General features: G+C 39.8%; 1 protein-coding gene and 1 pseudogene across 1 annotated transcript; both read right to left on the bottom strand.

The window, feature by feature from the left end:
* Positions 1-10,803: 10,803 nt before the first annotated feature.
* On the bottom strand, positions 10,804-111,492 carry Ptpn9 (protein tyrosine phosphatase non-receptor type 9). Its single transcript, XM_047541573.1, is given in 14 exon segments — positions 10,804-12,653; positions 13,540-13,747; positions 14,149-14,172; positions 14,174-14,300; positions 16,044-16,122; positions 23,825-23,891; positions 32,748-32,841; positions 41,030-41,358; positions 43,635-43,745; positions 58,397-58,502; positions 62,451-62,575; positions 63,561-63,650; positions 66,653-66,796; positions 110,721-111,492. Coding segments are annotated over 14 exon segments (1,782 nt in total). The 5' UTR covers positions 110,784-111,492; the 3' UTR covers positions 10,804-12,438.
* Positions 70,525-71,179, bottom strand: LOC124977768 (ras-related protein Rab-9A-like; annotated as a pseudogene).
* Positions 111,493-119,884: the final 8,392 nt, after the last annotated feature.

Here is a 119,884-nt window from a genome sequence, read left to right as displayed (position 1 = left end):
GAGCCCGGCAGTCCGGCACGGTCGGGGGAGGGGAACAGAGCAGCAGCCGTCGCTGCTGCTGCTGCTGCCGCCGCCGCCGCCGCTTAGGGTGGGCGGGGAAGGAGGTAGCTCCATGTTTGCAAGGGGATCAGCTGGGGCTGCGAGTCGAATCCGCCGAGTTCCTGGAGGTTTTCCACGCCTCAGGCCAGAGCTCTGTGCCGGCACGCGGCCTGGCGGACCGACTGCTGTGGCCCGAGAGCTCAGGGAGCCCAAAACGGCACGCGGGGCTGGTGGCGAGACACAGGCGGCTCTTTCCGGAACCTCTCCCGCCCCCAAGACCCCCTCCCGCAAGTCCGGCGTTGCCCCCGCCCCCAGAGTCCTTAACAACCGCGGGCCCAATGCGCCCGCTCCTCTTCGGAGTGTGCCCACCGCCCCCTCCGACAAGTTTGCCGGCAGAAACAAAACCCTCGGGTGGCTGACGCCCTCTCTGGGGTGGTTAGCCGGGAAAGCGGCGGGCCCGGCTCGCTTGCTTAACTCCAGCTCTCGACCAACTCCGGGCGCCACGGGCTCAGTGGGCCTGACCGACCGAGCTCGGGCCGCCGCCCCCTGCGGAGTCCGCGCGCCGCAGCCGGGCCCCTGTTCCAGTCAGTGTACAGAACCCTCTCTTCACAAAATTTCTTTAAAAAAAAAAAAAAAAAAAAAAAAAAAAAAGCATAACCGGAGCGGAGGACCTCCTACTGTCGGCCCCAATCCCCAGTGCGCCGCCGAAACCTACCGAAACCGACTGCTCGGTGAAATAAACTAGGCGGCGCGGCCGGCGCATGGGCGACCCCAGGCCGGGCAGACCCCCTCCCCTCGGCTTCAGCCGGGCTTGGAAACACACACACTGGCGAGCGGGCGGCGCCAAGACTCTCTTTCCTGGCCTGCCCCTCGCCTACCTCGGCTGCGGGACTCCGAGCCTCCCCCCGCCGGGTCCCAGGACCCGCAGCGCCCACACCGCATCAGGCCATCCAAAGCAAAAGGCTGGCGAACTAGCCCCCCAAATGCCAGAGATTGGGGGGACCAAATTAAAAGCAGCTGTTTAACATACCTTCCGAGCCAGGCGAGGAGTACTGAATGGGAGGGAACGCCCCCCATGGGTCATTGGCTCCCTGGCGCTCACGTCAGTCACCCTCGCCCCGCCTCCTCCCCTCGCCCCGCCTCTTCCCCTTCATTGAACGCCCCCTCCCTCCAAAGAAAAAATAAAAATAAATAAATTAAACCAGCCACGAGTGGGCGGCGCAACTGTGGTAGAGGCCCGTATATCTCATGCACCGCCGACTCGTTTTCCCGAAGCGCTCGGACTGGAAGGAGGCCTTCTGGGACTCGGAGATAGGCAGAGTGGAAACTAAGGAGGTGCCAAAGAGGCTACTGGACCCCCATTTCCTTCACGTACACAACCGCTTTGAAGGTGGGTAGGGAAAAGCGGGGCATCCTAGCGTCTGGCTGCAATGTCCAGACTCCCCTGGCTGTGTGACCCTGCGTCCGGCCCACACGGCGAGGCGCCTGAAAATGAGCAATGCAATCGGGAAGCCTTTCATCCAGGGCAACAGGCACTTGTATGAGCACCTAGTGTGGGTAAGGCTAACATTCCCACTGAACCTGCTGCTGGGTGCAAGTTATAAACGGGCTGAGATGCTCACTCTACTCTCCAAGGGCTCTAGATCCAGTCGAGGAAACAGATGCCAAAGGAACTGGAGCAAAGCAGGAATATATATGTAAATAAGACACCCTTAGGAGACCAGAGAAGGGAGATTCCTTCCAGCCAAAGGAAACTGGGAAATGTTTCCTGGAGGAAGTTGCGTTCAATGTGAAGTCAAAGATTTTAACAGACAGAAATGGAGGGGCAAGTTATTTTCATTAAAGGACACAAAGGAGTAGATAGAAAACTTCAAATGTGGCTGTAGTAATGAAAATCAGGCTTTGAAGGATGAAACCAGTGAAAGATTTTAAAACCTGGCTAAAATTAGGGACTTTGACAGCAGAAATACACCAGCATCATGATCACAGGACCATAGGCCCAGAACTATAGTATAAGATGTTCAACATTCTGCCTAGCAGCTGGATGGGTTCTGAGGGTGAAGGCAGCAAAGCAGGCACAGAGGCTGTAATTGTGGTTTGGAGAATACTGATGTATATCTTTTTTTTTTTTTTTTTTTTTTCCCACATAAGGGAGTTTATTAAGCAAACAGAGTGTCTCCCTGCAGGGTGAGAGAAAATGAGAGGAAAAGAAAAAGGAAAGAGAAAGGGTGCACGCTAGAGAGTGGAAAAGCGAGGAGGAGAAAGTGAGTTAGGGGGAGAGAAAGCATGAGAAAAGATGGTGGGGTAGCTACCCTTAAGCAGTTGAATTCCGCCAGGCTAACAGGGGACCAATAATGGAGAAGGATTCTTGCAAGCTGACTGATGAGCCAATAGCTAGCTAGGCTGTTCACAGACCTGATGTATATCTTGTGGAATAGGTTGGGGAAACCCAAGTTTTCTTATTTCTTCCAGTCACCCAATCCAGAGTGTTCCCCACCTTCAGCAGGCCTCAGGTCAAATCTGAGTCAAGATTATTTGCTGTTTATCATAACTTCCAACCAAAAGGAGTTTGTGGGCTCAGGGGCCACCCCACATGTCTCTGTTCAAGAGAGCGGAGTCTAGAGCCAGGGCACACACTGTGTGGTCAAGAAAGTCCAGTGTAGACTTGTTTGTTGAGACACTGAAGAAAGTGTGGATATAAGGTGTCATATGCAGAATGTAAAGGGCCTTAGAATCCTGTGGGCAGGATCAGGGCCTGCCAGTTAGGAGTGTCCCAATAATTCAGGTAGCATGCAATGACTGCTTGACCAGGACAGCGGCAGTGGATAAGAAGACTAAAAAGGAGAGCCATGTTTGAGAAAGACTCAAGGGTATGGGGTGACTGATTCATTGTTAGTAAGGGAAAGAAGCAGCCTGTGGAGTTTTGTGGGAAGTGGAAGAAGTTTCTACACTCAGCATGGTATTAAGAGTCTGAGGTAAATCTCTTCCTTTGGGCCTCAGTTTTCCTGAGAAATGGGGGTGGAAATTGGAGTTAAAAGATTGGCTCTCTGGATGCTTCCCTCATTCAGAGTTCATGTGGGAAGCCTGCCACTGAGGAGAGAAAGCAGGTGGGAAGAAATGCTAATTTGAGGAGAATAGTGGGTCATCACAGCTGGAATTGGAGACTGGAATGTGAGTGGTAGTTCGGTGGGATCATTGAGGAAAAAGGTATGGAGGAAAATGCCAGAGGATAAAGACTAAGTATTCAGTGGGAGGTCCCCAGAGCCATGGAAGTTGAGGTCCATCTTCCCTAGGGTGAGGGTCACACTGTCCTATATCAGACAGAGTCCCATGAAATCTGGATCCCCATTTCAGATTCCTGCTCTATTTCCCAAGAGAGAAGTTCTGCCTTAGGCAAAGGCATAATAGATGCTGTGTTAATGCCAGAGCAGGAGGGCAGAAAGAACACTAGTCTGGTTGTTACTGGGGATTTGAACCTAGGGCCTCGTGAATACTGAGTGCTCTAGCACTGGGTCACATTCCCAGCCCTAATAACACTAGTCTGGATATTGAACCCCTGGTTCTCATTTAGTCCCTTATCATCTGTGAATCAGTCTCCTCTCCTGTAGAAGAGAATAACATAGGAATCCTTGCCCTGTTATGAGGATCAAATGGGCTAAAATGTACTCCATCATCTAATGATGTTCTGTACTTCTGTGAAGGCCAAAGACACAAGCATTTGGCTGTGACCCTGGGAAACAAGTGGTGTGCTATAGATGAAGTTATTTGTGGAGTATTTAAAACCCAGTTACCCCCACTCAGAAAACCAAACTTTGTTCACACTCCGCACCCTTCTGAACACCCCCAGACTGAGCTCCTCCAGGATAGCCATTCTATTCTGTCTGACTCACCTCTGGGCCCCCAGGGCTCACTGCAGTCAAGCACAGGAGGCCCTTTGAAAGAGGTCCAGTGATTGTTTCTGGCTCAGGACACTGACACCTGCACAACACAGCAAGTCCCAGACTCTTTTGGGAAAGTGAATTTGTGAACATTGTCCCTCTGGCTGCCCTGGGGTTGTATCCATCCTCCCCACTGTACAAAACTGAATGGATCAGAGGACCCTCCATGGAAAAACCACATGGGAGTTCCGATTCCCAGGACTCTTGTGTGTGAAATTTCCCAATAGGATTTATGAGTTAGAGACTATCCTTATTTATAGATAAGCAAACTCAGGCTCGAAGCAGAATGACTTGCCTACGGTCAAGTCAACCAAAGTAAATCTATCTGGAACCAAATCCTAAGTTGTGTTCCCTTCCCCATACCTGTCTCTTACATACTCAGACTGGTGATCCACATTGTGACCTTGAGAAAACATCCTTCCTCCCCTCTTGCTCCACATTCCTAACCTCCCTAATTCCAAGAGCAGTTTTTTCCCAAATTGTTCTAAATGATTTCTGACCCATTCCAAAAAATTATCCTCAAAGAAACAAGATTTTATCTCCTAACCACAGATACGTCCTCAAAGCATAATACATAAAATCCAAATTGTCATACCTTCTGACACCCTCAGTCTCACAGGCATCACATACACATCCTTCCTCATTTACAGTTCTTTAGGGTACTTATGATAGGTCGTGATTAAGTCATATAGGCCAGGTGTGGTGCCACATACCGGTAATCCCAGTGACTCAGAGGCTGAGGCAGGAGGACAGCAAGTTCAATGCCAGCCTCAGCAACTTAGAGAGGCCCTAAGCAATTTAGTGAGACCATGTCTCAAAATAAAAAGGGCTGGGAATATAGCTCAGTGGCTAAGTGCCTGCGGGTTCAATCCCCAGTACCCAAATAAATAAAAGCCCTGTGGTAGGCCTAAATGACCAAATAATTCCACTATGTGAATAAACTCCATCTCTTTCAAAACCTGTTGGCTTAGGTTGTATATAGTCTATCATTTCTGATTTCTGGATAATTTTGGGAACTAGGAATATTTTAATAGATTTAAAGACTGCTACTCTTCACTGTCTTGAAAGGTCTTCCCCTCACTAAGAATTTATTTTATCCCTGTATCTAAATCAGGAAAATAAATATAATATTATGTTCCCCAAGTTATCAGGCTTTATGTTTTCAAACCAGTTGTTTAATGGTATACCAGTTGTTGCTTTTGGTATAACAGTTTTTTTGTTTTTTTGGTACCAGAGTCACTTAACCACTGAGCCACATTCCCAGCCCTTTTTTATTTTTTTATTTTATGACAGGGCCTCACAAAGTTACTGAGGCTGGCTTTGAATTTGTGATCCTCCTGCCTCAGCCTCCTGAGCTGCTGGGATTACAGGTGTGTGCCACTGTGCCCAGCTCATGACTCTTTTTGTAAGGCTGCAGGTTCTTTGTTTAAACAAAATCTTATTCAGGAAATAAAAGTAGACCTTATTTTACCAAGGTGAGGGGGCTGCATTAGCACTGAGGTTTCTGTTCCTTCACCTCAAATTCATGCCTCCCTGACATCCGTGCCATGTAAAGACCTCTAGTGAATTCACATTTCTGAATACTGGTCATTCTAGTCACTTCCTACCTCTCAGCAGCTTATGATAATGCAGCTAAACCTTGTCCTCAGTTACCTCTGCCTGTTAATGTCCCTCAGGGACTTTTCTTCCTTCACCTGGAATTCCCTAAATATTGGTGACCCCCAAAGGTCTATCCTTCTTACCTGCCTAATCCTTCACTGACCTCACCTATTCCCAAGGTTCACCAATCTAACAAAACAAAGTCCTGCTGGGCACAGTGGGGTACTCCTGTAATCCCAGCGATGCTAGAGGCTGGGACAGGAGGATTGCAAAATCCAGGCCAGCCTTGGCCACATCATGAAACCCTTAGCAACCTAGTAAGAACTTGTTTCAAAAATAAAAAAGACTGGGATGTAGCTCAGAGATAGCACCTCTGGGTTCGATCCCCAGTTACCAAAATTTAAAAATAAAATAAAACTAAGTCCCAATTTGATATCTCTATCCAGGTATGTGCCCCAATATCAGACTCTACACTTTCACTGGCTGTGGGTCACAAAAATGGTGTGTAGTCTTTACTTTTTAAAATTTGGGTACAGGGGATTGAACCCAGGGGCACTGAGTTACATCCCTGGTGTTTTTGTTTTTTTTTTTTTTTTTTTTAGGAGATAGGCTCTAAATTGCTGAGGCTGGCCTTGAACTTGTGATCCTCCTGACTAAGCCTCTCAAATCACTGGGATTATAGGTGTATGCCACCACACCTAGCTGTAAAGGTGTTTATTAAGTCAAGGAAGGTTAGGCATGGTGGTGCATGCCTGTAATCCCAGTGATGCCAAAGGCTGAAGCAGGAGGATCACAAATTCAGTCAACCTCTGCAATTTAGCAATACCCTGTCTCAAAATAAAAAGAGCACAGGGGTAAAGCACCCCTGGGTTCAATCCCAGTACCAGGAAGAAACAAAATTAAAAAATCAAGGAAGAAAGCCAAGCACGGTTGGTATACATACGTAGTCCCACTTCTCCAAAGCCTGAGGCAGGAGGATCTCTTGAGTCCAGGAATTGGATACATGACATTTGCATTTGGCAAAACTCAGAGTTGTAAACAAAACATCAGAGTGATGCAAGATATTACTTAGGCAATTGGTTATGGGGAGTGAGTACATGGGAACCCTGTTATTTTCTGTTCATTTTTTGTAAACCTAACCTAAAATTGCTCTAATAATTTATTAAAAATAATAAATAAAATTATAGACACATTGAGTGTATATCTCCATTTATACTGGTTGTTTTGTTTTGTACCAGGGATTGAACCCAGGGGCGCTTAACCATTGATTCACATCCCCAGCCCTTTCTGTTTTGTTTTGTTTTGCTCTTAAATTGTTTTAAGCCTGGGCAATATAGTGAGATTCCCATCTCAAAAAAAAAAAAAAAGGAAGTAAAACAAAGATCCCACAAGATGACTCCACCTTGGTTCTGCTGTGCATCTGGCCAGTGTTGAGTTTTCTTAGAGAAGTTGCTGGATTCTAATGTCGGGGAGCAGTAGAGGAAAGTGAGCTGCAGTAAGGGAGGGTTGCTAGACCTGTGGTGACTGCCTTCTCTCTACATCTCCCTGTCTTGCTTTCCTAGTTTAATTATCATAGTTCTAACAACTAGGAGGAACATTACACAAAATGGTAAAAAAGCACCATGGCTTCCAGCCCTTATGCAAGTTAGGATTCTAATGTACTTAGCTATAGCCCCTATGGCCTTTGCCTGAAAAATGTGGGGTTTTCACACTGCAGCACACCAGATTTAGCTGAAACAGAAGGAAGAATATTTATGACCGCTATGTAAAAGAGTGGTGGAGAGTAAACAGGTTTGAGTGCTAGATTTATATTCATGCAGAAGACCTGTCTTCTCTGTAGTCAGTTAAGAGCAGTACAGTTCCAAATACTTGATATTGTATGACTGTTAACTATGGGGCAGACACCACCAGGGTTGGTGGGAGCATCCATTCCTGCCCTTGGTAACCTAACTACTATTAGCTTACTGCTAGCCTTAAGAAGTGGCTTTGGTCAAGCCTGAGACAAATAAAAGACCTAGGTGAGGCACTCTGGGACCCCTTGATCAGTTCATTCCTTGGCTCTCAGATACCCTGTCTGCCCCATGAGAAGCAACAGGAAAACTGTAAAGGCTTATGCGCTAGTCTTAGAGAGTACAGGGGAGAACTGGCCTATTCTTCATTTAAGTTGGGGGCAAAGGGGAAGAGAACTGAGGGAAAAAAAGAAGTGACAACAGATTCAAAATAAATTTGGAAAACAAACTAAAACAGGAGAGTCAAGTGGGAGCTGATTTATTCAAAGGGAAGGCCTGAGACTTCTAAGGGTACTTGCACAGTCTCACAAAGATCTAGTTCCATAATAGGATCATCCAGTGCAGCCCCCTTCTTTTACAGAGAGCAGCTAGGATGCTAAGACTTGGCTGGGTTGAGGGGTTAAGATTCAATGCCACCAAAGTTGTCACTCTAGAAAAGCTTTCCTCCCTAGTCAGTGTCTTAGTTCGTCTCTTTTCAAGTCTCCAACTTGTAAGGGTTTCTCTCTCTGTGTGTCTGGTTGCCCCTAAAGATGGGAAGCATCTTTTGAGGGCAGAAATCATATGTGCCGAAGACCATAATGCTAAATAAAATAGTCCAGTCCCCAAGAGAAAGTCCTATTCATGTCATTTGCCTGCATATTGTCATAAAGACTGACAATAGTGATCCTCCTAGGCTGAAGATGCTGGGATATCTTTCACTTTAGGAGAGTTCCATCCTTGTTGAGAGGGAAGGGCAGGATAAAGACAGCAATATAAAGAGAGAGGGTAGGGGCTGGGTTGTGGCAGAGCGCTTGCCTAGTGTGTGTGAGGCACTGGGTTTGATTCTCAGGACTGCATATAAATAAATAAAATAAAGATCCATTGACAACTAAAAAATAAAAAATAAAAGAGGATAGTGGAAATATTTATGCTTGAAGAATTAAAAACCATGAGAATGTTAGAATAAGTCAGGAAAAAAGAAATAAAAAAAGCAATCAAATCAGAAGAAGTCTACTTGTCTCCTCTGAACATTTTTCTCATGTTTTGTTCACTAAGTCTCCTGTGCAAGAACCTTGACTTCCTGAACAGATTCTAGGGTTCCTCTGCCTTCCCCTTCTTTTACCTTTTTTTAGTATGTCCTAGCACAGACAGATTCAAGCTGGCAAACGCTACAGCCAGGGTTGTTGGTGTACACATCTGTAGTCCCAGTTATCTGGGCAACATAGCAAGCCACTGACTTTAAAAGGGAAAAAAAAAAAAAAAAAAAAAAAGCAATTGGATACAAATGGTGCACACCAGCAATACCTACTACTCAAGAAGCTGAGGCAGGAAGAAGTGAAGTTAGAGACCAGCCTGGGCAACTCAAGGACACCCTTTGTCAAAATTAAATTTTAAAAGGGGGTGGTAGTGGTGGCTCTGTGGTAGGGCACTTGCCTAGTATGTGTAAGTCCCAGGGCTCAATCCCCAGAATCACAAACAGAACAAAACAAAACAAAACAAAACAAACAAAAACCTCACTACAAACAAATAATAGGAATGGCTGGGACACTTCTGAACTCTTTCTTTTCTCTCAGGGTATAACCAAAGATTCAGTAGATATCAATTGGCTAATTCTCCTGAGCCAGGGATGTGGACTAAGTCAGGTGTTCCCAAACCTGGATCATTCTGTCACTCACCATCTACTGGGTAAGCCTGGGAATCTGCAATGAGGAACTCGTACGTAATTTTAAATTTACAGAGCAGCTGGATTATAGCCTTTTCAAACAAATGACTGTTTGAGATTATCCCCTCCAAACCTTTTATCATTAATCCTGTTTCCTTCATATTCCACCAATACTATGTATTCCCCTGTTCTTTTTTTTTTTTTCCCCTGACCTTTCGAACAGATTTCAAAGAACCTATGTTCACTTCTTGCACTAGCTTACCCCCAAAAGAATGGAGGCTCACCAATTAAAAAAAAAAGTACATATGTTTAAAAAAAGAAAAAGGTGGCTCATCCAGGGCATGAGGGCATCATCTGCTCTATATTTTAACTTGATTAAAGTAAGAAAATCAAGAAAAATTTGTTGGCAGATCATGAGAAGGATCCTTTGAGAGCATCTAGTGGAGTGGGTATTTTGGAGGGCAGGTTCTTTTTTTTTTTTTTTTGGCGGGGGGGGGGGGGGGGCGGCGCTGGGGATCAAACCCAGGACCTTGTGCTTACAAGGCAAGCATTCTACCGACTGAGCTATCTCCCCAGCCCCCGGAGGGCAGGTTCTTAACTGTAACCAATTAATTTTCCTGTTTCATTTTTTTCTTTTGACAATACACACTTCAAATGGTTGTTTGAGGGAGATAACTAGAAAGTACTCTGAACAGTACCTGGAATGGAGTAAGCAACTAGTAAATGTTAGCGGTTATTACTATTATTTATAACATTCCAATATTTCCACTCTCTAGGCCTGAACTGCCCCAACTTCTTGTGTTGTTACTGGCCAACAGGAAGTAGCTATAAGGTATGGAAGTGTTCCTGCAGGACAAAACTTCTGATTCCATTCTGAGAGATGCAAATGACTCCAGATCGTCCAACAAAGACCAGTTTCCCTGGGAGAATAACCCTTTCAGTATTCTGCAAACTAAAGTACAATGTGCCAGGACAATGTATCTGGGAGAATTAAGTCACCAACCCTGTCACCCTTCTAATCCACTTTAAGGAGGATGGGTTCAAGATCATCTACCTAGATTTTAAGAACTGCTTATACTCTGAAAGGAGAGCTTAAAACAAACCAACCAACCTAAAACTCTCGTCTCCAGAGATAAATACTATACCATCTCTGACACAGTGGAGAGACCAAAGGCTTTGTAAAGCAGACCAACATGAGCGCCAGTTCTAGAACAAATCACTATAAATCACTGTTTCCCTCTGGACCACACCTTCTTCTTTTATACAGACATGAGACGGGGTGGACAGAAGGAAGGGAGGATAATATCTCACTGGAGTGCTCTAAGGTTTCAGTGAGGTCATGGGGGACAAAGCATTTAACACTGAGCTTAGCACACAGCAAGCACTCAATTGGTGCTGGTCCCTTTGTCTAAAGCTAAAGCAATGGTCTACAGACAATGTGGGTGGTTCTCAGAATTGAGTCTCAGATACTGAAGCCTTGGGTATCTCTCTACCTCCCCATCCATCCCAGACCACTTCCTGGATTCCCTCCTCATCTTCCCAGCCCACTAAATTCATGAAGCTAAAAGGGTTTGATCATGTTGGTATATTTATATGTAAATACAAAACTGTATCACTGTAAGATATTGAATATGAACATTACAATTATTTTCTGAATCTGACTCAGTCCATTGATGTTAAATACAAAATGAAATGATTGTAAAAAATAAGAATATACACATTCAAAGAGCTTATTACAATATAAAATTATTGAGGTTTGATCAGCTGCCAACCTCATCTTTATAATGGGGGGCGAAGGTTTGGAGGTTCCAGGGTTTTTCTTGGGGAAAGCTGAGTGTTGGGGGCTCTTGATTCCATCCCTGGCACATCAGGCTGTGTGGGCTAGGAGCAGGTTAGGCAGGAAGGGTTTGACAAAACAGTGATTGCAGGGAACCATCTCACCCAGCCAGGGGGTTAAGCTTTTTATTGGCACAGAACCCACCCAGTTTGAACTCTAGGGTCTGGCAAACTAGCAGGCATGGAGAGATGAACATCTCAGTAGACAGGGTCAAGTTGTATAAGGAAAGGAACCTTCCAACAAAAGAAAAAGGGACTCGAACTTGTTCTCCCAAGAAGGAGTTCTCATAGATTCCTCTCTCACACACCTGGACTCCCTTTTTTTCCTCTTAGGTTTCGTACCGATTGCTTTTGGCTCTGAATGCTAAGTGAATTCGTCTCTACCTCAGTCCTCCACTTGGGGTAGTGAGAAAAAAAGATAGGGTCTAGAATCACAGTGGAGGTCTGTTCCCAAAATCAGCAAAAGTAAACAGAGAAAAACTGTTAGATAAGGACAATCCATGCTGAATTAAATCATTGTCACCATAAACCAGTATTCGTAGCTCCAACAGGCAAAATCCAAAAGGAAAGAAGTCATCAATTAAGGATTAGGGCCTGTGGCAGGAGCATGGAGGAGATGCATGTGTGTCCTCTTCCATCACTCTGCTGTCTGACACCAGGAGCCGTGATCCCCAACCCCAGATAGTCCAGGATAAACAGCAAGGTCTAAGAATCGAGGAGTCCTGAACGGTAACACAGAGCCCCAGAAATGTCTACAAAGATTATCTGTGTGCATATGTATTTATAGGATATGACCATATTATCACATACAATATATATTATATACACACGTACATATGGACCCATACACATAAGTGCACATATGCACACGCACACACACAGAATGACAGAAAGGACTGGAATACACGCCCTATGTATAAACGTGCTTGGCACTCAGGACAATCTCTAGATTATGTAACTTGGTCAAGCTCTCTGGGCACAAACCTCCCCATCAAATCCTAGCAAAGGGAAGGTGTGGAAGAGAGGAGACCTTCAGAAAAAGAATGGCATTGGGAAAGGGGGAGGGAGTTTCCTTCCCCACTTACCTCAGGGCCCCTGGCAAAAATCAATAGCCACAATTTGGTTTTAATAAGGCACAGTTTGATAGCAGGTGCTAGGAATTAAGAACACATTGTTGTTGGCCCTTTCTAGTGGCAATTTCACCACATCTATCTAGCCAAAGGGAAAGGCTGCCTTGCGTGCAACACGTGCGCCAGGAAACACGAGAAAGAGGTTGATCCATGGCTTCAGCATAACTGATGGCAACCTATAGGCTCAGCGGTGTCCAGGGTAGATTAAGGAAGGCTGGCCAGCAGGTAGGAGACTTGTAGGACAGTTACTGGCCCTCCATGGCCAGCAGACTCTGACCAGAGGGCACCATGCCTTCTTTCTCTGCAAACTCCAGGATGGCTTTGTAGCAAAAATAGTACTGCTCAGGGGTCTGGATGCTGAAGGCCCTCTGGGTCCTCATGCGTGACACTGTCTGGAATACATTAAGGGTGCCAAGTTCCTCCAGCTGTGCCAGGCAGATGTCCAGTGAGCAGAAGGTACCTGAAGAAAGAAGGAAAAGGTCACATCTGCTTTACCTCTCTTATCTCCCTCGCTCTACCAAATAACCCAGGCAAGATTGGATGAGTGAAATCAAAGGCAAGATGCCTCATGGCAGAAAGTCAGATGTCCTCAGGCCTGAGGACTTAAGAAGGAGGTCACAGTGTTGAAGGCCAGAGAAAAGCAAAGGCCTCTTGTCTCTCAGGACACACATGGGGTCAACCAGATAATTAAGGGAGGTGACAAAGAGGAATGTCTGCTTCAATCTAGGACAGAATGACAGTACTCCCACGCCCAATTTCCAGAGACTCTGTATCTTCTCCACAGAGGCCTAACACAAATCTACCCTTCCTAACTTTCTCCCAAAGGGACCTGTGAACTAGAAAGGCCAGGAGTTCTTGCAATATACATTCCCTTAAGGCAAAAGCTGCTACCTAACTTACACAATGGAGAATCCAGCACAGGGTGGGAACCCAGCTGGAAGAGGTAAATGAGAAGGAAGCAGCAACTCAGTTAAGCTCTCTGGGACACCCAGAGTAATGGTGAAGACAAGGTGTCAGGATCAGAAAATAACTATGGCAATGGGGAGTAAAAAGTATCAGTCCCCAGTGGGCTTGGTTTGTGAAATGTATATTCTGGTCCGCAACTAGCACTAGGCATAACTAAAAGAGCAATTTTCATAACAGTTTACCACCAAGGGATCAAATGAGTTCTTTTTGCAATCACAAATGTGGATGAACAGCTTTGTTCTTCCTCCCATCAGTTATCAAATGAGTTCTTTTTGCAATCACAAAGGTGGATGAACAGCTTTGTTCTTCCTCCCATCAGTTATGGTACTCCCAACCCCTAACACCTCAGGATACAACAAGAGCTACATCAAGTACGGTACCTGTCCTGCCAATGCCTGCGCTGCAATGTACCACAATGGGTGGCTCAGGGCACTGTCCTTTGGAGCGTGCTCCCATGCTACTGACGGCAAGGCTCTGCTGGTTTCTGACCACTCTCAAAAAGTCAATGAGGGAAGCTGCCGAAGAAGGGACACCATAATCTGGCCAGCTCAGGAACTGGAAGTGGGTCACCTGGCGTTTCTGCCGCTCCTTAGATGAAAAAATGACGCAAAAGTTAAGGAGGTAATTTCTGTCTGCCCCTGACTACCTCGGGTTTTGTCAGTTTCTCAACACCCTACCAAGGGCCCCATCTATCACAATTGCTTCTCTACTGCAAACCTAAAGGAAGGATTAAACGTTTGGAAAGGGCAGAATTCCTGTACTATAGGATCCACACTTCCTATGCTGAAAGTTTTACTCTTCTGTAACACCAATGTTGTGATGAGATAATATTACTATATTGGCTCCGAGTTGAATATTCTCATCTTGTTCCCAGAAAAACAGCAGCATATAACCTCCCTGGAACCTCATCTATTACCCCTAGAAATTTTCTTTACAGAAAGAGTTCTAAGACCCCAACTTCAAAGGAATAAAGAGAAACTTGGATTTACCTCTGTGTTGTGAATTTCTAGTGTTTGTTTTCTTATAATGGTTCATGTTCTCCACGCCTAGATTGGTCACTGTGAGGAAGCCAAATCGAATCCGAGAGTCTTTTTCTAAAGGCCAGTACTGGCCACACTTTCTCCTGCCGCCTTCCTCAAAGCTGAACACACACAGAGCACGGTAAACCTCCATCCTTCCTTTCCACACCAATAAGTCCACTCCCCCAATGACCTATTGTACCCATAAACAGCAATATCTTGTCCTGCTTTGCTTCTAACTTACACAATTGATTCTTGGCAGAAAATAAAGAAAACCTCTTCATTCTAAACAGATGTAAAAGCACTTCAAGTTTCTACATGTGCTCAATCAGCAGACACTTATTGTGCACTTAATATCAATTGGTGTCTTTTTTAACACTTTATGGTACTTCTTACATATCTGGGATAAACTAGTAGACAAAGAGACAGCAGAGAAAATATGGTGGGTCAGACAGAACTCTGGCCTATACCTCAGCCACTGTTTATTCTCTTTTCCATTAAGGCCCTTGGTTAACAAAGGAGTGGAAAAGACAGCTCGGGGATGCCAGAAGTAGGTTTGTGAAAAGGCATTAAGTCTACATTATCACAGTGGTCTTAAATTACTCCAAGGTGATACTTCCCCCACTGTCACCTCTCCAAACAGAAGAGGTTTAACAGTGTCTTCAGGAAGGAATCTAAGCAAACATTTCCTTCCTCCTCATCTGAAACAGGTTATAATTATCATAATGGCAATGATAATATTAACAAAATAAGTTAATTCTTTAAATTTGGCAGAGTTGCATACCAAAATTTCAAAAACCTTCCTTTATTTGGAGCTTCCTGCTAGACTCATATCTCTTTTTTTTCTCTTCCCCCATAGGTGGAAATATAGATGAGCAGACAAATGGTTAAAAGTAGTTGGAGTACACACACCAGTAACTCCAGTGACTCAAGAGGCTGAAAGGCAGGAGGACTGCAAATTTGAGGCCAGCCTCAGCAACTTAGCAACACCCTGTCTCAAAGTTTAAAAAAAAAAAAAAGAGCTGGAGACGTAGCTCAGTGGTAAAGCACTGCTGCATTCAATCCCTGTGTGTGTGTTTGTGTGTGTGTGTGTCTGTCTGCCTGCCTGTCTGTCTGTCTGTCTCTCTCTCTCTCACTCACACACACACACAATGGAAAACAAAAGGGAACTAATTCAGTAGCCAGGAAGACAGAGCCCATCTGGAAAACTGGTCAGATTAAATATGAATTGCCCCATGTTTCTTAGTATTTCCTTTAGCAGACAAGGCCAGGACCTCAGAGGCTGTTAACAGGCCCAGGGTCACCAGAGTCATGTATTATAAGCATTAAAAAGTAAGATCTAGATGGGTGTGGTGGCGCATGCCTGTAATCCCAGGGGCTCAGGAGGCTGAGGCAGGAGGATCAAGAGTTCAAAGTCAGCCTCAGCAAAGGCAAGGCACTGAGCAACTCAGTGAGACCCTGTCTCTAAATAAAATATGAAATAGGGCTGGGGATGCAGATCAGTGGCTGAGTGCCCCTGAGTTCAATCCCTGGTACCCAAAACAACAACAACAAAACGTAAAATCTATCTCTACCATACCCTGGTTTGTTAACTCTAGATCAGTTAAAAAAAAGCTAAAGTAGTTAACTCCTATTTGGTTTTGTGTCTGTGTCTATGGTGCTGGGGATTGAACACAGAACCTTACATACGCTAGGCAAGCACTCTACCACTAAGCTACATCCCCAGCCCCATGCCATGTACTGGTAAATTTTTACTGTCACATTCCTACTCTTCAATTTCTAAGAGCTAAATTTCCTTCTTAAATCACCAATGCTTGGGGTCAGGGTGATGGTAGAGATCATTAGGAAAAAGAGGATTAACTCACCGGGTGGTCATGACAATCACCAAGACTTTTTGCTCCCAAACCATGAGCCAGAAATCACGGTAAGTATTCTCCAAAGGGCCTAGAATACAAGAAGATAGGGACCATGACCCTGGGAAACACTTCATTCCTTCATAGGTTCTTTTGTTTTTCTTCCAAATAGAACTCCAAAGCACATATGTTAGCTCCCTGCTCTTGCCCCATCCCTGCTATTCAGTGTCCTTCAACCAACCACATCAGTTCGATGTAGGAAAGTGTTAGAAATGTAGAATGTGCCAGGTTCTGTGGCGCATGCCTGTAATCCCAGTGGCTCAGAAGGTTGAGACAGAAGTATTACAAGTTCAAAGTCAGCCTCAGCACTTACGCTGGGCCCTAAATAACTTAATGAGACCTTGTTTCAAAATAAAAATCAAAAAGGGTTGGGAATGTAGCTCAGTGATTAAGTGCCCTTGGGTTCAATCCCCCATACCAAAACAAACAAAAACAAAAACAAAACAGAAAAGAAATGCAAAATGTGCACATTAGCAAAATGTCTGAATAAGACATTAGGTACTCTGAAAGCACTGTTAGATACCCTCTCAGTGCCTTATCTATCAGAACTTCAGCCATCATCACTACCAGGCTGATGATGCCACCTGTGTACATGTCTCTAGCTGGCTCTTTCTTTTTAAAAATATTTTAGTTGTAGATGGACACAATACCTTTATTTTATTTATTTTTATGTGGTGCTGAGGATCGAACCCAGTGCTTCACGTATGCTAGGCAAGCACTTCACCACTGAACCACAACTCCAGTTCTCTCCATCTTACATAAGCTTCAGCCTTATAACAACTGGATGCTTAAGAAGCCATTCTCCTGTGCTCCCTGATCCCAGATCCCAAATTCGGTCTCCTTCAAAGTTAGTATTATCTTGCAACATCTCCATCTCTACTAACAATTCTGTCATCCTTAAAGGATTCAGTCTTAAAAAGGTGAAGTCAAATGGACTTATCCATTGCCTTCATCTTGCAGAAGCAGTTACCAAATCCTAGACTTCTGCCTTGGAAGTATTTTGGCTTTTATAGTTTTGCCCTCACCCTACTCTTATTCTACTTGACCAATTTCACTGCTAATGAGGACCACATCATTTTTTTGTCTGAGTTAATGAAAACCATTACTTTTCTTGATAGGTCTCTTTCCCTTCCAGTCTATTCCAAATACCTGCAACAGTTAAGTCTTTCATAAAAATTGCTCTGTCACAATACAGACACACCATGGTACTTTTGCCTGTACTCTTTTGCTCAAGTAGCCACCCTCATCTCCAGTGCCATTCACTTTCTATCCATTTTCAAGTATGGCCACTTTCACTAAGTTTTCTCTGACTCCCACACTCCTTGAGGGCTTACTCTCCTCTGCTCTCTTTATTTTTTAATTTATCAAACCCAGAGCACTTTACAACTGAGCTACATCCCCAGCCCTTACATTTTAAATTTGAGATAAGGTCTCACCAATTGCTGAGGCTGGCCTCGAACTTGTGATCCTCCTGCCTTAGCCTCTCAAGTTGCTGGGATTACAGGCCCTATGCTGCTGTACCCAACTACTCTACATATTAATTTATTTTAAGTATGTATGTATCATTTTTATAAGACAGCGTCTCACTAAACCTCTGAGGCTGGCCTTGAACTTGAAATCCTCCTGCCTCAGCCTCCCAATTGCTGGGATTATGGTCATGCACCACTGTGCCCCGCTCCTTCTAAGTTCTTGATGGCATATTTGGGTCTAATCAGCATAAGCATTTAATTTATATGATCATATATAAGTCATGTTACTTTGTGGTAATTCATGCCTCAGTAAACATGGTTTTTAGAACAAGGGCCATATTGTCAAGTTCTCCTTTCATAGTTAGAACCTTCTGGGGTGAGCACTCAGCAACTAATCTGAAGACGTGTGGACTACCAACTCCCTTCCAATTAAAAAAGTAACAAACAATTCAGGATAATTCCTTGTATGTTTCCAGTGTTTTTTTTTTTTTTTTTTTTTTTGTGGTACTGGGGATCGAACTCAGGGCCTTGTGCTTGTGAGGCAAGCACTCTACCAGCTGAGCTATCTCCCCAGCTCTTCCAGTGTTTTTCCCTCTCTGTTTTCAGTATCAAGGGTTGATTTGGGCCAGGCACAGTAGCACAAACCTGTAACCCCATGACTCTGGAAAGCTGAGGCAAGAGGACTGCAAGTTTGAGATCAGTCTGGCAACTGAGCGAGACCCTGTTTCAAAAGAAAATATAAAAAGGGCTGGGGATGTGCTCAGTGGGGGAACACCCTTGGGTTCATTTGCCAGTACCAAAATGCGGGGGAAAAAAAAAAAAGAAAGAAAGAAAGGAGGATTGATCTGAGCCTGAAAGTTCACTGGTTCCAGTATAATTTTTGCTGAAGTCTTTTCATAAGCAATAATATGACATTGGAATTCTATTCCACCTTTGCAAAAGCAAACACTGCCAAAAGTATGTGAGTTATTGGACATAAGTTTCATGTCCAAGGAAGAGACATGAAGGAAGAGAGGAATTAATTATAGCACACCCCAAATTTATACAGTTGATAAAGATGTTGTAAGGCCAGGTGCAGTGGCACGAACCTATAATCCCAGCAAATCACGAGGCTGAAGCAGGAGGACTGCAAGTTTGAGACCAGCCTCAGCAACTTAGCAAGACCTCATCTCTAATTAAAAGAAGAAAAAAAAAAAAGAAAAAAGAGCTGGAGATATGGCTCAGTGGTTAAGCGCCTCTGGGTACAATCCCCAGTATCAAAAAAAAAAAAAAAAAAAAATGTTGTAAGATGTTTTTTTTTTTTCCCGTGAACAGGTATTTCTGATACCATTAGATGGAAAAAAGGTGGGGGGGATAACATTACATGAAAAACAGAGTTGATGTGTAGAAAAAGCCTATTTTGTCAAATATTTTATTTGCTTATATCTACATGTATGCATAGAAAAAGTTATAGGAGGAGATGGTACAATACGCTAATAGTGTCTTTTTATCTCTGGATCCTGGGGTTATAAGTGATTTTTATCTTAATTTTCTAAGTGTTCTACAGTGGATATGCATTACCCTTGTATGCACACCAAAAAGACAATAATTGGAACCAGATGCTGTGGCCTATGACTGTAATCCCAGCTACTTGGGAAGTTGAAGCAGGAGGATCACAAATTCAAAGCCATCTGGGCAACTTAGTGAGACCCTATCTCAAAATAAAAAGTATTAGGAGTTTGCTCAGTGATAAAGCACTTGACTAGCAAGTGCAAGGCACTGAATTCAATTCCCCAACACAAGAAGAAGAAAGAAGAAAGAAGGAAGAAGGAAGAGAGAAGAAGAGGAGGAAGAGGAGGAGGAGGAGGAGGAGGAGGAGGAGGAGGAAGAGGAGGAAGAGGAGGAAGAGGAGGAAGAGGAGGAAGAGGAGGAAGAAGAAGAAGAAGAAGAAGAAGAAGAAGAAGAAGAAGAAGAAGAAGAAGAAGAAAACACGAGCACCTTTTTCACATTTCTGACCTCCAACCTCATCCACAGTAAAATCGCTGGAAGAACTAGGATTAGAGCAGTCAGAACTCCTGGAAAACCAGATACCACACTCAAGCTGGGCAGAAAGGATCGTGCCTTTTTCAAAGGCATGAGAGAGATATTTAAGAGGACAAAGTTATACTTCCTAGGTTAGACACTCTCCCACTTTTGTTGGAGCTGGGGGCTGAACCCAGGGCCTGCACATGCTAAGCACATGCTCTACCTCTAAGGTATCCCCCTCCCCTGGTCTTCAGGTTAGGCCCTTTAATAGTGGACTTCTCTGAAGAAAGAAAGTGGTTTACACCAACATAGGTGAAACAATCCACTGAGTTAGTTTGCAAGGAGGTCTGAACCAAACAGACATGGATTCAAGTCCTGGTTCTGCCACTCAGTATGCTTGTATATAAAATTTAAAGAAAAAAATAAGTTTTCCTTGAAGAGTCTCTTTAATGATTAGATAGACAGCATGTACCTAATAAATAATAGGTGTTCTCAATAGATATCATCATTACTAGGAATATTATTATATTCTTTCTATATAATAATCACGCTACTAGATATAACTGCCAAGAAGGTTAGCCACACAATCAAACTAACCCTCTCAACATATCAGGACCCATTTTCTAGTCCTAATAAAGTGCTGAAGCCTTCTAAAAGTGGTCAATGCTTGACTCAAAAAAATATCAGCTCTTTCTCTGTCCCCAAGTTATGCCAGGGTAGAGGCTCCAGTATATTCAAACTTGGCTTCACCTATAACCTGCTGCCACGGGCAAGAAAGGCACTGCAGCTGGAGGTGAAACAGATGTTAATACTGCTTTATAAGAGGCACTGAAGACTGATCCTCATCCACAATGGTGTTGTACATGGAATTAGTAAAACAAAAGCCTTGGACAGAGCCACGTCCATCTTTATGTGCTTTCATTCAATTATGGTGAGCCTATTTATCAAGTTGGTAGAGGCCTAAACACTGAGTCAACCTAATTAAGGTTGATGACAAAAAAGACTGGGGTATAGGCCACAGCAGCACACACCTGTAATTCCAGCAGCTCCGGAGGCTAGGGCAGGGGGATCAAGAGTTCAAAGCTAGCCTCAGCAACTTAGCAAAGCCTTAAGAAACACAGCAAGACCCTGTCTCTAAATAAATACTAAAGAATTAAGGATGGGCTGGAGTTGTAGCTCAGTAGTTGAATGCTTGCATAGCACACATGAGGCCCTTTGTTTGATCCTCAGTACCACATAAAGTAAATAAATAAATAAAGGTACTGTGTCCATCTACAACTAAAAACATATTTAAAAAAAAAGGTAAGGATATAGCTCTGTGGTAGAACACCCCATGCTGGGTTCAATCTTGGGTACTAGGGGAAAAAAATTCCCACACACCTAGAGTACCATTTCCTGCACAGGGCCTTTGGAGTCAGTTTAAAGGATTCAATCCTTGTGTAATTAACAACTTTAGGAGTACCCCTCCTTCTCCACCTAGAGAAAGGAACATTCTGAGGACCCCTAAAGCCAACCCTAAGGCTCGATATGCCCATCCACACCAAGGCAATTCTAAGTAAAGCCTCTACTCTCAGGCAGACCAGAGATCTTTTCTGATAGTTCTCAATTCTTCTTAGAGTTCCAAAAGAATTCCTTTTGAGAACAATCTTCCCTTCCAGGGGAAAAACTGAAAGTGTGACCATCAGATCAATTAACAATATTCTAAGAATTCAAAGGCCTTAATCCCTTTTTTCTCCTCCAACTTTCATTTTGAAAAATTTCAAACCTACAGAAAACTTAAAAGAATAGTACAATGTATTCATATGTTCTTTAGCTAGAAAACTATCATTTTGCAACATCTGCTTCTCTATGTGGGCACAGACACACCTATTTTCTTTTCTCTGATCTATTTACAAGTTGCAGAATAAGCTGGGGGCAGTGGTGTCCGCCTGAACTCTAAGTTACCCAAGAGGCTAAGAAAAGAGGATCACTTGAGCCCATGACTTGGAGGGTAGCTTGGGCAAGATAAAATAAATAAGCAAAGCTAGACCGCTTTCTCAAAAAAATAAAGAAAACAAATAAACAAAGTAGCAGACTATGCTCTTTTTCCTTTTTTTCCCCCCTGGGGATTGAACCCAGGGTCTCACACATCCGAGGCAAATGTTCTACCACTAAGCTACATCCTCAGCCCTTTTTATTTCTGATTTTGAGACAGTCTCACTAGGTTGCCCAGGACTTCCGACTTTCAATCCTCCTGCCTCAGCCTCCCAAGTAACTAGGATATAGGTGTATGCCACTATGCCTGACTTAAGTTGCAAAGTACACTTGATATTTCATTGTGATTTTACAGTTTTAAAAGGATAGATCTCATCTTAAATGTTTTTCTCATAATAAAAAATAAATTTAAAAACTTCCAGACATATTAGACATTTCACTCCTAAATACTTGAATACATATTAGGAAAACAAGGGCATACCCCTTGTAAAACAATAGCACTGTCACACTGACCCAATTAAACACTGAAACAACATTAGGTGATATGATACAAAGACTCCAGCAGTCTTAGCAGTTTGTCCTTAATACTTTTTTCCTTACTCAAAAGCAAATCACAAATCACACATTGCCTTTGATTACTTCATTAGCCTCTTTTAAATGAAAAGAGTTCTCTGTCCTTTTGCTTTATTTTGGGTACCAGGGCTTGAACTCAGGGGCACTTAACCACTAAGCCACATCCATGGTGCTATTTTGTATTTTATTGAGAGACAGGGTCTCACTGAGTTGTTTAGCACCTTGCTTTGGCTGAGGCTAGTTTTGTTTTGTTTTAAATATTTTTTAAAATATTTTTTAGTTGTAGATGGACACAATACCTTTATTTTATATATTTATTTCATGTGGTGCTGAGGATCGAACCCAGTGCCTCATAAAGTGCAAGGCAAGCGCTCTACCACTGAGCCACAACCCCAGCCCTGAGGCTGCTTTTGAACTCGAGATTCTCCTGTCTTGGCCTCCTGAGTCACTGGGATTACACGTGTGCGCTACCAAGCCCAGCCCTTTTTTTTTTTTTTTTTTAATGGCATTAACCTTGAAGAGTCTGAGTCAGTTTTCTTATGTCCCATAATCTGGACATCATGTTTTCTCATGATTAGATTCAGGTCCCCACACCCCATCCCACCCTGCACCCCCATGCTAAGAATGATGGAACCCAGGGCCTAATGCATGCTGGGCAAGTGCTCTGCCACTGTAGTCATCCCTGCAACCCCAAGATTTTAAAACTGACAACAAGGTGATATGCATTTCTCATTGCATCACCTCAGGAGGCATACTCTCTCCCTCTGTGTTCAGTGTTATCTTTATTGGAGATACTAAGTTTGACCACTTAGTTGAAATATCTGCTAGATTTTCTTTTTTTTTGTTTTGTTTTGCTTTTGTTTTGTTTTCTTTTTGGTGCTAGGGATTGAACTCTGTGCCTCACATGCACATTCTACTACCACTAAATTACATCCATAGACTCTTCCTGTCTCCCTTTTTCTTTTGTGGTACTGAGGATTGAACCTTGGAGCAAGCACTCTACCACTGAGTTACACCACCATTCCTTTTTATTTTGAGGCAGGGTCTTGCTGTTACACAGGCTTGATTCAAATTTGTGATCCTCATGCCTCAGCCTCCTTGAGTGGCTGGTATTATGGGCATGCACCACTACACCTGGTTTCCTCCAACCTTCTTTGAAGGTGATGTGTTACTGTTAAGATAAGCAAAGGCCATGACAGGAGTACTGGGCCCATAGGAGCATATATAGAAACTCCATCTGAAATCCTGTTAGACTCCTCTTACTGACTGTCAGACAACACAGGCTACCCCTGTCAGAACACTTGACTGAGTGTTGTATGATGGTTCAGGAACCAACCAGCAAAGGCCTCTTAGGACAGCAACACTCATTCCTAAATTGAACTCTGCAAGTACTGCTGACTTTCCTGGCCTCGTTCAGAATATGAAGAGCATGCCCTACTTCCTTGGATTGGCCATATTAAGGTACAATCCAAAAACTTGCAGGTAGGTAGTAGTATTGTGGGTTTAAATCTGTAGTTTACCTCTGTGTAGTGAGTTTCCAGGCATACTTGGTACAGACATCCTACACTTCACATCTGCTTCCTCAACCACCACCAACCTTTATAAAGGCATTAGCATCCACAACATCAACTCAAGTTACATTTAAAATTATGGCATCATCTGGCACAAGGAATCACATATAGATGGTACAAACATGGGGCTGGACCAGCTTACCTTGTGTACCAATGTAAGCATTCTTCTGCTTGTAACCATCCATAAAACTGGCATTGATATAATCTGTCTAATGATAAAAAGGAGACATTACTGCAAGTACATGGAATATAGCATTTGAAATAGAAAATAATGTATAATTCAAAGTGTGGGTACTCTTTTCTTGCTAGGCAAAAAATGAGGAGTACAAGGGTTGATTCAAAACCTCATATCAAAAAATGGTGCTAAGACACCGGAGGGATGTGTACATGAAAAAAAAAAAAAAATGAAAATGACCCCTTCGGACTATACACAAAAATTAACTCAGAATGGATCAAAGACCTAATCAAAGAGATTAAATCTATAAAACTCTTTGAAGAAAATATATGAGTAAATCTTTGTGATCTTGGGCTAGACAAAGGTCTCTTAGATATGACACCAAACACAAGCAACAAAAGGGAAAGAGACAAACCTGACTATATTAAAATCAAAACTTAACCAAGTGCAGTGGCACATGCCTGTAATCCCAACAACTCAGGAGGCTGAAGCAGGAGGATCATAAATTCAAGGTCAGTTTCCGCAACTGAGCAAGAACCTGTCTCAAAATAAAAAAGGCTGGGGATGTGGCTTAGGGGTAGAGTATCCCTGGGTGCAACTCCCTGAACCACAGGTGGGGACATGGGGTTCTTTGGTTTCAGCAGCAGAAACAAGATAACAAAAGGAACGTCACTGTCTGGAAAGCACTGTAATAAGACGCACACATTGTGCAGCCACTATCACTCTAAGCACTACCGCCATCAGAAGTAAACCTGTGCCAAATGTGGCCACCCTGACAAGCACAAGAGAAAGTATAACTGGAGTGCCAAGGCTAAAAGACTAAATACCACAGGGACTGGTCAAATGAGGCACCTAAAAATTGCATACTGCAGATTTAGGCATGGATTCTGCAAAGGAACAACTCCTCAACCAAAAAGTTCATCTGATGTAGAAGTTCATCTTGAGAGTTTCAACAATTAGCCCACCCAATAAATGTGCTGGTTTAAAAAAAAAAAACAAAAAAAACCTTTTGTGCTTCAGGGCGGGAGGATCCAAGTTCAAGGCCAGACTGATCAACTCAGTGAGATATCACCTCAAAAAAAAAAAAATTTATTTTTAGGAGCTGGGGATGTAGCCTCATGGTAGAGTGCTTCCTTAGCCAATTGAGACCCTGGGTTAATCCTCAGTGCCAAAAAAAAAAAAAAAGAAGTTAAAAAAAATCAATACATAGAATGCATATTTCACAAGAGACTAATTTCTTGTATCTAGAATAAAGAATCCTACAACTCAGTAATAAAAGACAACTCAATTTAAAGCTGAGCAAAAAGATAAACATTTTTCCAAAGATAATATACAGATGGCCAATAGCACATGAAAAGATGCTCAACTAGTCATCACAGAAATGAACAAACTACCATAAGATACCACTTCACACCCACTTGGATGGCTACAGGTTAAAAATGATAATAACAAGTATTGATAAGGATGTGAAGAAAGTTGGGCATGGTGCCACACTCCTAATCCCAGGAACTCATGAGGCTGAGACAGAAGATCAGCAAGTTTGAAGCCAGTTTAAGCAACTTAGCAAAATCCTCAGCAACTCAGTGAGACCCTGTCTCAGAATAAAAAGAACTCCTCTGACCCAAGTTGGAGTTTTGCTTAAATCATAAGGTCCTGAGTAGCTCACTAATTTTAACTACATTAGTTGAGTGCATTTGATACATCTGTGGCCTCATTTTTATAAAGAGCACTTTAGACTGTAGCAAGCACTGTAAGGACATGATATGCTAACAGAGGTATTAACATGAAAGTGTAAGGTGTATGACTGGACAATATTTCTAATAAATATATTTTGTTTCTGCCCGAAAAAATAAAATAAAATAAAAATGACTGAGGATGTACTCAGCTACTCAGTGGTAAAGTGTCCTTGTCTGAATCCTCAGTACAAAACAAAAAACAAAAAACAAAAAGAAAGGATATGGAAAAATTGGCACCCTCATACACACTACTGGTAACACAAAATGAAAATGGTCACTTCCTCCAAAGATTAAACAGAATTGCCACATGACCCAAGCAATTTTACTTCTAAGGAAAATGACAACATACACTAACACAAAAATGTGTACATGAATATTCATGGTGGCATTATTCATAATAGCCAAAAATGGAAATAACTTGGTCCTTCAACTAATTATATCTATACACACACACACACACACACACACATATATATATATAATATGATATTAGAACACAAAGTATAATATATTCATACAATGGAATATTATTTGGCAATAACAAGGAGTAAAGTGCTGTTATATGTTTCAGCATGGATGAACTATGAAAACACTTCATGTGAAATGAAAAAAGCCTGACACAAAAAGTTGCATGTTATATGATTTCATTTATATGAAATGCCTAAAACAGAAAAAGATTACCTATCTCTATAATTAAAAAAAAAAAGGTGGGGAGCTGGGGATATAGTTCACTGGTAAGAGTTCTTGCCTAGCATGCAATGAGACCCTGGGTTCAATCTACAGCACTTCAAATTTAAAAAAAAAAAAAACAGAGAAAAGAAAAAGAAGAAGCTAGGCACAGTGAGTCAGCTGTAATCTCATCTACTTGGGAGGATACTTCAGGAAAATCTCAAATTCAAGGCCAGTCTAGGCAACTTGGCAAGACCCTATCTCAAAAAGAATCTTAAAAATATTTTTTGAGGTACTAGGGCATAGAATCCAGGGGTTTCTACCACTGAGCTATATCGCCAACATTTTTTAAAATTTTGAGATAGAATCTGGCAAAGATGCTTAGACCTCACTAAATTGCTAAGGTTGGCCTCAAACTTGCAATCCTCCTGTCTCACCCTTCTGAGAAGATGGAATTATAGGCAGGCATCAATGTCCCAGTTTAAAATTAAAATTTAAAAAGGGCTGGGATATAGCTCAGTGATAAAGCACTTGCCTAGTACCCCTAAAGCCTTGGGTTCAATGCCCAGTACCACATTAATTTTTGTTTGTCTGTCTGTTTGTTTGTTTTTTGTTAGAGGGGAAAGGGCAATGACTGCCAAGGGCACAGGGTTTCTTTTGGGAATGATAAAAATGTTCTGAAGTAGATTTGGTGATGGCTGCACAACTCTGTGAATATATTAAAAATCACTGATACATGCTTCAAATGGGTAAACCATATGGTATGTGAATTATATCTAAATTTATTATTAACAAAAAAAAAAAAAAAAGAGAATCAATTAGGGTTTGCAGCACTGTAGCATAGAACCAAACCCAAGGCAAGTCAGCAACCTAGGTAGGAACATCCCATCCATCCCACCATGCACAAAGGGCAAAGTGACTAGAGAAGGAAGAAAACTATACAATCACATCTGAGATCGTCCAAAGGATGGGTCAACAACCAGCTCCATTACTGCCTGAGCAAAGCAACTTCTAGTCATATTCAAAGGAGTCTCAATAACAGTTCCTGACTCCCTTTCTTCCAGGGTCTTCTCCCAATTCCCCATGTCCTCAGTCTTATTTACTTCAACACATTTTCTTATTTTTATTTTCTTTTGCAGTACTGGGAATCAAACCTAGGATCCAGTGAATGCTGGCAGCCCTTTTTATTTTGGATTTTGAGATAGGGTCTCACTAAGTTACCCAGGCTAGCTTTGAACTTGCAATCCTCCTCTTATCTCAGCCTCCTGAGTAACTTAGATAGTAGGCATTCAGCCCCACACCCTGTTTCAACATCATTTTATATTAAACTTACTCACAAGATCCATGCCAACTGTCTTTTATCCAGGCTGATAAAACAGAAAGAAAGATACACCTATCCTTTCAAGTCATACTATAACTAGTTGAGAGTTGAAAGGATAGGGAAAAGGGTCAAGAGTTTAAGAGAACAAAAGAAAAAAGTTTCAGCTGGGCATGGTGGCACACACCTGTAATCCAGCTACTGGGCAGACTGGAAGGAGGATCACAAACTTCAGGTCAGCCTCAGCAACTGAGTGAGACCCGTTCTCAAAATAAAAACTAAAAAAGGGCTGGGGATGTAGCTCAGTGATAAACTGACCCTGGGTTAAATCCCTAGTACCTCACCCCTCAAAAAAAAAAAGGAGTATGTAGTTCAGTGTGGAGCAGCCCTGGGTTTAATCCTTAACAGCTCACACACACACACACAAGTTGCAACAGCAAACCAGGGAAAACCCATACTCTACTCCATTCTACAGAAGTGATTCCTCTCTTTTAACCTATTACCATTTCTCTAGTGGGTCCTATCCCTTGGAAAGGAATATGAAGTGTTAGCACTACACAGCTACCCCTAAGACATCTCTACCTCATGTTCAAACTCATGAAACTTGGATATGGGTCCATCAGTCAGTTAGTCTCTACCAACTTAGCTGTTTTCTGCTCTTCTTTCCTTCTATAGCAGCTAGGACACACATTACTAGTACTCTGCCCTGACACGGATAACTCCATTGAGCTAATAAGACTACCTGCAGCAGATCAGCAAGTTAAAAAGCCTTACTCACTCCCAACCAGGTTTCTCAGTTCAGGGGTGACCTATGATTAGCAAAAACCTATTCAACCTCTATTCTTTCTTTCTTTTTTTTTTTTTTAATATTTTTTAGTTGTAGGTGGACACAATATCTTTATTTATTTTTATGTGGTGCTAAGGATTGAACTCAGTGCCTTGCACATGTGAGGCAAGCCTTCTACCACTGAGTCACAGCCAAGCCCCCTACTATTTCTTTTTTTTTTTTTTTTTTTTTCTTTTTTGTGGTGCTGGGGATTGAACCCAGGGCCCTGTGCTTGCAAGGCAAGCACTATACCAACTGAGCTATATCCCAAGCCCCTTATTATTTCTTTATTTTATTTTTTTGGTACTGGGAATGAACCCAGGGAGTTCTACCACTGAGCTACATCCCTACACCTTTCTATTTTTTTATTTTGAGACGGGGTCTCGATAAATTGCCTAGGGTTTTGATAAATTGCAGAGGGTGACCTTGAACATGGAATCCTTCTGTCTCAGCCTCCTAGGTCAATGGGGTTACAGGTATGTGCCACTGCATCCAACTAATTTTTCTTTATAACTAAGGATACCAGCTTTAAACATCTTTGTCTCTGAGAATTAAAATTAGCAATTTCAGAAGAACCATCAGATGTTACAACTAAAAATGATCTCAGAGACAAATTTTAAGACTGGGGGCAAACTGAAATAGAAGTAGTAGGAAGAGCCAAACCAAGCACAACACATAGTTGTGTTTTTATGGACTTAATGCTTGTGTCCACTCCCCAAATTCATGTTTCAGTCCTAACAGCCAATGTGATGACATTTGGAGTCAGAACCTTTGTGAGGTTATATGAGGTGATTAGGTCATGAGGACCACTAAAGTGGAACCCTTAGTACTCTTTTTTTTTTTTTTTTTTTTTTTTGGGTACAAGGATTGCTTAACCACTGACCCACATCCCCACACCTTTTTTATATTTTTATTTAGGAACAGGGTCTCTCTGAGATGCTTAGGGCCTAAGTTGCTAAAGCTGGCTTTGAACTTGTGAGCCTCCTGCCTTAGTCTCCTGAGCCACTCTGGCCCTTAGTACACTTATAAAAGAAAAGAGTTGTCCAGGATGGTGGTGCACACCTGAATTCCCAACAACACGGGAAACTGAGGCAAGAAGATTGCAAGTTCAAGGTCAGCCTCAAAAACTTAGTGAGACTCTGTCTTAAAACAAAAAAGGGGGCTGGGGGCGGGTAATGACTCAGTGGTAGAGGGCCTCTGGGTTCAATCTCTAGCCCGCAAAACGAATAGATAAAATAAAAAGGAAAAGTTCCAAGTATGTATATAAGGCAATGCATGTTAACTAGCTTGATTTAGCCATTCAACAATGTATACCTAATTCTTTTATTTTTATATACATATTTCAAAACATTGTGTTGTACATTATAAATGTACACAATTCGTTACAAGCAATAATAAGTGTTGACAAGGGATGTGGGGGAAAAAGGTACACTCATACATTGTTGGTGGGACTGCAGATTGGTACAACCACTCTGGAAAGCAGAATGGAGATTCCTCAGAAAACCTGTAATGGAACTACCATTTGATCCAGCTTGGTTTATACCCAAAGGACTTAAAATCAGCATACTACAGTGACACAGTCACATCAATGTTTACAGCAGCTCAATTTACGAGAGCAAAACTATGGAACCAATCTAGGTGCCCTTCAAAAGATGAATGGATAAAGAAAATGTGGTACATATATACAATGGAATATTACTCAGCCTTAAAGAAGAATGAAATTATGGCATTTCAGGTAAATGCATAGAACTGGAGAATATCAAGCTAAGTGAAATAAGTCAATCCCAAAAAAACAAAGGCCAAATATTTTCTCTGATAAGCAGATGCTGATCCATAGTGGGGAATGGATAGGGAAAAATGAAAGAACTTTGGATTGTACAGAGTAAGAGGAGGGGTGGGGCAGGTGGGGATGGGAAGGATGGTAGATTGACACAGACATTATTACCCTATATATATATGTATGAAAAAATTTTAAAACATGAATGAAAAAAAGTGCACAATTTGTTGTTAAAAATAAATGTTACGAAACAAAATAAAAATAATCCTGAGAGTAGAAAACCCATGAATAGCCCTGAAACTAAATAAAGAAATAATGCCCAAAAAGCTAAAAACAAACCAAAAAACCTGGATATTTCATTTACTGCAAAAATAAAGCCTCTTCCAATGTTTTTAGTAATGAGACTAAAAGTCAGGCAATGATTTTCAGATTAACTATCGGATGGACTAGGATAGTTTCCAGGTTTTCACTCATTCACATGCTTCCTGCCTAATAAGTGCTGCTAAGCCCTGTTCTACAAATTGGAGACAGCACTCAACAAAACAGACACAGATATTTCTGACTCGAGAGCCCCAACTTAACCATTCTACTTCATTCCTTCAGGGCATGTACTATGACAGTCTCAGCAGTACTGATTAATTTACCCCTAGGTAGCCAGATGCACTAAGGAATACTCTGCAGGAGAAAATTGCAAGCCTCCTAGGCAGGGCTGTGAGTTTAGTTTATGTGCCTGAAAGAGTAGGGTCAAAAGAGATTGAAACCATTAACCTAGAGTCCTGAATCACATATCATACATGCTCAAACACAAAGCACTGATTTTCCCAAAATTCGGCCCCCAGAGTTGGAAATAGTGGCACAAACCCATAATCCCAGAAACTCAAGAGACTGAGGCAGAATGATTCCAAGATTGAGGTCAGCCTTGGCAATTAAGCAAAACAGGGTCTTGAACTTGTAGTCCTCCTACCTCAGCCTCTTATGTTGCTGAAATTACAGGTGCACACCACTGTCCTTGGTTATAAGAAGTCTTTAAAATGTGTGTAATGCTAAAGAGATGCTATTTAAAGAACTTGCTTTTGAATCAGCTACAGCAGTCAATATTTTTTTTTCTCCCCACCAGTACTGGAGATTGAACCCAGGGAGGGCTCTACCACTGAGCTACATCCCCAGCTCAGTGGGGATTAATTTAGTTTATAGTTTAATTTAGAAACAGGGCCTTGTTAAGTTGCCCAGGATGACCTTCAACTTGGAATTCTCCTGCCTCAGCTTCCTGAGTCACTGGAATTACAAGTGTGTACCACTGCACCTGGCTCAATGCTATTTTTTCATAAGAGTCAGCAGAAAAAAACTTGGTATAACAGAAAGAAAAAATATATACATATATAATACCTGATTAGTTGTTCAACTAAAATTCTAAGGTTGTATGTTCTTTAAAAAGGAGTAAGTAGCTGGGTATGGTGACACACACCTGTATTCCCAGCAACTCAGAAGGTTGAAGCAGGAAGATCACAAGTTCAAGGCCAGCCTCAGCAACTCAGTGAGGCTATAAGCAACTTAGAAAGACCCTATCTCAAAATAAAAAATAAAAAGAGCAGGGGATGTGCCTCAGTGTTTAAGTACCCCTAGGTTAAATCCCCATAACAACAAAAAAAAGAAATAAGTAAATGATTATAATATTGAGAATGTATGAGATAAATTAAAATTAAAAACTATCTTAATATTATCATAATAGATTTTTAAATACTTTTTAAGTCATTTGGACCTTTATTTTACTCATTTATTTATATGTGGTGCTGAGGATGGAACCCTGTGCCTCACACATGCTAGGCAAGTGCTCAACCACTAAGCCACAGCCACAACCCCTATAATAGATTTTTCAGGATCAGAATAAACTTGCCAGTGACAATACCATGCACTTAAAAGGAAATAAAGTTGATGTACTCCGCAAAACCATGTGAGATTAATTTAAAAAGTGGCTCGAATACTAACAAAGATATAGACGTTCGAGGTACATGTGAAGGGTGAGTAAAATGTTCACTAATATCTCAATATATTAATTATGAAGTTTTTAAATATGTACAGATATAAACAAATCAATACATTAAGTAATAAATTCATCTAGTCATTTCATCTTTATCCCTAGACATTTATATATACAGTATTTGTCCACAACTATTTTTTAGATATAGATGGAAAAAATCCATCACACATAATCAAATTTGCCTTGTATTGCTACATATATATTCACCGAGTTGGACTATATAGTCATGCCTTTACAACTAAGAAGTAAAAGGTGAAATAATTTAACATTTATTATTAAGCACCTACAATATACCAAATCTTGTACTATCAACATTCACATAAATAATTTCATTTACTTCCAACTCAGTCCTGTGAAATGGGCATTTAGGCACTTGTCTATGGTCATAGACTATGTAGCAAAATCAAAACTTAAACTTTATCCACCTTCGGTATCCATTTTCATTCTACTAAAATATTAATGTTTCACTTTGGGTGAGTATTAATTTCCCACAGTTATCCAAAAGAGATGGCATTTATCTGCATACCTGAGGGTGGCCACTTCGTTTTGTTAGTTTCACTCTAGTTTGGTCCAGACAAGGTACATCCCCATAGCGGTTCTTTTCTAAGTTTCCTGGAGACCTGAAGGAAATGAAATAGAGAAGCTAGAATAAAGGAAAGGTAGAGGCAGTGTGTAAATGTATATTCAAAGTCTAGCAATGCAAAGCTGGGTGTCAATTACCATTGGTGGTCAGCTTTTCATTCTCTAGTCTCTATTGGTTCACGTCATTTAATGGTTTTTTTTTTTTTTTTTTCAGTACTGGGGATCGAACTCAGGGCCTTCTGCTTGCGAGGAAGCACTCTACCAGCTGAGCTATCTCCCCAGCCCTTTAATGGGGTTTTTGTTTGGGGGAATTTTTTTGGTGCTGGCAATTGAAGCCAGGGCTGCATGCAGGTTATGCATGTGATCTACCACCAACCCACACCCTCAGTGTTCATTTAGCATTTTTAAGATATATTACTTATAGAAATAAAGATCTTTCCTTCAAAAGAAAGGGAGTCCTAAATAGACTACAAAAGAGGGTGGTACTGGTTAAGTAGTATACTGCTGTTACAAATACTAAAAATATGAATGCAGCTTTAGAACTGAGTAATGGGCAAAGTCTGGAAGAATTTGGAAGTCTAAACTGCCAAATATAAAACATTAAGGATGATTCTAGTGAGGGTTCAGAAGAGGAGGCTTTACAGAAAACCTCAATCTTCTTGGAGATTACCTAAGAGGTTGTGATCAGAATCTTAGTAGAAATGTGGACTGTAAAGGCAATTCTGATGGGGTCTCAGACAGAAATGAGGAGCATGTAATAAAAAGGGGGAGGAGGAGGAGAGAAAAAAAATGAGGTATAGCACCAAAAGAAAAAAAAAATCTAACAGTAGATTAAAAATTTCTACTAATTTCTCAAAAGATGTTCAAAATCAATTTGCTAAATTCCAGTTTACCCTGGTAGACTGATAACCCATACTGACTTTACTCCCTCCAGCGGCTTTACTAGAATGAGATAAAGGACCTATTCAGTACAAAACCAACTAATAGTGAAAACATCAAACAGCTTTCAAACTGTTTTGGGTGGATGTTAATTGGCTTGGACAAATGCAAGAAGCTGGGACCTACAGGGAGACAAAATGACACCCTCAACTCTCACATCCTTGAAAGCAAGGTAAAGCACAAGTCTAAAAACAGCAGTAAATGAAAATTCAAAAAACAATTAGAATCCCTGCTCCATTCTCCCTGTTCTATGCTACAGTAATAGCCAAGTTTGGATCTCCAACAGGCAGAAGAGGACATTAGAGAAGTCTGCTCCAACCCTTTCAGTTACTGGGGATTGAACCCAGGGACACTCTACAACTGAACTACATTCCTAGGCTTTTTTTTTTTTCCCCCTTTCTTCCTTCCTTCCTTTATTTATTTATTTATTTTATTTGAGAAAGGGTCAGTTTTATTTGTTCTGGCAGAAGAACTCTTTTTTGTGTGTGTGTACCAAGGATTGAACCCAGGGATGCTTAACCACTCACTAAGCCACATACCCAGTCCTCTTTTTATTTTGAGACAGAATCTCACTAAGTTGCTTAGTGCCTCTCTAAGTTCCTGAGGCTGCCTTTGAACTTCTGATTCTCCTGCCTCAGTCTCTCAAGTTGCTGGGATTATGGCATATACCACTGGATCTAACAGAACTCTGATCTGAAGTGAGTAAATAGCCACTAGCAAGAAAACTCTGTCAATTGGAATATACTAACAATAAACTGGCTGTCTGATCATTTTAATTTGAAGTTCACCCCTACAACGAGAGCTTCTACTAAGCAACTTAAGGATCCCAGTACTAATGGTGAATTAACAGTCATGGATCTCAAGATTATGAACAAAGCTCCTAAACAAAGGGAACTAATTTAAATATACATGGGGGGAAAGGACAAAATAGTGTCAATAAGAAAAAAGAACTTCTAAAAGGCTATAATAACACCCTGCAAGAGAAAAGAGATATCATTGTATATGAAACAAGTGTAGGATGCTTTGAAAAAGAAATAATCAGAGAAAAACTCTTGCAAATTAAAAATTCTATCCAGGGCTGGGAGTGTGGCTCAGTAGTATAGCACCTGGTTTGCATGTGTGAGGCATGTTCCAATCCCACCACAGCAAACAAAAAAAGGGGAAAAAAAAGATAACCAAAATAGGCACTTTAATAGCTAAGAGTTCAGGAAATTACCAAGAATAAAAACAAAAAAAAAGTAATGAAAAAATATCAGAAATTTTAAGAAAATAAGAGAATCACTTTAGGACAGAAATCGGCAAACAATGGTCAGGACAACTGTTTTTCTAAGTAAAGTTTTTTGGAACATGGCAAGGCCAATTTGTTTATATGCTAAGTACATAACAACAGTGCTGAGTACTTGCAACAAAGGTCCACAGTGTAAAATAAGTACTATCTTGCCCTTTACAAAAAGAAAAATGTTAATCCTTCCTCTAGGAGTTCCAATCAGACTGACAGGAATATGAGATAGAGACAGAGAGAAAACAAACATGTCAGAAAAGAAAATATGAAAAATACTTTTTAAAAAAGTCCTATGGCTGCAAATGTAACTCAGCCATAGTAGAGTATTGCCTAGCTAGCATGCACCAGGACTTCAGTTCAATCCCTGGTACTGGGAAAAAAAAGAAGAGAAACAACAGACTGTTAGTACCATTGTCAGTAATTAGAAAGCAGCTGGTTGCAGTGGCACATGCCTATAATCCCAGCTGCTCAGGAGGCTGAGGCAGGAAGATTGCAAGTCTGAAGCCAGACTTAGCAACCTAGTAAGGCCTGAGCAACTCAGCGAGGCCTTATCAAGACCCTGTCTCTAAAAACACAAAAAGGGCTGCGGATGTGGGTCAGTGGTTAAGCATCCCTGGATTCAATCCCTGGAAAGAAAGGAAAGAAAGAAACAAAGGAGGGAAAAGGGAGAAGGGAGAGGCAGAGGGCCCTGGATTTGATCCTTAGCACCACATAAAAATAAACAAAATAAAGGTATTGTGTCCATCTACAACTAAAAAAAAATTTTTAAATGTGTATATTTTAAATGGAAGCAAATAATTATCTGATATATTTGATTATTTAGAAAACAATAATGACAATGTAAAATAAATCAGATTTAGCATACAGAAAAATAATCAGGGTAAGTACAGAAAAAACTAAAAGAAAGTAAAACAATTAGGTAACTCCAGAAGAAACAAAAAAATGGATTTAGTGAATTATTTAATATGTTTATTCATTTCATAGTTGCACACTTACTTCTGCAGTTAAAAAAATTTAGGCAGGCTGGAGTTGTGGCTAAGTGGTATAGAGTGCTTGCCTAGCATGTGTGGGCATTACGTTCGATCCCCAGCACCACATTAAAATAAATTTTAAAAAACTAAATAAACAAAACAAAGGTATTGTGTCCATCTACAACTAAAAATATTTTTTTTAATTTTAGTCTTAAAATGTAAATAATGACTACTGATTCAATTAAATTTGTGAAATATACTTCTATTGGAAAATAGTCAAGAAGGAAACGGTGACATGGTATAAGAATCAAATGCTCACCTGTAACAAAAACCAATAAAGAGAATTATAAGCATTTTAATTTAGAAGAAATACCAGGAGAAACAGTGGCAAGAATTGAAAATGAGCTGGGTGTGATGGCACATGCCTCTAGTCCTGGATACTTGGGAGGATGAGGCAAGAGGATGTCTTGAGACTACAAGTTAGAAACTGACCAGGCAGGAATCATGAGATCCAGTCTTGAAAAGGAAAAAAAAAAAGAAAGAAAGAAAAAAAAAAAAAAGCTGAAAATGGATGGCTATAGGCAGTAGGACAGAGGGTAAAGCAGGAGACTTTATTTTGACACTGCTTTTTTTTCCCACCTTGGTATTACTTGGTTTTTGAAATATATAGTTTATTGATTGAAAATGAAAAATTTATAATGACCACCCACATAAAATAATATTCTATATTATTCTAAGGGTGTGTACACGAAATAAACTGGAAAGAAATAGACCATATTTGTACCAGTAGCTGCTTGTGGGAATTGGAGAGAACTGAAGGTGAGCATTGGAAGGGATTTCAGATTTATAATGAATTCTTCCTTTGATATAATTTAAAAAAAAAATTGAAGTAGCCAGGTGTGGTGCACATGCCTGGAATCCCAGTAGCCTGGGAGGACTGCAAGTTTGAGGCCAGCCTCAGTAGACTCAGCAAAGTGCTCAGCAACTTAGTGAGACTCTGTATCCCCGCCCCCCCCCCAAAATAAAAAAGACTTTACATGACAAAAAAAGAATAGTTATCGTCAGTGTAAATGTGTCAGTACTGGTGATAGGCATGCAGTTGCTTGTTGGGTCATTCTCTGTAGTTTTCCACATCTTAAAAATTTCTCCTTGTCATATAAATATAGTGCCCAGCTGATTTTGTTTTTTTCTCCCTCCAGTACCAGAGATTAAATCCAGGACCTTGCACATGCTAAGAAAGCACTCTATCACTGAACATCCCCAGATATTTTTCTTAATTTTTATTTTAAAACAAGTTTCTGCTCCTTTGCCCAAACTAACCTCAAATTTGGAATCCTACTGCCTCAGCTACCTAAATAGCTAGAATTACAGGTGTGGGTCATCACACCTCACCCTCACCGATTTTTTTAAACAAAGTTACAAATACAATTCAATGGGAAGGATTTCCTTGTCAACACAGGGAGCTGCAACAAATTAGATGTCCAATAACAAAATAAATGAATACCAAACTAAATCTTATAACTTATACAAAAATTAATTCAAACTGGCTAAGAAATGTGTCACACACTTATAATCCCAGTTACTCACGAGGCTGAGGCAAGAGGACAATAAGTTTGCGGTCAGCCTTGGCAACTTAGTAAGATACTGTCTTAAATAAAAAATTAAAAGGGCTGGGGATGTAGTTCAGTGGGTTCAATCCCCACTCCTTAAAAAAATGTTCAACATCATTAGCTATTAAGAAAATACAAATTAAATTCTGGTAGATTACACATCTATCAAAATACCTAAATATAAAATAGTGACACTACCAAATGCTAATAAGAAAGTAAAGAAACTTGATTACTCAAACATTGCTGATGGGAACCCAGTAGACACACTCTAGAAAACAGGCAGTTTCTCATAAAAGCTATACAGAATTACCATATGACCTAGCAATCGAATTCCTGGACATTTATGCCAGAAGTAGAAACTTATGTTCACATGAAACCTAGAAAGATAAGTTCATAACAGTTTTACTTGCCATAGCTTAAAAACTAGACATAATCCAGATGTCCTTCAACAGGTGAGGGTTAAACAAACTGTACATCCACAGCCCTGCACACTGCTCAGCAATAAAAAAGAATGAACACGGAACAATTTGGATGAATCTCCACAAAATTATGCCTAGGACAAAAAGTCATCTCATCATCATATGGTATGATTCTGTTTAAGCAACATTCTGGAAATGACAAAATTCCTGTAATGGAAAGCTGATTCGTAGTGCAGGAGTTAGGAATGGGGAGGTGGTAGAAGTGAGCTACACTTTTATTAAACAAAAAGGAGTCTTATGGTGATGCAACTTTCTGTATCTTGATCAAGGCAACAGATACACAAATCTACAAAGTAACAAAATTGCATGGAACTAAACATACACACACACAAAGTAAAAGTGGGGATATCTGAATAAGATTGGTGACTTCATCAATGACAACATCCTGGTTGTGATAATACACTAGAGTTTTGGAATACGTAACCATGGGGGAACTTATGGAAAGGGTATACGATTTGCCTGTATTATTTCTTACAAGTGCATGTATAGCTATAATTATGTCAAAATAAAAACTTTAATCTAAAAACATATTTTTAAACAATGGTGTTAGGGCTGGGCATGGTGGTGCAAACCTATAATTCCAGTGACTCAGAAGCAGGAGGATCTCAAGTTCAAAAACAGCTTCAGCAACTGAGCAAGGTCTTAAGCAACTTAGCAAGACCACGATGCAAAATAAAAATGCACCCCTGGGTTCAGTCCCTGGTACCAAAAAAATAAATAAATAAAAGTGTAGAAGAGAAGAAAAAGGGAAAGAAAGTCTGTTGGTCCATGAGAATACTGAGCAATAGTAAATATTCTGATATTTACTTCATAATCCAGAATTCCAAGGGGGAGACAGTCTTTTCCAGATAGTAGTTCTATGAGGACTTGGTATAAGACAGAGAATTGGAGCTGCTGAATATTCTGGGTTCTAAGACTGAAGTAGGGCTCCATCATTCAATAAAGAGGCAAGACTGTAAAGTCCTCTCATCAAACTGTGACACGTTCTCTGATTGAGAGGTGGCCAAGCAGACAACCCAAACCTGCTATTTTAATGCAATTAGCTGTCAGCAGTGAATAATTGCAGAAACACCTAGAACAAGGTGAGGAAGCCTCAACACAAGGGTGTATGCTCTTAGATTAGCCAAGTACTCCTCCCTCCTCTAAGGTACTGCCTTCATTCAAGAGTATGGAGAGGGAGGAGTGTGCTCTAGTTGGGAAAGAGATTGAATGTATACAGAAGTACTGTGCTGGTAGGGAAAAAAACAAAGCTATGCGGAAGAAAAGAATACTCCCTCCTCTTGAAATATGCTCTGCTTCCCTTTTTCTACTTTTACTTTGTTTGCATTCTTTTTTCATTCTCTCCATTTTTTTGTTTTTGGGGGGAAGGAGGTGAGGGAGTGCTAGAGTTCGAATCTAGGGTCTCATGCCTACAAGGTAAGCAAGCACTTTAACACTGGGCTGTACCCCCAGCTCCTCCTTTGCATTCTTGCTTCTGCTTATTGACTTCTCAATTGTCACTTCTCTCTTATTGCTCTCATCACAGTTTCCTAACTTATTATTTCCCCTTATTCCTTTACATCATCTTCTTTATAGTGCCCTGACTAATCTAGGCAGAATTCTGAAGGGGTAGAGGTATTCACAAAATCATGGATTCCTAAAACTTTAAGGTAGGTAAACATCAAAACTCATATACTCACACATTACACACAGGAAAAATAAGGTACACAAAAGAGAAATAAATGTCATTCAGAGGACTTTCAGCAAGTGGAACTTGAGCCTGGGACCCACTAGGACAGATTTCTTAGTTTTCTATTTAATTATTATAGTTTTGTAGTTGGGATCATCCCAACAAACACATACATGCATGGAATTCGATTTCAGTTCATGATCTCCCCTTTTCCCTCCCCCCAGATTCCTTAATTTTCAAAAGACTAGTAGAAAGAGTGATATCTTTTGTAGTCAAAACAGTCAAGAGTCTGGTGAGGTGGCACACACCTGTAATCCCAGTGACTCAGGAGGCTAAGACAGAAGAATACCAAGTTCAGGTCAGCCTGGGAAACTTAATGAGACCTGCCTCCAGATAAAAAAATAACTGGGTATGGTGGTGCATGCCTGTAATTCCAGCTATTTGGGAGAATGAGGCAGGATTGCAAATTTGAGGCTAGCACTGGCAACTTAGTAAAACCCTGTCTCAAAAGTTAAAAATAAGAAGGGCTGGGGGTGTAGCTCAGTGGTAGAGCATCCTTGGGTTCAACCCCAGTACCACAGAAATAAATCAATAAATAAGGCTTGGGGAATGTAGGTCAGTCGTAGAAGGCTTATATAGCATGCACAAGGCCCTGTCTACGTTCAATCCCTAGTATCAAAAAAAAAAACAAAAACAAAAAACCAAAAACATGGTAAGAGAAATGAAAGCAATGTGGTGAAACAGGTGATTATGCTCTGTTGTCAACAACATTATCACGTTACAAACCAGAGTTATAAACTAGCCAGTTGCTTCTGTGGTAGGATTTAGGCAGAAGGAAAGTTTAAAGAAATTAAATTCCTAAGAGGCAACTCTTCTTTTTTTTTTTTGACTGTGAATTCTTTTAAATGCACTGGCATCCATTCTTTCAAGACATAAATGCTCTAGGGAAAAACTGAACACACCAGAGTTCACACTGAGGATGAGAACAGAAATCAGCCCATTTGAGTTTTAAAACAAAACAAAACACACTTGCGTTTCAGGAAAATATCCAAAGGCATATTCATTTATTACAGGGTTCCCCTGTTGGTATCAAAGACCTTCTGAAATTTCAAAGCATAGGACACTGGCAACAAGCACCAAAACAGGAGATAACCTCTTTTTGGATGAGAGAAACTATTGCATGAGAATGAAGCTCCTTAAGGTAAGGAAAAGCTGCTGTCAGCACCACCAAAGGCATCTTGATAACCAATTGCTGACCCAAATCTTTCCTACTTACATGGAACAGTGGAAAGTGCCAACAGGGTTCTCACGACGGATGTCTTCGTATTCCTCATATATCCCCCGCTTTTGCCTGGTGTTAACATAGTCTACCAACTCTTGGATAGTCATGGCGTGGGGACCTGGAACATGTACTGAGTCCCAGTCTAAGGCAGGAGGGAGGGAGAACAGGATGATCTCATCGAAGGGATCTGGGTGGCCGTTCACCTGGGGTAGGAACTGGAAATTCCAAGTGGCGAGATCAATTTTGACGTACCCACCCAGGTTTTCTGGAAGGCACTCCCTGGGTAGATGCTGGGTAACCTCAGATGTCTTTAATATTTGAATCTAGAAGGCCAGAAAGAACCATGTTGAGTATTGGGGCAGGAAGAGGGGCACAGATCATGAAGATAAAGAACAAATGTGTTTATTTGAATTTGGGAACTGAGTTGACATGTGCTTGAAAAACCAGGTGTATTTATAAGAGAAGTAGACTACATTTCACTGCTAGGATTAAGTCCAAAGAATTTCTCAGCTAAAAGTTTAAATTTTGAGAATGTGTATCAAATTCACTTTTGGCAATAAAAAAAAAAAAAAAAATTTCACTTTTGAGAGGCCCTGCTATATATGCCTTCTAAAAGAAAGCTAAAGGGAACAAAGGCTTTATATATATTATTAACAAGGCTTCCCAGTACTATCCTCATGCTGGTATTCTTTTTGACCACTAACAATGCATAGGTAGTGGTTATTTTTGTCAACCCCATACTGAGGCTACCAATTCTAAGCCTGTTACCTATGTTTTACTCACAGCTTGGTATGGGTATTCTCAAATACAGATTTCTACAAAAGCAAGACAAGACCAACCACCCATAGTCAGGGTAGAAAAATGCTAGAAAAGTCATCATAATACTTAAGTCTGTACTCTGCTTGGCATGTTCTGCTGGACCAAGATAGCCTACCTAGATAGTTCTGAGAATTTCTCTGGAGCGTGAATGCTGTTCTTCCTAAAAGCTTATCTCACTTGCTGTTGCCTCTTCTGGGAATGCCCTCCTTTCCTCCTCTACCTCCTCAAGGACCAGTTCATTGTTCACCTCCTCTGTGAAGCCCTTCTTGACCACCTGAGGCAATGTTCTCCTCTATGCTCCTTCAAAGTCAAAGTCTTCTCCCAAGTGTACCTTTGTGGCCTCTATGAGAACTGTGAGTTCCTTGAAGGTAAGGAATATCTCACTCATTGTTTAATTCCCAGGGCTGAATGCCTGGACTACACAGGATGCTCAATAGATGTTGAGTGTATATATGAATGTATAATCAAAGGGGTCTGGGTGGCTGTTCACCAGGGGTAGGAACTGGAAATTCCAGTGGCAAGATTAATTTTGATGTACCTACTCAGGTTTTCTGTGTAAGAACATAAATAAGTAGTCTTCTCAGAGAGTTCTTTTAGGAGAGATCTCTCAGGCTGTGACTCATTAGGTCTCTACCTAACTTGTAGAGTACTAAACAATCGTCACGTTCCCCTCTGACACAAGTCACCTCAGCTATAAAGATCTGCATTATTCATTTAACTTAATAATTCCTAGCCACAAAACAAAACAAAACAAAAAATCTCTGATAATATTTCTTAAAAAAAAAAAAAAAACCAGGAGTGGCAGTACATGCCTGTAATACAACTGACTTGGGAGGCTAACACAGGAAGACAGCAAGTTGGAGGCCAGCATGGGCAACTTAGTGAGACCTTGTCTGAAAATAAACAGGGTTGGGAATATATTTCAGTAGTAGAGCACCTCTGGGTTGAAACCCTAATGTCAAAAAACAAAATAACCTAAAAAAAGACTTTATTAATTTTACCCATTATGCCAGTGTTTCATATGTCCTTTCTTTCAAGGGTTAAAATCAGTGACTGAGACTATAATCTTTTAGTCCTGAAGCACTCCTGAAATTATAATAGAATTAAAGTAATTTGCAAACACCCTTTTGAAACTAGAAGTAACAAGTTCTTTTAAGACAAAGTACCAGGAAAAAAAGTAGGAAGAAATATATTGAGGGACTCTCCCTCTCCACCCTGCTGAATGGTACTTCCAGGTGAACAAAGTCTAGCACCAGCTCAACTAATGTAATTAAATTAAATATTGATTTTCAATTCTTGGGTTTTTTGTCTTTGTTTTTGTTTGGGTAGTAAGGATTGAACTCAGGGACTCATGTATGCTAGGCATGGGCTCTACCATGCCCTAAAATGCTTTTAAATATTGAAAGCCTGTGTAGGACTATGGTAAATTTCGGAAATAGCAGCAATCTTTAAATGACCTCCAGGATACATTCCTTCAGTACGTTTTTTTACACCCCCAGTACTATCTTATGCAAGGTGCCGTGGAAGGAAAGCGCTAGATAAACTGTGGTCAGTTCGTAATACAAGGGGATTATAGAATAGTGAGGAAGGCTGTCTGTTCCAAGCTGATGAATGAATGATATACAGAACAGGTGTGAATACACTAATAGAAGTAGAAAGGATTTTAGAAGACAAGCCAGGAGAGTTTTTTGACAGCAGAAAATTAATTGACAGGATTCCAACAGCAGAAATGGGAATGTTCTTATCCACCTTCAGATAAGAAAAGGCTAACTTGTCTTACCCTCTCCCTGACTTTGTCCTTCAGAAGGAGGCTGATGATGGAATAGGGTACACGAAACCATATTGGTGCTCCCACAATCAGCACCTTCTTCAATCGAGCTGGAAATGCTCCCTGTAGAGAAAAACGTATGAGGATTTAAGCCTAATGGGACCCATAACTGTTCAAGCCCCAAATTTAGATTTTCAGTACATCTCCCCATTCTTACCCAACAGGGGGAGTGTACAGACTAATTCCAGTTTTTTCTCAATAAGTAGAGGAAAAGTGGTTAAAAGAAATTAGGTGAGAGATAGGAGAGATCCAAGATGCTAGACTAGAGGGAGGCTGCATTCCTTGTCGCTCCATAACTCAGGTTTCAAGGAGAGGATATCTGTTTCTTGATGAGGCAGTTTTTGCTGCTCATGGATGCCCTGCTGTTTATCCCATTTGTCAACTGTGATCAGCTGAATTCTGTCAGCATACTGACTACTTTTTGAGTGCAGATTACTCACTGCTAGAGCCTACCATCCGCCATTTACCTGCCTCTTGCTGGTCCATCGACTGCCTTTCACCTATCCATCACCCACCGCCAGAGATTCACCTGCCAAACGTACAATAGCAGCCAACAGACTGACCGCACACTGCCAGTGGAGCGATAACAGCCTGCTGTTGCCTGGAAGTTCACTGTCACAGTACCTGCAGGTTTGATTACACGTGGCTGCTGCCATTTTGAGACAACAGCCAAGACCTTAGGACCCCTGGCCAGACTGACTGAACCCCGCCTACAGGATCCTGCAACCAGACCTACCACACCTGGCCTGTAGGACCCCTGCCCGACCAACTGCACCCAGCCTCCAGGACTTCCAGCCAACCATGCCCATACCCCGACCTGCAGGTCTCCATTTGCCAACACATTTGGAAGCCAGAACTGTAATCTTGGATAATCCTGGAAGCGGTATCTCCCATCTTTAGGTGAGGCAAATCTCATCCTGAGACGCCTGCTGGAGACTGGAACCTCATTGTCAGGTACCTCTCAAACATCAGGCTACTGAAGACTGGGAGGTTTGAATACTATATGACTGTTATAGTGTAGATTTTATTTCCCTCCTTATTGAAAAATTTTAAGTTTTTCTTTACTTTTCTCACTCTGTTCTCTTTTGTTTACCTGTTCCCTCAGTTTCTCTTTCTCCCTTTTCACATGCTAACAACCAACTTCTTTTGGTTATACTTTCATTCTTTCTACCATTTAGAACTTCTATATACTTTTTCCTTATCCCATTAACAGCTACATCCTACACCCCTCCCCATCCTCTTTGTCCTCCATTAGAAACTGCAGAACTTATTGCAAATCTATTTGTTAAACTGTAGATAGTAACTGAACTCATTCTGTTTATTATGACAATACTGTTAACATCCTCATAGGGGCTATTTGGCTTAGGGTTGCATATTGTCTGTACTGGGCACTGCTAATATTGATCTCCCCCTCGAAGAAAAGGATTTGGAAACCTGTAGGGTCACTATAAGCCTATAGGGGGAAAACTGCAATACCACAGATCTGCACTGCTAGAGGGGAAGATACATGAACAACATGAAAAAACAAGGGAAGAAAATGATCCAAAAAAACCCTTAGATTCTATATTAATAAAACCCAGTGACAGTATGGTAGAAGAAATGTCAGAAAAGGAGCTCAGAATATACATAATTAAAATGATTCGTGAAGCAAAGGATAAGATAAGAGAGCAAATGCAGGCAATGAATGATCACTCCAATAAGCAGTTGAAGAGCAACTGCAGGAAGCAAAAGATGATTTCAACAAAGAGATAGAGATTCTCAAAAAAAAAAAAAAAAGGAAGTCCTTGAAATGAAAAAAACAATAAACCAAATAAAAAACTCAATGGAAAGCAACACCAACAGACGAGACCACTTGGAAAACAGAGCCTCAGACAATGAAGACAAAATATTTAATCTTGAAAATAAAGTTGCCCAAACAGAGAAGATGGTAAGAAATCACGAACAGAATCTCCAAGAACTATGGGACATCATGAAAAGATCAAATTTAAGAATTATCAGGATTGAGGAAGGCACAGAGATACAAACCAAAGGAATGAACAACCTATTCAATGAAATAATGTCAGAAAATTTCCCAAACCTGAAGAATGAAATGGAAAATCAAATTCAAGAGGCTTAGACAACACCAAATGCACAAAATCACAACAGATCCACACCAAGGTACATTATAATGAAAATGCCTAACATACAAAATAAAGATAGGATTTAGAAGACTGCGAGAGAAAAGCTTCAGGTTACATATAGGGGGAAACCAATACAGATATCAGCAGATTTCTCAGCCCAGACTCTAAAAGCAAGAAGGGCCTGGAACAACATATTTTAAGCTCTGAAAGAACATGGTTCCCAACCAAGAATCCTACATTCAGCAAAACAAACCTTCAGAGTTGAAGATGAAATAAAATCCTTCCATGATATACAAAAGTTAAAAGAATTTACAAATAGAAAGCCTGCGCTACCGAATATTCAACAACATACTCCAAGAGGAGAAAATGAAAAACAACAATGTAGGACAGCAAAGGGAGGAACTATTTTAAAGGAAAAACCAATCAAAGGAGAAACCAAGTCAACTTAAAAACCTAAAATAAGCCCAAATGACTGGGAATACAAATCATATCTCAATAGTAACCATGAACGTTAATGGTCTAAACTCATCAATCAAAAGACATAGCCTGGCAGATCGGATTATAAAGAAAGACCTCACCATATGCTGCCTTCAAGAGACTCATCTCATAGAAAAAGACATCCACAGACTAAAGGTGAAAGAATGGGAAAAAAAAAAAAAAAAAAAAAAAAAAAAAACAACCACACACACGAACTCAGTAAAGAAGTGGGGGTTTCCATCCTTATTTCAGATAAAGTGAATTTCAAGCCAAAGTTAGTCAGAAGGGATAAAGAAGGACATTTCATATTGCTTAAGGGAAACATAAATCAGGAAGACATAATGATCGTAAATATTTATGCCCCAAACAACGGTGCATCCATGTACAAATCCTTCTCAATTCCACAAATCAAATAGACCACAACACAATAATTCTGGGTGACTAACATACCGCTGTCACTACTGGATAGATCTTCCAAACAAAAACTAAACAAAGAAACCATAGGACTCAATAACACAATCAATAACTTAGACTTAACAGACATATATACAATATTGCATCCATTGATGAGCAAATTCACTTTCTTCTCAGCAGCACATGAGCCTTCTCAAAAATAGAACATATGTTATGCCATAAAGCAGCCCTTAATAAATGCAAAAAATAGAGATACTACCCTGTATTCTATCAGATCATAATGGAATGAAATTAGAAATCTATGACAAAATAAAAAATAAGTTACTCCAACACCTGGAGACTAAATAATATGCTATTGAATGAAGCATGGATGATAGAAAACATCAGGGAGGAGATAAAAAAAATTCTTAGAGGTAAATGAGAATGATGATACAACATATCAAAATTTCTGGGACACTATGAAAGCAGTACTAAGAGGAAAATTCATTGCATTTGAGTGCATTCAAGAAAAGAATAAAAAGTCTACAATTAAATGACCTAACATTACAGCTAAAAGCTCTAGAAAAAGAACAGAACAACACCAAAAGTAGCAGAAGACAGGAAATAATTAAAATAAGAGCTGAAATCAATGAAACTGAAACAAAAGAAGCAATTCAAAAAATTGACAAAACAAAAAGTTGGTTCTTTGAAAAAGTAAACAAAATAGACAAACCCTTAGCCACACTAAAAAGAGAAGAGCGAAAACTCAGATTACTAAAATTCATGATGAAAAAGGAAGTATCACGACAGACACCACTGAAATACATAACATAATGAGAAGCTACTTTGAAAATCTGTATTCCAACAAAACAGAAAATACTGACGACATTGACAAATTTCTAAAGACATATGATCCTCCCAAACTGAACCAGGAGGACATACACAATTTAAACAGATCAATATCAAGTAATGAAATAGAAGAAGCCATCAAAAGCCTACCAACCAAGAAAAGTCCAGGACCAGACGGATTCTCAGCCAAGTTCTTCAAGAGCTTCAAAGAAGAACTCATTCCAATACTTCTCAAAGTATTCCAGGAAACAGAAAAGGAGGGAACCCTACCAAACTCGTTCTAGGAAGCTAATATCACCCTCATACCCAAACTAGACAAAGACACATCAAGGAATGAAAATTTTATATCCTTGATATAAAACCATTATCCTTGATGAATATAGATGCAAAAATCCTTAACAAAATCCTGGCAAACCATATTCAAAAACATATTAAGAAGATAGTGCACCACAATCAAGTGGGGTTCATCCCGGGAATGCAAGGTTGATTCAAAATCCGTAAATCAATATATGTAATCCATCATGTCAGTAGACTTAAGGATAAGAATCATATGGTTATTTCAATTGACACAGAAAAAGTGTTCAACAAAATACAACACCCCTTCATGCTCAAAACACTAGAAAAAATAGGGATAGTAGGAACATACCTCAACATTGTAAAGGTTATTTATGCTAAGCCCATGGCCAACATCATTCTTAATGGAGAAAAACTGAAAGCATTCCCTTTAAAAACAGGAACAAGGGGCTGGGGAGATAGCTCAGTTGGTAGAGTGCTCACCTTCCAAGCACAAGGCCCTGGGTTCAATGCCTAGCACCGCAAAAAAAAATAAAAAATAAAAACAGGAACAAGAGAGGGATGCCTTCTTTCACCACCTCTATTCAACATCATCCTTGAAATACTAGCCAGAGCAATTAGACAGACTAAAGAAATTAAAGGGATATGAATAGGAAAAGAGGAACTCAAGCTGTCACTATTTGCTGATGACATGATTCTCTATTTAGGATCCAAAAAACTCCTCCAGAAAACTTCTAGACTTCATAAATGAATTCAGCAAAGAAGCAGGATATGAAATCAACATGCATAAATCTAAAGCATTTTTATTCATAAGCAATGAAACATCTAAAAGGGAAATGAGGAAAAACAACTCCATTCACAATAGCTTCAAAAAAATAAAATACTTGGGAATCAATCTAACCAAAAAGGTGAAAGATTTCTACAATGAAAACTACAGAACATTAAAGAAAGAAATTGAAGAAGACCTTAGAAGATGGAAAGATCTCCTGTATTCTTGGATAGGCAGAATTAACATTATCAAAATGGCCATACTTCCAAAGGTGATATACAGATTTAATGCAATTCCAATTGAAATCCCAATGACATTTCTCATAGAAATAGAAAAAGCAATCATGAAATTCATCTGGAAGAACAAAAGACCCAGCCAGAATAGCCAGAGCAATCCTGGGCAGGAAAAGTGATGCAGGAGGTATCACAATACCAGACCTTAGGCTCTAGTACAGAGTAATAGTAACAAAAATAGCATTGTATTGGCACCAAAATAGACAGGTAGACCAATGGTACAGGATAAAAGACACAGAGACATACCCACATAACTACAGTTATCTCATACTAGACAAAGGTGCCAAAAACTTACAATGGAGAAAACAAATGGTGCTGGCAAAACTGGAAATCCATATGCAGTAAAATGAAACTAAACCCCTATCTCTCACCCTGTACAAAACTCAACTCAAAATGGACCTGAGACCTGAGACCCTTCACCAAGAAGAAGAAAAAGTAGGCCCAAATCTCCATCATGTTGGCTTAGGACAAGACTTCCTTAACAAGAGCCCCATAGCGCAAGAAATAAAAGCAAGAATCAATAAATGGGATAGATTCAAACTAAAAAGTTTTTTCTCAGCACAGGAAACAATCAATAATGTGAAAAGAGAGCCTACAGAGTGGGAGAAAATCTTTTCCGCACACATTTCAGACAGAGCACTCAGCTCCAAGGTTTATAAAGAACTTAAAAAACTTTACATACAAAATACAAAGAACCCAATCAATAAATGGGCTAAGGAAATGGGCAGACACTTAACAGAAGACGGTATACAGGTGATCAACAAATATATGAAAAAGTGATCGCCATCCCTAGTAATTAGAGAAATGTAAATTTTTTTTTTTTTTTTTTTTTTTTTTTTTTTTTTTTTTTTTTTTTTTTTTTTGCGGTACTGGGGATCGAACTGAGGGCCTTGTGATTGCGAGGCAAGCACTCTACCAGCTGAGCTATCTCCCCAGCCCGAGAAATGTAAATTAAAACCACCCTAAGATTTTATTAACTCCAATTAGAATGGTTATTATAAGAACACAAGCAATAGTAAGTGTTGGCATGGATGTGGGGAAAAAGACACACTCACACATTGCTGGTGGAGCTGCAAACTGGTGCAACCACTCTGGAAAGCAGTATGGAGATTCCTCAGAAAGCTTGGAATGAACCCACCATTTGACCCACCTATCCCACTCCTTGGTTTATACCCAAAGGACTTAAAATCAGCATACTACAGTGATGCAGCCAATCAATGTTCATAGCAGCTCAATTCACAACAGCTAGATTGTGGAACCAACCTAGATGCCCTTCAATTGATGAATGGATAAAGCATCTGTAGTATATATACACAATGGAATATTATTCAGCCATAAAAAATAATAAAATTATGGCATTTGCTGGTAAATGGATGAAGTTGGAAAATATCATGCTAAGTGAAATAGGCCAATCCCAAAAAAAAATCAAAGGCCGAATGTTTCCTCTGGTAAGTGCGTGACAATATATAACGAGGGCGGGTGGCAGGGAGAAGAGAAGAATGAAGGAACTTTGGAAGTGTAGAGGAAGATGGGGTGGAAGGGGGTGGAGGACAGAAAGATAGTAGAATGAAACAGACAGTATTACCCTATATATATGTATAATTACATGAATGGTGTGAATCTACATTTTGTACAGCCACGGAAATGAAAATTCGTACCCCATTTGTGAACAATGAATCAAAATGCAGTCTGTAAAAATAAAAAAATTTTAATAAAAATAAATTAAATTAAATTAAAAAAAAAAAAAAGAAATTACGTGAAGTGGTACAAGCCTATAATCTACCTATAATCCCAACAACTGGGTAGGCTGAGGCAGGAAGATCCAAAATTCAAGAAGAGCTCAAGTAATTTAGTAGACTCTGTCTCAAAATAAAAACTAAACCAAACATGGTGGCACAAGCCTGTAATCCCATCTACTGAGGAAGCAGAGGTAGAACTGCAAGCTCAAGGACAGTATAAACTTAGCAAGACCCTGTCTCAAAATGAAAAATAAAAAGGACTAGATATAGCTCAGTGGTAAAGCACCTCTGGGTTCAATTCCCAGTACTTAAATAAATAAATAAAATACAAACTAAAAAGGCCTGGGAGTGTAGCTCAGTAGCAGAGCAGCCCTGGTTCAAACCGTAGTTCAGTAAAAAACAAACAACAAAGTAATTAGAAGATGATTTACCTTTTAAATTAACAACGCTAGCTTCATGTTTACTACAGCTCTATGAATCAAAGAGTATTCTGAGTTTTCTTATCACATAGCATGTCAACACACATACTATTATCCCCAAAAAGTTCTACTTATTAAAATTACAAGTAAAGTTAGACTAGAAATAAATTGAACATAAAAGAAACAACTCTTTTCATAACTTGCATTTAATCTGATATCTGCATATGTAACATCATATTTTTATCCATTTCTTCATCTGTAAATTCATTCAATCTATAAATCTAACCTAGCCTGGGTATGTAGCTCAGTGGTAGAGAATAAGCTTAGCATGTAAACACCTTGGATTTGACCCCCAGCAACACAAAATAAATAAACAAACACATATGTCCGAGTGTGCACAAAGGCAAATGACGTTCGAAAAAAAGGAACTGGTCTATACAAAACTTAAGGATGATAAACGATTCATTCCTAACTTGGTTTCATTTGGTATTTCAATGTTCCAGCCCTTCTCAGATGCAGGATTGATGTAATATTGGCATTCTAACCATGAGGAAAGTATTTCCAAAGAATCATAAAAAGAGGAAATTGTAACTAAAAATCTTTTACCTTTTTTTTTTTTTTTTTTTTTTTTTTTTTTAAGTCTGTACCCTTTCTGACACTTTCAAAAGACTAATTCTCAGTCAGGCGCAGTGGCACTACCAAAAATCTCTGCTACTTGGGAGACTAAGGCAGGAAGAGCGCAAGTTCTATGCCAGCCTGGGACACCTAACAAGACCCTGTCTCAAAATAAAAATTAAAAAGGCTGGGGGATGCAGTTCAGACGTAGAGTGCCCTGGGTTCAATTCCTAGTACTGCGTGCGCGCGCACACACACACACACACACACACAGGACTAATTCTCAGTCACGTACAGTGGCACACACCTGTGATCTCAGCTACTGGAGAGGCCAAAACAAGAGGATCACAAGCTCCAACCAGCCTATGCAACTTAGCAAGACCCTGTCTCAAAATAAAAATAAAAAGGGCCGGGGATGTAACTCAGTGGTAAAGTTCCCCGAGTTCAATCCCCAGTACCGGGGGAGAAAAAGAAGGGGGAAAAAAAAAAAAAAAAGGCTAGATCTCAATTTGACATATTACTCTGTTCTTTCCAGTTACTGTTCAGTACACTAATTTAGAGAATTCAAATGCTCCCTATGGAGAACGGACAGCACTCATAACAAAATACTCCAAAGGCCTCTTCACTAAATCTGAGAAACTACCTTTTATAATTTTTTTTCAAAATAGTAATGATTTGGGGGCTGGGGTTGTAACTCAGTGGTAAGCGCTCGCATAGCATATGTGAAGCATTAGGTTCAATCCTCAGCACCACAAAAAAAAAAAAAAAAAAAAAAGTAAATAAATAAAATGAAAAGGTATTGGGTTTATTTACAACTAAAAAAAATTTTTTTAAAGATGCAATGATTTATACTAATAGGCCCTTTAACTGCCAGATTTAAAAAATTTCTGAAAAAATACCTGTATTTCCACAAAAAGATATATAGAAAATAGATGCCACTGTCTTCTTCCTCACAGCAAACTGCTACAGACCCAGGCCTAGTCCATTTAAATGACTTTATGGCACCCTCAGTTCTGCTACTGGTAGAATTTCAAATGGAGAAAACCTTTAGAAAGGCATCTGGCATTATAAATCCTTAAAATTGTGCATGCTCTTTGATCAATTCAATTCTGACCCTCTATCCTAAGGAAATAACCAGAAACACACATTTATTTTTAAAAAAATATTTATTACATTTTTTAAATATAGTAAATGGGATTTGAACTCAGGGCTTCATACACGGTAAGCATATGCTCTACCACTAAGCTACATCCCAAGCCCCCGAACCTTTACTTTGATGGTTAAAAGTAACACTTCAAAACTGAAAAGAAAATATATGTCCAAAAATAAGCAGTAATTAATGAAATGGTATATCTTACAATAGAATGTTATATAACATTACAATGAAGATTCCAAATAATTCCTCACAACATAATCTTAAACTAAACTAGATCAAAACTATAATTTTAAAGTCAGGCACAGTGGCACAAGACTGTAATGGGAGCAACCCAGGAGGGTAAGACACTCCTGTCACAAGTTCAAGGCCAGTCTTAGCAACTTAGTAGGGCTCTAAGTAACTCAGCAAGATCCTGTCTCAAAATAAAAAATAAAAAGAAATAAAAAGAGTTAGTGGGCCTGGGGATATTGCTCAGTTGGTAGAGTGCCTGCCTCGCAAGCACAAGGCCCTGGGTTCAATCCCCAGCACCGCAAAAAAAAAAAAAAGAGTTAGTGACATGGCTGAGTGGTTAAGTGCCCTTGGTTTCAATCCCTGGTTCAATCCCAGGCAAGCACCCCTGGGTTCAATCCCCAGTAGCAACATACATACATGTATGCAAGCATACATAAATAAAACTATAATTTTGTTTTTAATTCCCAGCAGGAAGTGGTAGCCTCTAGACCCAGGATCACAAGTTCAAGGTCAGTCTGGGCAACTTAGGGTAACCCTATCTCAAAAAATTAAAATAAAGGACTAGGGATGTAGCTCTATGACAAAAGTGCTTATCTAGTACATTCTAAGGCCCTGAGTTCAATCCCCAGTGCTATAAAAATAAATAAATTTAAAAATTAAAGGGCTGGGGATATAGCTCAGTTGGTAGAGTGCTTGCCTTATAAGCACAAGGCCCTGGGTTCAATCCCTAGCACCGGAAAAAAATAATAATAATAATAAAAAAATAAATAAAAAGTAAATAGTTATAAAATAATTTAAAAGGAAAAACTAAACTGATCTTGATGGTATTATTTAAACCTGAGGACAAAGTGAATAAAGCAGAAATACGGTTAGACAGTTAACTAAATTATCAAAGGTATAATAAATCACCAGGATATTGTGATTTTGTTAAAGCTAACAAAGAGAAAGTCTAAATTGGAGGAAAAGACTAAAAAATGTACTCTGTGGTAGAACATACACTTGGCATACAGGAGGCTCTGGGTTCAATTCCAACCACCATTAAAAAAAAAAAAAAAAAAAATGCCAGGCACAGTGGCACACGCTTATAATCCTGGCTGCTCAGGAGGCTAAGGCAGGAGGATCGCGAGTTCAATGTCAGCCTCAGCAATTTAGCCAGGCCCTAAGCAACTCAGCGAGACCCTGTCTCTAAATAAAATACAAAAAAGGGCTGGGGATATGGCTCAGTGGTTAAGTGCCCCTGAGTTCAATCCCAGGTACAAAAAAAAAAAAAAAAAAAAAAAAAAACAATCTGGGGACTGGAGATATTTAATACATAAAACCAGAAGAAAAAGCAGCAACTGACATAAGAAAAAAGTCAGATCCCTCTAAGTCATACTTAAAAAAAGATCTTAGCTTTCTACTGTTATTGTTTTTGGTACTGGGGATTGAACCCAGGGGCATTTTACCACTAAGCCACACTCCCAGGCCTTTTTTATTTTGAGATAGGTTCTCATTAAGTTGCTTAGGGTCTTGTTAAGTTGCTGAGGCTGGCCTCCAACTTGTAATCCTCCTGCCTCAACCTCCCAAGTCACTGGGATTATAGGCATGCACCACCTCTCCTGGTTCAGACAAAATTCTTATATGATAAAAGCAAAAACTTTCCAGGCTTGGTAGTACCACCAACTCAGGAGGCTGAGGCAAGAGGATCACAAATTCAAGGCTGGCCTGGGCAACCCAGCCAGACCCTGTCTCAAAATAAAAAATTTAAAAAAGGGCTGCAGATGTACCTCAGTGGTAGAATGCCACCAAGTTCAATCCTAGTAAAACACATGTATGTGCACACACGTATATATACACACATACACACTTTAAGAAAAAAAAGGTTTAAAATTTTAAAAGAAAATATTGCCTTGGGGCTGGGGTTGTAAATCAGTGGTAGAGCCCATGCCTAGCACCTGTAAGGTACTGGGTTTGATCCTCAGCATCATATAAAAATAAATAAATAAATAAAATAAAGGTATTGTGTCCACCAACGACTAAAAACAAACATTAGAAAAAAAAAGAAAACAATGCCTTAAAAAGTTAAAAATAGAATTAACATATAACCCAACAAATTCCACTTCCAGGACTAGAAATGTAGTTCGGTGTCAGAGCAGACATGTGTCTCTGGGTTTCATCCTTGGTATGGCAAAAATAAATAAATAAATTCATGCTTGAGGTTTTGGTTTCAATCTCCAGCACCATGAAATAATAATTCCACTTCTAAATATACACCCAAAAGAAACTAAGCATGGACTCATCCAGATGCATACACACCAGTGTTCACAACAGTCAAAAGGTGAGAACAAGCAAGTATTCATTAACATGACTAGAGAAACAAACTGTACATACACAAAATATTATTCAGCCTGAGAAAGGAATGAAATTCTAATCATGCAACAATATGGGTGAACCTTGAAATCATTATGCTAAGATAAACTAGAGACAAAAGGAAAAATATTGTAATCATCTCACTTATATGAGTACCTATAAATGGCAAATTCACAGAAAGAAAGTAGAATAGAGATTATCTAGAGCCAAACAAAAAAGGGACTAGAAAGATATTATTTGGTCTGGGTGCAGAGGTGCACACCTGTAATCCCAGTGGCTTGGAAGGCTGAAGCAGGAGGATCACAAGTTCAAAGTCAGCCTTAGGCCCTAAGCAAAGTAGTGACACCCTGTCTCAAAAAAAAAAATAAAAAGGGCTGGTAGGGGCCGGAGATATAGCTCAGTTGGAAGAGTGATTCCAACAAGGCCCTGGGTTCAATCCTCAGCACTGCAAAACAAACAAACAAACAAAAAAAAAGTGGGGTGGGGGTCGTGTGGGGGCTGGTGTGGCTCAATGGTTAAGCACCCCTGAGTTCAATCCCTGGTACCAACAAAAAGAAAAGAAAGATACTATTTAATGGGTACAGTGTTGCTGTTCATGATGATGAAAAGGTTCTGAAAACAGATAGTGGTTATGGCTGCAATATAACATATTTAAAGCCAATGAACTAAAAATGGTTTTAAATGAGCCAATCATGGTGACACATGCCTCTAATTCAAGCAACTGGGGAGGTTTAGGAGGAGGATTGCCAAATTCAAGGCCAGGCATGAACAACACAGTCAGACCCTCTCTCAAAATAAAATAAACATTGCTGAAGATGAAACTCAGTAATAGATCACTTGCCTAGTATTTTCAAGGCCCCTGGATCAAATCCCAGCACTTCAATTAAAAAAAAAAAAAAAAAAAAAAGAAGAAGAAGAGGAAGAGAAATGAAAAAAGAAGAGGAAGAAGAGAAATTATTAGGGGAAAAAAGGTCTAAGAAGACTCCTTAGCCCTGGATCCCAAGTTTGAGGCCAGCCTCAGCAACTTAGTTGAGACCATCTAAAAATTAAAGAAAAAGTAAAAAGTAGGGCAGGGAGGACTCTTTGCTAAGGCAATCAAGAAAAAATGGAGGAAAAACAAAAGATTGAGAAATATGGCTCTAGAGACTCTTATGCACTTCACCAAAAGACATATATAAAAATGTTCATTTCAAAAAGACAGACAGCTGGGTATGGTAGTACATGCCTTTAATCCCAGGGACTCAGGAGGTTAAGGCAGGAGGATCACAAGTTCAAAGCCACAACAGCAATTTAGGGAGGCCCTAAGCAATTTAGTCAGACCCTTTCTCAAAATAAAAAATAAAAAGGGTTAGGGATGTGGCTTAATGGTTAAGCATCCCTGGGTTCAATGCACAGTTCCACAAAAAGAGAAAGAGAGAGAGAGAGAGAGAGAGAGAGAGAGAGAGAGAGAGAGAGAGAGGGGGAAGAAGAAGGAAGAAGGAGGAAGAAGGAGGAAGAAGGAGGAGGAGGAGGAGGAGAAGGAGGAGGAAGAAGATTTATAGCAGTACTATTTGCAAGAAGAAAATTAGGAAACAATCTGAGGCGCTATCAATAAGAGAGTACATAAAACACCGGCATATTAATCAACAAATGAATAATGCAAAGAAAGTAATCCTTCAATCGATAAAAAGGAATGTATCACAGCTACTTACCAAAATAAGAATTTTAAAAACATAATGCTGAGTGAAAAAAACAGGTCCTAGAAAATAACATACAGTATATATTCTCTTCTTATGATTTCTGTTATAAAGTTGTAATATTAACTAAACATTTCTAAAAATCTAGTTTAGTAAAACTCCTAAGTGAGGTCCTAGAACATACTCTTACACCAAAGCTTTTTGAACAGCAGGCTGAAATCAATTTAGTTGGTCATGACTAACAATTTTTAAAAAGAGAAACACAAAGCCAGGCATGGAGGTGCATGCCTGTAATTCCAGCAGTTTGAGAGGCTAAGGCAGGAGGATCACAAGTTCAAGGCCAGTCTCAGTAACTTAGCTAGACCTTGTCTCAAAATAAAATAAAGGACTCCAGATATAGGTCAGTGGTAGAATGCCCCGAGGTTAAATTCCCAGCACCACAAAAAAAAAAAAAGAAAAAGAATAATCATAGTAAGGGTGTTGTTTCTTTGGTGAAGCTTGTGGTTTTAGAGTGGCATGTATATCACATTACCCTTTTTTTTTTTTTTTTTTTTTTTTTTGGTACTGGGATTAAACCTAGGGATCTTTGCCTACTGATCCACATCCCAGTTCTTTTTTACATTTTATTTAGAGACAGGTTCTCGCTGAGTTGCTTAGGTCTTTGCTAAATTGCTGAGGCTGGCTTTGAACTCATGATCCTCCTGCCTCAGGCTCACAAGCCACTGGAATTACAGGTAATGACCAGCACGCCTGGCTACACATTACCTTTACACATTACCTTTTAAAGTTCAAAAAATAAAAAAAAAACAAGCTTGGCATAATGGGGCATAGGTAAAACTCCAGCAACCCAGGAGGTTAAGACATGAGGATTACAAATTCAAGACTAGCCTGTGCAATTTAGCAGGACTGGTTTTTTCTGTTGGTTTTTTTGGTTGGTTGGTTGGTTGGTTTTTTTGCGGTGCTGGGGATCGAACCCAGGACCTATGCTTGTAAGGCAAGCACTTTACCAACTGAGCTATCTCCCCAGCCCCAGCAGGACTGTTTTAAAATTTTAAAAAATTTTAAAGGGCTAAAAGCGACATCCAGTGATACAGCACTTGCCTGCCATGTGTGAGGTCTGGGGTCAGTCACCAGTAAAACAAAAAACAAACAAACAAACAAAAAAGACCATTTCTTGTTCTGAGGAAGCAGATATTAGTCGTCATTTACATATAACTTTAAATTAAACTTAGTACCTGAAGTTTACATCATTCCTAAATCTTTTCCCAAACAATAGGGGAGAAAAACCCACTAAGCATTGAAGAGGAATTGAGAGAGTTCTCCCACAACCTTACCTTTAGCAGGTTTAGGACTTTCTTGCCAAGATCCAGCTCAAAGTTGGCATAGTTAGAACCACACATGTCATAGATAAACACCAATCCATTCCTTTGAGTTTCAAAGCTGTAAGCCAATCATTGAACAAAAATATGTACATAATGCAAATATTTTATTCAAAGAAAGCCAGACTTAACTTGTTTGATTTGTACACCCAAAAGATTATAAGAAATAATTTAGTTAAATAATTTATTATTGCTATTAATAAATAGCAAGTTTTCAAATTTATTTAGAATTGAGAAAATCCATTCCTTAAAAATTAGGATTATCAATGTTAATCTGTATCCTAAATTTTTATATTGTGTCCTAGAACTCTCCAAACCTTCATTCTTCTAACAAAATTCAAGACAGAAGCATCCACCTAATAGGTGACATTTCAAAAAAGCTCTAATTCTGAAGCATGTGCAAGTTTTTCCAGCAGACTTTGTTTTTACTGGTCCCTAATACCTTACATTAATGATAAATCTTGACTACTTTTCCATAAACCTTGATGGGCAGCAGGACATGGTGGCACATGCCTATAATCCCAAGTGACCAAGGAGGCTGAGGCTGGAGGAGCCCAAAGGACAGCCTCAAAAACATAGTGAGACCTTGTCTCAAAATAAAATTGAAAAGGACTGGGGATATAGCTCAGAGGAATATGCTACTGGGTTTGATCCCCAGTACCACAAAAATAATATAAAATAAACCTTGACAGACTATGGTTCACCAAGATCAAAAATGCTATAAAAATGTGTGATGCAATTATTGAATAGACCTGGATAAAAGTCTGAAGAATTTCCATTTCTCCATGAATTCACTTAGAGCTAATTAAAAGAATTATGGGATTTCCCTTCAAGGCTCTAGTTTATGGAAAGGGACTAAAACAAAAGTCAGAGACCAGGGAAAGAGAATTTAATAAAAAGAAGCTGTGCTGCAAAATAATCCAGGTTCTATATTCCTAGATGAAACTGATCATTCTATGAAGGCATATATTAAATAAGTACAAATGCAGTAAGATTCTCACTTTTCTGGGTACAGAATATGAGGTTTACAGTGATAGCTGACAGCTTCCCTACTGAGCTTGATTCCTAAGCTACATGCCACAGGGAAAACTGAAAGTTGAAAACACAGCCCCTGACATTTGTTTCAAAAGAATCGAGGGTAGAGCATGCATGAGAGGCAACCAATGAAACAATATTGATTATGAATCACTTTGAAGAATATGGATGATTATATGGGTATGTGGATATTCATACCATTCCCTAGAAAAAATTGGAAGTTTTCATTTTGTACTATTAAAAAGAAAGTTCCCTACCCTCAAGGAGCTCACATTCTTGTGGCAGAAGAAAATAAGATAAATAACACGATAAGGCCATGTATAATTACGTACATAATGACTGGTATTGGTAATAACTGCTATTAAGGTCAGAGTAAAACAAAATTATTTCATACATTGTTGGTAGGACTGAAAAAAATTAGCACAACCACTCTAGAAAGCAGTATGGAGATTCCTCAAAAAACTAAGAATGATCCAGCTATCCCATTCCTCAGAATTTATCCAAAAGAACTAAAATCAGCAAACTATAGTTATACAGCCACTTCAATATTTATAGCAGCACAATTCACATTAGTCAAGTTATGGAATCAGTCCAGATACCAGGTGAAGAAATGGAGGTATGAACAGGTAAAGAAAATGTGGTATAAATACACAGTGGAGCTTTACTCAGTCATAAAGAAGACTAAAATTTTGGCATCTGCTGGTAAATGGATAGAACTGGAGAACATCGTGCTAAGTGAAACATGCCAGACTCACAAATGATTTTCTCTCATGTGGAAGAGCAAAAAAAGAAAGGGAAAAGAAAAAAGGGTGGTGTGGGGGAGAATCCCACAAAGAGAGATCAGTAAAGGAAAGAGACTGAGGGGAGGGACAGGAAAAAGGAGGAATGGTGAAATGAAATTGACCAAACTATCCTACGTGCACATATGAATATGCCACAGTTAATTTCACCTGTGTGTGTGTGTGTGTGTGTGTGTGTGTGTGTGTGTGTATCGGGGGGCCAGGAGAAAGAGAATTAATTTAAAAAATATATATAACTAAACAGAAGGAAGACCAGTGGAGTAGAGGAAAGGGAATGGAGGGAGGGAGGAGGGTGAGAAAAAGGCAAAAGACTGAATTGGAGCAAAATTATATTCCATGCTTATATAATGAGATCAAAATGAACCCCAGTGTTATGCACAATTATAATGCACTAATAAAAAAATTTATTTATGACAGGTTGGAGTGGTGAAGGAGCCAGTGATAAAAGTTGGGCCTTGAAGCAAAGATAGGATTTGTGAAGAGAAGGAGAGAGGGAAGACCATTCTGGCTCAAGGCAACGAAGAAAAACAAGATATTCTACTTACTGGGGGTAATATTTTGCTTGGAAAAAGGGTTCACATTGATTTAGCTTATACACATCCTCTGGATAATAAAAAGTCACTGAACTTTTTAATAGAGGGATAAACATTATGAATACAAAGTTTAATTATGTTTATCTTTGTGGTTCTCCTGTGGAATTCCAATATCTTGACTAGAAAAATCAAGATCTGCCCACTGCCAAGCATCCCACCATGCCTACATGAGAGCTCTAACTCTCTAAGGCTTGCAGGGAAGAAGGTCAATACTGATTTTGGGAAGAAAGTCTTTTACTCATTTCCTCAGTTAAAGGAACATTTAAACAAGAATTACATATTCTAGAAATTTTGCCTAAAGACCAGTCACAAGGAAGAAGAGCTGAGAAATTCCACATTTCTGCCATGAGGGTACAAGGTCACTAAGACTACTGGTCCTCACTTATCAACTTCTCTTTTTCAGGATAATGTTGTGTGTGAGGTTTAGATATATCTCAGGCTCAGCATGAACAACAGAAGCTAATAACTATGGAAGTAACATAAAAAGACAGTAACAAGTGAACTAGACAGAGAACCCCACCCATGGCTATTTCCAGCCTAAAAGTCAACAAACTAAACTAAAGTAGCTGTCTCTATCTGAGGTCTCACTCCACAATATAGCACTTTTAACTCAAAGGACCAAAGATGTTGAGAGCAGTAATAAATTGTAAATGGCAAGCACTAGGGAAAAAAGGAAGGAAGGAAGGAAGGAAAACAGCAAAGCAGAGTACTAACAGCTCTGTCCAAGAGCAAAGAAAACAGGATTTTGGACCTAGTTGAACCAACATGTGATGACAGTAAAAGAAAAGTCACAGAACAATAGAGAGCATGCCTGGCATGCTCAAGGCCCCAAGTTCAACACTTAGCACCAAAAGTAAATAAATAAATAAAACACATATAATTTCTTTGGTCTTCAGTTTCTCTGTCTAGAGAATCTCGTTTACTATTTTCAAATACTTTTTTTTAGTTGTTGATGAACTTTTTTTTCCCCCATTTTATTTACAAGCAGTACTGAGAATCGAACCCAAGTTAGGCAAGCATTCTATCGCTAAGCCACAATCCCAGCCCCTCATTTACTTTAGAGAGGGAAGGAGAAATGACCTGAGTTGATTCTTTTTGCCTATGTGCCTATTTTTATTAAAGCAATGATTCTGCTTAACCCTATGCTTTTGGGTTCTTCTTCCAGAATGTTTATTCTCAAAAGCCTCTGAACTAAATGGCATCATTCATCTTTTACAAAGAAACTGAAGCCCCAGAGGGTTTTTATATGAACAAAAAACAAAAATAAAAAAACAGCACAAGTCATTACCTCCTCTCTCTCTTGCAATAAGTAATTCTCAATATACTTGCAATCACTAATAATTGGCTATCTCAGCTTCTGTTACCCTGAAATACAGTCAAGGTGATAGACTTGCAATACCTAAAATCCTGATACTATCTAGAAACATGCCATCCCTTAAGAACATGGGTTGTTTTATACTCATAGTACTGACCTAGGTACTTCCTAAGAGCATGATGAAGGCACTGTAAATTTAATCAAGGCATTTACTGTTACTTTCCTGTCTGGATATAGACCACCTAAAAGAAAATTTCAATGCTTACCTATCCACAGCTCTGTCTAACAAATAAAACAGAGCCTGAAGTACCACATGTTGGACCGACTTGTGTGGGTGATGCAACCTGGCCGTGAAAAGGGCAATGGAAGCTCCTGTTGGATCCCGAACATTCTAGAGAAAAATTAAACAAGAAATACTTAAAAAATCAAACAGAATATCACAACAATCACTAAGGCTTAACCTGAAAAAAAGATATAATACAAGAAAAGAATGGATGTTGGCAATACTTCCTTGACTTGTACCCATTGCTCTGGAGAAGGAAGAATGTTAGTATCATTCCATGCCTGATCCTCTCAGCATCCCCTGGACCACATTCTTTCTTTCTTTCTTTCTTTTTTGTGGTACCAGGGATAAACCCAGGGACACATAACACTGAGCCACATCCCCATCCCTTATAATATTTTATTTAGAGACAGGATCTTGCTGAGTTGCTTTGGGCTTTGTTAAATTGCTGAGGCTGGCTTTGAACTGGAGATCCTCCTGTCTCAGCCTCCAGAGCCGCTGGGATTATAGGTGTGCGCTACCACACCTGGCTCTGGACTACATACTTGTTGTAAGAAAATAAAATACATTTTCTTTGCTCTTTAACTGTGGAGTGATCAAAGTATGATTCTGCATTTGCTTTGTAACTAATTTCCCAAGGAGAATAACAAAACAAACCTGCAAGCAGGAGAAGAGAATCATAGGACAGGATCATGGTTTCCATACTGCCTTCAAAGTACCATCATGTACTTACCCAAGAGGCCAAGAGGTCTCTCCTAAGTGGGGAGCTTCCAATAAATAAAGGAGGATGTGTTCTGATGTATACATACCCATCTCAAGGCCCTGGCTAATCTTAACGTACCAATGAAAAAAACCTGCATAAGTCTACTGTACATCTGATTCTCCATAATTCAATGATTCAACTACTATAAGTAATTCTAATAATTATACTTATTAGTAATTCAATTACTGTAATAATTTTGTGCCAAACAGCATGGCTACTCCACAATCTATTCCTAATTGTGAATAAGTTACCTAGGAACAAAGTTCAAAAAGGTCAACAGCTACAAAAGGATGTAACAAGGCACCACGAGGTAGGTCCATAAAGACTCACTAAAATGGTAAATTTTCCACTGAGGATCTCAGAACGGAGAGGTTCCTCATGAGGTTTCAGCTTCACAATACCTTCCTTCCTCCGCGTTTCCTAAAAAAGGAAACACAGCAAGATGAATATGTAAATATCGTACAGATAGGACAGCGTCATGAAACCAACAAATCTCAGAAATAAGGGACATTAGAAGTCAACTAACTAAATTATAAATTCCTTTGTCACCTCCTTCCAGGCCAGCTAAGCATTATCAGAACTTCTGTCCAAATCTACCTTATTAGTCCTTCAGATAGGATGTTTTTCTCTGCATCAATAAGAATTCTCTCCCTGAAGACCAAACAATAGATAACATTAGGGTATAGGATCGAGTTCTTAAAGTGCAGTAGCACTGACATTACATCAAGACATGGAAATATGGACCCAAAAATATCTGGATGCATACATCCTCACACATCTTCTAGGCTTAGGTCTCTCTTATCTTAAGTAGGAGCCCTCCCTCCACTTGAAACCCATCCCCCCACCAAGTACTAGAGATTGAACCCAGGGGTCCTTTATCACTGAATTACATCCTCACTACTTTTTTTAAATTTATTTTTTATTCTTAAACAGGGTCTCACTATGTTTGTCACACAGGTAACAAGTACTCATTCTTAGTTTCTTCTGTGGGCTCTTCTTTCTTTTCTTTGTGGATGGGGGTACTGGGAATTGAACCTAGGGTCTGGCACAGGTTAGGCAAGTGCTCTACATCTGAGCTATGTCCCCAGCCCTTTTTATTTTGAGACAGGTCTAAGTTGCCCCAGGCTGGCCTAAAGTTTGCAATCCTCCTGCCTCAGTCTTCCAAGTAGCTAGGATTTTATAATTCTAGCTAGGATTCTGTGTGCCACCACACCTAACTATGTGGGCAATTTTTCATTAATTTACTCACTCACTGATTCATTCATTTTGCCAATATTTATAATGCTACTAGGGACTGGGTTTGTAGCTCCATGTTGCCTAGCATGTGTGAGGCACTAGGTTTGATTCTCAGCACTGCATATAAATAAATGAATGAAATAAGTTATATCAACATCAAAAAAAATTTAATAAATAAATAAAGAAAGCAACTACTATGTGCTTTAGCTTAGCTCAGTGCCCAACAAATAAAACTAACTATGTTTTGCTTATGTTCTTCTCCAATCTCTCCCTAAAATCAAATTCAGGTACCTTCAGAGACAAAGCAGTAAGTAAAGACAATATCTGTGGTGATATCACAGGAGAGTACATGCCCTATGCCCTACCCAAAGCATTCTCATTCAGTTTTCAAAATAATACTGACAAAGAAAGCAAAAGTCTAAGATTAGGTTCTAACCCTATAAATCTTCCCATTCCTCATACCTTCCCAATATGACCTCCATCCATTTCCAAGACTCCAATATTCAGGTCTACTTTGGTCATGCTGTGATCTCTACTTCTAGTATGAACTTCTTTTCTGAAGCCTAGACTCATGTTCTAACCACTAAAAAGATACATCTACTTAGATATCTCAAAGGCACTTCAAACTTAACATGGAAAAACTAAACTCATAATCTCCTCTTCACACACCTGTACCCCACTTCAGTGTAAAGTGAATATCTCTACCGTTTACCCCAACATGCAAGTCAAAATCTTAAATTCCTCTTTCCTCATACCAGTTTGAGTAACTTATAAATCTTCCCACTTCTCTCCACCTCCCCTGACGTTATCCTTATTAACAATACAATCATCTGCCCTTCTAAGTACAACGGTCTTTCAATTGGTCTGTCTCTAATGTAATGAAGCCCTTCTGATCCATTCTCCAAAGCACAGTGAAGAAAAATCTTTCTAGAATACCAATATAACTAATTCACTTAACTGCTTTTACCTTTAGTGAATTTCTCTGCCCTTCAGAAAGTGGATACTCTCTAATCTGGCCCTGATTATCTCTGCTGCTCAATCTCTTACCATGCCCCCAACTCCTATTTAACATTCTGACTCAGCTGAATTTCTTTCATACCACTGAACATTTGAACTTGATGTTCTCTGCCACACTCCTCTACCTGCCCGATTCCTAATCATCTTTCAGATCTTAGTCATTTCCTTTAGGGCAAGTTTTTCTGACTTGCTCAACTAAATGTGCTCCCAGGGAATCCAACACTGCCTTATTATAACATTTCTATAATTATTTACTGTCCTTTAAATAATAATCTTTGGGCTGGGGCTATAGCTCACCAGTAAAGCACCTGAACAAAAGTCCTGGGATCAACCATCCCCAGCACTACAGGGGAAAAAAATGCCATCTTTGATACTGGGACATAGCAGGTGTACAATGAAAATCTGCTGAATAAATGAACAAATCCTGAATAAGCTGAATGACCCACAAGATAGGTATAAGTTAGCTTCAGTCCTAAGCTGAATTCTAGTATTTGTTATCCCAATATTTTTAACTTATGAAGATTTTATATTTCTTCAAAACAATTTTTTGGCCCCAAAGTAACATACAGTGCTTTAAAGGACACTGCTGAGGAAGCAAACAAAAACACAGAATCAAAGACTGAGCCCTTTTAAAAACAAACAAACAAAAAAAACCCCACAAAGTAACAAAGTAAAATGCTGATGATCTGTATAAAGGTACTGTTAAGATATGGACCTAGGTAATATAGTTACTCTTCTTTTCCAGGACTAGCGCTACCTTCCTGAATTAAGCTCAGCATTCATCTGAATGAAGGTTTCTAAACTCCCAGAGATTATGAAAACCAGTGGAGTAAATGGGCAGGTGGCCAAAGGCCAGTGAAGAGTTATGACTCAAACTCCAGCAAGGGTGAACAACTATCCTACCACCATGATAATATCAGGCTACCTTCTCAGCCTCAGTCATTACAAGCACCATCCTGTTCTACAACCAAACTTTAAGTGGTGTTTCCAGGAGCTGCCCTACCCAGCCTCAGCTCTCACAGTATCTCTCTTCTTGGATACTGATTAATTTTTCATGGCAGGACAAGGGTACAGTTAGAAAAGCAATGTGTGTCAAGTATACTTTAAAGAAAAGCAACACTCAGAAAACCCAACCATCAAAGGTGTTAGGTCTACCCCACGTTACATACTCTGTAGGAGTGGAACAACTCCACAGCACGGAGCACATCAAACTTCCTGGCCATGAGGAACTTGACAGCCACATTCCAAGAGAGTGGGGAAACGTTGTACTGAACTGTCCACTTGTTAATCTCTTCCAAAAACTGCTTGGTGGCCTGTTTGACAAAGAAAGTAATAATAATTAGTAAGAAGCATGTAAGGAGCCAAAAAACAAATAGGCAAAAACTATCATTCTTTCCCCCAAATAAGACTATATCCAAAGTTTACTAGAGAGAACAGGAAAAGACACAAGTTATAAACACAAGTCTGAAACCAAATAAAGTTAAAATTTATACAACACAAACAGGCTAGAAGTCAAAACTCAGGTTCAGAGAACAGGATTTAGCACAGGGATATGTAAGTCATGAGGGGAGACCAGAGCTCCCAAATGAGATATAAATAACTGGTCTCAAAGCAGGGGAATGGGAGAGATATCACAGTTTTTTTGTTGTTGCTTTTTGGTTTTGGTGGGAACTGAACACAGGGGTGCTTTACCAATGAATTATATGCACAGTACTTTATTTTTCAGATAGGATCTTGCTAAGTTCCTGAGTTCTCTCCAAATTGCTGAGGCTAGCTTAATTTGCAATCCTCCTGTCTCATCCTCCATAGGTGCTGGGATTACAGGCATGTACCACCATGCTTGGCTGTGTTGCTTTTTAGGGGGGGTTGAAAAGTAGCGGGGTTCTCTGAGGGATTACTGCATAATGCAGTATAGTACAGCAATCTCACGGCTGCTTTGGTCCCACAAGCCCATCAGACACAGCAAAACAATCAGAAAATGGTTTTGGTTTTGGAATTAACAGAACTATTTGACAGCAGCAAAATTATTAGGAAGAATTTAAACCACAAGGCCAAACTATTCTTTGTGCTGACCCCACAAGACCTTCTCATGCTTTACATTGCAGCCTAAAGACTGGACAAAGAATAATGAGTAGTCTCTCTGGATAGCAATTTTCAGGAAGGTAGCTAATAGGGAGGGGTAAGAAATTTTCATTTGTACTGTCTGACCTCAAGGAGGAATTTTCTAGAATTGATCCTAGTCCTATTCCTCATTACATTATAACTAATTTCCATTCTAGCCAAACTACCCTTCTATTCCTTCAATTTAGAATGATTTGAATTGAGATTTTGAGCAGGTGTACTCTGAATTGCTAAAATGCCCCATCATACCAGAAACTTTTCTCAGCTATTAATCCACAATGTGATCAACTTGATGAGAATTCTGAATTTTAACCATATCCCTATTATCAAGCATCTGAAAGTTAAAATATTATTATTTAACATTAATTATTAAGCCTCTACTATTTGTTAAGATAATACCAATGTTGCTTGCCTCATAATCACAAGGCCCTGAGTTCGATCCCCAGTACCGCAAAAAAAAAAAAAAAAAAGATAATACCAATGCTAAGAAGTACAAGTAATAACTGGGTGCACTGTTACACACCTGTAATTCTAGCTCTTTAGGAGGGTTAAGCAGGAGGATTCTGAATCCAAGGCCGACCTGGGCAACTCAGCAAGACCCTGTTCTCAAATAAAAATTTGTTATTACTCACCTGGGAAGCAGGTGAGTAATATAAAAATGAGGTTTGCTTCAGGATTTCGTTTTAAAAAACAAGTCAGACACAGTGGCACATGCCTGCAATTTCAACTACTCGAGAGACTGAGGCAGGAAGATGGCAAGTTCAAGGCCCTCTGGACAACTGAGCAAGATCCTGTTAAAAATAAAAAATAAAGGGCTGGGGACATAGCTTAGTGCTAAAGGAGCCCTGGATTCAATCCCAGTACCTCCCCCATCCCCAAATAAGCAAATAAAATAATTTAACTAAAATTAAAGTAGCTGGGGATGTAGCTCAGTGATATTGTGCTTGCCTAACATATGCAAGGCCCCACGTTCAATCCCCAGGACTACCAAAGCAAATCAAACAAACAAAAACTTAACTACCTGATCATGGACAAGGTCAATCTCACTTCACAAATTTTTGAGTTGAAAAATAAGGAGAAAGGGTAATGGCAATGAACTACTTCAGAGTTTTGGCAAAGAATCCTACCTTGCAAATACAATCCAAATGGCTACATATTGTTTAAACAACAAACAAACCAGAATTCCAGGAGACTCAGCAATACCTATAACAGAGCACTTGACTCATCCCCCAATTTCTAGGAAAGGACAAAGGAATTTTATAAACCTGGGGAAAGTCTAGGAGTCCTGAGGCTGCACCTAAGCTTTAGAGTCTTCCAACAGAGACAATATAATTTATATAACTGGAAATGGAAAGAACCAGCAAAGATAATATGGCAAAGTACATGAAAACAGCCAAGAAAAAAGATCGTGAAGCAAATGTTTCAGAAAATCACTTTGGCTCAGAGTCATCTGAAGCCTGACGGTAGAAATGAGTTCCAGAGAAGACAACAGGGCAAACTTAGAATCCTCTCCAAGAAAACATCTGAGATGCCTCTGTGGAACGAGTGGCTAGCATTAGAATGAGGAAAGACCAAAGGGAAAGAAGAGAGCACAGAAAGATTCCAGTGACAAAACTTACCAGAGTCAGGCAAGGTGACACAGGCCCGTAATCCCAACAATTCAGGAGATTGAGGCTGGAGGAGCAAAAGTTTAAGGCCAGCCTCAGCAATTTAGTGAGGCCCTAAGCAACTTAGTGAGACCCTGTCTCAAAATAAAAAAATAAAAAGGGATAGGGATGTGATTCAGTGGTTAAGCACTCCTGGTTTCAATTCCTGGTATTCCACCCTCCCCCAAACAAACAAACCAACAAATACAACACACCTCAGAAAGCTTCCCTGAAGACTTTGTTATGGGTTTTGTTTTTTTGCTATAATAGGGTCTGAAACCCAGAATACTCTATCACTAAGCTATATCCCGTCTTTTTAAAATTTTTAATCTGAGACAGGATCTCACTAAATTGCCAACACTGGCCTGAAAACTTTTGCCTTGGTCTCCCAAGTACCTGGGATTACAGTAAAGCACCATTGTGCCTAGAAAATGAATATGTTATCCTGTAAATTCATTTCTCTAGTGTGTTTATCTGATGTTGCTTGTAGAATAAAGTACATAAAACATACTTTCCCCCCTGCTTAGTTGAGTTTACAATATCTTAACAAATTAGATTGGGGTATGACTCCTTGAGTGCTTGCCTAGCATGTGCAAGACCTTAAATTCAATCCCTATCACTGGAAGGAAGGAAGAGAGGGATAAATCAGTAAACAGGTTGAAGCAGAAAACCTAAATGACCAGGAGGTGAGATGAATTCATTATATACCCAACTGTTAAGAGAACTATTCTGGGGTTTTTTGAATTAGATTTTTTTTCTTCTTTCTTTTTCTTCTGATACCAGGGATTGAGTGGGGGAGGGGAGGGTTACCACTGAGTTACATCCCCATCCCTTTTATTTTTTATTTTGAGACAGGACATAGATAAGTTGCTGAGGGCATCACTAAATTGCTAAGGCTAATCTCAAACTTGCACTTCTCCTGCCTCAGCCTCCTGAGTTACTGGGATCACAGGTGTGTGTTACCAGCTGGATTCTAATCTTTAATATTTAACATATTACTTTAGGAATTCACTTTTTCAAGTCAACTACAGAATACTAATAACATAAAAACATACAAATACTAGACAATTGCTACTATTTATGAATGTAAGGTGCCATTATAATCAGATTCCTCCAAAGAGGATGTGTCCCTTCTCTCATCAACTAATGAAGCAGCAATAAACATTTAGTTTGAATTTATTAGTAGATGACACACTGCGGCAAACTCTTATCCACCCTCATGTTTACTGTGTGAGCATGTGCAAGCTGGTTAGAATGCACCAACAATCTAAAGATCAACACAAAGATGAGCTTGGCCTGGTCTTTCAGTGAAGATTGATCCTTTCTGTCGGAATCAGGTGATCTGACATTGATGGCATCTTTTGTACTTGTTTCAAAGTAAACACGGTCATTGTCCCTGCACTAGGCCTGGGCTTCTTCTATAGATACCTGTTGCTCATTTGGTGATGTTGTTGCCCAAGATCACAAAAGTAGGGGGTTGGGAGATAGCTCAGTTGGTCTGCTTGTCTTGCAAGCATGAGGCCCTAGGTTCGATCCCCAGCACTGCCAAAAAAAAAAAAAAAACAAAATCACAAAAGGAAAGCTCTCTGGCTCTTTTACATCTGCAGAAAATATGAATTCTTTCTTCCAGTTATTCAAGTTCTAGAAGCTCTGTAAATCATCAACACTAAAAAGTAAGCAGGCAACAGCCAGAACCTCTGTAAAATGGTATCCTCAGGCTTCCAAATGGCTCTTGACCAGCTGTATCTTAAATCTGCATGGTAACGAAAAGTCCATCCACCTCAAAATCTTTGTTTAAAAATTTCACACCTAGTGTATGAAAGAACTGGGCATCAGGCTCATTTGTTACCTATCTGTTCATAAGGGAACTCTTCCCAGTTCCACATCTTCCAATGGAATTGCTTTAAAAAGCAATGATTTTCCTGCCATAGTTAATCTTACAACTTTTGACTTCAGAACCCTTAATAGTTCAGTTCAAGCATCATTACCTCATAGGGTTATTGGGAAGACTCACTCAGATGATGGGATAAAAATGTTCTGTCACCGTGCCAAACTCATTAGAGCACTGCAAGAAGTTTCTTGTGGTCATATGGAAGACGCCCCACGAGCTCTGCGTCAGCTCGCCTGGGTGCAAGGACAGAAAGAAGGTTGGGGTCTGAGTAGGCAAGAACAGGCAGCAGTGGCACTACTGGACTCCACTTCCAGCTACTCTGGCCTGAGTGAAGGGAACAATGTGGTCACCAGCTGGGGTAGGGCAGGGGAGGCAGGGAGCTTTTCATTTTTCATAAATAAACCATGCCCTAAGAAAAAGGCACATAGGTTTCACACACTTCGTTCAAAGTACATCTTGCCTTCCTTTTTAATAAACTCAGTTGCTCAAAAGTTCTTAATGTCCTGTAGCTTCCAAGAGCTGTTGCCTTGAGCTGACCTCTGTCCCCCTGCTGGTCAGGATGTTATTCTTGGCCTTAAGCACGGGAACAATTCCTCCTGGTTTGGCCTGACCAGGCCTTGCATGAGGAGAGTTCAGTGGACTGTAAACACTGATGTGATATTTACAGATAGAAACAAATACACACATACCACCTGCTCTTTTCAGCCTTTGAATTACTCTCCTGCATCCCTATCCCTATAAAAGAGATGGATTTCTGAAAGGAGTCATTATCGATCCTTTTTTTTTAGAAAATTAATCAGATTTCTATCTGTTTACACATGGAGTCAACATCATAACCACTGAATATAATCTGTAACCCAGCTGGTTACAAGGAAAAAAGTCCTAGCAATTTCAATGAACAACATACTCTTTGGAGGGATAATTGAAATTCTTCAAATAGTGTTTTTCCTGGTGAAATAATGGGCCAAAAGATCAGTCCCAGCTTAAAAAATATTTCAACTCAAAGTCAGTGGTTTGAATCTATCTAGGCTTATGAGTCAGCATGAGTTGCTGACACCTGGCAATTAAGGAGCAGTCACAGTTTTAAACAGTTTTGGTCTTTAAGAAAAGGTATGAATTAATATACAGAAAAAAAAACTAATATTACCACAACCCTCTCCAACAAACTTTTCCAAATAAAGGTAAGATTTGTCCCACCATAGTCAAAAGGCTCTCTATAGTTACATACTTCTCCCATAATAATATTTAAGTAAAAACAGCAAGATACAGTAGTACACATCCATAATGCTAGCCACTCAGGAAGCTGAGGCAGGAGGATCACAAGTTCAAGGTCAGCCTCAGCAAACTTAATGAGACCCTGACTCAAAATAAAAAGGGCTGGGGGTATAGTTCAGTGGTAGAACACCCATGGGTTCAATCTCCAATACTGTAAAAAAATTAAAAAAAAAATTTCTGACTATGGTCATGGAGCTAAAAATACTAGAGAACCTGCTATAAAACAGATGAGAAAAATGTTTAAGTAGGCTATAAGCTGGACACCATCCACTGATATTGAAATAACAGTTTCAAAGAGAATAAAACCAACAACATGGTTTCAAACTCCCAAGAATAGCTACAATTTGTAGATGAGTTTTAAGAAAGGGGCTAACCATTCAAAAGATCAAGGAATGTGTTGGTACTTTCACTTCCACAGTAGTACCTTAAATCCTATGTTCCAAGACAACCTTGAGAGAAAATGACAAGTCAGAACTAAAAAAAACTTACTCCTGAAATAAACAGAAAATTTTCTCCTGAGTTTTCAGCCACCTAATGAACCATCAAGAAACAAATCTACTGTGGGTTTGCAAATCAGAAAGAACCCATTCTTCTCACTCATTTCTGTGTGCTACTTGGACAAGTCATTTAACCTTCTGGGCATCAATTTCCTCATCTGGGAAGATAAGGCTGAATGAGAGAATGAATGAGAAAGCATTAATTACTGTACCTGGCACATGGTAGTATCTAAATGGAAAACTATTTATCCCTTTTTTCTTTAGTCACTAGTAGTCACATTAAAATTTCCTTCAACAGAGTTCCTTAGAATCAGATGCCCTCTCTTGTTTTTCTTTATCCTATATAATTCAATCTCTCTATCAAATTTTATCCAAAAATGTGTATTTAAATTAGAAAACTCCAATATGTACTCAACTGCAAAAAAAGAAGTTTCTAAAGATGCCAAATGTGGTGGCACACACCTGTAATCCCAAAGACTCGGGAGGCTGAAACAGAATTCCAAATTCAAGGCCAACCTAGGCAACTCAGTGAGACTCTGTCTCCAAATAAAAAATAAAAAAAAGGCTGGGCCATACCTCAGTGGTACAGTGTCCCTAGGCTCAATTCCCAGTTATACACACAAAGTCTCTAAAAGAACCAATTCCTCCTCATTCGGACTCTGTGGCCATTCAGAAGCAACTACAGCCAGGAATCCTTTTTTCCCTACTATCCCCCTGCAGTGGCAGCTCCAGGGATTAACATGACCATCCTGAGCCTGTTTCTAACAGCATCATATTAATGACTACCTGCCTTTAAAAAAAACAAACTATTTTACATATACATTATAATAAAGGAAAAACACAGTGCAAAAAATGCGGTTAGGCTGGTCGAAGTGGCACATGCCTACAAACCCAGCAGCTTGGGAGGCCTAGGGAGGATCAAAAATTTGAGGACAGCCTTGGCTATTTTAGTGAGCAATTTAGCAAGACCCTGTCTCAAAAATAAAAAATAAAAAGGGCTGGAGATGTGGCTCAGTGGTTAAGTACCCCTGGGTTCAACCCCCAGTACCCATCCCAAAACAAAAAGGCCAGGTGCAACGGCCAACGCCTATAATCCCAGCAGCTTAGGAGGCTAAGGCAAGTGGATCACAAGTTCAAAGCCAGTCTCAGCAATTTAGCAAGGCCCTAAGCAACTCAGTGAGACCCTGTCTCTAATAAAATATAAAAATGGGCTGGGAATGTGGCTCAGTGGTTAAGCGCCCCTGGCTTCAATTCCTGGTACCAAAAAGAAAAAAGAAAGAAAGAAAGGAAAAAGAAAAAAAAAAAAAAAAACTACTTGCACTGAATACTTTGAATACTTAAATAAAAAAAAGATTGAATATAATACACTATTGTCTGTTGTTTAGCAAATTTGAATCTACCTCCATACATTAAGACACATGCTACTTCCCATTATTCTGTGACAAATGCATTAGTAAATTACCTTCCCCACTTGCCTGTTTTCCCATCTTTACCTCATTGTGAATTATTGCCTTTTTTATGTCTATTAATCCCTCAGCCCACATCAATCTGCTAGGAAACAGAATCTGAGAAAACACATACTAGTTTGCTTTAAGGCAGCAAGGAGGAGTTTACTGATTTTTTTTTTTTTTTGGCAGTGCTAGGGATTGAACCCAGGGCTTTGTGCTTGCAAGGCAAGCATTCTACCAACTGAGCTATAGCCCCAGTCCAGTTTACTGAATTTCTAAATTAAAAATATAATTGTCCCTCAGCATACTACAGTGACACAGCCACATCAATGTTTATAGCAGTTCAATTCACAATAGCTAAACTATGGAACTAACCTAAATGCCCTTCAACAGATGAATGGATAAAGAAAATGTGGTACATATACACAATGGAATATTACTCAGTCTTAAAGAAGAATGAAATTATGACATTTGCAGTAAATGGATGGAACTGGAGACTATCATGATATGTGAAATAAGCTGATCCCAAAAAACCAAAGGCTGAATGTTTTCTTTGATAAGTGATGCTGATTCATAGTTGCCGGTGGATAGGGAAGATGAAGGAACTTTGGATTGTACAGAGGGGAGTGAGGGAAGGGGTGGATGGGGAAGGGAAGGACTGTAGATTGTGAGACAGACATTATGACCCTATATACATATATGAAAATAATTTTTTTTAAAAAATATTTATCATTGTCAAAAAAAGTTAATAAAAATAAATAAATAAAAGTTTTCTTAAATACAATTTTCCATTAGCACTATTACTGTACAAGCATGGAAATAAAACTAATCTCTTTAAATTAATACTTGCTGGTTTATCCCAAATAATTTCTTTTTATCAGGAAAATGTTGCCTTATATTAAAATGTGATTTTAAATGAGGCAATGGCGTCTGGTGTTCTTTGTTTTGTTTTGTTTTTTTCCAGTACTGAGGATTAAACCCAGGGTCACTTTAACACTGAGCTATATCCGCAGTCCTTGTATTATTTGAGACAGCACCTCACTAAATTGCCCAGGATGGCCTTGAACTTGCTATCCCCCTGCCTCGGCCTCCTGAGTTGCTGGGATTATAGGCACCTGGCTGAGACAATGCTGTTTTATAGTGCTTTACTGTGCTGGGGATGGAAAAGGGTTTAAGAAAATTTCCTGATTTATCATGCTATGAAACAATATAATGGAAACTATGGGAGTTTGGGGGGAATAAACCCATCATTTCATACAGTTGCTTGCTTCCTGCTGCTGCTTTTTTTCTTTTTTTTTTTTTTTTTTTGTCATAATGAGGTTGGATCCAAGGACCTCACATGCTTGGTAAATGCTCTACCACTGAGCTACACCATCATTCCCTCATCTTTTTAATGATTTAAAAACTAAAATCAACAGAAAAATACTAACAAATATATAGTTTTATAAATATGTCCCTACAATCATCAGAAGAAGTGAGGGGGAAAGGGAGAAAAGGAAAAAAGGGGGGAAAAAAGGCCAGGCACAGTAACGCATAACTATAATTCCAACAACCCAGGAAATGGAGGCAGGAGAATCACAAGTTTAAGGCCAGTCTGAAAACTTGGCAAGACTCCGTCCCAAAACTAAAAAAAATAAAAAGGACTGGGAATGTAGCTCAGTGGAGCACCACTGGGTTCAATCCCCAGCAGGAATGGCAGGGCAGGGCAGGACTCCATGGAAAGAAAGAGCTCAAGGGAAGGCGAGAAGAAAGGATTCCACTGACATATACTGTTTTAGTTCAGAGAATAATTTCCTCTCTGACAACCCTCTAGGATTAGCAGTAGTAGTACTTCTCTTCAAGGTAACAGTACACAGTATAGAGCTCTATGAAGAATCCAGTCATAGGCAAGAATTTACAAGTATTGCCGAGGCCCTACTCTGTACTAAGAAGTATAGCAGCTGTGGAAAAGATAAAATATAAAAACTCTATTCTGGCCAGGTACAGCATTGTACACTTGTAATCCCAGTTACTAGAGAAACAAAGGCAGAAAGGTCACAAGTTCCAGGCCAGCCTGTGCAATTTAGCAATAAAATAAAAAGGGCTACGATTAACAAATAGGCAAATAAACAGACACTTCTCAAAACAAAAAATACAAATGGCCAACGAATATATGAAAAACTGTTCAACATCTTTAGCAATTAACAAAATGCAAATCAAAATTACACTGGGATTTCATCTCACTCCAATCAGAATGGCACCCACCAAGAAAAAAAAGGGGTTGGGGCAAAGCATTTGCCTAAGTGTGAGGCACTGGGTTCCCATCCTTGGTACCACATAAAAATAAAAAAATAAAATAAAGGCATTCTGTCCATCTACAACTACAAAAGATTTTTTTAAAAGAATTTTAAAAATACAAATAAGCCAGATGCAGTGGTTCCTGTAATTGAAGCAACTTGGGAGGCTGAGGTAGGAGGATCAAGCCTAGCCTCAGCAACTCAGTGAGATCCTCTACAACTTAGCGGTCCCAAAATAAAAAAATAAAAAGGACTGTGGATGTAGCTCAGTGGTGAAGTATCCCTGGGTTTAATCCCCAGTAGAAAGAAAGAAGAAAATTTTTAAATGCTGGAGAGGATATAGAGAAAAAGGAACACTCTTACACTATTGGTAGGATTGTAAAATAGCACAACCACTACTAAAATCTGTATGGAGTTTCCTCAAAAGAATGAACCACCATATGACTCAGCTATACCACTCCTTGGTATTTATCCTAAAGAATTAAAAGTCATCATACTATAGCTATACATGCATACCCATGTTTATAGCAGCTTTACAATAGTCAAATTATTGTATCCATCAATGGATGAATGGATAAATGTGACCTATATATACAATGGTGTTTTATTCAGCCATAAAGAAAAATGAAATGGTCATTTGTAAGAAATTGGAACTTGAGAACATTATGTTAAGCAAAATAAACCAAATTCAGAAAGTCAAGGGTCACAAGTTTTCTCTCATATGTGGAAGTTAGAGATGAAAAGGAAAAGAAGGGGGGTAGGTATCATGAAAATCAAAGGGAGATCAGTAATCAGTAGAAGAAAGGCACAAGGGGGAGGGCGAAGGGGAGAAAAAGGGGAAACTAGGGAATGATATTGGCCAAATTATATTGTTATAGCATGTGCATCTACAAATATGTAACAATCCCACCCTTATGCATATTTATAATGCATCAATTAAAAATGTGGAAAAAAATTAAATGGGCTAGGCATATACTTCAGTGGTAGAAAACAGACTGAGGCCCTGCGTTCAATTCCAAGTATCACACACACACACACACACACACATACACAAAGATTCTATTCTGCAGCTCAGGAGACTGAGACAGGAGGGTCTCGGGTTCAAAGCCAACCTCAGCAACGGAAAGGTGCTAAGCAACTCAGTGAGACCCTGTCTCTAAATAAAATAAACAATAGGACTGGGGATGTGGCTTGGTGGTTGAATGCCCCTGAGTTCAATTTCCGGTACCAAAACAAACAAACAAACCAAAAAACCCTAAGATTCTATTCTGGCAGTTTATGATCATTTAAATATGGAGACACATATATCATTACCATATAACTTAATAAGTCCTGGGATAGATGAATGGACTGTTACAGGAGTCAAACTCAGGTTTTTGTTTGTTTTTTAGAGGAGTGCCTTAAAGAATGAGTAGGAATTTGCCAGGCAGAGAAAGCATTCTAAGGGAAAATAAAATATATAAAGGCATAGTTATGAGAGAATAGAGTAGTGGGGGGGGGGGGGGGGGAAGTAGCTTGTGTTCCAGTAATGACAAATTTAAAAAAAAAAAAAAAAAAATGAGAGATAAGCAAACAGGGAGGCCGAACCAAACTGGGAAAATCCCTGTATGGAAATCCCTGTAAGTGGAGACATGTTCTTGTAAACATGGAACCAAAAAAATTCTTTACGTAAAAGGGAGAGATGATGAGTTTGGTTCCCATCTCCCCTAGAGAGAGACTGTTAGCGGTCAGAAGCCAGAATGAAAGGAAATTCAGCTAGCAGTAGGGAAGTAAATTTTCTGAGAACGGGGAACACGTTTACCTTATTCACCTAGTTTCTAGCACGGCCTAGCACAAACCACTCTCCTTAACAAATATCTATGATGTATGAAGGATTTACAGAAATCTATTCACAGTTAGAGGGCAAAGGAGGAAGAACCAAGAACTTTTTTTTTTTGCGGTACTGGGGATCAAACTCAGGGCCTTGTGCTTTCGAGGCAAGCACTCTACCAGCTGAGCTATCTCCCCAGCCCGAACCAAGAACTTTTGAGATTTACTTTTAGAAAAATTAGTGACCATGGAAAAATCAAGGGAATGGAGATTTAAAAACAAATAAAAATCCAGACATGGTAGTACACACCTGTAATTCCAGCTACAGGGGAGACTAAAGCAGGATCACAAAGTCAAGGACAGACAATTTAGTGAAACCCCATCTCAAAATAAAAAATTTAAAAAGGGCTAGGGATACAACTCAGTGGTAGAGTGTTCCTGTGTTCAGTTCACAGTACCAAAACAAAAAACAAGGAAGGGGAACCTGGGGTCTAACCCAGTGGCAGAGCACTTGCTTAGCACTTGCCTAGCATGCTTGAGGCCCTAGGTTTGATCCACAACAACAAAAACAAAAGACTTGTAAAGTATCCCCCTTATAGGGGCTGGAGTTGTGGCTCAGTGGTAAAGTGTTTGCCTAGCATATGTGAGGCATTGGGTTCAATTCTCAGTACTGCATATAAATAAATGAATAAAATAAAGGTCGAACCAATACCTAAAAAAAATTTTTTTAAATGTATCCCCTTTTAAAGAAAAAAAAGTGGGGGGAACTCAGAAGATTTTTTTTTTTTTTTTTTTTTTTTTTTTTTGGTACTGGGGATCGAACTCAGGGCCTGGTACTTGCGAAGCAAGCACTCCTATCAGTTGAGCTATCTCCCCAGCCCTCAGAAGATTTTTATACCATGTTCCACTAAACCTTCACAGTACAGGTAACTCTTGTGTTATATAAGTGGCAGTTGTATAGTTTCTCAAATATATGTCGTAACTAAAGAGGGCTTATTCCAGGAATACAAAGACTAGGTTAAACATCAGGAGGTTTGTTAAAGCAATTTTTATATTAACAGATAATAAAAGATAAAAGGTATATTGCCTTCTCAACAGATGCAGAAAATGCATTTTTTTTCCTTTGGTGGTGCTGGGAATCAACCCCAGGTCATCCTAAACACAGACTACCACTGAGCTACATACCAAGCCCCTCTTTTATGTTTGTGGGGGTAGGTGGATGGAGGAATAAAATGTCTTAGCAAATTAATACAAAAAACTACCTTAACCTTATAAAGATTATCAAATAGAAACCTAAGAAGCCATCATATAAATAGTGAAACATTAGAGGTATTTTTGAGTTTCTATTAATGATGGAAAAGCCAGGTGAAAGTGCATTGTTACCATTTCTATGCAACAGTACACTGAAGATCATACTTAAGCACTTAATGCAACAAGACAAAAAGAAACCTGATATATAAAGACAAGAATTTTAAGGACAATAAAAACCAGAAACCACCGTGTGTGTGTGTGTATATATATATATATACATACATATAATGCACATAAATATATATGAATTTAGTATATAAGTGGTATGACGTTTAGTAGGGAAAGAATATTCTATGAATTTATTTATATATGCAAAAATATTTATAGGATACACACACACACACACACACACACACACAAAATATATAATAGAGGTCCCTTAGGGGAAAGGTAATGAACTGGGTGGCTGAGAAACACGATATAAAGTAGAAAGGTTAAACTATAAACTTTCTTTCATATTTGTAAATTTAATTTCTTTTTCTTCTTCTTCTTTTTTTTTTTTTTTTTTTTTTTTGGTGGGGGGAGGTACCAGGGATTGAACCCAGGGACATTTAACCACTGAGTCACATCCCCAGCCCTTTTTATTTTTTATGTTGAGATGGGGCCTTGCAAAGTTGCTCAGGATGCCTCAGTTCTTCCTGCCTCAGCCTCTCCAGCTACTGGGATTCCAGGCATGCACCACCACACCCAGCTTAATTTAACTTTTTGAGATAGGATTTCACTATATTTCCCAGACTGGTCTCCAACTGCTGGACTCAAGTGAATCTCCTGGGAACCTCAGCTTCCTGAATGCTGGGACTATAGGCTTGGGACACCAGGCCCTGCTCCCTTTTAAATTTTAAACCACTGCCAGGTGTAGTGGTGCTGGCCTATAATACTAGCAACTCAGGAGGCTGAGGCAGAAGGCTCTCAAAGTTCAAAGCCTGCCTCAGCAACTTAGCAAGACCCTGTCTCAAAATAAAATATAAAAAGGGTTGGGGATATAGCCTGGTGGGAGAGCAACCCTAGGTTCAGTTCTCAGTGCCAAAAGAAAAAAGAAAAAAAAGGAGGAAAAGAAAAAGAAAAGGAAAATTCAATCAAATCTGTGAAGACATTTCTAATTGTAAATGGTTTTCAAATAACTGACTTTTACATTTATTTTTTAAAAAGAATAAAACAAATTTATTTTTTCATTAAAAATGTACATACCAATAATCAATTAACCAAGTAAATTTTGTTAACATGTCAGTGATTTATCATCTATACTCCTAGTCTACATTCAATTGTGGTAAATTCCTGGATAATGATGATGATGATGATTTTGGTCCTAGAGATTAAACCCAGGGACACTCTACCACCAGTTATGCCCCCACGCCTTTTTATTTTTTTGAAATAGGGTCTTGATAAATTACCCAAGTTGGCCTCAAACTTGAGTTCCTCCTGCTTCAGTCTCCCAAGTCACTGGGATTACAGGGGTATAACACTATGACTGGCTTTCCTGGATCATTCCTGTAGCATTTAGGAAAACAGGCAGCATAGGCAGTGTCCTGCAATTAGACCTATTTCACATTTTTAAGTATATAAAATCTAGCTGATTTCTAGTTATTTTTCCTTCATTGCTCTTATTTATTTGTTCTATTTCACATAGACCAACCTTTTTTTGGTATGGTGCTAGGGATTAAACCCAGGGCCTTGTGCCTGCAAAGAAAGCACTCTACCAACTGAGCTATATCCCCATTTCCTTTTTTTTTTTTTTGGGGGGGGGGGGCACGTGTTTTGCGGGGTGCTGGCTGCAGGGGGAAGCAGGGGAGATCAGGGATTGAACTCAGGGACACTCGACCACTGAGCTACAAGCCAAGCCCTATTTGGTATTTTATTTAGGGACAGTATCTCACTGAGTTGCTTAGTGCCTCACTCTTGCTGAGGCTGGCTTAGAACTCAAGATCCTCCTGCCTCGACCTCCTGAGTTGCTGGGATTACAGACATGCACTACCATGCCTGGCAGTTTCACTTTTCTTTACTTCTGATGCTTACCTTCAAAAAGGCAGAGAAAAAACAAAAACAAAGAGGCAGAGAAACCACAGAATATTTTAACATCTCTATTTTTTGTAATAACTTGTACGAGAGGACTTAGCTACAAAAAATTCTATTACTTCACACTTCCTAAAAAACGAAACATGACAAGCAATTCCTAAATTCACATATTCAAATGGGTAAACATCTCTATCTTCCAGTGTTTCCCCAATTAAGACTGAAATATCAAGTCCCTTCAGAGAGGATATAGGAAAAAGTATTCTGGGGCTGGGGTTGTGGCTCAGTAGTGGAGCATTTGCCTCGCATGTGCGAGGCACTAGGTTCGATCCTCAGCACCACATAAAAATAAATAAATAAAGGTATTATGTCCATCTATTAAAAAAAAAAAAAAAAGGAAATGTAATCTGTTTACAAAAGATAAATCACTAATAGGACTACTCTCAGCAATATGGACAATGGTTTAAGGATTCAGAATCCTTGAATAATACTCAGCACAGAACCTTGCACAGTGAGTATTCAAAATTCTTCATACTTTAAAAAATAATGCATACTCTCAGAACTCTTTATTTTGGGATCCATGTGTTTCATGATAGAAAATCTCTTTCACCTATTAAGGGATCAAGCTTGGGGGCAATCCTGTAATCCCAATGACTCAGGAGGTTGAGATAGGAGGATCACAAGTTTGCGACCAGTCTAGACAATTTAGTGAGCCTCCGTCTCAAAATAAAAAAATTTAAAAAAGAAAAGAAAAAAGAGCTATACTCTGGGGGTGTAGCTCCGTGTAGAGCACCACTGGGTTCAATCACCAGTACTGAAAAAATAAATAAGAGTCCAAATGAATTTCAAATTCAAATCCCATTAGAAATGCTAAGGCTGTTTGGGCTTGGCCCTGTAATCCCAGCGATTTGGGAGGCTGAGGCAGGAGGAATCACAAACTCAAGGTCAGCAATGTAGTGAGACCCTCAGCAACTTAGTGAGACCCTGTCTCAAAAATAAAAAACAAGAAGGGACTGGGGATGTATCTCAGTGGTAAAGTACCCCTGTGTTCAATCCTCAGTACCAAAATAAAATAAATGCTAGGACCGAATACAGATGAAGAAAACCCTAACACCCACCTCCTCAGAAACCAAATGAGAATGGTTCCAAAACTGGAGGCTCTTCTATGTATTACAGCAATCCTTGTCTAAGAATCAAAGTAGAAAAAACTAACTGCTATTAAAGGATTAACACATATTAGAAAGGAACAGTAGGAAACCAATGCTGACCAAGTGAAGCTCCCCAGGAGAGTCCAAAGCTTAGGGCAACAACAAAAGAACCAGAGTTAATTGACCTATTAACAATTAAAAGTCCCTCAGTTTCATGACTTCCTATCATCAGGAAGTATAGGGGTAGGGATTTTAGCACCCAGCCAAATGTGAAGTCCCCAGATCAGGAACAGCCTATCTCCAATATCTGAAGTGCAAAAAACGTTCTGTTCCTTTCAAAATGCTATTTCTGTTTTAGTGCATGGGTCCCTTCCATATACAAGAAAGCATCAGTAAAGAAAGCAATTTGATCAATTCAATTGTAGAGGGAAGACTCCCTAACGAAGTCCAAAAAATATGGTCCAGCAAGAAACAACTATAGTAGCAACCATTTGTGAGCATTTAAGACTCACCAAAGAAGGAACACATATCATACTCAACAACCTTGGCAAGCTAAGTATTATTAAGCATATAAAGAAATCTGTGGCACACAGTGGCTGAGGTTTATCCCAGTGACTCTGGAGGCTAAAGCGGGAGGATCACAAGTTTGAGGCCAACCTGGCAACTGATCAAGATCCTGTCTCAAAATAAAAAAGTAAAAGGGCTGGCAATATAGCTCAATGGTTAAGCACCTCTGGGTTCAATGCCCAGTACCACCCCCCCCACACACACACACCAAAAAAAAAAAAAAAGACTCGGAGATTCGCACAACCTAGCAGGCTGTCCAAGGTCAGTTTAATAAAGGGTGGGGCTAAGGTTTTGAGGTCTGAATTCAAGTGTTTTCAAATCTTAAAATCTTTCCATTTCCCCAAGTCAACTTGAGAAATACACACTTATCATTCATTTCCTCAAATAATATATATTTGTTTGTCTAGGCACAAAATTATTCAGAAAGGATACACAAGAAACTGAAGGACTGGGGAGTTAGCTCAGTTGGTAAAGTGCTTGCCTTGCAAGCACAGAGCCCTGGGTTCGAGCCCCAGCACCAAAAAAAAAAAAAAAAAAAAAAAAAAAAAAAAAAAAAAAAAAGAAGAAGAAACTGAAAACATTATCTCCAAGAACTGGGTGACTGTGAGCACTGAAAGAAAGTACTTTCCATTTTCCCTCCTGTTTTGTTTTGGGGTTTAGTTTATTTTTTGAGGTAGAGTTCTTGCCCAGGCTGACCCTGAACTCCTGAGTTCAAACAATCTTCCTCCCTCAACATCACCAACAGCAGGAACTACAGACTCTCGATCCTATACCTTATTTTTTTGTGATGATGGGGCTAGAACCCAGGGCCTTAGATACTGTACCCTCTCAAGTTTGAAATCTATGACATTATCTATTCAAGATGTAGAAGTAAACATACAATGTTTTGGGGGACTGAACCCAGGGGCACTTTTTCACTGAGTACAGCCCCAACCATTTTTATTTTGAGACAGGTTCTCCCTAAACTGCTGAGGCTGTCCTCCAACTTGCAATCCTCCTGCCTTAGCTTTCCAAGTCACCAGGATTACAGTGTGCACCACTGCAGTGGCACAGTGGCACAATGTATTAATTTTATATAGTCTTTAACTAAAGTATAAATACTAGGAATTTCTGAACATAACATTTTTAAAAGAATTTTAAACTATACCATCAAATAATGTTTGTTGATAATCTTAATTTCAAGGTCAAAGGAAATGAGGTAGGGGTAAAGAATCATAGATGCATTTTTTCCCCCCAGTACTGAGGACTGAGCCCAGGGATGTTTTACCACTGAGTCCCTTGCCCCCCGAACCAGGATCTTACTCAATTGCTCAGAATGGCCCCAAATTTGAAATCCTCCTGCCTGAGCCTCCATGAGTTGCTGGGATTATAGGTGTACGGCACCATGTCCGGTTTATAGCTACGTTTATGAACCTCTAGCCCTAGTCAGGGACTCTCCAAGGCACTACAGAAGTGTACCATACTCACTTTCCTATTGGAGGCATTTGCCAATAACAAGCCAGCATCTCTAGTCTCAGGCTAAAAAGCCACTCTCCAGCAAAGGTTATCAAAGAGAATGAAGAACTCCCAGAAACAACAGAGGGGGGGGGGGGGGGAAATCAATAAGAAAACAAGGAAGTAAACAACTTTTAAATTCATGCCAAAAGGTTGAGGAGCAGAATATTACACAGAAGTGGAACAGAAAAAAACAATCTGCAGAATAAACAGGAAGCTCCTCACTCATCAGCAAGAGCAAAATCATCCAAGTTCCCAGAAGAAAACAAGGGTAGTTGATCATTCTTCACAAAGAACTTGAGGACAGGTTGCCAACTGCTATCCATTCTAGATGGTTAATAAGAGGTGAACCACACAACCGGAAGAAACCTAGAAACCTAGAAAGTCTTTCTGGGGGGAAAAAAAAATCCAAAGAACTTAGTAGGTCTTTAACAACAATTTTTTTTTTTTTTTTTTTTTTTTTTTTGCAGAGGTCGGTTGGTGGGGGGGATTCCAGGGATTGAACCCAGGGACACTCGACCACTGAGTAACAACCCTTTTTATTTTTTATTTTGAGACACAGTCTCATTAAATTGCTGAGGGCCTTGCTAAATTGCTGAGGCTGGCTTTGAATTTGCAATCCTCCTGCCTCAACCTCCCAAGCCATTGGGATTACAGGTATGCACCACCACATCCACTTTAATGACAATTTTTCTTCTTGCAATGACAGCTGAGACTTTAGGAAAGAAAGGAGGAATATGAATGGCTGTTCTTAAATTGGGAGCTGGAACATGCTGGAACATTCCTCCTCTTTTCCTATTGCCAAACCTGGCTTGCTCTTATTCACCTGTCAGGTCAGCCTAAATCCTACTTCTACCTACTAGTTTTTACTGTTTTCAAGTCAGGCAGTACCCACACAGAACCTGCCTCCAGTGGACTATACACTTGAGGAAGGAAAGAGAGAAAGTCTTCCATGATCACAATTACAAACTCAACACTAGGCACAGCATCTGACACTATTCTGATAAGTAAATGTGTGAATGATGATGGGCTCTTGGCTTGCTGAAAGAGTGCTCTACACAGAAAGTAGGAAGAACATGCTTGAACACTTGCCAATCTGATTATGAGAACTTAAAATTGAAAACAGGACAGCAAAAAATTCGTGGATAAAACTGGACAAGAATACCACAAAGACATTAGAAGCAGCAATGGAAGAGGTGACCATTAAGTCACAGGAAAAAATATCTAGGAAATAAATTGCCAATATCTTGATTTTAGAAATCTACAAGAGATATGCAAAATAAAATAATTTAAAGTAAACTGATGGCACTGGGATTGTGGCTCAGTGGTAGAGGGCTTCCCTGGTATGTGTGAGGCACTAGGTTCAATTCTAAACACCACATAAAAATAAATTTTAAAAAAGGTATTGTGTCCATCTACACCTAAAATTATTTTAAATTATGAAATAAAGTAAATATATGAATTCTATAAAATAAAGATATGATTCCTACCGATGAAAATCTGGGTTTGGTGAATTTGTGAAAACAATATGCCAGGGACTGGGGTTGTGGTTCAGTGGCAGAGAACTTGCCTAGCACATATAAGGCACTGCATTTGATCCTCAGCAACACATTAAAAAAAAATTAATTGGTCACACCTGCCTAGTGTGACCAAGACCTTTGGTCTGATTCCCAACACCACCAAAAAAAAAAAAAAAAAAAAAGAATGAATGAAAACAATATGCCAATGGGGAAACAAATCTCATTCAAATCTTAAGAGGGGGTAAGTGGAAGGGGGAAGAAGGGACACACAACTTAAAATGATATTTCCCAGGAGAAATCCACAAACTACACTAGAAATTTTCTGGAAAAGTATAATAGAGAGAAACAGACATGATGCAGCTATTGGCCTCTTCAATAATGAAGAATATGAACTATTTTCTTCACTCAGATCCCAAACTGGCATGGTGATAATAAAGAATTTGGGAATATCAAGCACTTCCACACTTGCTATGTATCACATTCACCTTAAAATGGGTGGGGGTGGTCGGGCACAGTGGTACATGCTTCTAATCCCAACTACTCCAGCTAGCTACTCAGGAGGCTAAGGCAAGAGGACAGCAGGCTCAAGACCAGCCTCAGCAACTTATGGAAACCCACAGCAATTCAGTGAGACTCTGTCGCAAAAAATAAAAAGGTCTAGGGATATAGCTCAGAGGTAGAGGACCCTTGTGTTCAACACTCAGTACCACCCCCACCCCACCCCCCAAAAAGAGAAGGAGGCAGTTAGCACCACTGATTCTGGATTAAAGGTCCAATTCTGTCCATGTCCATGTACCCTCTGCTAAGTCAAAACCCTCTGTATCACAAATTTTCTCATCCAAACAAGTCATGCAATGCCTATAATCTTAGTGGTTCTGGAGGCTGAGACAAGAGGATTGCCAGGTTCAAGGCCAGCCTGAGCAATTTAGCAAGACTTTCAGCAATTCAGTGAGATCCTATCTCAAAATTAAAAAAAATAAAAAGGACTGGCGATGTTGCTCAGTGCTACAGCACCCCTGGGTCCAATCCCCAGTACCAGAAAGGAAAACAAAAAATAAGGAAGGAAAAAAAAAGTGATGGAGCCTGAATCAAAATCCAGGTTCTCAGGCTGAGGTTGTAGTTCAGTGGTAGAGCAGTTGCCTAGTATGTGTGAGGCACTGGGTTCAATTCTCAGCATCACATATAAACACATAAATAAAATAAAGGTCCGTTGACAACTGAAAAAAAAAAAAAAATTCAGGTTCTCTAACTCTGGAGAGTCCACGTTTTTATCCATTGTATTATAATGCTTTTATTTATTTATTTATTTATTTATTTTTTGGGTGCTGGGGATCAAACCCAGGGCCTTGTGCTTGCAAGGCAAGCACTCTACCGACTGAGCTATCTCCCCAGCCCCTATAATGCTTTTAAAATGAAGATTAACAGCATTAAAATCTCATAATCTAAGACAGACACTGGTATTTTTAAAACAAATCCTCAAAAGTGAGATTGTGACAATTATGCAATTGACTGTAATTTATTTCAATTTCAAATTTAAAGAGACCAGTATGGTTGAACACCATTCTCCAAAAAATGAGTTATAGGTGTTAAAAGGGCACTCAAAGATTAAGAGTATAGCTCAGGGGTAGAACGTAACTAGCCAGCCAGAGACCCTAGACTTCAATCTCCCACACAGCAAGGGGTAGGGGACATACTCACAAACATAACACAGCAAAGTAAAAAAGATAAAAGCGGTGCTTCTGAACTAAAAGAAAAAGTCACAGTCCAGAATAAGCTATTTGTAAATAAAGTAAATGATAACAAAATTTTGTGAGCACTATCTAGTTCAACTTCTATTTCTTCCATTTCTCTATCAATAAGTACAAACTTCAACTTCAAGAGGCGGAAAACATGCCTTGTAGAAAGAGAAATGAAGCTCAAAACAGTGTAGCCCCCTACTATTCCAAATCAGTTCGAGCTCCAGGTTTGTAGAACCTAATAATCCTGAGGATTCCAGGGGAACCTGATGAACCTCTGTTGTAAATCTTTCCCACTCCCATTTTTGATACTGGGATTTGAATCAAGGGGCACTTTACCACTGAGCCACACCCTCATCCCTTTTTATGTATTTATTTAAAAAATTTTTTTTTGTAGACAAGGTCTATCTAAATTGCTGAAGTTGGCTTCAATTGCAATCCTCCTGCTTCAGCCTCCTAAATAGCGGGGATTATAGGTATGTGTCACCAAGCTAGCTACACTGTAAATCTTGCTTATAATCAAGGTGTCAAAGTCTGGGGTTGACCAAATGTGATCCTAATTTGAAAAAGAGGGCATCTACTGAGTGTTAAAAAAGTTCCCCAAGTCCCTAACAACTTCCACATCAACTCCTGGCAAACTGCACACTGATTTCTTTTTCACATATATACTGAGCCCTGGCATGGATTATATTTTATTTTTATTTGCTTTTTTTTTTTTTTTTTTTTTTTTTTTGGGAGGTGGGGGTCTCACTGTTGCTCAGGCTCACCTAGAACTCCTAGATTCAAGCAATCCACCTGCCTCAATCTCCCGAGTAGCTAATACCTATTTAATTCTAATAATAATCCTATAGGCATTAAACACCACACCTGGTTTTGGATTCTTATTTATTTATCTATAAAGAACTGGGGATTGAACTCAGGGGTGCTCTACCATGGAGCTACACTCCTAATCTCCTAGTCTTTTTTTTTGGACACAGGGTCTCCCTAAGTTACCAAGGCTGGCCTCGAGCGTATGATTCTCCTGCCTCCCTGTGAGAATCCTGAATCCCTGGGATTTCAGGCATGCACCACCACACAAGGGCTGGATTATTTTTTTTAAAGGTGAATTTTTAACTTTTAGAAAAGGAGTAGTAATAACTAGAAGCAATTCACTGAAAACAAGTGTTTTAACAACAAATACAACAATACTGAGAAATAAAGTGGGCATGGTAACTGGCACGCACTATAATTCCAGAAACTCAGGAGGCTGAGCAGAAGGATCAAAAAGTGGAGGCCAGCCTAAGCAACTTAAAGAGATCTTGTCTCAAAATAAAAAAGGGATGGAGATGTAGGTGATGGGTAGAGCACCCTGTATTCAATCCCCAGCACAAAGGGGAGGGGAAAAAAACTACACTGAAAAAGAGATGTAATATGCAGCACTAATATGCAAAGTGTAGTCTTCAGTTCAGCTACACTGACATCACCCAGGGGTTTATCAGAAATACACAGAATTGGACTGGGGTTGTGGTTTAGTGGTAGAGTGCTTGCCTCGCATGCATGGGCACTGGGTTCAATCCTCAGCACCACATAAATAAATAAAATAAATTTTAAAAAGTACTGTGTCCATCTACAACTAAAATTTTTTTAAAAATTAAAGAAATACACAGAATCTCAGACTTCACCATGCAAACCTACTGAAACAGAATCTGCATTGGTAAGTACTGGGGACTGATCCCAGGAGTGTCCTATCAGTGAACTACATTCCCAGTACTTTTTTTGTGATTTCGCTAAATTGCCCAAGTTGACTTTGAATTTGCTATGATTATAGTTATGCACCACATGTGATTCTTACGTATGATAAAGTCTGAATAGCACTGATATATAAAACAGCAAGTCAGTTAAAAAAAAGTGTTCCAATCAACAAATGGGCTAAGGAAATGAACAGACACTTCACAGAAGAAGATCTACAAGCAATCAACAAACATATGAAAAAATGTTCAACATCTCTAGTAATAAGAGAAATGCAAATCAAAACTACCCTAAGATTCCATCTCACCCCAATTAGAATGGCGATTATCAAGAATACAAGCAACAATAGGTGTTAGCGAGGATGTGGGGAAAAAGGTACATTCATACATTGCTGGTGGGGATGCAAATTAGTGCAGCCACTCTGGAAAGCAATGTGGAGACTCCTTAGAAAACTTGGAATAGACCCACCATTTGACCCAGCTATCCCACTCCTTGGCCTATACCCAAAGCACTTAAAATCAGCATACTACAAAGATGCAGCCACATCAATGTTCTTAGCTGTTCAATTCTCAATAGCCAGATTGTGGAACCAACCTAGATGCCCTTCAATTGATGAATGGATAAAGAAACTGTGGTGTATATATATATATATATATATATATATATATATATATATATGATGGACTATTACTCAGCTATAAAAAATAGTAAATTTATAGCATTTACAGGCAAATGGATGAAATTGGAGAATATCATGCTAAGTGAGATAAGCCAATCTCAAAAACCAAAGGACAAATGATCTCACTGATAAGTGGATGATGACACATAATGGGGGGCAAGAATGGAGGAAGAAGGTACTGTATAGAGGGAAAAGAGGGGTAGGAGGGGTGGGGGGAAGGAAAAAATAACAGAATGAATCAAACACCATTACCCTATGTAAATGTATGATTACACAAATGGTATGCCTTTACTACATGTACAAACAGAAACAACATGTATCCCATTTGCTTACAATAAAAATAAATAAAAAAAAAAGTGTTCCATATCCTTGTAGGCAGTAAAATTTCCTTCTATTAATCCAAAAGTTTTGTGTTTGTATATATATGTATATGTGTGTGTGTGTGTGGTGTGTGTATTATTTGCCAGGCAAACTGTGAAGCAGTTGGGCTGGGGCTGGGGCTCAGTGGTAGAGTGCTTACCTCGCATGTGTGAAGCACAGGGTTCGATCCTCAGCACCACATTAAAAAAAAAAAAAAAAATAGATTTGTGTCCATCTACAACTAAAATCTATTTAAAATAAAAAACACTGGTGCTTGCTCTGGCAGCACATATACACAAATTCGTGAAGCATTCCATATTTTGTGTAGTCTTTTAGAAGGCTCACAATTGCATATTCTCAAAAATATACTCAAGGTACAACGGATAACATCCAATATTGAAAAATATAACTTTCGTACAAAAAAATTATGAAGCAGTTGACATATTTATCTCATTTAATCCTACAAAGTAGGATTATTATGTATTATATGTATTTTATAGACACTAATACAGGTTGAATAGCCCTTAACTGAAACAAGAATGGTTTCAGATTTCAGAGTTTTTTAGATTTTGGAATACTTGAATAGATTTTACCAGTTAAGCATCCCTAGTCTGAGCATCTCAGATTTTGGAATTTCAGATTAGAGAAACTCAACAGTAGTAGCAAGGATTAAAATAGCACTGCCAGGCACTATTCTAAGGACTTTACTTAGAATAACATTTCATTCGTATGACAACCCTTTACGGTAGGTGCTATTATTACCCATATTTTACAGAAGATGAAACTGAGGCAGAGAGGTTAAGCAATTCACAATAATCACAGAGAATTTTGTAGTATAGCTTTTTTTTCTTTTATGCAGTACAGGGGATTAAACCCAGGCACCCAGCTGAGATGCAGTTCTTAACTACTACTTTCTCTGACCAAATGTGCTGCCACAGTGGGGGCATATAACAGCCCTGCTGGAGACAATAAATAATCACACCCAAACCAGACAAACACAACCTTAAAAAAAAAAAAAAAAAAAAAAAAACAGGAACAAGGTGGGGAAAGGAGTGTTAAAGGAATACCCTGAAAGGAGAGAAACAAATAGACTAAAATTTATTGAGTGCCTATAGAGTGCTGATCCATGAGTCAAGTACTTTATATCCACATTTTTTTCAACCTTTCAACAGACATATTTGTAGATACTAAGACATTTTAAGTATGAGAAAATGGAAGCCCAGAGAAGTTACAGACCTTGCAGAATCACAGTGTTTTATGATGATACAACTAGAGTCCAAAACCAGGTCTGACTCTAGTTCCACTGCTCTCTACATAAATTTACTCGGCAACCATCTGTGTTGCAGTTCCATTGCCAGGGATGGCAATAAGCATATTACAGAAGCCTGGTGTTCAAAAAAAGGAGATCTATCAGAGTTGCAATACCCTCTTAAGATCTGAGTGCTAAATTTTAAGAGAGTCACTGGCAGATCAGAATTAGTTCCATAAACGCCAGGTGCTGTGGCACGCCTATAATCCCAGCAACTCAGGATGCTAAGGCAACAGAATCTCAAGCTCAAAAATCAGCCTCAGCAACTTAGTGAGGCCTTAAGCAATTTTTGAGACTCTGTCTCAAAAAATAAAAAAGGATGGGGATGTGGCTCAGGGGTTAAGCGTCCTTGGTACCAAAAAAAAAAAAAAAAAGTTCCATTAAAGACTCAGATAAGGGTAGTAGGTTATGATGAACAAACAGGCATACCTTTAACTAAAAGAACAGGAGCTGGGGTTATGACTTGGTGGTAGAGCGCTCACCTAGAGCATGTGAGGTGCTGGGTTTGATCCTCAGCACCACATAAAAATAAATAAATAAAAATAAAGGTGTCCACCTACAACTAAAAAATATTTAAAAGATTTCTACAAATAAATAAAAGAACAAATATATGTAAATGAGAACACAGATCCAAAAGTTTCAAACTGGATGGAGTAATGGGCAACAGAATGATATATAAAAGCAACATGGTTAAGTGAGATAAGTCAATCTCAAAAACCAAAGGACGAATGATCTCATTGATAAGCGGATGATGACACATAATGGGGGGTGGGAGGGGGGCAACAATGGAGGAAGGAGGGACTGTATAGAGGGAAAAGAGAGGTGGGAGGGGTGGGGGGGAAGGAAAAAAATAACGGAATGAATCAAACATCATTACTTTATGTAAATATATGAATATGCAAATGGTATGCTGTTACTCCAGGTACAAACAGAAACAACATGTATCCCATTTGTTTACAATAAAAATAATTTTTAAAAAATAATAATTAAAAAAAAAAAAAAAAAAGCAACATGGTGTTTTGTTTTGATGGTACTAGGGCCCATACCCAGGGCCTCTCAGATGGCAAGCAAGTATTCTACCACTGGGCTACACTCCAGCCATGGCAACAAGTTTGGAGTCAGACAGACAAGGGTTTGAATACCAGGTTCTTTACTTACTGTTTAGAATCTAAGCAAATTAACTTGAGTCTTAACATCCACATCTACAAAATAGGAATAATACCCCACAAAATTTTTGTGGCAGGAAAGAAAACATAGCATTTGTAAAGGGCTTGGAACATAAAGTTTAATAATTGTGGTGCACATTACATCTAATAAAATGATATTTAAGAAGAATAAATGCAAAAAAAATCTATTTTTATATATTTGTTTTTTGATGCTGCAGATCAAACCAAGGGACTTACACATGCTATGAAAATGTTTTACCACTGATATACATCCCCAGTTTTGAGTGCTAAACTTCTAAGAGTCACTGGCAAATTAGAATCAGACCAGTATAAAACCAGAATGGGTAGAATTCTGAAAATAGAGTAATTAGCCCCTTCTTCCTGGTTTTACAGTCCCTCTACTCCACACAACTAAACCTATTTGATGAGTGCTTCCATCTTGATCTCCCATTAACATAATTCACCTTCATACATCCTAACACGATACACAAACACACACACACACACACACACACACACACGCACCTCTCTCAAATTCAATTTTGCTATAAACTTGAAGTCTCAAATGGCTCTGCAGAAGTGATTTGATGACATCTAATCCAACATTCTAAGAGCCAGTATGTCAAACTTGCTGCTAATCTATTTGTGGCCTGCAAATTAAGACTTGTTGCTAATCTACACCAAGTCTAATTGTCCCCATACTTTCTTCCTGAGATTAAGCCCCAACCCTATGCCCTAAGTAACTGAATCCTAATTCTGAGTCACATACTCAAGAAAGTAGAACTATTCCTGAACATCTCCTTGCACCACAGCTCTATTATGACCTCAAAGAGACACAGCTGGTCATAGGACTGCAGTTAGGCAAGGCAAATCATTTCAGAAGCTTATCTTAGACCTCAGTCATTTTAAAATCACTCAATCAATACTTCCAAATCCAAGAATGCCCACAGATAAACAAACCTACAATGCTCACAAGGTCATACCAAGTGATCACCTAAAAGACCATTTGCAAACCTACAAAGAATGAAGCTTGGAAAAGCTGCCAACAATCTGAAATGTTCTCACACATTACATTTAAGGTACTCCATTTTCAATTCCAATTAGAACTGGGTTCAGCTCCTTGGCAGGTCAGTAGTGAAATCCCATAACTCCTAGGAACAGATTCTCAAGGCAAATGACACTAGAGTAACATGAGCTTTCCCATGGAAAGCCTTGTCAAAGTTGGCAGGTCTTCCTGGCTGAAAATAACAACCTGGGTCTATTTCATTCAGTACACTTGGAAGCAAAGCATGTCTCCAGGGAACACTACCTGCAGTGAAAATCAGGTGTCTCAATGTCTTCTTTTCAACCATGTACATCCTGGTTCCATTTCTATTTCTCAAGTGGATAATGACGCTACTCTTTCTCTGGATGGATAAGAGAAATCATGACAAATGCTAGTCTTTGAAAACTTTACCTTACTGTTTCTTTCCCAGGGACTGTACACTTCTGAACAAAATGTTTCCTAGAGATTGGACTGATTTTATCCAGATCAGACTAGGTTATACCAAGTTCCAGAACCAATATCCTGAACTTCCTTTGCTGAAGTGGGCCTAAATGTCTAAACGCACTTCTGAATGATTCTTTGGCCAACAACAGTGCCCTAGGATTTTCTGGATCACTAGTTTTCAAACTTTTTTTTTTTTTTTTTTTGGGGGGGGCCCACTGGAGATTTAACCCAGGGGGACTTTACCACTGAGCCACATATACCCAGCCCTTTTTGTTTCTGATTTTGAGACAGGATCTCACTAAATAGCCTGGGACCTCAATAAATTGCTGAGGCTGGCCTTGAACTTGCAATTCTCCTCTTTCAGTCCCCCCCAAGCCCCCCCACCCCCATCACTGGGATTACAGGTATGCGCCACCGGGCCCAGCAAGTTCTCAAACTTTAAGTGTGCATTTGGAGGTTGGTTAAAATACAGATTACTAGATCCCACTTCCAGAGTTTCTGATTCAAGACTTGAAAATACACAGTGTCAACAAGCTCCCAAGGGATACTGCTGTTGCTCTAGGGTCCATAATTTGAGAACCGCTCCTCTAGATCCACAGTATCTCAAGTCATTCCCAGAACTCTACTGGAAGAGAGGGAAGATGCTACACGTATGGATCCATATGCATCACAACATGCAGTGATATGTCCTACTAAGAAAACTCTATTCTCCCACAGAGTACAATTTAACTGGATCTCACAAGAGAGATTCAGGTGATTAAAACATGATGATTCACATACTAACAAGTTATTAATATAGGATACATTCTGTTACCAAGAAAATGCATCTTACAAAAGAGTCTAAGCTCAAGGGCACTTAGCAGCTATACAAGTTGAAGTAATACTCTGCTTTCCTTTCCTTTGGTTCATTAGCCTCATTACTCACTAAATGAATTAAGACCTATAAAGCACTTAACACAGCATTCAGCCATTTTTTAAATTGTGGTAAAATCTACATAACAATATTTATCATTTTTACTACTTATAAGTGTACAATTCAATAGCATTAAAAACATTCACGCTGTCTTGTAACCATTACCATTATCTATACCCAAAACTCTGCATCATCGCCAACAAAAATTCTACTCCCATTAAACAATAACCCTCCCTTAACATCTTCCCCCAGCCCCTGGCTTTCTTCTTTCTGTTCATATGAATTTTTCTACTATAGATCCTCATAAAAGTGGAATCATGGAACACTTGTCTCCTGCGCCTGGCTTATTTCACTAACCAGTTTTCAAGGTTCATCCATAGTGTACATATATCAAAATTTAATTTCTTTTTAAAGCTGAATAATATTTCATTGTGTGCATACCACATTTTGTCTATCTGTTCATCAGCTGATGAACACTTGGGTTGCTTCCACTTCTTGGCTTCTGATTATAATGCTAGGATATAAGTATCTCTTACAGGCCCTGCCTTCAATTCATTTGGGTATGTATTTAGAATGTGATTTCTAGGTCATTTCATAGCTTGATGGTTAATCTTTTAAGAAACCACCAAACTTGATTTCCATAGAAGAGGCCCCATTTTACATTCCCACCAATACCAACAACTTAGTGTTTTCCATTTTGGTTTGTTTTTGTTTTTAATGATAGCCATTCTAGTAGGTAGTGCTTAGTCATGATTATTTTCACAAGTTTTAATGTGGGAAGTTCTGGAAAGTTTCCAAGTTCAGACAGTTTAGCAGTTTCATTTAAAACCCAAGTTTCCAGATGATTCTAATTTTCTTGCAAAATCATATCCAAGGTTAGTATTTTCAAACTTGAAAGAATATGATGCTTTGGGTGGTACTGGAAATTGACCCCAGGACCTTGCACATGTAAGGCAAGTGCTCTACCACTGAGCTATATCCCTAGCTCTTCAATTTTTAAAAATATCTCTGATAACTTAATTCCATAATAATACTGAGTTTTACCCAATAACAAACCTTTTTCTGGTATTTCAGTCCCAGAAATATCAAATGGTTTTTCTAAAACATTTAGAATTCTAATGTAGAGAGGTTTACTTTTTTATTCTTTTGTTTTGATAATGGCAATTGAACCTAGAGATGCTCTGTCACTGAACTACATCCCTACTAGTCCCCAACTTTAAAAAAAAAAAAATCTTTTTAAATTTTTTTAGTACTGGGAAAATCCAGGTGCACTTTAACACTGAGCTACATACCTAGTTGTCTTTTTTTTTTGAGACAGGGTCTCGCTAAATTGCTGAAGCCAGCCTCAAACTTGTGATGCTGCTGCCTCAACCTCCAAGAGGCTAGAATTTTAGGCATGCACCACCATGTCCAGCTTTTCTTATAAAATTTTGAGACAGGGTCTTATTAATTTGCTGAGTTGGCCTCAAACTTGCAATCTCCCTGCCTTAGCTTCCTGGGTTGCAGGGATTACAGATATGTGCCACATCCAGTTAGAAAGTTTTAATTTTTGAAAACAAAAGTATACTGGAAAATCCTGTTTTGTTTTGTTTTTTGTTTTTTTTAATGGTAGTGCTAGTAAATCTATGGGAGCTCTACCTCTGAGCCATACCCCACCAGACCCCTTTTTTTTATTTTGAGACAGGGGCTTGGTAAATTGCCCAGGCTGGCCTTGAACTTGCAATCTATGACTCAGCCTCCTGAAGTCACTGGAATTACAGGCATGCACCACAGTGCCCAGTTAATCCTATACATTTTAATCTTGCTATCTACATCACTTTTACGTCTCCAACCTAGTCAAATACACCATTTTCTCTTCATTTGGGGGATTTTTCAAGACATAGAAGAGATAGTTTCAGTGAGGCAAATGGACATTTCCAAATAAAACTTTTATTGTAATCATGTTCAAGGTATTAAGTCTCTCTCAGGATCCTCTTTCTTTATGATTCTAAGAAAACATTTTGGAAATTACAGAAAGTATTTGCTTACTCAACTTTTTAGACTTGACAAGAACTGAAAATCTTCTGGATTAAATGAAGACGCAGTAAAAACAATGTAAGAAGCAATAATCTCATCCCAGATATTGATAGATAAGTACACCACATACATTTTCCCATTATGCTAAACCATAATATTTGAAAGATTCTACATATAGAAATATAGAGTAAAGACTGGTAGTTTTAGTGTGTATTTTTGTTTTTGTGGTGCTTGGGATCAAACCCACCCCCTCAAGGATGCTAAAAATATGCTCTATGCTCTACCACTGAGCTACCCCACCAGCCCAACTGGTTTGTTTTAGTTTGTTTTTGGTACCAGGGATTGGATCCAGGGTAGCTTAACTACTGAGTCACACTGCCATCCCTTTTTATTTTTCCATTTTGAGACAGGGTCTTGTTTAGTTTCTTACAGCCTCACTAAGCTGCTGAGGCTGGCTTTGAACTTGTGATCCTCCTGCCTCAGCCTTCCAAACCACTGGGATTACAAGTGTGTGCCACTGCCACCAGCCCAACTGTTTTTATAAAGGCAAAGAGTAAGCCTTGGCAAACTTGTAATCCCAACTACTGAGGAGGCTGAGGAAGGAGAATCACAAGTTCAAGACAGCCTGGGTAACTAAACTTAGTGAGACCTAGTCTTAAAATAAAAAATTAAAAGGGCTGGGGATATAGTTCAGTGGTAAAGCAACCCTGGGTTCAATCCCTCATACAAAAAAAAAAAAAAGAGCAGGACTTCTTACATCCTGCAAGGTACAGCCAAATATCAATATGAAGCCTAAAGTCAGATTTCATAGCACATGCCTGTAATTCCAGCAACTCAGGAGACAGGAGGATTCCAAGTTTGAGACCAGACTGATCAATTTAGCAAGGCCCTGTCTCAACATAAAAAATTAAAAAAGGACTGAGGGTGTGGTTTAGTGGTACAGCACCCATAGGTTTGATCCCTAGTACCACAAAAAGGAAAAGTCAGTCACAGCAGCACACACCTATAATCTCAGCAACTCAGAAGACTGAGGCAGGAAGATTGCAAGTTCAAAGCCAGTTGGAGCAATTTATCGAGGTCCTACACAACTTAGGAAGACCCTGTTTTAAAATAAAAGTACTAGGGGTGTTGCTCAGGGGTTAAGCACCCCTTTAGAGTTTTTCAGTATGTGATATGAATACCTGAAACCAGTATTTGGGGACACATTTCCCCCCCCCCAAGTACTAGGTACAGAACACCAAGGCCTCCCACATGCTAGGCAAGTGCTCTACCACTGAGCCATGTCCCCAGCCCTTTATATTTTTTAAGACAGGGTTTCACTAATTTGCCCCAATTGGCTATGAACCTAGATCCTCCTACCTCAGCTCCCCGCAACAGCACCAGCAGCTGGGATTACGGGCCTTTATCACTGCACCCAGCTGTTTTTATTTTATTTTGTGGTTCTGGGGATCCAGAGTTTAGCAAGCATTCTACCACTAAGCCTCATCCCCAGCCCTGCAGATAAATATTTGTATAAATACTAAATATGTTAAGCAAAGAACCATCTTTAGCTTTAAAGTAGGAATTTTACCACTGACTACATCCTCAGTGCTTTTTTTTGTTTTTTTATTTAAGACGGGATTACATTAAGTTGCTTAGGGCCTCACTAAAGTGCTGAGGCGAGCCTTGAATTTGCAATCCTTCTGTCTCAGTTTCCTGAGTCACTGGGATTACAGGCATGCACCACCATACCCAGCTAAAAAAGTAGGAACTGCTCCTAACTACAAAATTCTTCAGGGATAAATCATGGTTTCTGAACCTTGACACTACTAATATTTTAAGCCACAATTCTTTGTTGGTGGGAACTGTCACATAGCTTTGAAGGAAATTTAACAGCATTCCTGACTTCTACCCACTAGATACCAGTTGCACACACACCCCCACCAACCCCTCCCCAGGGGAGATAACCAAAGGTATCTCTAGTTGGGAACCACTGAGATAAATAATAGGATAAGAATTTTTCCCCCACAAAGGCTGTTTAAATAAGATATGGAAGATGATACAAACTAGATCATCAACTGACCTTTTCAAGTCTTATCTGGGTCTGGGGTCTTAGCTCAGGGCAGAGCACTTCCTTAGCATGCACAAAGTCCTGAGTTCAATCCCCAAGATGACATAAATAAATAAGTGAATGAATAAATAAATAAATAAATGCTTTCTCTGAAAAGAAACAGCAGCAAAAGAAGCTAAAGGAACACCACGGACACCAATGTGCTTAAAGATAACTTGTACCCTAAACTATCTCTAAAAAGAAAGAAAATAATGAATCATTGGATGGTGCAAAAAGTATTAGCAGAATAAAATGAGCTACAGGTAGCCTCATTACTATCTTCTATGTACATTACATACATGATAACTGTCAGAATTCTTTTTTGTTTCTTTTTCTTTTTTTTTATCTCTAAAGATCAAACCCCATAGCCTTCCACATACCAGGAAAGCACTATACCAATAAGTCCAATGACTGTTAGAATCCCTAGGCTATCCTGAAATCTTTTATTTCAATGCTACAAAGCCTAGATTATTTTTTTCCCTTATTTGAAAACAAAAAATGTTTCCTGTAGAATAGAGCAAGAATACTATATCTATTATTATTTATTAAAAATATTGTAACTATGAGGATTTTATTTAATTTAAGCAGACCTAATAAAAGCTCCTTAAGGAAAGAAGAAAAGACAGATTTAATTAAATGCCTCCAGCTACAGAGGTAGCTGGAGATTCCTGAAGTCTACTTAAGACTCATGGCCATCACATACCAAAAGGCCTAGGTTTCACTTGTAAATTTCTTTGTTTGAAAAAGGGACCAGGTCTGAGGGCCAAGTGGTATATGCCTACAATCCCAGGCAATTTAGGAGGCTGAGGCAGGAGGATCACAAGTTCGAGGTTAACACTGTCTCAAAATAAAAGATAATTTTTTAAAAAAGGGCTGGGGATGTAGCTCAGTGGTAGAGAACCACTAGGTTCAATCCCCAAATACAGGGAGGAGGAGGGAAAAAAAATAGATTAGCTAGATGTTTAAGCAAGGAACAAGTAATTAACAGATTAATGTTCCCACACACATTAGTCCTAAAGTCACAGCGGAAGCTCTTTAGAACCTGCCCATCAGGCTCAATGGTAGAATGCTTTGCCTAGAACCTATCAGTTTGCCTATTCCCATCAGTTCTGGGAATTAATTCTTGTTTCAGAGTAATTCCATAATCTTACCCTTTTTTTGTCTGTTTTGCAGATCAAATCCAAGTCCTCATTCATGCTAAGCATACATTCTACCACTGAGATACACCCCCAGCCCCTGAACCTGAAAAAGAACTGTATGTTTATGTTTTGAATGGGCTTAATATTTCAAAGGAAACTGGTATATATTACAGAAACTAAAGAAAGTCACCTCATATCTATTGTTTGGGTCTCATAATTTTATAATCTGGACAGAGGAAATAATCAATTCAAAAAAATAAAGGAAATAACCAATTCATGCCAAACAAATAATGCTTCCCATGGGTTATGGAGCTTCTCAGCCTTAGCCTCCCATCTCTGGCCCCTATCACCACATAAGATTCTAATGCTCATGTGGAAGATAAAGAAAAAAGGAAAACAAGAGTGATCTCATGAAATTAGAAGAGAAACCAGTAAAGTAGAAGGAGACCAAGGGGAGGGAGAAAGTGAGGGAAAAGGAAGGTACTAGGGTACAAAAATTACCAAAATATGTGCATATACAAATATGTCACAAAAAATCCTATTATCATGAATAATTATAATGCATCAATAATTTGTGTGTGTGTGTGTGTGTGGTACTGGGGATCGAACCCAGGGTCTTGTGTATGCAAGGCAAGTACAATAAAAAAAAAAATTGTCTTAAATATTTTTTTCTAGTTGTCAATGGATCTTTTTAAAATTTTATTTATTTATATGTGGTGATAAGGATGGAACACAGGGCCTCACACATGCTACACAAGCGCTCTGCCACTCGATCATGCCCCAGCCCAATAAAAATTTTAATTAAACAAAAATCTAGGGCTAGGGAGATAGCTCAGTACCCCCCCCCCAAAAAAAAAAAAAAAATCTAGTGGCTGGGTTCTCACCAGTACTCACCCCCAACTCCCCCCAAAAAAATCTTATGTTTGTTTTTTTTTTTTTCCTTTTTTCTTTTTACAGTGCTGGAACCTAAAGTCTCACTCAGGCTAGCTAGGCAAGAGCTATGCCACTAAGCTATGCCCCAGCCCACCGATTAGGTTAGGAAGTTTCTTCAAAATCAAATCTGAAAGTGCTAGCCAGGTGTGGTACACATGCTTATAATTCCAGAGACCTGTGAAGCTGATTCAGGAGGAGTCTAAATTCAAGGCCAGTCTCGGCAATTTAGGAAGACCTTGTCTCAAAAAAATAAAAAATTTTAAAAAGGACTGGGATATAGCCCAGTGATAGAGTATTCCTGGGTTCAATTCCCAGTACTACCCAAAAAAAATAAATAAAAATAAATTGCTGATTCTAGATTCTCCAACACTGAGAAATACAGTCTAAACTGTTACAATAATTGATTCAGAGAAAGGAAGTACCCACAATTATCTGAGATAGCAAAGTAAGATGGAAAAGAACAGAAAGGGCTGGAAATAAAATGACTAAAATTACATTAAGGGTTGTAGGTGAACAGATAATCCAAGTTAGAAGCTATGATTTCTAATCCTGGCACCGCAATGGACCACTCTACTCTAAAATAGGGTTTAAACCAGGTGCAGTGGTGCACTTCTATAATCCCAGGGATTTAAGAGACTGAGGCAGGAGGATGGAAAACTCAAGGTCAGTCTGAGCAAGTGAGCAAGATCCTGTCTCAAAAAATAAAAAAGGGCTAGGGATATAGCTTTGAGGGACAGCTCCCCTGGTTCAATCCCTAGTACCACAATTCATTAATTAAATGGGGTTTGTTATTTAGCAAAGTTGAAGTACCTCAACATAATCCAAATCAGAAAATAAGACTCAAATTCACACTGTGTCTTCACTTTATCTCCTAAAAATAATTCAGCTCCATTCTCAAGGAGGGTCTGTTTTACTTTTTAATTCATAAATTCTAGAAGGTCAGGTTCCAGGAAAAAAAACCCTTCAGGTTCCTTATACACAAAATTACTAAGTCTAAGACCTATACTCAGAAATTTTACCAGTAATTCTCACATTCAAATGTGATTTTACCTATTGCCAATTACATTATCATTAATTACTAGCAGTAATGAAAATGAGAATTCTTTACCTTTCCCTCTGCTCCTTTCCATCCTTCGAAGGACTCAATTTAACATTATGAATCATTTGGTCTTTGACATATAGTTACTTCCAGGGGACAGATGACATTTAGCATAAGACATGTAAGACTGGGAAAAGGGAAGTTCTTGGCCACAAGAAACAAGTCAAAACCCCTGCCCTTGGGAAAGTGACCAAATCTCTGAAGTACACTGTACAGCAGTTAAGTTTTTAAGTTTAAAAATTCTATCATAAAAATAAAAACCACAGTCAGGTACAGTAGTGCAAATCCATAAATTAGGAAGACTGTCTCAAAAAGTAAAAAGGGCTGGGGATATATCTCAGTGATAGAACACCCCAGCGTTCAATCCCCAGTACTACAAAATAAATACATACACAAACAAAATGAAATCCACAACATGGAATTAAAATTGTTTTTCGAAACTACACTACAAAGATATTAATTTAGTAGGGCACAGGGGTGCATGCACACTTGTAATCCCAGCGATTTGGGAGACTAAGGCAAGAGGAAAAAGGTGGGGCTGAGGATGTAACTCACTGGTAAAGTGCCCCTGGGTTCAATCCCCAGTACTGCAAAATAAATATATTCATATCTAAAAGTAAAACCACAGCATGGCTTTAAAACTGCTTTGTCAAACTGCATTATAAAGATGTTAATTTATACAGCATGCCGCTATATTCCCAGTGATGAGAGGATTTCAAGTTTGAGGCCAGCCTGGAGAATTTAGGGAGACCCTGTCTCAAAATAGATGATAAGTGCCGGCCATATAGCCCATCTCAAAAATAGATGATAGATAGATAGACAGACAGATAGAGATAGAGAGAGAGAGAGAGAGAGATGACAGAGATGAGAGAGATGAGAAAGAGAGGGGCAAGGGGTATAGCGCAATCCCCAGTATCACCAAAAAAATAATATAACAGTAACTAACTTTAGTCAGTATTTAATATGTAACCATTGGACTAAGTCTCTACATTCATTTTCTTATTACTTGTTACAATGCTATAAATTCTAAATCACTATGAACTCTAAGAATTCTCTTTAGAAAGGAACTGGAGGTATAACTCAGTGGTAGATCACTTGCCTACTATGCACAAGGCCCTGGGCTTCATCCCCAGAATCAAAAATATAATTAAAAATATAATTAAAATATAATTAAAAAACAGTGTCACCTAAGTTATGGGCTACAGATGAGCTTCAATGGTAGAGCACTTGCCTAGCATGCAGGAGGCCCCAGATTCAATCTCCAGTATATCAAAAACTAAAACAGCATTGAGAATAAAGGTTAGTAGTGATATGCAAAGATTATCCTTCACATTGCCAAACTGCTAGACCATTAAGAAAGGCTTTTACATATACATATGAATATATCAAAAAGGAATGTATTAGTGACACAAAAGCACCTGATTTTTTAGTTTAGAAAGATAACATTCTGTATTGTCTCCGAAAATAATTACTTCTCTTGTACCAAATTAAAAAAAGAAGCTACAAAGAAAATAAAATTTTATTGTGATTGTGGCCACACCTCAAAATGGGGAACTGCCAACTCTTCTTAAGGAACAAATTATTTTCCAAGAGTAATTTCATCACTTTTTTTTTTTTTTTTTTGTTCTGGAGTGGGACCCAGAGGCACTCTACCACTGAGCTACATCCCCAGCCCCATTTTTTTGTTTTGAGACGGGGTCTCATGAAGTTGCTGAGGATCTTACTAAATTGCTGAGGTTGGCTTCCTATCTTTTTTTTTTTAAGTTGTAAGTGGACTTAATACCTTTATTTTATTTTTATGTGGTGCTGAGGATCAAACCCAGGGCCCCATGTGTGCCAGGCACACAAGTTACCACTGAGTAGGAGTCCTGGCCTCCTACTTTCTATCCTCCTGACTCAGTCTCCTGAGTTGGAGGAATTATAAGTATGCATCACTGCACTTGGCTTCACCACAATTTCTTGCACAGAGTTTTAAGTATGTTTCTGTTAGCAATGTTTTTTGTTGTTGTTTTTTTAGTTGCAGATTGACCCAATACCTTTATTTATTTATGTGGTGCTGAGGGTCGAACCCAGAACCTCACATGTGCTATGCAAGCACTCTACCACTGAGCCACAAACCCAACCCCAGCAATATGGTTCTGAGTAAAGATTTTCCAAATCTTTTCCTCTGCATCCTTTAAGTCACATTTAAGAAGTACTACTGAAACCAAACACATACATCAATATCGAAATCCACAAAATTAACTATTATATACCCACTTAGGCACTGAGTAAACAGGCTAATTGCTTCATGGAAAATAATGTAATATGATAGAGGAAACATTGGCAGTGTATGTAGAATAATCCAGACCTGGGTGAAAATCAGGGGTCCACACTTGCTAGCTATGTGATGTTGGGCTTTCCTTCTCTCAGTTTGAATTTTCTTGTTTGCAAAATGAAAGTCAGGCACATGCATGCCTGTAATCCCAGTGGCTTGGAGGCTGAGACAGGAGAATCACATGTCAGCCTTAGCTAAGTCAGCCTTAGCAATTTAGGGAGGCTCCAAGTAACTTAGAAAATAAAAAAGGGTTGGGCATATGGCTCAGTGGTAAAGCACCCCTGGGTTAAATCTCCAGTACCCACACGCCCCAAAAAATAAAGAATAGGGCATTTAATTCCAACCTTGGTGGGAGGATTAATTGTACATGAAATGCCCAATACAAAGCCTGAGTTAAAGCAGGAGCTCAGGGAAGTTACTGTTATTATTCTGTCATTATACATATAATCTCCTTAAAGGCAAATCATATTTTTTATTATAATCCAATTGTGGCAGCCAGGTGAAGTGGCAAATGCCTATAATCCCAGTGGCTAGGGAAGCTGAGGCAGGAGGATCACAAGGTCATAGTCAACCTCAGCAAAAGCAAGGCACTAAGCAACTCAGTGAGACCCTGTCTCTAAATAAAATACAAAACAGGGCTGGGGATGTGGCTCAGTGGTCCAGTGCCCCCGAGTTCAATACCCCCCCTCAAAAAAAAAAAAAAAAGTTCCACTGGAGACTCTAATTATGGAGGAACTGAAAAAAATGAAGGTAAGAAATACCAAAATTACGAATGAGGATTTTTAGCAACATATGCATATACAGGAAACAGGATAAGTAATAATGACTTTCAAAAAGTGTATCGAAATACACATTAAGTCAGATGCAGTAGCACATGCCAATATCCCAGAGACTCAGGAAGCTGAGGCAAGAGGATCACAAATTTAAGGACAGCCCTGGCAACTTAGTGAGACATTATCTCAAAATAAAAAAATAGCTGGGGGTGTAGTTCAGTAATACTGAACTGCCCCTGGGTTTAATCCCTAATAATGTAGAAGAAAAAATACATATGAAAATGAATAGTATCTCAGGAGCCTAAGACAGAAAGATCACAAATGCAAGGTCAGCTTGGGGAACTAAACAGATCCTATCTCAAAATTTTAAAAGGGAGAGGATATAGCTCAGTGATAGAGCATTTGTCTAGCAAAAGTCCCTGGGTTCAATCCCCAGTACCACCAAAACAAATAAATAATAAAATCAGCAATGTTCTTATTTTTATAAGCCACTCTAAAAGGAGATGCTGCTGCCTGTATACAAACCAGAACTACCCTTTTATTCATTCCACAAATATCTCCAGAATGTCCAGTAAGTGCCAGTTATTATGTATAAGCAACCTGCCTATGCTGGTGAAAAAAAGCAAAAAGTACCAACCCTCCTGGTGTGTATAGTCAAGAAATCACACAAGTAAGTACAAACTTGTGATAAATGATCTGAAGGACAAGTAAATGAGAGCCAGGAACAGGGACCTAACCTAATTGAGATCAAGATCAAGGTAAAGTTGGGAACCATGGGACATGCCTGTAATTCCAGCAACTCAAGAGATTGAGGCAGATGGATAGCAAGTTCAAGGACAGCCCACACAAGTTGGCAAGACTCTGTCTTAAAATAAAAAGGACTGGGATGTGGCTCAGTGGTAAAGCGCCCCTGGGTTTAACCTGCAGTAACAACAACAACAACAACAACAAAAAATCAAGATTCTGTAAGAAAGTAAAAGCTGAGAGCAATGGGATAAGGAAGGAATTCACAATAGAGGTGTTTCCAGACACAAGAAGGCAGCTTGTATAGACCCTTAACTGCCAGGCAAAGTGGTGGGTTTGTAACCCCGGCTGAGGCAGGGAGGTTGCAGCAGGAGGATCACAAATTTAAAGTCAACCTCAGCAACTAAGCAAGACTCTGTCTCAAAATAAAAAATAAAAAAGGGCTGGGGATGTGGCTCAATGGTTAAGCACCACTGGGTTCAATCACTGGTACCCGCCCCCCTCAAAAAAAGGTCCCATAACAGATGGAACATGGCAAGAATAATGCACTGTGCCTGGAGTAGAGATGAAGTGTGAGAATTAGCAAGGCTGCAGGCTGCACAAGATCCAAGAGCAATGAAAACCCATAAAGGAGGGGCTTGGAGTGTTTCAGTGGTAACGTATGCCTACTATACATGAGGCCCTGGTCTAATCCCCAGCATCACAATGGATTTTGGAAATGCTTATTTTATTATGGGCAGGCGGGCAGGCTGAGGGGAAGACGCAATCAGATTTGCAATCTGACTTTGGCTTCTGAAATACAAATGGATCACATAAGAAACAAAATTCCAATCAGGATAGAAACAGTAATTTGGACTAGGTGGGTGGTGGTGGTTGTGGTGGTGGAAATTGATGAATTCAAGAGACAGAGGACTGGGGTTATGGCTCAGCAGTAGAATGCCTGCATAGCATGTGTGAGGCACTGGGTTCAATCCCCAGCACCACATATAAATAAATAAAATAAAGGTATTGTATTCATCTACAACTAAAAATATTTTTTAAAGAGACAGAAAAATCTGAGGAACACTATATATAGAGACTGAGGGATAACAATGTCCAAGAGATGTCTGGGTTTCTGATTGGCACAACTATAAAGAGACAACATTCAGGAGGGAACTGTTCCAGAAACATCTGAAATGCAGTTCACATACCCTAGAAGGGCACTTTTCCTTTTGCCTGAAAATGTGTTAATCCAGTGCAATTCCCTATTTGCTTATGAAATAGGGTTCCAAATTTTTTTTAACATTTCAAAATGGACTCTCAAAAGTACAAAAATTTTCCAACACTAAAATATTTCAGATTCTGCCACACAAGCTTTGAAATCAACCCCAAATGAGTTCTCCAGTTGGTTTGAGCAAAAGGGCAGGATTATGGAATGAATGTGTGATTTCAGATAACAATTCTTTTGAGAAGTGCTGACATGCACTTACTGCTGTTTAAATATTTTAAAAATATTTTTTAATTGGCAAAGGACATTTATTTATTTATATGCGGTGTGAGAATCCAACCCAGTGCCTCACACGAGCTAAGCAAGCACTCTGCCACTGAGTCACAACCCCAGCCCCCATAAATATTTTTTTAATAAAACTAATACTTAGAGAGTACTACTCTTGCTGGGCATGCTGGCACACACCTGTAATCCTAGTGACTTGGAGGCTGAGGCAGGAGGAACACAAGTTCTCAGTACTTAGTAAGGCCCTAAACAACTTAGTGAGACCCTGTTCTAAGATAAAAAAATAAAAAGGGGTGTGGCTCAGTGGGAAAGCACTCCTGGGTTCAATCCACAGTACCAAATGAAAACAAGAGTACTCTTATGAAATATTAAACTAAAATATGGGAATTTCAGTATATCATAATTAGAACAATGCTTTTATGTCTGTTTCAATATTTTGAAATACCTGTAGAAAATCTGGCATTTTGAGGAAGGAAAAAAAAAAGATATAATTAAAAAAAAAAATTTAATATTTACTTTCCTCAGATTTAATTTTTTAATTTGCCATCTAATACAACTTTCATAGAATACTGAAAGTCTTTCTTTTTTTAATGGTACTGGGGATTGCTTTTTTAATGGTAATGGGTACTGCTCTCCCACTGAGCTACATCTCCATTTCTTTTTATTTTGAGACAGTCTAAATTGCATGAACTTAGAACTTGTGATCCTCCTGCCTCAGTCTCCCAAGTAGCTGGGATTGTAGATGTGGGCCACCATAGTAGGCCTGATGTCTTAAGTCTTTAGAAATTTCAAATCTGACTGAAAATAAAATGAAAGGAGATTTGCCCCTTTAAAAATCAACCTAACACCATTATACTTTAGTACTTCCCCCAGTTTTTAGTATTTCCCTAATTCTGGCAGGATAGGCTTGGGTCACCTGCTTCTACTAGGGCCTGACTAGCATTTTAGCAACACCCAAACTGCAGTTACCAGAAGGTTACCACTGCTTGTAGAAAATAAAAATTTATTTTCCTCCAATGCTGATTTTATCTCAAGACATCAAAAGGCAAGACCATAGTCTGAGGTCAAATATGAAAAACGTCATCTCCATGAAGGAGGAGAAACGTCAAGGACTTTTTAAAAATCAGGTCTTGAATAGCCCATTAACGATATTAATTTGGTAAAACCAAATCGTCTTCACACTACAGACTATGCTAGCATATGTGGGCCTTGGGAACAAAGGCTGGAGACCTTGAAATGAGTTACCAGCATGGATCACCTTTTTTCATTTATTTTATTCTTCTTTTTTTTTTAATATAGAACCAGACTATGGTTATATTTGCGCACAGCTAAGTCTGGGCATGAGCAATGCCAAGGGACAGCGAAACCCTTTGGGGTTTCCCCAATCTCAGCTAGAAGACTTTCCATTTTCCTTTGGAGACTTGGACCACTCCTAAGATGGAATGGGGGAGGGGTGGCCCGCTGGGCTCTTCCCATACCCAAGCCCCCAAACGATACCGCAAACCACTTCCTTCTGAGAACTGAAGGTCATAAGCTTTAAGGGACAATGGAGCTCAATGTAAGCTTTAGAAAGGTGAAGACAGTCAGCTGAGGTGGGGGTAGGGAAGAGGGGGCGAGGGGATGCGCCCAGGCTAGGAGAGCAGAATAGGAGGTCAAGACCAGGGACTTTGGGAGCCTGAAACGGGCTGCATCTTTCAGAATCTATCCAAATAGGCCTGCCATGGTCCTCTGAGCCTCCTGAGGGCTCATCTGAAAATCTGGGGCACCTATATACCCAGTGTCATCACCCCTCTTGTTGGGAAAAGGAGTCAAGTCCATGAAAACCCTACCCCGAAAAATGGACTTTTCCTGCCCTGAAGAACCAAACCCTCACGGTAAAGAAGCAAAACATTTAAAGAGGACAGAAGGACCAGGGGCAGATAGGTGTTCTGCAAACATGCGGGCCTCCCAGTTCGGGGAACTTCAATTACCATCAGAATGGGGGGGGGGGGGTGCTATACGAGCTACAGAAACCTCAGGACAGAAGAGGCAAGGAGCAGGCGCAGGGAGTCCAATGCGCCCGGGGTTTGAGGAATGACCGCCCCGGGCGCGGTCGCCTGTGGGGGAGGCCAGCTCGCAGGCCCCGCGTGGGAGCAGGGCACAGCTGGCCCTGGGCGGCGGAGAGCGCGGCCTCGGGAGGCAACGCCAACCTAGGCCTCGGGGGCTCGGACACACCCACCGCTGCGGCCGCGGACCCGCTTACCTGCTCCTCCTCCGGGGTCAGCTCCGGCGCCATGTCGGGCCGGGGCGCGGTCGCAGGCTCCATTCCGCCGCCGCCGCCGCCGCCGCCGCCCCACGGACAGGAGCGGACCGGGAGCAGGAGAGCCCCGCGCGCTCGACCTCCGCTTCCGCGTCCCGGAGCCTCAGCAGCCCGAAGCCGGTTCACGCATGGTGGGGCCGGCGCGGCCCGGCGCCCGCGGCGGCTGCAAACGCAGCCTCTGCTCCCTTAAGAAAAAGCTCTCCGACTGTCGCTCTCTTCTGGGAGGAAATCCTCTTTTATTTCTTTGCTCTTTCCTCACACTACCCCTCCTCTCCTGGGCGGGGGGAAGGGGAGTGCAGGCGAGGAGCTAATAGCCGCCTGGCATTAAAAAATGAAATATGTCATCGACAACTTTTAAAGCCGAGCGCGAAGGATCGCGGCGGAAATTTCCCGAAGGCCGCCGGCCTGTTCTGCAAACTGCTTCTCCGCGGCGCTCCAGCTCCTCCAGAACGTGCCGGCGCCTCGAGGCCGCCCAGTCAGGGCGTCCTCTGGGATGCGGGCCCTGCGACCTGCGCAGCGGCCTCTCAGCCCGGTTCCTCAAAAGCCGCGGCAGCGAGAGGGAGGGGAAGGAGGCGGGAGCGAGGGAAACGCGCCCCCCTCGCGGCTCAAGGCCAGCGCTGCGGCCGCGCCGCGTCCGCCCGAGCCCCCCACGGCTCCATTGAGAAACTGAGCGTCTCATTCACAAACAAGCGGCGAGGAGGGCCCGGCCGAGCCAGGAAGCCGTCCGGGAGGGGGAGACAGAGAGGAGTCCCGAGGCGGAGGGGAGGCCGCGCTGAGCAGCGCAGGGAGGGGCTGCAGGGGGCGGAAGGCGACTCCGCCGCGGGAGGAGAAGGAAGAAAGGGTGAATTTATGAGGTTAAACGCCGTGGAGGAGGAAGAGGATAGATTCGTTGGAATACTCTCTGCTGACGGGCACCTCTCATGAGTGCCCGCTACCCACTCATTGTTTCCATGTCATACGGAGACTGAAAGGCCTGGTAAAGATTGCCTGCGAGGTCCAGGATGCCCAGATGAAAGAAACAGACTCAGTTAATTGCGGCCCCATCTCGCACGTGCGCACTCTCTCCTTGTTGCCTGTATCCTGTAATTCATCACAAGTGTAGCTAATTTTAATCCTTCACACACACACCCCCCCCGCAAAAAAGAAAAAAACGACGTCCGGTTTTTAACCTCATTCAGGAATCATGCAGTCTTCGCAAACCTTTGATTTTTCACTTGGGCAAGTACAGCAAAGAGCCTGGGGATTTCACAGGATCCAGATTATAGGGTACAGTGTTAGTTTGGGGGAGTAGGGAGCACAGGGAAGGCAAGGCTGGGTCTGTTGTTTTTGTATCATTCCAAACCATAGATTCCAAAAGGGACCCAAAGAACAAGAGAGTGCCACAGCTAGTCCCCAAAAAAAGTCTCTGGGGCCCGCCCAGAGAGACCCAAAGAAAGGGTCTTAAGACAACATAGGAAGGTGCTGAGTTCTGATGGTTGTCCTAGAACTTTTACCATATTGGAACTTACTCAGTTGACTATGCCAGGCTGCTAGACTCTTAAGTAGCTGGGACTCCAGCTCAGTGCCCCTGGGGTTTAAAAGCAAACCCTAGCTTCACCTCATTTCTGCCACAGTGCAGAAGCAATTTCAGGGTGCTCTTGGTGAAATCAAATGAAAGCCCTGGTGTTTGGATTTCTTTCTATCTCAGCTAGGTTATTTTCTTTGCACCAATAAGGCTAACTCTTAAGTTGAACTCATCACTCCAGACAGAAACTAGTTTGGGTATTGCAACCAAACACCCATCTGGAAGACAGTTTGTTTAGTTAACAGGTATATTTATATGCCAGACACTGGGCTATGCAATGCAGTTACAACAATGAACATGACAGTGGCCTCTTCCATATGGAAGGACACGGGAATAATGAATCATAACATAAAAAAGCAAACTCAAATAATGTGCATAATATGTTGTCACTTGTAAAAAGGACAGCATATTCATTTGCAAATTCATAAGAAAGGTAACAGGTTTTCTCTTAGAGGGGATCTGGGAGATGGGAGCAGAAGTGAAAGGGAGACTTTTTCCCTATATGGTCTTCTGATCATTTTGTTGATTCACTTTTTATAAAGTATAAAGTATGTGGGCTGGGGTTGTGCTCAGTGGTAGAGCGCTTGCCTAGCATGTGTGAGGCACTGGGTTCGATTCTCAACATCACATATAAATAAATGAATAAATTAGGTCTCATCAACATCTAAAAAAATATTTTTTAAAAGTGTAAATGTAAAGCTTGATGAATTTTCATAATTGAACACATGTAACCAACACACAAATCAAAAAAATAGTACATTCATTGCCAGTTGTGATGGTGGCACATGCCTGTAATCCTAGTGAATAGGAAATGAGGCTGGAGGATCTCAAGTTCAAGGCCAACTTCAGCAACTTAGGCCATAAGCAACATGAGACCCTGTCTTTAAAAAAAAGGGCTGGGGATGTAGCTCAGTGGTTAAGCTCCCCAGGGTTCAATCCCGGGAACCCACCCACTCAAAAAAAAAGAAGAAAAGAAAAGAAATGGTAGGTTCTAAATAGTATAACCACAGGTCGGAGGACCGGAGAGGATAAAATCTATAAATCCACTTTTTACAATTTTTTGCCCAGTGATCTTCAGGACACCAGGGCTCAGTAATTATCCAGAATCACAGGACACATTAATTGGTATTGAACTAGAAGTTGAACCAGGCCAATCTAACTCCTAGTCCAGTGATCTCATAAGAGAATAAAGAAAGAGGTCTAATAAATGAGCTGAGAGAGAACTCAGCAGTGTTTTCAGAAGCACCGTTGTGGCGGGGAGGGCAGGGTGCGGTTGTATGTTGTTAAAGGAGGAGTTCTCCAGAATTGTTGAATATCACAATCTTAACAGGGATAATGTTTAGAAGCTTTATGACTAGAAACATCGGTAACAAATCAATTGCAAGGCAGTGGGCTGGCTTGATGATTATCCTCTCAGACTTAATCTTAGAAGAAGCAGAGTAGTTAAGAAGTTTGCCTTTAACTACTGGTTTCAATCAACAAACTCAAGTATGGTACTACCATCCTGCCTCAGTCAAATCTTAGAGACTGGAAATGAAACTCAATTAAAAATGATAGTATACTAGAATAAGTTGACATTTATTGTGTCCTTAATACACTTTCCCTGGATATTGTTCTAAATAATATTTATACCTATAATCTTACCATAATAGTATGATAAGTGAAATTATGATCTTTCTTTACAATAAATATATTTAAAAAATCCATATGTTCTTGACAGCCTCCTTGAGAGATTGGGGTGCTTGGCTATATGGCCTGAAAGGGAAGGGTGGGATAGGGCTGAGGGACTATATGTGACAGACAAAGTAACATTTATAGTAAACTAATATAAATCGGGTATGGTGGTGCTGTAATCCCAGCAACTAGGGAGGACTGAGGCAGGAAGATCCAAGTTCAAGGCCCAGCATGGACAACTTAGTAAGGTCCTGCCTCAAAATAAAAAGGGCTGGGGATGTAGCTCAGTGATATACTTGGGTTCAATCCCAAGTTTAAAAAGAATTTAACATGAACTGAAATATGCCAGAAAATAAAAAAGATGGAACCCTTGGAGAGGAGTGTTAGGGTTTGTGCTTTTGTGTTTTTTGCTTTTTAAAACATAAATTTCATGGCTGGGATTGTGGTCCAGCAGTAGGGCACTTGCCGAGACTTATGCGCATGGTGTTTGATTTTTCAGAACTACATAAAAATAAAGGTACTGTGTCCATCTACAACTAAAAATATTTTAAAAAAACATAAATCTCAGATCTCTATCTAGACATCTTATCCTCCCCACTTCCACCAAGTTTAACTTATTTTTTTCCCTTTTTATTTTTACAGACTGCATTTTGGTTCATTGTACACAAATGGGGTACAAACTTTTCATTTCTGTGGTTGTACACAATGTAGATTCACACCATTCGTGTAATCATACATGTACATAGGGTATGATGTCTGTCTTCAGTTCACTATCTTTCCTTCCCCATCCGCTCCCACCCCATTTCCCTCTACACAATTCAAAGTTCCTCCATTCTTCTCTTACCACTCCACGCCATCCCCAACCTCATTATGTATCATCATCCACTTAGAGAAATATTTGGCCTTGGTTTTTTGGATTTGGCTTATTTCACTTAGCATGATGTTCTCCTACTCCATTCCTTTACCAGCAAATGCTGTGATTTTATTATTCTTTATTGTTAATATTCTATTGTGTATATATATCATGGGTTCTTTATCCATTCATCTAGGTTGATTCCACAATCTAGCTTTTATGAATTGAGCAGCTATGAACACTGATGTGGCTGTGTCACTGTAGTATGCTGATATTAAGTCCTTTGGGTATAAACCAAGGAGTGGATAGCTGGGTCAAATGGTGGGTCCATTCCAAGTTTTTTGAGGAAGTTTAACTTATTCTTAAGATTCAGCTCCAAATTCACTTCCCAACAAAATCTTCCTTGATTACTCCCTAAACTGAATTACTCTCATTTCACCCTGTCATTTATCAGAGCTATTTACAATTTGTAATTATGCACTTATTTCTATGTTCATTGGCCTAGTGTCCCTGCAGCCCCAGTGGTACTCGGGATTAAACCCAAGGGTGCTATACCACTGAGCTATATCCCCACCCTGTTTATTTTTTAAACTGTGTTTATTTTTATGTGGTGCTGAGGATCAAACTCAGTGTCCCACACTAGGCAAAGTGCTCTATCAATGAAACCAACCCCAGCCCCTGTTTTATTTTTTTATTCTGAGGCAGGTTCTCACTAAATTACTGAGGCTGGCCTCTAACTTTTAATCCTCTGCATCAGCCTCCTGAGTCACTGGGATTACAGGCATGTGACACTGTATGGGGCTCACTGGCCTGGTATTTCCCTGCTCTATGCTTCATAACATGTAAGTTTAGTAGAGGCACTAAACTTCCCAGTGCCTAGAGCCTAGAACAAAGTATGCAAGCTTTTAATAACTGTGTGTTAATGACCAAATTAAGGAAGAGGACCACCTTAACTGAAGCTTCTATTATATTTGTTCAGATCTAAAATAAAGATATTTCCAAAGTTGTGATTAAAATTTTATAAGCTTTTCTCAAAAACCATTCTAAAATCCTAAGTTCCTCTCCAACATTGCTTTAAAATATCTACTCTCTGTGAAAACCAACATGTATTTGTGCTACAAAAATGCTTTGGCTATAAAAGACTATTTTTTTTTTTTTTTTTTGCCATCCTGGGGATTGAACTGGGGCCTCATGCATGACAGGCAAATGCTCTATTGCTGAGTTTTTACTCCCAGTTCACACAAAAAATTCTTATTGTAAGTTTTTCTAACAGACAAACGGGCATAGAGTAAATAAGATCATACTGCTAATAACCATCTAAGATGAAACATCTTTTCCTTTTTTCCCTTGATTATAAGCCAAATCAATAATCACTAGGCTAGCTATAAGGAAGGTAACAATTTTTATCCCAAGTAGATTACATTTCCTCCATTACCCAACACTCTAGGGGATCATTCTTTATTTTTTTTTTAAGTAAAATATGAGCTAGCTTTCTTAGACCATAGGAAAACCATTTTCTCATCTGACACCTCTACCCACTACTTAATTATCATAAGTTAATTATATAGGCTAATTCATCATCATGATTCTGTTACTTCTATACATGTTCCCTGTGTCTGGAGTTTTTCCAGTATGCTAATATTAAATATTTGCCTTCTTGTCTATTTCTCCCATTAGACCATGGGTTCCTTGAGCCCATTGCTCTTACTCTTTGCTCTTTTCAGAAGAGACCCACAACCTATAGTACACAGTAGATAGATGCATGTAATATTGCTGAATTAATGAACCCATCCTTTTCTATCAGACAAGGTCCAGTTCTTACAAAGAATACCTGTTTGGTTACCTCAGAAAATTAGTTGCTGTGACATTTTCTTTTTTTTTTTTTTTTTTTTTTGGTGGTGGAGGGAGGTTCCAGGATTGAACTCAGGGGGCACTCAACCACTGAGCCACATCCCTAGTCCTATTTTGTATCTGCGTGTCTCACCAAGTTGCTTAGCCTTACTTTTGCTGAGGCTGGCTTTGAACTGGAGATCCTCCTGCCTCAGCCTCCCAAGCTGCTGGGATTACAGGAATGGTGCTACCACACCAGGCTTAAAATTTTTATTTTGAGACAGGGTATCATTAAGTTGCTGAAGCTGACCCTCAAACTTTTCCTCCTCCTGCCTCAGTCTCTCAAGTTGCTGGGATTACCACGTATGCACTACAGTGCCCAGCAAGAAAACAGTGTAAAAGACAGATACTGAGTTTCACTGCTTTCACTCACCTTATCTGGGTTAATAGGAGGCTGAGGCCAGAACGGATAAGTCCACAGATTTTGAGCTTGCTTCAACTTCCGTCTTTGTAAAAGCTTTTGTTAAAGTTGCCAATGAGAAAACAGAACTGATAGATCTAAGATTCATCTTTATTTCCCCATTTCCCAGTCTGACTGAAGGGCTAAGACCAGGAAGGCCAAAGAGGGAGAGACAGAAGATGTAGGGAACTGCTACAAATAAGCAGGTTTACTGCAAATGCTAATGGTCTGTGTGAGGCCTCTGCCAGAAGAGCTCTCTAGGTTTCAAAACTATTCAAGTTCCACTTTATCCCTTGAAATGCAGAGAATGCCTCTAGGGTAGGCCCAATAGTAAGGCCACATTGAAGCTTCCCAGGCTGCCTCTAGTCACTTTTCTGACCCCCTCAAAACAAATACAAAAATCAACCTTTCAAAAAAGCCATGGGGGCTGGGGAGATAGCTCAGTTGGTAGAGTGCTTGCCTCACAACCACAAGGCCCTGAGTTCGATCCCCAGTACCCGCAAAAAAACAAACAAACAAAAAAAGCCATGGTCATTTGAAATAGATATAAGAACAAATGCCTGCACACTTTATTAGTGGACTTGGTCCTTTCCCTAACATTTTCTGCCTGATGTCATTCTTAATTCACCTTTGCTACTGATAGCCTCCAGGACTCCCAGGCCCTCTCTGTCTGTGCCCTGTCACTACATGCAGAAATAAAATAATACAATTAATCTGACTCTCCTTTGAAGTCAAGATGGGGTATACAAAATTCCACACAGCAAGGGTCTCAAAAATAGTTCATTTTACCAAAGCTAGCAGCTATACTCAAGTTAAAATCTCAAGGCTTTCATCCACTTCTCCTGCCCTACATATCAGAAAGCATCAAAACATTTGTTTAAAAAATATGACTTTTTGACTCATCTCTTTACTAGAAAAGAAGTCTACATAGCAAAAGCATTTCTTTCCCTCCTCCAATGTAAGCAGTGAGGGTTTCGGTTCATTTGTTTGCTTGCTTGTTGAAACTGAACCCAGGACCTTGTACATGCTTCAAAATGTTCTACCACTGATTTACATCCCCAGCCCATTTTATTTTATTTTATTTTTTGGGTGCTGGGGATCAAACCCAGGGCCTTGTGCTTGCAAGGCAAGCACTCTACCGACTGAGCTATCTCCCCAGCCCCCCATTTTATTTTTTGAGACAGGGTCTGGCTAAATTGCCCAGGCTGGACTTGCACTTGTGACCCTCCCTGCCTCAGTCTCCTGGATTGCTGGGATTACATGTGTGTGCAGCCACTTCCAGTTAGGCTAACCTTTTAAGCACATTCACACAACTAACATAGTTCTTGTTCTTGGAAATGTGCAGCATTAAATCAGGTGTGGCAGTGCACACTTATAATCCCGGCTAGTCAGAAAAATGTGGCAGGAAGATTTCAAGTTCAAGGCCAGACTGGGCAATTTAGCAAGACCCTGCTCAAATAAAAATAAAAAGGGCTGGGGATGTAGCACAGGGCTTTCCTGGCATACGCAAAGTCCTAGATTCAATCCCCACTCTACAAAAATAAAAGAAAAAAAGAGGGCTGGAGATACAGCTCAGTTGCATGCACAAGGCCCTGGGTTTAATCCCCAGCACCACCAAAGAATCTGCAACATAATCAACCACATATTAGCAGCTGGCACATACCTCCATTCAGCCTCTCTCTCTACGGTCACTCTTCTTTGTAGCCAGGGGGTGGGCAGGGGCTTTCCTTCAGAGAGCATATCAGGCATTGAGACTCTAATAATAATTTTTTTTTTTTTTTAATGGTGCTGAGGATTGAACCTGGTGCCTTGTGCATGCAAGGCAAGCACTCTATCAACTGAGCTATCTCCCCAGTCCAGGAATCTAAATTTGAGTTAAGACCAGGTCCTTGACCTCATGGAACTTGGAATATAATAACTTAACCTTTCTGGCCTTTAGCTCCTGGGAAATAACCTCTAAAATCTAGAATGACCTAATAATAGAGGTTTTGTTTACCTGGAAGCCTTAGGCCACACTGGATAGTCTTAACAATGTGATTGAAGAGGAAGGCAACTTTGTATCACACACATTATCAGTAGACTCTAGAGGGGCTGGCGACTGAGGTCAGCCCTGTGTGGACAACCCACATTGTTCTACATGACTGAGCCCTAATAAAAACTTTGGACATCAAGGCTTGAGTGAGATCCCTGGTTGGCAATACTATGTGAGTATTGTTACATATAGTTAATGGGGAATTAACTGTCCATAATTCCACCAGAGGAAACAACTGACAACTGGAAGCTCTGAGTTTGGAACCTTCCTAGATACTGACCCATGCATCTCTTCCCCTAGCTGACTTAACTGCTTCCTTTCACTGTAATAACTGGAATCATGATTATAACAACTTTCAGTGAGGACGTGGGCCTTTCAGGTGAATTATCAAACCTGAAGGTGGTCTTAGGGGACCCCCAAACTTAAGACTGATGTCAGAAGAGAAGACAGTCTTTTGGACTATTCCCTACATTTGGGAAATAGATATGTAAATAAGTTAGTGTGATCAAGAATGTAATCACCATGAAAGCTGACTATGTGGATTGAGAGGGCACAAAGATGAGAACAATTACTCCTACCTACAGAGAAAAAAAGTTTAAAGAGTTAACTTTTTTTTTTTTTTCTTTTTTTTATTTTGGTACCAGGGATGCTTTAGACACTAAGCCACATCCCCAGTCCTTTTTTTATTTTGAGA

The sequence above is a fragment of the Sciurus carolinensis genome, chromosome 2 (assembly GCF_902686445.1).
Source record: "Sciurus carolinensis chromosome 2, mSciCar1.2, whole genome shotgun sequence".
Taxonomy (NCBI): domain Eukaryota; kingdom Metazoa; phylum Chordata; class Mammalia; order Rodentia; family Sciuridae; genus Sciurus; species Sciurus carolinensis.
Note: the sequence above shows the minus strand (reverse complement) of the source record. Positions and strands in the feature narration are given on the sequence as shown.